General features: G+C 38.0%; 3 protein-coding genes across 14 annotated transcripts; 2 read left to right on the top strand and 1 right to left on the bottom strand.

Moving 5' to 3' along the window:
- Positions 1-21,459: 21,459 nt before the first annotated feature.
- On the top strand, positions 21,460-87,797 carry ZNF263 (zinc finger protein 263). Of its 6 annotated transcripts, none has more exons than XM_051968007.1 (10): positions 21,460-21,631; positions 22,651-22,724; positions 24,223-24,315; positions 75,082-75,421; positions 76,202-76,711; positions 77,997-78,177; positions 78,736-78,812; positions 79,077-79,203; positions 83,935-84,048; positions 85,404-87,797. In XM_051968007.1, the coding sequence occupies exons 5-10, from the start codon at positions 76,307-76,309 to the stop codon at positions 86,555-86,557; spliced, it is 2,058 nt and encodes a 685-aa protein (XP_051823967.1). In that variant the 5' UTR covers positions 21,460-21,631; positions 22,651-22,724; positions 24,223-24,315; positions 75,082-75,421; positions 76,202-76,306; the 3' UTR covers positions 86,558-87,797. The 6 variants fall into 6 exon arrangements, with proteins under 6 accessions (XP_051823967.1, XP_051823961.1, XP_051823985.1 ...); XM_051968001.1 differs by lacking the exon at positions 21,460-21,631 and adding an exon at positions 21,664-21,912; XM_051967993.1 differs by lacking the exon at positions 21,460-21,631 and adding an exon at positions 21,929-22,541.
- Positions 87,798-113,142: 25,345 nt separating this feature from the next.
- On the bottom strand, positions 113,143-117,492 carry TIGD7 (tigger transposable element derived 7). Its single transcript, XM_051967893.1, has one exon. The coding sequence runs from the start codon at positions 117,160-117,162 to the stop codon at positions 115,507-115,509; it is 1,656 nt and encodes a 551-aa protein (XP_051823853.1). The 5' UTR covers positions 117,163-117,492; the 3' UTR covers positions 113,143-115,506.
- A 2,523-nt stretch (positions 117,493-120,015) lies between these two features.
- Positions 120,016-133,455, top strand: ZNF75A (zinc finger protein 75a). Of its 7 annotated transcripts, none has more exons than XM_051967859.1 (8): positions 120,016-120,432; positions 121,955-122,050; positions 122,313-122,876; positions 124,638-124,848; positions 125,685-125,776; positions 126,140-126,266; positions 131,232-131,342; positions 131,493-133,455. In XM_051967859.1, the coding sequence occupies exons 3-8, from the start codon at positions 122,421-122,423 to the stop codon at positions 132,260-132,262; spliced, it is 1,767 nt and encodes a 588-aa protein (XP_051823819.1). In that variant the 5' UTR covers positions 120,016-120,432; positions 121,955-122,050; positions 122,313-122,420; the 3' UTR covers positions 132,263-133,455. The 7 variants fall into 7 exon arrangements, with proteins under 7 accessions (XP_051823819.1, XP_051823842.1, XP_051823791.1 ...); XM_051967831.1 differs by lacking the exon at positions 120,016-120,432 and adding an exon at positions 120,440-120,541; XM_051967840.1 differs by lacking the exon at positions 120,016-120,432 and adding an exon at positions 120,549-120,666.
- Positions 133,456-136,115: the final 2,660 nt, after the last annotated feature.

The raw sequence follows: 136,115 nt of genomic DNA, 5'->3' as shown, positions 1-136,115 counted from the left end.
TCTTTGAGGTGGGTAGTTTAGGTTTTATTACAATACATCTTCTAATAGTATTTTCCCCCAATTATATATCAAGACAATTTTTAGTTTTCATTTTTACAAGATTCTAAGTTCCCCAACCATTCTGGAGAGCAATCTGGAATTATGCCCCAAAAGTTACCAAACTTTGCATACCCTTTGATCCAGCAGTGCTACTACTGGGCTTATATCCCAAAGAAATACTAAAGAAGGAAAAGGGACCTATATGTGCCAAAACGTTTATGGCAGTCCTTTTTGTGGTGGCTAGAAACTGGAAGATGAATGGATGCACATCAATTGGAGAATGGTTGGGTAAATTGTGGTATATGAATGTTATGGAATATTATTGTTCTGTAAGAAATGACCAGCAGGATAAATACAGAGAGGCTTGGAGAGACTTACATGAACTGATGCTGAGTGAAATGAGCAGAACCAGGAGATCATTATACATTTCAACAATACTATATGAGGATGTATTCTGACAAATACAAAGAGATAGACAAAGAGAAGATATATTTCAGTTCCAATTGATCAATGATGGACAGAATCAGGTACACCCAGAGAAGGAACACTGGGAAATGAGTGTGAACTGTTTGCATTTTTGTTTTTCTTCCCAGGTTATTTTTATCTTCTAAATCCAATTCTTCCTGTGCAACAAGAGAACTTTTGGTTCTGCACACATATATTGTATCTAGGATATACTGTGACATATTTAACATGTATAAGACTGCTTGTCATCTAGGAAAGGGGGTGGAGGGAGGGAAGGGAAAAATCGGAACAGAAGTGAGTGCAAGGGATAATGTTGTAAAAAATTACCCATGCATATGTACTGTCAACAAAAAGTTATAATTATTTAAAAAAAGAAAATTAAAAACTTCAATAAAAATAAAAATAAATTTTTAAAAGATTCTAAGTTCCAAATTTTTCTCCCTCTCTCCTTCACCTCCCCCTTCCTAAAATGATAGGCAATCTGATACAAGTTAAACATGTGCCATCATGTAAAATATTTCCATATTATCATAGTTGTGAAAGAAGAAACAGAACAAAAGGAAAAAGCCATGAAAAAGAATAAATGAAAAAAAAAGTGTGCTTTGATTTGTATTAAGAATCTATCAGTTCTTTATCTGGACATGGATAGCATTTTCCTTCCTTCATTAGTCCTTTGTACTTGTCATGGATCATTGTGTTGCTGAGAAGATATGAGTCATTTATAGTTCCAAATTGTTCTCTAGAATGGTGGATCAGTTTATAATTCTACCAGCAAGGCATCAATATTACAACTTTCCCATATTCTCTCCCACATTTATCATTTTCCTTTTTTGTCATCATACTAGCCAATCTGATAAATATGAAGTGGTACCTCAGAATTTGTTTTAATTTTGCATTTCTCTAATCTGAGAACAATCCTATTCATGGACAGATATATACACACTATAAAATCCAGCTAGAGATATGTGTTTGTTCACATGTCTAAATGGTCATCAAAGACATATGAAATTTTGTATGACTTTTTTTAACTCTTCTACCTCAACCTTCTTCTTGTCTCAAAATGATCCTTGTTGGAAACTGCCACCCCTCCCCACTTCAGTTAATATTCTTCCCTCCTACTTTTTTGTCAGTTAAGAGAGATTTCTATATTTAATTGATTATGTACATTATATCTTCTTTGAACTACTATTGTTGAGAGTAAGATTCAAACTTACCTTCCCAACTTTACTAGTTTTTTAATGGATTTTCATGTGAAATAATTTATACTGTTTTACCTCTCCTTTCCATTCTCAGTGTTCTCTTCTTTTTCAACTCTTGATTTTTTTTTGTCATTCCCTCAAATCTACCTTATACTTGTACCTTCTATGTAAATTCCTTCTGCTGTACTATTAGTGGTATAATTTTATTTATTTTTTTTATTTTTGCTGAAGCAATTGAGATTAAGTGTCCGGGGTCACACAGCTAGGAAGTGTTAAGTGTCTGAGATCAAATTTGAACTCAGATCCTCCTGACTTTAGGGCTGGTGCTCTTTCCATTGTGCCACCTAGTCGCCCCTAGTGGTATAATTTTTAAGAATTACAAATTTCATCTTTTCATGTAAGGATATTAATAGTTCAGTTCCATTGAATACCTTATGTTTTTTTTTTCCCTTTTTACCTTTTTGGGCTTGTCTTGGTTCTTGATATAGGAGATCAAATTTTTTGTTCAATTCTGGTCTTCCCCTTATGAAAGTTGGAACTCTTTCTATTTCATTGAATGATCATTTTTTCCCCTTGAAGTATTGTACTTAATTTTGGCAGGTAGAGGATTTTTTATTGTAGTCCTAGCTCCTTATTCTTTTGAATATCATATTCCATGACCTCTGGCTCTCTAATGTAGCTGCTGAATCCTGTGTAATCCTGACTGTGGCTCCACTATCTCTGAATTGTTTCTTTCTGGCCATTTGCAGTATTTTTTCTCTGATGTGATGATAGTTCTCTAATTAGGATCTCTTTCCTTGAAGTGATTGATAATGGGTTCTTTCAATGCCTATTTTGTTCTCTGGTTCTAGGATATCAAGACAATTTTCCATGCTAATTTCTCGAAAGATGTTGTCCAGGTCTTTCTTTTGATTATGGCTTTCAAGTAGTCCAATGAGATTGATATTGTCTGTCCTAGATCTATTTTCCAGGTCAGTTATTTTTCCAATGATGTATTTTATATTTTCTTCTTTTATTTCATTTTTTGAATGTCATAGAGCCATTAGTTTCCACTTGCCCAATTCTAACTTTTCAGGAATTGTTTTCTTCAGTGGATGATTGTATCTCCTTTTCCATTTGGCCAATTCTACTTTTTAAGCAGTTGCTTTCCTTTTCCAAGTTGTTCAATTTTTTCCCATAATTCTCTTGAATTACTCTCATTTCTTTCCCCAATTTTTTTCTACCTTTCTTATGTGATTTTTAAACTCTTTTTTTTTTTTTTTTTTTTTTTTTTTAGCACTTTCTTAAATCCTTCCTGAGCTTGGGACTACTTCTCATTTTTCTTTGAGGTTTTGCCCATAGGTGTTTTGATATTGTTGTCCTCTTTTGAATTTGTATCTTGATCTTCCCTATCTTAATATCTTTCTATGGTCAGATTATTTTTTGTTGTTTTTTGCTCATCTTCTTTGACTTTTTCCCTTTCTTTTAAATGTGAATTCTGCTCCTGAAATGAAAGGAGCACTATCTCAGGCTTCTTGTGCCTGGGGCTGCAGGTTCTGATGGTTTATCTAGTGCTACACTGATGTTGTCCAGGAGTCCATAAGGACCACACTTCTTGTCTGGTGCTATACTGAGGGAGTGGGGATGGGAGTGGCCGGTGCTGCTGCAGGAAGCCATAGGAGTCTGGCAGCTTGTATGGTGCTTTGCTGATGGTGGTGGTGTGCTGAGGTGAGTGAGGTGTTTCTGCATTTTCCTCAGGCTATACTGAAGTATATGGTGTTTCTTGGAGCTGGAGTCTGCCCATTCTGCTAGCTGTGCTAAGACATGTGAGGAATTCTGGTGTCAGTATTTGCCTGCTTCTCTACACTGGGGTTCAGGATCTTTCACTGGTTTGCTGGACTAAACTCCTCTTTTACCCAAGTGAAACAAACCTTTCCTGCCGATTTCCCAAGTTTCTTAGGCTCAAAGATGGATCTTTTTGTTGGCTTTAATGTTCCAAGATTTGTTGAGGGATAGTATTTTATTGTTGTTTGAAGGTAAATATGGGAGAGTTATGACAATTTATTGCTTACTCTATCCTTGCTTTCAGGAAGTCCCTAATCTACAGTATATCATTTAGAAATAATTTCCTTCAGAGAAGGAAAACAACATTCCTATAGTCATCATCTAGTATAAGAACCAGGATTCACAGAATGTTTAGAGCTAGAAGGGGCATTATAAGCCATTTAAAGAAATGAATTTTTAAATGAAATTTAGAGGAAACCGAAGCCTGGAGAGTTTAAGTGATTTTTTCCTTTATTTGTTGTTTTGTGAAGCAATTAGGATTAAGTGATTTGCCCAGGGTCACACAGCTAGAAAGCGTTAAGTGCCAGATTTGAACTCAGGTTCTCCTGACTCCAAGAGAGATGCTCTATCTACTGTACCATCTAGCTGCTCCTAAGTGATTTTTTCAATGTCACCTAAGTTAGGATGGATGACCTACTCCCCCAAAAGAGCATTTGAACCTATGCCCTCTAAATCCACAATCCACTCTTTGTACTGTATCACCTGATTTCAGAAGTCTGTTTTTCCTAATTTAGGTCTAATATTCTCTATACTCCATCATAAAGCCTTTCCTAGAACAAGTCTTAGAAGACCTACTTATTGGACTGGTATGCTAAGTCAGACATTGATAAATTCTATAAACCTGTAGTATTTGGAACTCAAAAAAAATTGGTCAAAATCTACTTCCCTGAAAGGGATGAAAGTTAAGGAAGAAGAAGAAAAACTCATTTCACTCTTTTCTTTTGATAGGATTGGTAGAGTTTTGATGGGTCAAGGTTTACAATAGTGATAACCTTAGTAGACTAGAAGTCTTAGGAAGGTTGTCTGCAATTGAAAAAAAAATTCTGAACTAATTTGGCTAAATGAAGATTCATTTTTGGATAAATGATTTGCAATTTGAATCATAAGTGCCCTGAAAAAATGTAACTAATAATTCACTTCTATTTCATTTTTCTTTTGAAATCTAGATATAATGAACCCCACTGAGAGGATGAAAGTTTTGACTGAAGATGGAAGAGAAGGTAGTTTTAGCATCTACTATCTTTCTCAGGAAGGTAAATCTAGGTAGAGTACCATCTCCTCCTCTAAGGTGGTAGATGGAATCAGACAACCAGAAAGCATCCTGAAAGTACTAAGAATATAAGGAACCAATGAGATGCCCTAGAATGTAGGCAAGAATAATACTTCCTAGGAATAGGATAACAATTCTGATTCATTTAGGTTACCAGTGCCTGAGCTGCACACTACCAAAATGAGACACCATGGTCCCCAATATTAGCTCAGTAGATATTTTGAGGATAGAATTTCAAATCAACTACTACCTAAATCTACTATTTTTCTAGCCCTATACTGAGACTGTGGGACCTACAGAAGTAGATGACAGTGTCCATGCCCTCAAGGAATTTAGAATTTCATCAAGAAAAAGATCACATATAAATAGAGTAAAATGCAAAGCAGTGAATAATTAATTCTATTCCACAGAGCAGATTGTATTTTAGATTAATTCCTTTGAGATGAAGAAGAAAGAGAATATAGTATACTTAACTGGTCAAGAAAGATTTCTTGGTAGAGAAAAACCTGGAACTTTATCCTAATGCAGAAGATCTGGATGCAACATGTTGTACTGGAAGGTACTAGTCCCAAAGGCTCCAATTAGGCCAGGTTCCAATATTTACTGCTTATGTACCAATGGGCAACTCACCTTGCATCTATGAGCCTTAGTTTCCTCATTTGTAAAATGAAAATAGCCATTTTCTGTATCTCTCTTTCCCTTTCTTCCTTCCTAATTCATTATCAAATGAGAAATTGAGTCTATCTTAAAAATTTCAATCAATTCCATATATAAGTACACACACATATGCATATTATATATGTATATATATATATATATATATATATATATATATACCCATATTACATGTATATGCACATATGAAAAAAGACCTGCCATAGAGTTTCCCCCCATTTACCTTCTCATTTAAGCTGCATTGGTTTTCTCTTCAAAATTTTTTTAAATTTTGTATAATCACAATTACCTAATTTATCTTCTACAATCTTCTCTGCTTCTTGAACTCTTTCCCTGACTATAGGTCTGCCAAGGAAAATATTACTTGCTTCTCCTATTTTAACCTGATTTTTTTATATCTAAGTCATGTGTCCATTTCGAGCTAATTTTGGTGTAGAGTATGAAATATTGGTCTAAGTTTCTGACAAATTGCTTTTCAATTTTTCCAGCAGTTTTTATTGAATAGCTAGGTTTTTTTTTTTTTTTTACCTCTAGTTGCTAGAGTTGGGAATTGGGGCTCCATCAAACATCAGGTTACTAGATTAAGTTGCTTTTATATACTGTGTATCTAATCTGTTTCACTGATAAAACTCTCTTGTTTCTTAACCTGTCTCAGTTTATCTTAATGATTACTGCTTTGAAGTAGAGATTAAGATCTGGTACTGTTATATCCTTCCTTCCCATTTTTTGAATTAATTCCTTTGAGATATTTGACTTCTTGTTTCACCAGATGAATTTTGTTAGTCTATAAAATAATCCTTTAGTAATCTGATCAATGTGGCATTGAATAAATAAATTAACTTGGCTAGTATTGTCATTTTTATTATATTGGCATAGTCTATCTATGAGCAACTAATATTTCTCCAAATATTTGGGATCTCTATTTTTATAACAGTGTTTTATAGTTCTATTCATATAGTTCTTATATGTGTGTTGGTAGGTAGACTCTCAACTATTATATGCATTCTATAATTATTTTAAATAGAATTTCTCTTCCATCTCATTCTGCTGGGTTTTGTGATAATGACGAAGGGAGCCCTGAAACTCTAAAACTCCTTGAAGGACAAATTCTCAATTTGAATTCTGCCACTGTAAAGACCCCACCCGAGGACAAACAGCTTTATTCTGTTATCTAGGTGGGGCTAGCTGAGTCCAGAACTGGAGATTCAAACTCTATTAAAGAAACATCCATTCAATTCTAAGATTCTCTCTTCAATTCCAGCTCAAGCTGAAACCCCGCTTGTAACTAAAAAGAGCCAACTTGGAACTCATTCCTTGCAGAGGAGCTAATATACTATGCCAAGGAAACTCTCTCTTCCTGGCATAGCAAACTCTGCCCACTGAAATATTCTCTTTCAGCATTATCCTCTCTTTATACTCACCCTAATGAGACTTTATATCTCTCTGTTGCGACTTTGGCACTAAGGAATTCAGCCTTTCTATTCATGCATAGCAGAGGCTGACTTCCCAATTCCAATAATAAACTTCTTTTAATCAGTCTACCTTTTTGGATACTCAAATTCCTTTACAAAGAACCTCTGTGCCACCACCAGAAGGGGGTTCCCAAAATTCCCTACCTTGCGCCAATCCTAAGGGGGTTTAGAGGAGCCAAATCTCTTCATTTGGTTCCCTAAACCAAAGCTGCCACTAACCTCATCATTTAACACCCTGATCACCAAGAACCCTAATCTCATTATTTGGTTCCCTGAATCTAATCTCATCAATAATATACAAAAGTTCTGATAATTAATACAGATTTATTTTTCTATTCTAAAACTTAGATGAAATTGTTTCAATTAATTTCAATTTGATTATCTAGGATATTTCTTCTCTTCTATTTACTTCCTAACTTTCAGCTCTCCAAAATAAATTAGAATGGCTTGTGATCAAAGCTTTTCTCCTTTTCCATACATTTATGAAGGCACCAAATATTCTTACACATACTTGCTTGCCTTTCACAAGGAATGGATGAGGACTAAGCAGATTAAATGCAAATACTTTGAGGAAATTCCTACATTTCATTTCTCATGGCTTGGTCATTAAGTAGTCATAAAAGTATTTTCCCAAAGTTATATGAAATATTCCTGTCACACATCCAACTTCCTCTTTCCTTCATTTACAAACCTGGGTATTTCTCTTCTTTTCAGATAAGAGCCCTAAATTTTGAGAGCAGGATCTTTCCAAAACCACTCTCCCCCCTCACTTTATGTGAGGGACCTTCTACTCAAATATAAACAGGACTTAGTAGAAGGGATGGAGAACTAATTACTAAATGAGGTCACAGAAATGAATCTGAAAGGAGAAGAAGAAGAGACCATATCTGAAAGAGGAAATTGGTGCACTGATTTTATGATGACAGTACTTGATGAGCAAGAAGAAAAAGTCAAATGAGGAACACTACAGGTGAGGCAGAGAGAAAATCGAAAAAAAAAAAAAAAAACAATAGTGGCTAGGAGGCAGAAAGAAGAGGCTAAAAGAGAAGACAGAGAGGCTGAGGATTGCTAGAAGAGCCATCACTCTACTGATCTGACAGGTACAACTCATTTTAATAATCTCATTTTCAACTAATCCTAGAGTCTACTCCAAAAGAAAGTTTCTAAGAGTAAATAAAAAGCCAGAGCAGAGATTAAATATGGAAGATAATAGAGAAATCTGGGAATAAAAAACAAAAATTGGAACAGAAAGAAAGCAGAAGTGAAGGACCGCAGATGTACCACTATGAGAGGCCTTCTCTTTTCCTTAAAGTTAGTACAATTAATTACAGAAATTTACATTCTAGACTCCCCGCTCCCCCCTCTACCCCCCCACCCCACCCACACACACACAAAAAAACTCTTCTAGGATTCTAGGTCACACCAATGCTGCATCCCATCTAGAATTTTGAATCTCTTGGTGCCACCAAGGGACAATCCGTAAGAGACTATGAAACACCAGATGCATGAAGCTAGTGATTGAGCACCCAGCATAGAGAAAGAAATCTAGGTTCAAGTTCTGGCTCACACATACTGAATGATGAATGTTGGCAAAGCATGTCACCTCTCTGAGTATTGCTTGTCGATTAGGAATAATATTTGTCCCACTACTTAACTTCAAGATGGGGAAAGCACTTTGTAGACCATAAAGCACTATAAAAACTTGAACTATTATTTCACATAATACTATATATTGGATAATTATAAAGTTTTTTAAGTATACATTTCCATTACCTAGAATTAATTTATAGATTAGTGTTAAATACCTTAGAAAGAACAGGGTAACCCTGGAAAAAAGTTGCTTGATTTGGGTAAGAAGACAGAAAACTGTCCAGAGTTTCATCCAATGCACTATTTTGTCTAACACTAGTCTCCTAGATAAGTGATCCTCAATAAAAATGCTTCTTGCGATGAATGAGGCAACAGTGCTTTTGCTCTTGATTTGACTCCTGGTTGCCCCCATAATGTACTGGTTTTATATAGGAAATTAGAAGATATTTAAAAGCTCTTGACTATATTTTATTATATACTATGTGCCCTCCTTGAGATTGGTAGAACTAGTTACATTCAGTCTTATGCCATGTCAAGGAAGGCATCCTGTTATATTGGACTTAAATGCTTTTTCCATTTCATCAAATCTATTTTAAGGAGTTTTCTTCAGATAATTTCTGCTTTTCCTTTTCCAAACTTGCCAAATTCTCATTTTCTTTTCCCATTTTTCTTCTCTTTTTTAAGATCCTTTTTTTAATCCTTCCAGGACACCTTGTGAAATGGGGACCAACTCATATCACCCTTTGAGGATTCATGTGGAAATAATTTGGCTTTAGAATCCTCAGGGTTTGTCTTCTCTTTCTCCATAAAAGCTATCTACAGTCACAATTCTTTTTTGCTTTTTTGCTCATTTTTTTTAAGGTTGAGGTATGTTCTTAGGCCAAAGAGGAGACAGCTTGCTTTAAGACAGCCTAGGGCCAGTGCTGCTGACTGACTTTTGGTGTTGGTAGGCATGGTCAGGTCCTGTATTTTTCAGGGGTTCAGAGGCTCACTAGTTGCCTTTTGTATTTGCTTTGGATGTCTCATAGCTAATCTGCTGATACTTGATGTGGAAGCCACAACCCCTGGCTCTCTACACTGTGTCTGCACTGGGCTATGCCCTTTTTTTCAGACCTCTTCTGAAGTTCTTCCAAAGTATCTTCTGCTAGAAATTTTGTTACATTCCAAATATTTATGAGTTCTGTCATTCCAAAACCAGTTCAGAAGCCTAATCTAGTGTTTATCTGAGGGGCACTAGGATGAGCTCAGATAAAGATATGTCTACTCTCTTGCCATCTTGGCTCCACACCCAGCCTGGTATATTGAAAAAAAAAAACTGGATACCTCACAAGATATAACAGCTCCAAATGGATACATGAACTAGACAAAAAATGTCCTATCAGAAAGAAATTTGAGGTCAGGTATGGTATCAAACCTCTATAATCCCTACAACCAGGAAGGCTGAGGCTGGTGGATCAAGCTCATGCATTCAGAGAAGTGATTAAGCCAATCAGGTGTAGGCCTCAGTCTAACACCAATACAAAGAAGGGTACCAGGCTTCCTAAAGAGGAGATAACCAGCATGGATCAGAAATGGAGCATATCAAAGCCCCTTTGCCAGGCCTATAAGAATTCTCCTGGAATCAGGCCTATAAAAGGATACTGTACTGTTAGCCTGAGTAAGATAAGAAAATCTTGTCTCTTTTTTTTTAAATGAGGAATAAGGAAGAAATAGTCTTACAGATCTATGAATAGAGGAAGATTTAGTGACCAAACAAGGGATAGAAAGGATCATAGAAGATAAAATCAACAATTATGATTATATTAACTTTAAAAGGTTTTGCACAAACAGAACTAATATAACTAAGATTGTAAGAGAAACAACTAGGAAAAAATATTTACAGCAAATTTCTTTGATAAATTTCGCATTTTTGAGATATATAAAAAATAAATTCAAAGTATATGACTAAAAGTCCTTCCCCAGTTGATAAATTGCTAAAGAGGATATTAGTAGGAAAAAAAATCTAAGCTGTCTCTAGCCATATTAAAAAAATGTTCTAAATTACTAATAATTAGAGAAAAGCAATTTATAGTAACTTTGAGATTTCCAGGAGTTAGGATGGTAGAATAAACAGGAAAGACGAAGAAGTTAGGACTATAACCAAAAATCTATGACACGAAACTGAGCATGATCCTTCAAGGGAAAAAATGGTCATTCAATGACATAAATGACATTCTCCTTTCATAAGGAGAATACAAGAGCTAAACAAAAAATTTCATTTCTAATGTCAGGACTCAAGAGAAGCATAAAAAGGAAAAAAAGAAAGTGAAAACATAAGAGATTCAATGGGGCTAAACATGGAAAGATGATACTTATAATTCTTAAGAACTATATTATATATTGTATAGTTAAAAGGAATACACAGAGACAGAGGATATAGGTCTAAGGTGAATTTGAGGAAATGACATAAAAATTAATTAAAAGCTGTGAAAGAGGGTTACACTGGAAGCAGAAGGAAGAGAAAGGCATAAGAGGTTAAATTATTCTGCGTGAAGAAGAGCAAAAGACCTATTACAATAGAGGGGAAAATAGGAGGGTGGGTGATAGGTATCACCTGAACTTTATTCTCATCAGAATTGGCTCATAGAGGGAATAACTTATAATCAATTGTGCAGAGAAATTTATCTTACAAAACAGGGAAGCAGGAGTAAAAGAAACAAAATAAGGTAATATAAAATAAGAGTGGGTGTGTGGAAGGATAGAGGGTGTAGGAAGAGGAATGGGGTGGGAAGAAAAAGGGTAACAGAAGAGAGGGCAGGCCAGGGGAAGCAGTGGAAAGAAGCAAGACACTAATGAGGAAGGAAAGAGTGAAAGGAGAAAAAGGACAAACAGAAGGAAAAATAAGATACAAGGAAATACATAATTAATAACCATAGTTATCAATGTGAATGGGATGAACTCTCCCATAAAACAGAAGTGGATAGCATAGTTGTTATGAGCCAGAACTCTGAAACAAGGATTCTTACAAGGTGTGAAGTCAGTGGAATTGATAAAGATAATGATTATTTAGTTTAGCATGGTTCAGTATGATTGATTTAATATTACAACAAATAATGGTTTCCTAGTGATATAATGATTGGTTTATACTCAGTGTGGAGCATATAAGCAGGGACTGAGAGCCACAGAAGAGAAGCTTTCAGAGGGCAGAGAAGACAGGTGGGAGCTCAATCTCTCGAAACCAAGAACAGACATTCATTCGATCTTCAGTCAGGCCACTGGTGGCAGGCTCTCCTCCTGCATTTCTCCACTGAGTACAAGGCAGCTCTGAAAGGCTCTCCAGAAAGCTGCCCAGCCCCAGAAAGGAGATAATAAAGAATCTGGACTATAAGAAAGCTAACCGGGACTCAGGAAAGAAGACGAGACTTTGAAAGAGATAATAAAAGATTTGGACTTTAACCCCTGGCTATTCTTGTAGTGATTACTCTCCTGAAAAGAAGACTGCTCCCAGAGACACCAAGAAAACCGAACCAAAAGAACATTGACACATAGGGGATCAAAAACCAGAATTCTACAATATGTTGTTTATAAGAAACACACTTGAATTAGAGAGCTACACACAGAGTAAAAGTAAGGAGCTGGAGTAGAATTTATTATGCTTCAGCTAAAAAAAAAAAAAAAAAAAAAAAGAGGTAAGAATCATGATTTAGGACAAAGCAAAAGCAAAAAGATATCTAATTAAAAGAGATAAGAAAAGAAATTTATAATGGGCTGAAGCTCGAGTTGATGCCTTGAGGTCCCAAGCATGTGAGGCTAAATAGCAATTGGACAATATTAATATATGCTTGGAGAAAGAATGGCCCCACCACTCTCTGAAAGTTTTGATGTGTTGTAAAGTGTGGTGATTTTCTTCTTTTTAAAATATATAATATGATGGTTCTCTCTAGGAGAAAGCAGGTTTCTCGGGGAAGTTTTCTGGAGGTAGCCTTAGTTGCAATTGAAAGTAATAATCACCTCAAAACGCAGCCAGGTGATAAAAGTTCAGATCTTTTATTGCCTCTAATAGGCCTAGTTAGCTTAGAAGCCTATCTCTCTGCTTGGTTCCAAGAGCTTCCTCCAAATGTCTCCAAATCCAAAGGTTAGTCCTTCAGCCCCGCCAGCCAAGTGGAAAATGGAATGGATCTCTCTTGCAGCTCTTGCAGCTTTGTCCTTTGCTTCTGCCTCTGCTTTCTTCAGCCTCCAATTCAGCTCCAAGTTGAATTTGTCTTGCCAACGAGAGAGGGCTTCTGGCTCTCAATCTCCCAGAGTGCTCCTCTCTGATCCAATGTTCAGAACATCTTCAATGTTCCGAAATAAAACTCCTCACTCAGAGAGGACTTCTAGCTGAACTCACTTGATGCTCCTCTCTCAATCTAAATTCAGCTCCACTCTCCATGTAATTCAGCTGAATTCTCTTAACTGGGCCTCTGCTTTCTTCTTATATAACAGAGAGAGGGATTATGGGTTTTTTCCCATAGTGCTCTCTGGCCCTAAGAGCTTCAAGGGAGGTGTGAATTCAGATATCTCATACTAAACCCTGAAATCTCCCAAACATATGAACTCCAATGAGTAAAGGTGTGAACATAAGCATTGTATCAATTAGTTCTACTTAATACCTTGTTTCAAGTTCTAGCCCAAAACATCTTCTTGTAAGATCAGATCAATAATCTATCAACTCTAATGAGTTAGCAGCTTGTAAATATTCCAACATCTCCCGCTTTCTCTTGTTTTAGAACATAGGGTGGTCATGACCTTCCTGACTTCTGAAGGAGATGAGAACCCCCCGAAAAAGGTAATCACGCCTTCCCTGACTGCTCAAAAAAAGGAGTGGCAACACCATTAAAAGAAGGTGGTCACGCCCTCCTGACATCTCAGGAAGGGAGATGAAAACACCAAAGGAAATAGGAAGTCAAATCAGATTAGTGGGTTTCTGAAGGGACTCACTTGAAACAGGTACACATAAATCCATCAATATGGGTCAGAACTTTGAAACAGATATACATGGTATACGTAAATCCATCAATATGGGAGGCATTACACATAATTTACTTAAGCACATAACGATATAACACAGGCTAGTAATAATGTAACAAATAACATGGATCAACATAAAAATTTAAATACTACAATAGTCTCATCAACAATTTTTCATCTCAAGAAATCCAATGATTTTTGCAATTATATAAAACGTAAGCACACAGCAATATAACACAGGCTAGTAGTCATGTAACAAATAACGTGAATCAACCTGAGAATTTACACATGTCCATAAGTCCTAGAAATAGTCCAAAAGGAATCCATTGTCCATTAGTTCATGTGCCAGGAATCCAATAGTTCCTGTAAGCTCTGAAGTATTGCAATAGTCTCATCAACAATTTTTCATCTCAAGGAATCCAATGATTCTTGCTGGTTTTTCAGGAACTGAAAGCTGAAGATTTTAAAGTTTTTTTTAACAGTCTCATTGTCAGCCATGCTCTTTCAGTGTCAGATGTTTCTTAAATCTTCTCCTTTGCTTTGAGGTTTTTTCTCTTTTTCTGTTTCTCTCTGATGGACAAGGTGAATACGGCTCATTGGCACCCATCTGATTCGTTCATCTGTAAAAATACAAGCAAACCCTTTCTCCCAAGCAGTTAACCTATCTAATTCCCTTCTATTTACCACTTTTGGGATTTCTCCTCATCATCTAGCAATTACATTGGAACTGTTTGCACTGGACATTGCCCTGTTACTTTAAAAGGCCTGTATTCTCCCCAACTGTAATCCTGATTGCTTTTCTGTTGGTTGATGACATCAGAGTCCTGAATTTCTAAAGTCTCTCTGAGTGTAACCTCAGCTGCTATCATGCCCCACCTGTCCTTTGATTGACAGCTTGGAGCTGGGCCCTGCCTCTCATTTCCCTGAGTCAATCTACATTCAGAGGCCCAGTGAAAGCCTCAGTTACATTTTGGACATGGGGTTTTGGGTTTCCTCTCACCCTCTCTTCTCTTTCTATCTCCATTTCTACAATGAGCTCTCAAATGTCCAACTTTTCCACACTGAAAACATCTACGAGTTTCTCTACAAGTCCCTTGCCAAGAGGGACCCTGTCTTTCCATATTCATCATAGTCTGGGCATAATAAGCATTTGTGCCCACTGTGGCACAGCACCTTATGATCTCCTCTAAAGGAGCATCTTTGTCTAGCCCCCATATAATTCTTTTGCAAACTTCATTGGCATTTTCCTTAGCCAAATGTCTGGTCATTATTTCTGTTGCTGCATTGTCTCCAATGGTTCTTATTACAGTTGTTTGCAAACGTCCCACAAAATTTGCAAAATGTTCATTGGGACCTTGCTCTAGTTTTGTAAAAGCTTTATTTCCCTCTTTCTGTCCAGAGAGAGAATTCCAAGATTTTATTGCAGCCTTAGAAATTTGCTCATACACTGTTATGGGATAATAAATCTGTTCTGAATTCTCTCTATACTGACCTTCACCAATTAGTTGGTCAAAAGTGATTTGTCCAATAGCTCCTGTTTGCCTGTTGCGTTGGGCTTGAATCCTACATAATTCATGAAACTCTGAAAGCCACAACAAATTTTGTCCAGGCTCTAGACATGTTCTAGCTATGGATTTCCAGTCATTCAGGGTTAAGATTTCATAAGACAAATAATCTAGAAACATCTTCACATAAGAGGATGTAACTCCATAAAGAGTGCAACCCTTTTTCAAATCTTTAATTTTTTCCAAATTAAAAGGAGTGTATCTTCTCCCTTTTTGACCTGAAGAGTCAAGCTCTTCAATCACAGGATATGCATTTATAAAATCAGATATATCTTCTCCTTCATTTTTTGCTTTAATTAATGCCTCTTCTAATCTTGTCATATTCTGCTTTACAGGAGAAGCTGACTGTGTTTCTGCCTCTCTTCCTTCCCCCTTCTTCCCTGTTGGGCACCAAAATGGAAATGACGTAGAGATGATTTTCGTGGATGGAGAGAGAGAGGCAGAGAGAGGGGCAAAGAGGCTACTGGTCAGCTCTCATGACTGCTCTCACTTCCTATCGCCATCCCCCTTCACCTCCATAAAGAATAAAGATCGAGGATTTTTCTTTAACCTGAATTCCTAACTCCGGCTGATTTTAAAATACACGATCATCACAGAAATAAAGGTAAGATAGACATTAAAGTAATAACGATATTAAACATACATACACCAAGCAGTATAGTATCCAACTTCTTAAAGAACTTAAATAAGTTACAGGAGGAAATACCAAAACTGTATTGGGATGGTAGAGGAGAGAGAAAGGAATTGTCTATTCTCAGAAGTTGGTAAATCCAATCATAACATAAACAAGAAAGAAACTAAGAATTTTAGAAAAGTTACATATGATGACTCTTTGGAGAAAATTGAATGATAATAGAAAAGAATATATCTTTTCACAGCAGTAGGCATCACAGCAGTAAACAGGCCATGTATTAGCATAAAAACATCAAAATCAAATGTGGAAAGGCAGAAATACCAAATGAATGCTTTTTGTAACATAATACAATAAAAACTACATTCAACAAAGGGCAGTGGAAAGATAGATAAAAAATTAATTGGAAACGAAATAATCTAATTCTAAAAGATAAATGGGTCAAAGAACAAATCATCAAAACAATCAATAATTTCATTAAAGAGAATGACAACAATAAGACAACATGCCAAAATTTATGGGATACAGCAATATTGTATTTAGGGGAAATTTTATTTCTCTAAATTCTTACATTAATAATATAAAGAGCAAATCAGTGAATTGGGCATGCAACTAAAAAAGAATTGGCCATCTCAATAACAAAACCAACAGAAATCATGATTATGTCAATAGATGTTGAAAAAACTTCCAAGAAAACACAGCACCAATTCCTATTAAAAAATAGAGAGCACAGAACAAAGGGAACATTCCTTAAAATTTTTAAACTGTAGGGGCACCTAGGTGGCACAGTGGATAGAGCACCAGCTCTGAAGTCAGGAGGACTTGAGTTCAAATCTGGTCTCAGACACTTAATACTTCCTAGCTGTGTGACCCTGGCCAAGTTACTTAACCCCAATTGCCTCAGGAAAAAAAAAAAAAAAGATATAAACTGTATCTAAAACCATCAGCAAGCATTATCTGTAATTGAGATAAGCCACAAGTCTTCCCAATAAGATCAGGGTAAATAAAGATGCCAGGTATCATCCTTATTATTCAATATTGTACTAAAATGTTAGCTTCTGCAATAAGAAAAAGAAATTAAAAATATTAAACCAGGCAAAGAGGTGTCACTTTGGGTAAGTAATATGATGGTAAATAAGTATGGTATACTTAAAAAATAAGCTAAAAAAAAACTACTTGAAATAATTAACAACGTTAGCAAACTTGCAGGATAAAAAATAAATCTATATAAATCATTGACACTAGTATATGACCAACAAACTCAGCAGCAAAAAAATAGAAAGAGAAATTACATTTAAAATAATAACAGACATTATTTTTTTTAAATGTTTGGGAATCTATGTACCAAGAAAAATGCAGGAACCATGTGAACAAAATTACCAAACACTTTTTAGAGAAAAAAAAAAGTCATATCTAAACTATTGGGAAAATATTAATCGCTCATGGATAAGCTAAGTCAATATAATAAAAATGGCAATTCTGCCAAAACTAATTTACTTGTTCAATGCCACATCAAATTACCAAAAATTATTTTAAAGCACTTCAACTGGAAGAATAAAATATCATGAACACTGGGGCAGCTATTTGGTGCAGTAGATAGAGCACCAGCCCTGAAGTCAGGAGGACCTAACTTCAAATCTGACTCTTGGAAAGGAGTATGGTGCACAACATAACATTTCCACTCTTTCTGTTATTGTTTGCTTGCATTTTTGTTTTTTTCTTCTCAGATTATTTTTACCTTCTTTCTAAATCCGATCTTTCCTGTGCAACAAGATAACTGAATAAATATGTATACATATATTGTATTTAAGATATACTTTTAACATATTTAACTTGTAGGGAAGGGGGTGGGAGGAAGGAGGGAAAAGTTGGAACAAAAGTTTTTGCAAGAGTCAATGTTGAAAAATTACCCATGCATATGTTTTATATATAAAAAGCTATAATAAAAAATAAATTTTTTAAAAAAATGAATACCAAAAAGAATGATTATCTGTATCATTCTGTTCTCCCATTCTGATTCTCCCTATACTTGTTTTAAAGTAAAAATGACATGAGACATTTTTGGAAGGAGTTTTAAGACTGCTCCAACTGAAAAAAAAAAAAAAATGAACTGCATAGAAGCATAGAGTTTTATTGAACTTCTTTGTAATACTAATCATTTCTATATCATCCTCATTAAAACTTTTTAAATGAAAAAAAAGAATGCCAAAAATTATCTTTACATATAATTGTAAAAAATAAAATACTATTAAAAAAAACTGACTGTCAAAATGTATGCCATTTATAGGTACCCATCTTTCTACCAAAAAATAGAAAATAGTTTTCATAATTCTACAAGACCAAAATTGATCATTTCACTTATTCAAAGTCAAACTGACCTTCAATATTCTTCATTTATGTCAAGCATTCTTTTTTTTTTTTTCTGCTAAGGCAACTGAGGTTAAGTAACTTGCCCAGGGTCACATAGCTAGAAAGTGTTAAGTGGTCTGAGATCAAATTTGAACTCAGGTCCTCCTGACTTCAAGGCTGGTGCTCTATCCATTGCACCATCTAGTTGCCCCTATGTCAAGCATTCTTAACCTTTTTTCTGTTATGGACCACATTGGTAGTCTAGTAAAACCTGTGGACTCTGTAATAAGAATATGTTTTATTACTTTAAAACAATAGTCGGAATAAATTTGTCAATTTAGCATAACTGACTCCATTTAGTTTTAACCATTTATTTTGTGATTGTGTTGTTCTGTAAGTTGTCAATAAAGCATTTGTGTGACATGATTCAGTAAAGAAATAAACAACAATAATGTAAAGGAATTCCATGTCACATGCAATAGTCTTTTTTATTCCCTGTACTGAAATGTTCATGTTGGTTGATAACTGTTAACTTCATAATAGAAGAGATTCCTGGGCACCCAGAAAATAGGAAATAAAACCAGAAATTTCATACTTCAAAACTATAGATATCAAACAAAATTGATTTTCTTAAATGACAAATTTTTTTAATTTAATTTTATTTAATAATAACTTTGTATTGACAGAATCCATGCCAGGATAATTTTTATACAACATTATCCCTTGCACTCGCTTCTGTTCCAATTTTCCCCTCCCTCCCTCCACCCCCCCCCAAGATGGCAAGCAGTCCTATATATGTTAAATATGTTGCAGTATATCCTAGATACAATACATATTTGCAGAACCGAACAGTTCTCCCGCTGCACAGGGAGAATTGGATTCAGAAGGTAAAAATAACTCGGGAAGAAAATCAAAAATGCAAATAGTTTACATTCATTTCCCAGTATTCCTTCTTGGGTGTAGCTGTTTCTGTCCATCATTTATCCATTGAAACTCAGTTAGGTCTCTTTGTCATAGAAATCCACTTCCATCAGAATACATCCTCATACAATATCGTTGTTGAAGTGTATAATGATCTCCTGGTTCTGCTCATTTCACTTAGCATCAGTCCATGTAGGTCTCTCCAAGCCTCTCTGTATTCATCCTGCTGGTCATTCCTTACAGAGCAATAATATTCCATAACATTCATATACCACAATTTGCCCAGCCATTCTCCAATTGATGGGCATCCATTCATCTTAAATGACAAATTTAAATGGCAAACTGATAAACTAGACATTATAGGAGACTATAAGAACTATTGTTATATGTTATCAGTTTTATAAGGGTAGAAATCTGCAAAATTGGCAAAATAAGAAAACTACAAAAAAACTAAAAATAACATTAACATTTAAATAATAGCTCAAGAACATAGTAGAATACATATAACCAGGCAGAATATGATATTGCATAGCTAAAAGGAAAAAGGAGAGATCTCAGATTAAGATGAACTAAATCAGTAAGTACCAATTAAGCATGTACTGTGTGCTATGCACTGCGTTAAACACTGGGGAGACAAAGAAAAAGACAGATTCTGCCCCCAAAGTACTGATATTCTCATAGAAGAGTCAACACGTACACAATTAAGTTCTTAGAAGACACACACCAAGGAAGTTAAAGGTAATCAAAGAAAGGGAAAGCACTAGCATGTAAGAAAAGTTGGGGAAAGCTTCCCATAGAAAGAGGAATTTGACTAGGAAAAAAAAAGTTTGATATTTGAAAAATAATGGCTTAAGATGTCTACTGGAGGTTTGAAAGATAGTTGGAGAAGAAAATGATCAAAAAGTGTCAAAGGCTACAAGAAAATTGAGGAAAAATGAACCTTGAAGAAAAGGACATTCATTAGAGTTGTCAATTAAGAAGTAATTGGTAATTTTGGAGAGAGGAGTTTAATTGAATTGATGAGGTAGCACACTAGATTATAAGAGATTAAGAAGTGAGAAAGAAGAGGGAAAGTGAAAGTATCTATTGTATAGATGGCCTTTTCAAGAACTTTAGCCACCAGTGGTAGAAGAGATGTGACAATGGCTACCAGAGATGGTTGGATCAAGTGAGTGTTTTAGAGGGTGAGGGTGCATGGGCATATTTTTAGGCCATAGGGAAGGAGCCAATAAACAGAGAGGGATTTAAAGTAAGTGGCAGAGCAGGGATGACCAAGGGAGCAATCTTTCAAAGGAGATGGGAAGAAATGGGATTGCTTTTGCAGGTGAAAGAGTATGCCTTGGTAAAGAACATGGCCACTTTTTCATGTAAGATAGGAGTGAAGGTAATAATGACAGAAGGTATCTAAAAGAGAGAGAGAGAGAGAGAGAGAGAGAGAGAGAGAAATAAGGAAGAGGAGAAAAGAGAAAGCTCATTGGGAATGACCTCAATTTTTTCTATAAAATGAGTCAGTCTTTTTTTCACTTTTAATCTAATTTTTCTTGCACAGCATGATGAATATAGAAATGTGTTTAAAAGAATTGCAAATATTTAACCTATATTGGACTATTTGCTGTCTATGGAGGGAGGAATAATGAGAGGGGAAGAAAATTTTGGAACACAAGATTTTGCCAAGTATATGTATATGAAAAAATAAAAAGCTATTTAAAAAATAAAATGATTCAAGTTCTCATCTGAGAAGATGGGAGTAGGGAAGAATTGCAGGTTTGAGGAGGGATAAAAAGGTTTTAAAAATAAGGAATAAAAAATTTAAATAAAATATAAATATAAAAATAAATAAAATTTTAAGAATTAGAACTAAAGCCCTGGTGTCTCCCAAATCTATAGTGATCAGGGTATCATTATTTTAAAAAATCATAAAAATTTAAGTAATTTAAGACTTAAAAAAAATACCAAATAGAAAGCTGAATATCATCAAATATAATAGATTCTAAGGTCCTGCCAGCTGACTCAATCTCCCGGGCTATTTTAAGAGCTTTATGACACAAGGACATGTCTTTTAACTTGATGTCAGGCCACAGCTGGGTACAAATCAGTAAGGGGAAGAGGTGAAGCCTGAATGGAAATAGCCTCCAGGTGGCTTTAAAACATTAAACACCAAGAGAAGGGTGGAGATGGGTAGGAAGGCTCCAGGTGAGAAATCGCGGCCACTCTACAATTGTATTTTACTATTATCTTCCTTAAGGTGTAAGAAGTCAATGGCACTGTGGATGGCGTCTGGACACAGACTCATCTTCCTGAGTTCAAATCTGGCCTCAGATACATATTAGTTGACCCTTAACTCCGATTGCCTCAGTTTCCTCATCTGTCAAATGAACTGGCAAACCACTCCACTATCTTTGGCAAGAAAAAGAGCAATGATTTGGATGGGACTTAATCAACTGGACAAGGAAGAGGGAGGAAAGGAAAAGGAAGTTTGGGGGTAGTCTCCCGGAGGTACAAGGGAGTATAAATAGTATAGGAGAAGAAAGAGGACTCTAGAGGGGAGGCGTAGAAGGAACTTTCAGGGACGTGACAGAGGAGCTCACGTGGGAGGAACATGATGAATGACGTAAAGGCGAGAGGAAGCTGCGCAGAACAGTGTAAGCTACTTTGGGAGGGAACTAGGATAGACACCCAAGAGGAATAAAAGGAAGGGATTCTAGTTCAAATCCGGGTTAGATTAGGCGACTTCTGAAATCTACCAGCATGGAGGTTTAGGGAAGGGGATTTCCTCAGGCTCCCGGGGAAAACACAAAGAACGCTTTCTCCCAGATGGCGGAGTGGAAGAAAACGGAAGGAGGAGCCTGAGGGGGCGAGGCCAGAGGGGAGGAGGTCATTCGGGGAGGGGCGAGAGCAGGAAGAGGCGGGACCTGAAGAGGAGGTACCGAGAGAACTATTTCCCTAGAGGTGGGGCGAAGAGAAGAGGAGTCCAAAGGGGCGTAGGCACAATGAAGCCGTTTCCCGGAGGCGGGTCAGGAAGAGAGCAGGGGAAAGAGTGTAAAGAGATGTGGGCAGAAGGAAGAGTTCTTCTGAGATCGAAACAAAAGGAGTTCTTCGCCATTGAAGAGCAAGACTGTCCCAAGAAACACAAAGTTGGGGGCGAGGGAGATGATTGTTCAGTTTTTACTCTTTATCTCGTGCTCATTTGGGGCGGATCATATTCCCTTTCCCCAAAATAATTTACTACAACTACCCTCCGCCTCTGTTCTCCCCTTGCAGGCTCCGTCTCCCACCTTAGGAACAAAACAATTCTTCCCCATCTCCCTCATTGCGGTGGCTAGAAATGTAATGTAATGAGTAACTCCTGGAACTACAATTCCCATAGAACGCCCGGTATCCAACAGACCAATCAAAGGGTATGAAGGAAGCCCGCTGGGATCGGTATTTCCCAGAATGCCCACCGGAAAAAAAATCAGACTAGCCAATAAAAAGGGTCCTGGGATGAAGTCGAAAAGGGGCGTGTCTCTTCCGGCATGCCCGGAACCACGCCCTGGAAAAGACATAGCTCTGGTTTGAAATGTTTCCTTCTAGTCAATTCCAGACCTGTTGATGATGAACTGTTTCCTAATGGTTTTGAAAGAACCCTCCTTAAAATTTGATCTTTCGATGTATTTTCTAGGTACGATGATAGATTTTCGTTAATCTCTTCCCTTTATGTCTCTTAAAGAAAATGGCGGCATCTTTTACAAAAAGGTATGTTTGGCCTTGCCACACAGTAGATCCAGGAAGTGAACCCATGACCTTGGACGTGTAATCAGAGAGTGTAATGCAGAAGACTAAGGATCTGTAATTTCAGGAGATCTGAATTCTAGTTGCAACTCTGCCTTCCTTTTTTTTGTTGTTGCAATTAACTTATTTTTTGTTGTAGGATAAGCAATTTCATCTTTGTGGGCCTTAATTTCCCCAAAAGTAAAATCAAGATGATCAGTATCTCTAAGGGTTCTTCTAGTTCCAACTTAGAGTAAATGATTTCTGAACAAGAAGAAATACTTCTCTGCTATAATCTACTTCCCTAGGTTAATTTGATTCAGGCAAAAATTCTTAATGGCCTCCATATGTCCCAGTGTTCCTGGAAGGAAAGTGGGAGTTTGGGGTGATGATTAAGAATTTTAGAAATGTGTTTAATGGGACTACTGGACATTCTGGTGTTAAAGGTTGTCAGACAATTGGTAATGTAATAGTTACAAGTATAGGAGGTGGTTAAGGATGTCAGATACTGCAAAAAAGTTAGCCATGCTATAAGAGAATTATGAATAAAACCATCCTCCTGAATTAAAATTTCAAATAATGAGTTAATATAAAAAAGTGAGAATTCTTGCTGTGTGACCTTGGGCAAGTCACTTAATCCCAATTACCTCACAAAAAAAGAAAATTTACTGATAATGCTATGTATCTTTGCCATTTTTTTTTGTTATGGTAATCGGGTTTCAAGATACCTCAGGAGGAAGAGGGTTGGGTGAAGCATGGAGCATTTGATTTAAGTGGTCATAAGATGGTTACCTGCTCCTGCTAGACAAAAGAGAATAGTCCCGAGATACAAAAATATATTGAAGACTTTCCATGTAGTTGAGTTACCTCTGGCACACTGTCTTGTTCATTATGACAAGAAAGAACAGGGGTGAAGGGCCTCCAATTCCTATAATTAAACAAGTAAACTTAGAATGTTCAGGTTACCCAACTTGGATATGATTCTATCGAATTGACTGATACTATTTGGAACAGTGGAGGAATCCAAATTATTTTTCACAATTTGCATCAAACAATTCATGTTAAACCTTCCTATGCTTCTTCATATTTATCATGTTATTAATACCAGCAAAGTAATATTCCATTACATTTATGGGCCACAATTTGCTTAAACATTTCCCAAATGATGAGTACTTACTTTGTTTACAAGAATTCATTATCTTTACACCGGAAACACTACTAATTTCTCTATTTGTCAACCCTCTTTGAGCTATCCAGGTTCAGAACCTAAAAAAATCATCCTTGGCAGACCTAAAATTTCTATATAAATATCAGTTATTATTACTGTGATATTGCACTGAAGCTCTTTTAGTTACATTTATAAGTCAAGTTAACAAGTATTTATTAAATATCTGTACCAGGCACTGTACTAACTTCTGGATAAAAGTCATAAAAGTTACATAAAAGTCAAAAAATTGTTTTTTCCTTTCTTCTTTTCTTTGAGGGAACAAAAAATAAACCACGAATTCTGCATTCTACTGTATGGAAAGTCATCAACCTGTGAAATAGTTATGTTGTCAATGATAGCAACGTGGAGGTATGTTTAAAGCTTTTTTCCACCCTTATTAAGGGATTTATCTCCATTAATTATTCTATGGGAAGTACATACAGTTTAGTTGAATAATGCATTTCCCACATTTATGAAGCCTTTCCCCTGGGAGGATTCTCTGGTATAAGATAAGGTGATTGTAAAGACAAGCTTTTCCCACATTCTTTACATTTTCACGTGACTTCCTGAAACCTCTTTTCTGGAAAAAAAAAAGTTTCTTTGTTTCCCTCTGTTCTTTTCTTGAAGTCATACATTTGTCTTCATGACTTTTTTTATCTTTCTAGATTTCTCTAACATTCAGGATTGGGAAGAAGGGGAAGAAACAACCTTAGATCTTCTGGGTCATAAACTAGGATCTCTAAACTTTTTTTCTTTTAAGATTTTGGCAACTATGTTTCAATATAATTGGTTTCCTTTATAATGCTATATATTTTATGCATTTTTGCATTATGCAATACAATATATGTATTTCATAGGACTTGCCAGACTGCCAAAAGAGTACCATGACACAAAAATAGTTTTAAAAGGCCTTTTTGAAAGAAAATATGCTACATGGTTACAATTCTTCAGAACTTTGGACTCTGTCGTTTTTGATGGTTTATCTTATGATCTTAAATGGCAAATGTCAGTGATGATTTTGAGTGGAAGTAGTCTCTTTAAGATACCTTTCTTTCTGATTCCTAGCCCCTCCTAGTTAATGTAATTACCTTTTGATTCACAAATCCTCTTCCCTTTGAATTCCAATAGAAGATTCCCGACCTGAGCCAATTTAGGACTACACCTACAGGCCCCTCTAGCTAAATCTTCCATTATAAAAGGGGCCAAGCTGGGACCCACTCTTTGCAGAGATCCCAAACATGTCAACCTTACGCCAGGCACGTCAGGACCCTCTGTCCACTGAATCCTCTCTCCAATGTCCTTCTTATCTCTACCTTTGCCTATTTCCTTAACTATACTTTAACCTTACTTCCAAACACCATAATAAACCTTTTTTATCAATCTAGCTTTTCGGGCCAATAAATTCCTATTTGACTCCCTGTATCCCAAACCTGCCACTAGACCTCAATTAAACCCTAATTTCATTTAGATACCCCATATCTATCCCTCATCAATTTCACTTTGGTGAAAGAAAACTGAGGAAGAATAAGAAAACTAAACCACTATTGATAAGATAGACATTCAAGAACTCAAAACTATTTTTAAAATGTTGAAATCAAGTTCTGGTGTGTTTTGCACTGTAAGACACAAATACCATTTGCCGCAGGACAAAAACATCTGTCCATGTGTGTGACATGTATAACCAAAGATGCTGATGTTTCCTCAGTGTTATATGGACTTACTATGGAGTAGTAGCATATCCTAGACAATTAAGATCCCAAACCACTAAGATAGCTAACACTACATATTTGTCCTTTCCTCTGAACTTGCCCTTATCTATCCTGTCTTCTCACTATTATGCCTACAAAAAACTCTTTCTCTCCTGATCATCCGCTTTTTAGCAAAGGGAAAGGACTTTCAGTTTTCATCCTCAATGTGCCACACATTTGTGTTGTGATGTATAAAGTTTTTTAATTTCTTTAGAAATATTCTTTTCAGACTTTTCCCTTTAGGAAAATAGATAGTCCAAAATTTGTGACTTTTCCTAAAAAAATGGATTTAAAATGATAAATTTAACAGTGGAATGCACTAGGACAGTCCATCCACACACCCCCAAGACCTTCTGTCCCATGGAGAACATTTTACCTTCTTTTCCAAAAGATTCTTGATATAGAGACCTTTATTGATCCCTGAAAAGAAGTCCAGGAAGAAATGGGATAGTGACTTGGTTACTCATCTATTCTGGAAAGTTAACCCAAAATTACTCTTTTACAAAATGTGATTCCTATAAATGTTACTTGAAATTGTTTTGAGGCAGAAAGGCATGTTGGAAGGTATGGAGGAACTATTCCAGTTTGTACGAGGAATGCTTTGGATATTACTGTTAAATTAAATTGTTTTTGGAAGATGAGTGTCTACAGTACAATGTACAGTATTAATATTTTTCTTTGACAGCTGGGACTTGGAATATTTTTTTAATAACTTTTTATTGACAGAGCCCATGCCTGGATAATTTTTTTTTTACATTATCCCTTGTACTCACTTCTGTTCCGACTTTTCCCCTCCCTCCCCTCACCCCCTCCCTCAGATGGCAAGCAGTCCTATATAAGTTAAATATGTCTCTGTGTATTCTAGATACAATATATGTGTGCAGAACTGAACAGTTCTCTTGTTACGCAGGGAGAATTGGATTCAGAAGGTAAAAATAACCTGGGAAGAAAGACAAAAATGCAAGCAGTTTACATTCATTTCCCAGTGTTCTTTCTTTGGATGTAGCTGCTTCTATCCATCTTTGATCAATTGAAACTGAGTTATATCTTCTCTTTGTCAAAGAAATCCCCTTCTGTCAGAATACATCCTCATACAGTATCGTTGTTGAAGTGTGTGATGATCTCCTGGTTCTGCTCATTTCACTTAGCATCAGTTCATGTAAGTCTCACCAATCCTCTCTGTATTCATCTTGCTGGTCATTTCTTACAGAACAATAATATTCCATAACATTCATATACCACAATTTACTCAACCATTCTCCAATTGATGGGCATCCATTTTCCAGCTTCTAGCCACCACAAATAGGGCTGCCACAAACATGGCTGCCACAAACATTTTGGCACATACAGGTCCCTTTCCCTTCTTTAATATCTCTTTGGGGACTTGGAATATTTTAATCCCTCCTAAATAGTTTTCTTTTTACTACCCTTTTTCCTCCCTGCTACCCGATATCCTATCCTGAATAATCATGACATATGACTGTCTAAGCAACACCTTCATGTCAAAGTCTTCCATTTAAATACCTTGATACTACCTTTCAAATCAAATTCTAACTCATCCTGCCATTTAACACAACAACCTGGCCCAAATTTATTTTTTCCAAGTTTATATTTCATTTTATCCTACTTTATCTTGTTCATCCTTTGAAGTACAATTCCAGAATGGAGTCAGGAGAAGAGACAGGCCAGCTGTGCAAGGTTATCAGCCACCCAGGATACAAAACACAAAGGATTTTAAATAACAGGTGCCAGTAACACAAATGAGCCTAAAAGGGAAAAAGAGGTAGCTCTCTGAAGAAATATAGTTAAGACAACAAACTTATTGCCAATTTCACTTTGAAAGACACTTTAAAATACAGAAACAAAACTGAGGTAAAATACACAGAAGAATGGCAACGTCCTATAAAAATAATGTCAAAAACAATAAACCTTCAGAAGAACTAAAGTTGGTAATTAATGCTCAAGACAACTAGGGAAGAAGCTAAGATTTGTTGAGATCATGAGGTCATGAGGAAATTCCAAGAGGCTGTGTAGGAGTGATTATAGGTGGCAGATGGAAGCAGAATAACTTGACTATTTTGTTTCTCTTTTCTCTTCCAAAGGAAACTGCCTTAATATAGAGAAGGACAGAATAAAAATCTTTAGAAAAGCATTGAGTGAAACTCAAGAGATTTGAAGACAGGATAGAAGAGTTTTTCAATGAGGAACTGAGTTCAATCCACCAGGCCCTAACAAAGATGCTGCGGTTCTGAAAGAACTTATTTTGGGAGTGCTAAGCCTCTATTGGTGAGCTTTGAAAAATCATGAATAGAAGAGGTTCTGCAAATTTGGTGTTTTCAAAAAACATAAAAGGATGGATTCTTCAAACTGTAGATTAATGAGTTTGACTTTAATTGTTGACAAAATTGTTGACAAAAATATATTTTTATTTCATAAAATTTTTTGTAACTACAAATGAAAAATTTTCAACATTAATTTTTTAAAAATTTTGAGTTCCAAATTCTCTACTTTCTTCCCATTCCTCCTCCACCCTCTTGAGAAAGCAAGAAATAAGATATCAATTAGACATGTAATGCAAAATGTATTTCCGTATTAGTCATGTTACAAAAGAATCCATCCCCCTCAACAACAACAAAAAAAACAAAGAAAAATTTTTTAAGTTTTAAAAGTATGCTTCAATCTGTACTCACAGTTCATTAGTCCTTTCACTGAAGGTGGTTTGTATTTTTTATCATGGGTCCTTTGGAATTATCTTGATTACAGTAGCTGGATCTCACAGTTGATCATCCTTACAATATCGCATTACCATGTACAATGTTTTTCTGCTTCTCATTTCTCTTTGCATAAGTTCACATAGTTCAGGTTTTTCTGAAACTGTCTTGCTCATCATTTCCATTCCATCACAATCATATAATAAAACTTGTTCAACCATTCCCCAATTGATGGGCTTCCTCCTCTGTTGCCAATAGCCACCATAGAAAGAGATGCTACAAATATTTGAGTACAAATAAATCCTTTTCCTTTTTTTTTTTTTTTTTTTTGAATATCTTTGGAATACAGCCCCAGTAATGGGTCAAAGAGTGTACATGGTTTATAGCCATATGGACATAGTTCCAAATTACTCTTCAGAATAATTAGATCAATTAACAATTCCAGCAATAGCGCATTAGTGTCCCAATTTTTTCACATTCAGGTTTTTCTCATATTGCTTTTCTGTTATGTTAGCCAATCTGGTAGGTGTAAGGTAGCATTTCAGTGTTGTTTTAATATGCATTTCTCTAATCAGTAGTTATTTAGAGCATTTTTCCATGGAACTATTAGCTTTGATTTCTTCTTTTGAAATCATTTTGGCAAAATTCTAAAACATATTACTAAAGTATGATTAAACTATTAGAAATAGTTTAATCATACTTTAGTAATATTTTAGAATAATTTAGAATATGTATTAGAAATAATAATAACTAAGAATAATAGATCATCAAAATAGGACATTCTTTTAAAGCAAAGTAATGATAGACATAGTACATCAGGATTTCAGCAAGGCATTTGACAAAGTGTCATGAAATTCTTATGGACAAGAGGGAAAAATGTAGAAAAAATTATATAGGTAGATGGATTCAGAGCTGGACCATACTAATAATTAGTAGATTGTTGTGAACCTAGAAGGTGGTCTCCTGTGTAGTACCCTAAAACTCTGTTCTTTGTCCTTTTTGGTTAACATTTTTAATCAATGATACAAATATTGAGATAGCATATTTAGCAAATTTGTGAGTAATAGGAAAATGGATGGAATGTTGGGATAAAAAAAGAATTCAGCAGATTAGAAGAACAGACGATAATAAAATAAAATTTAATAGAAATTAAAGTCTGATACTTTGGTTCAAAAAACATCAACCAAATGAGTACAAGATAGGAGAGGGTTGTTGTTATTATTGTTTTTAAATGTTACATGAAAGTACCAATTCATGAAAAAAGACTTCTGATTTTTAGTGAGCTACTAGATCATTAAATTAACAGAATAGCGCATCAGCCCAAAAAAGCTAAAGCAATGAGGTTATAGGCCTACTATTTTCTGTCCTGATCAGACCAGGAATATAGTATTCATTTGTGAACACTACTTTTTTTTTTTTTTTTAATAACTTTTTATTGACAGTACATATGCCTGGGTAATTTTTTACAACATTATCCCTTGCACTCATTTCTGTTCCGACTTTTCCCTTTCCTCCCTCCACCCTCTTCCCTAGATGGCAAGCAGTCTTAAACATGTTAAATATGTCACAGTATATCCTAGATACAATATATGTGTGCAGAACCAAACAGTTCTCTTGTTGCACAGGAAGAATTGGATTCAGAAGGTAAGAATAATCTGAGAAGAAAAACAAAAATGCAAACAGTGTTCCCAGTGTTCCTTCTCTGGGTTTAGCTGATTCTGTCCATCATTGATCAATTGGAACTGAATTAGATCTTTTTGTCGAAGAGATCCACTTCCATCAGAATACATCCTCATACAGTATTGTTGTTGAAGTGTATAATGATCTCCTAATTCTGCTCATTTCATTCAGCATCAGTTCATGTAAGTCTTTCCAAGTCTCTCTATATTCATCTTGCTAGTCATTTCTTATGGAACAATAATATTCCACAACATTCATATACTACAGTTTACCCAACCATCCAATTGATGGGCATCCATTCATTTTCCAGTTTCTAGCCACCACAAAAAGGGCTGCCACAAACCTTTTGGCACTTACAGGTCCCTTTCCCTTCTTTAGTATCTCTTTGGGATATAAGCTCAGTAATAGCACTGCTAGATCAAAGAGTATGCACAGATTGATAATTTTTTGGGCATAATTCTAGAATGGCTGGATTCATTCACAACTCCACCACCAATACACCAGTGTCCCAGTTTTCCTGCATCTCCTCCAACATTCATCATTATTTTTTCCTGTCATTTTAGCCAATCTGACAGGTGTATAGTGGTATCTCAGATTTGTCTTAATTTGCATTTCTCTGATCAATAGTGTTTTGGAGCACTTTTCATATGAGTGGAAATAGTTTAAATTTCATCATCTGAAAATTGTCTGTTCCTATCCTTTAACCATTTTTCAATTGGAGAATGGCTTGATTTCTTATAGTCAATTCTCCATATATTTTGGAAATGAGGCCTTTATCAGAACCTTTAACTGTAAAAAATGTTTTCCCAGTTTGTTGCTTCCCTTCTAATCTTGTTTGCATTAGTTTTGTTTATGCAAAGGCTTTTTAATTTGATATAATCAAAATTTTCTTATTTTGGAACACTACTTTTTAAAGAAGGATATCAGTCTTGAGTCTATTTTGAAGAGGATGATCAGTGGGGAAGAGTACTAAAAACCATGCTGTGTGACAGTTCCAGAAATAAGTTTAGCTTCAAGAAGAAATTAAGTGAATATTTAAAATTCAAAGAGTAGACAAATAGGATATGGTTAACTGACTTTGCATATTTTAAGTTGCATTAGTCCATTTAGCCCCTTCTTGGCTTGGGCCTGGTGAAGCCTGGGAGCTAAAGAAGATACCCAGTGCTAGTTAAATCCTCTTCTGCTTGGAGAGTTAAAAATGGTTCTACAGGTCGAAGATTATAGACAGAGATCTAGAAAAGACATTCATCATCTATATTTGTTTATTTATTTAGTAAATATTTATTATGTCTTCCTCTTCCATTACTCACACCCAGTTAAACAATTAAAAAAAAAAAGTCCTCACAATAAATACTATGATCCAGCAAAATAAGTGCTCATATTGACTATATCTAAAAATGTCAATCTCTTTTATTATCACCCTGTCTGTCACCTCCCTGGGGAGTACCAAGAGTCAGATACACCTGAACAACAAGAAAACTACCTCCCTGTTGGGACATGGTTATTGTGCTTCCTCTTTGGTTTTTTGGAATTGTAGTTTCCAATTTGGGGATTCTATAAGAATTGTTGCTATCAATATTTTTCTATATATGTGTGATGACCGCATATTTAAAATCAGCCAGAGTCAGGAATTCAGATTAAGGGGAAAATCTTAAATCTTTATTCTCAGTAGAGGTGAGGGAGGGATTGCAGTAGCAATATGGGCAAGAAGGATTGCGATAGCAATATGGGCAACAGGAAGCCAGCTAGCAGAGGAGGATTGGAGGTGAAGGGCGGTCACAATAGCAATGTGAGCAACTGTGTCAAGACACCAGCCAGCAGTTTCTCCTTCCGCTTCCCTTTCCATTCCCTTTTCTCCACCCACCAAAAATGTCATTTCCTATATAACACATCAGGACTTGCACAAAGAGTGGGCAGGGTCTCTAAATATTAATTATTTTGTATTGATCAGAGAAGTGCAGATTAAGACAACATACCTTTCTGAGGTGTGGCTAAAATTTACTAATTGGCCAAGATGACAGGAAAAGATAATGATAAAAGTTGGAGGGAATGTGGGAAAATTGGGTCAGTAATAATACATTATTAGTGGATTTATAAACTGATTCAACCATTCTGAAGGAGCAATTTGGAGCTATACCCAAAGGTCTATCAAATTGGTCTGTATCCCAAAGAGATCATAAAAATTGGAAAAGGATCCACATGTGCAAATTTGTTTGTAGCAACTCTTTTTGTAGTGGCAAGGAACTGGAAACTAAATAGATGCCCATCAGTTGGATAATGGCCAAATAAGTGATGGTATATAAATGTTATGGAATATTATTGTTCTATAAGAAATTATCAGGAATATCTCAAAAAGACTTAGACTTATATAAACTGATATAAGTGAAGTGAGTAGAACCAAGATTATATGATGATGGACTCTGATGTTTATGGCTCTTTTCAACAATGAAGTGATTCGGGCCAATTTCAAAAGACTTGTCCTGGAGAGAGCCATCTGCATCCATAGGGAGGACTGTGGAGACTGAATGTGGATCACAACATAGTTTTTTCACCTTTTTTGTTGTTGTTTGCTTGCTAGAAAGTTTCTGAAGTCAAGTTTGAACTCAGGAAGATGAGTTTTTCTGACTCCAAGCCCAGCACTCTGTATATTGTGCCTCCCAGCTCCTCCTCTTCTGCTTTTCTTTAGATCAATCGGTCAAGAAACATTGATTAAGCATATATCAAGTACTGTGCTAAGCTCAGGGGATACAAAAAGAGACAAAAGACCATTCCTCCCTTCAAAGAGCTAACATTTTGTGAAGAAAACAACATGCAAACAAGTTGTATAAATATGAATGTGGACGTATTTGATATATGATATGATAAATATGAAATAACAAAGGAAAGGCACTGGTCTTCAGAGGGAATTATGGAAGAGTGCCGGTAGAAAACAGGATTTTAGTTAGTATTTAAAATTAGAAAGCCAGGAAATTCATTATTCAGAGTGCAGAAGTGAGAGCTTTCCAGGCATAGGGAACTTATAAGGATACCCAGAAATAAGTGATGGAGTGCCTTGTTCATGGAATAGCCAAGAGACCAGTGTCATGAGATGGAAAAGTGTATGTTAGGGAGTAAGATGTAGGAAAGCTCAAAACTAGGAAGGAGTTAGTTTATGAAGAGCTTTGAATGCCAAAGAGAACATTTTGTATTTGATGTTGGAGAATATGGCGAAAGGAAATAAGGCAAAATATTACTGGTTTTCCCTCACATTTCTTCCTACTCTCCCCCCCAAAATCTCCCAAATCCATACTATTGACCATGTCTGAAAATCCATCTTATGTCTATTACTTCTATGTTGACATAGGAAGCTTGTTTTTATCATACCAATGACTTGCTGATGTCTATCTGCTTCTCTTTCTCCCTCTTTTCTGCACCCCATTCCACTCTCTCTCTTCCCTTCTAAACTTTGCTACTTCTGTAGAAGGTACCATCATTTTTTTAGTCTTCCACATTTGTAATCATTTGTCATTATTCTCAGTTTCTCATTCTCACCCTACATGGTCAAACACTTGGAAAATGTTTGCCATTTTTCCTTCCCTAAGACCAAATCTAGTCTCATTGTCCCTATTCACACAGAGAACACCTTAGTTCAGATCCTCATCACTTTGGCCCTAGATTATTGCAAGAATCTCTTCTTAATTGATTTCCCTGCTCAGGTGTTGCTACTTCAGTCCATCTTTCATACCACACAGATCTGACCATGTCACACAGCAAAATCCAGTTACTTCCCATTGCTGATAGAATCAAACATAAACTCTGATTTTTACAACTTATTGGACATTATTTTTCCAGATTTTTTGGGCATTACTTTTGCTTCTGCACTCCAAAATCCAGTCAAATTGGCCATTTTTCGCTCATGGCACTTCAACGCATGTCTCTATACCCTTGTATTGTCTGTTCCCTAAAGCTGGAAATGACACAATTTCATTAAGGTACAGAGTTTGTGTTTCTTAAAGCAGGTGATACCTCCAAAATAAAGCATGTCAGTGACAGAATCACAGTTACTTAAGGAATCCCATAACTTCTATTTAGAAACAAAATTATGTCCTAACTTTGAGCAGATTTAAATTGGGGAGGGAGCAGGGTTTAACTGGAGAACTATTACAAAGTGTGTGCTTTCCTAGTTGATTTTACTCCGAAGCTCAGTTCATCACCATATCTCCATCATCTTTCTCCCCTATTAATATTTTTAATACTGTGAAAACTAAATTATTTTAGTGAATATCCTGACTTTTAAGTGAACTCTACCATACCAGAAGGTAGGTGTGAGTTGACCCTTCCAATATTCATTTATTCAAAAACTATTAAACACTTGCTATATGTAAATTATTAAGTGGTAGATAAAAGGCAACAATTGAAATCTAATCAGTTGCTGGGTCTAGAGACCTGGCAGCAACAATCATCAAAAAGTACTTCTGTATCCATCAGTTGGATGTTTAAGTAGATTGTGCTACAATGAATGTAATATTAATATACTATAAGAAACTATGAATGTGAATATAGAGAAGCATAACAGATTTTATGAATGAAATCAATTTACACAATTTAGAATATAATGTAAATAGAAGGAAATGATGGAAAGCAAATGCTTCAGAATTATAAGCACCGAGTTAGCCCCAAAGAAATGAGAAGCCATCTTTGCAAAGGTGGAATAACATAGGTACGGAATACAGGATTATTAGTTCAGACTTTTTCCACATCCTGATTAAGAAGGTCAGGGGAGGAAAGGAACAAACTTTTTTTGAGTGCCTTCTATAGTTTTTGCATTGCACAAATTGGTGGTGCCTCGGAGAGGACAGGTCCCCTCCTGGGAAGGGACAGGTCTGCAGATCTGTCCGCTTACATTAATCAAGAGCTGACTGTAATATATGTCAAACCATTAAGAAATCTCATTCATTTTGCTGGATTTGTGTTTATTATCTCTTTGGGAGGGGGGCAAAGTCAGTGGAAGTGTACGTTATGTGCAAACAAAACATAAAAAAAAAAGTTATTTCAAACATGCCTACGTAATGCCTAAATACTGTCTTCTCGCTGGAAATGAATAACGCAAACAGCAGCTTCTTGTTGGCAGCACGGGTCAACTCGGATTTTATACCGCCTGCTTCCCCAATCCCTTGCCCGAGGAGAAGGGCGTGACCGGGTTGATGACGTCACTCCCCTTTAAAACGAGGGCATTATCCCTTCTCTAGATGCTTCAGGACTTCTAAACAACGTGGGCGCCTGGGGAGATGGAAATGAACCCAGGCGGCTAAACCACCCGCGGGAAATACCGGGAAGTTCACTTCCTACTCCCAAGCAAGCGGAGTAACCCGGCTCAGCCCGAGGCCGGAAACCTGCGTCACGTGCTGGGGGTGGGAAAGGGAGGCTACGGCCTCTACGTGACCAGTGGGTGGATTCTCTCCTGATTGGTGGGCAGGACTATCATTTAGGCAGTTAGAAGGCGTCCTGGATAGAATGCCAAGAGTCAGGTTCAAAATCTGCTTCAAACGCCTGTTTTGTGACCCTGGGTAAATCACTGCCATTTCCTAATCCGCAGAAAGGAACTGGATAAATAAATGGCAAACCACTACAACATCCTTATTAAGAAAACCCTACACAAGATCGTAAGGACACGACTGAAAAAAAAAAAAAAAAACAACCGGGAAGTCCACCCCTTCAGCACGAGGGAGATAGGCTCTGGCCAAACAACGCAGCCCCGGGGCCTCATAATGCGAGGAAGCGAGGAGAAACACTGCGCAGTTGTCATAGTTTACATGGCGCATGCGCTCTAGGGCCCAGACCCCGCGCTGAAGCGGGTGCAAAGGAATTTTGCATCTAGAGTCTGGGGGGAGACCCAGTCCGCGGTTAATACGCTGATCTTGAGCATTGGGCCAGCCCACAGGCGACCGTCACCTTCTTGGGGCAGTGACAGAGCGGGACCACGCCGCTTAGTTGGAGCATGCCCCTTCACATTCTTTGTATTAACTCCCAGAACGCAGCGCGCCCATATACGCACGCACACATGAAATCTGTTTTTGTCGTTCACTTTTATAGCGGGCAGCTAGGTGGCGCAGCGATTAGAGTGCGGGAGTTGGAATAAACAAGACCTGAGTTTGAATGCTGTCTCTGGGACTGTGATACTAGGCAAGTGAACTGACGTCTGAAAAATAATAATAATGATAACATTTAGTTTCCAGGATTGTTATGGGGATATAATGAACTAACAGCGTAATATCTGATATGCACTAGGCTTTATATAAATACTATTATGATGTTGATAATTTATTACTGTTATATGGAGTGGAGTCACCAAATGTAAAATGCTTTGCAAATCCTCAAAGGACTAAACATGCTAGTTATTTTATCACTTTCTTTTACAGCATAACTAACATGGAAATTTGTTTCATATGACTACACGTCCATAACCTATGTCAAATTGCCTTCTCTGGGGGGAGGGAATTTAGAACTCAAAATTTGAGGGGAAAAAATGTTGAAATTGACTTTATGTGTAATTGGGATGAGGGAGATAAATATTACATTCAAATTTAAAAATGCAAAAAAAAAAGTTTTAAAGTTTTTTTTAAGATGTTTAAAAAATTTAAACTTTTTTTTTTTTTTTTTTTTTTTTTACAAAATATAACCCTTGCTCCTTCACCTACCCAGACCATTGTTCCTATTTTGCATTGCTAGTAGAGAACTACTAACTGGTACTCCCTCATGAATGGGACAGATGGGATGAAGTATTTCTCAGTAATGTCACATGATCCCTGTTTCCAGAACTGGGACCTTGGAGAGGTCATTTAATCTCTGGATTCCTCTGGAGGAATGAACTTTGAAACTGGAATGCAGGAAAACAGGAATACGGGAAGCAGCCAGCATTGGTGACCATTGGTCAAGGGTGGTTATGACTTTTTAGTCTATCCAGTGAGAAAGCTCTAGTCTTTTGCTTTTAAACCCTGGACAAGCCCGAAGTTGGCCAGGTTCCAGGAGCACAATATGGGAATTGGGATGCCTCCCTGGTGGGTCTGGGCCTCTCCTTGCAGGGATTAAATAAATGCTTTCTCTTTGTACCTGATGATGTCTCTGATTAGTTAATTGGGAAGGGGTTCTTGCACTCTGATCTGTCCCACATACATCTCCTTTGTTTTCTAACCATTTGTTCAATTCCAACTTACTCTTCATGACCCCATTCTAGGTTTTTTTGGCAAGATACTAAAGTGGTTTTCCATTTCCTTCTTTAGTTTATTTTACAGAAAACTAAGGCAAACAGGATCAGGAAACTTGTCCAAGGTCACAACCCAGTGTTAGGCAGGAACTCAGATCTTCCTGACTTCATATTCTGAACTCTCCATATTCATCACCTAGCTGCCCCTTTCTATCCATAGGCTCAATTTTTTCTCTGCTCTCAAAGAAATGGGTGGCTCTCCTTTCCAATAGTCCTCCAGTCTCCTTAATTCCATTCCATTCTAAATCATGAAGTCTCTTCAGTTACCCATTTCCTAGTTCATTGGCTCTTTTCCCTCTATATACTTTACTCATTAAGAAAAGGCCAATTTACTTGTACAATATCTCCCACCTGCCCTTAATGTCTAGTTCTCAATATTCTAGCTCAAGACCTCTTTACCTATGTCATCTGGTCTTTTCTCATTCCAGTCTATCTTACACATTGTCTCTAGGTTAATCTTCCTTATATACAACTCTGATCTTGTAACTTCATTCCTAAAACAAACCTTCAGTAGCTCTCCATTTATTTACCAAGTAAAATCTGTCATCCATAAACCTACTTAATCTATCTCCAAACGATCTTTTCCTTTCTAATCCACACTGACTTGAATTTTCTGATTGATGTGGGGAACCTTGAAACTGTCTTGACTTTGGGTAAATGCTTGAGAATTCCTTGAGGGGGAGAAACTCCTTGAATCCTGGGAGAAGCTCTCCTCTGAGAAAGACCTGGTTTCATTCTGTTATCTTGGTGGGGTTATTGAGTCCAGAACCACTCCCTAAGTAATCTCATTTAGCTGGAGATCTAGATTTCTATCAACCTCTATTAAGCTGAAGATTGGCTCCACCACTCCCAGTAAACTGTTCCATTCTACTGGAAATCTAGGCCTGGGGGCAGTAATCTCATTCAGTTGGAATTTCAGTCTGATTTCAACTCAAACTGCACCCAGCCCCTAGCCAAAGTTTCAAATTATACAAAGGGGCAGCTTGGGGCACTTCTTTGCAGAGGCCCAAAGTAGGAAAATGCCATGCCAAGGCACCTCTATATCTTCCCTTGGCATAACTGCCTGCAAGGGCCCTCTGCCCACTAAGAAGGCATTCTCTTTTCAGTGTGACCTTCTCTTTATCTTTCTCATCTATTTGCCTAACAGGACTATACCCCTCTTTACCTCTCTGTCTAGATTTCTCTCGTAGAAGATTTCTCTACCAGGAACTTTATTTCTAACTCTCTGTCAGGACCTTGCCACAAAGGAAGTCAGTCTTTCTAGCAAAGGCCAACTTCTCAGGTCCAATAAATTTCTTTTTGCAAGTCTAACTTTAGGTCGTAAATTCTTTTATGAAGGACCTGTGCCAACCAGAAGGGATTCCCACAACTCTCTGCCCTGCGTCGAACTTCATCATGATAGTCTGGAAATTTTCTGCTGTAAATTCTATTTCTCCAATGATCCCAAAACTTAAGAAAAGAAAAAATGTTCCAAAGAGAAAAGAAACAGATGGGAAAGAAGAGTTATACTAAACCACAAGTGAGAAGATATTTTAAGAATAGTATCTCCAGAACATCTAATGGGGGATGAAATTTCCATTTTTATCTTCTCAGTTATATAACCTGCCCTTATTTGCCTGTTATTATCTTGAATCTTCTAAAAGTTGCACTCTTAGGATCCATAGAGTTTGTGCCACATAGCTCTTTCCTCCCTCCATTGGAGGGTTTTGTGAGATTTAAATAGTGGAAATTCAACTCATGAAAAAGATAAGGAATTACTGTTTTATGTTCCCTTATTTTCTTGAACTGTGCCAAAGGTGAATGGAATGAATAAGGATTTCTCAGAAGATTGTAAGGTAAAGCAGATCATATTTGAGGCCTAAATTTCAGGAAGTCACATGACCCCTATTCTGAGAAGACTAGGGTAAAGAAGCACCCCCTTGGCCTGGGTTTCAGGAAGTCACATGACCCCCAGGAAGTAGAGAGCTTTGTCCATTAGTCAATAACCACTTCCTTGTTCCTGAAGAATTCAATCCATCCAATGAATTTAAAAATCAATAGGGAAGAGGGATGGATCTACGCTTTTTTTGCTATATAATCCAATTTCTGCTTCTGCACTGGACCACACTATGCTGGACTGTCCAGTTGGTATGCTAGGCCACTTCTTGCAAGGCTTTCTGTCTGTATTTGGAGACACCTCCACGTAGTTAATGTGGGTAAAGGGAGCCTAGCACCCTGTCCCTCACAAAGGGAAATGTGGGGATTAAAATGATCCCACTTACAATAAATGACACTGAAGTCAAGCTCTGAGACAATCGAACTTTTTAAATGGATCTGTGATTCCCTTAGAGGAAGTGGATCCCAGATCTTACAATCTGAGGTGCCACTTTCTTCCAGGGATTTTTATAGGGTCAGATATCCATTTATTTCAGGACAGTTATACCAAACACAGAATAGTTCCACTGATTGACATGTGACACATAAGCTAAAATAAGCAAAATAACATGTCAGCCAGATAACAAGTTAGGTGAAATAAGGAATATCTCCACACAAGATGGACAGTCTTCTTAGTTTGGGCAGGAAGAAATGTTATTGGTCATAAGATGTTGCTGTTACACAAGGGACTGATCTGGAGGTGCAGAAATATTTGTTGGGACTTAACATGTATTTGTCATCTCTGCCACATGGGGCTGGTCACCATAACAAGGAAAAACAAGGATAAAGGGCCTTTAGTTAACTTCCTATAGTTAAGCAAATGAACGTACAGTCAGTATCTCTGGGGATTTACATACAGAATTTTGACAGTATTCCATGAAGAAGAAAAGGGGTCCAAATGAATTATTTCTCACAGAAGGAATAGTAACTGGGCCCATTTCGCACATTAATTTCAATTTCAGTACTTGAAAATGAAGGCACATAACTTTGTACCAGTATCTTCTATCTTTGCTAGAATGTTATCCAGAAAATAATTTTTATATATACTATAACTAAAGTCTAGAGGTGGCTAACCATACTTACACTAATAAAATACACACTAAACTAACCAGAAAGTATGAACTAATACAAGATATATTCCTAACATCATCCATATTTTTTGGGCTGTTAAATCAGAGAAAATGAAATATAAATTAGCAATATTAGAGAATAGAATTACAAAGAATGCTCCTATATTTTGTGGATTTATGGCAAAATGTTTTGATATTGAAACCAAAGAAAATTAAGGCATTATCATAGATACGCATTTTGTCTGTACAGAAGCTTTTCAGTTTTGTGTCATCAAAATTACCTTTTTGTAATTGCCTCTATTTTTTGTTTGGTTAAGAATATCTCTCCTACTCATAGCTATGAGAGTATATTGTGGAATTTATTATAAGGAATTGGTTTTACCCTATACCAAGATAAGGTCGCAATGGGTTCATGATTTTGATATAAGCAAAAGAAAAACAAGGAATAATCTAACTCTCAGATCTATGGAGAAGAAAGAAATTTATAGCTAAAAAGAACTAGAGAATATTATGAAATTTTGATTATATTAACTTAAAAAGGTTTTTTACAAACAAAATCAATGCAGACAAGAAGGGAAGCAGAAAACTGAGGAAACAATTTTATATCCAAGGGTTCTGATAAAGCCCTCATTTCTAAAATATATAGAGAATTGACTCAAATTTATAATATATGTCATTCTTATAGAACAAAACTCTTTTATGATGCCCTGAAGGGAGCACTTATGGGCTATAGTGGATCTCAAGTACTCAGCACTGATAGAGATAAAATTTAATCCTGGACAGATGAACATTTCCACAATTTTCCAACAGATCCTTATCAACTAATACTGAAGCCATTGACTGTACATCTCAGGTTGAAGTCAATCCATCTTTAATTGAATTCCCAACTGAAGAAGAGATTCTAAATGCCATTAGGCTACTTTCTTATGGAAAGCACCTGGTGCTGATTCTATTCTAGCAGAGATTTACAAGGTTCTATAAGGTTCTATTGTTCTATAAGAAACAATCAGAGATCTCAGAGGATCCTGGAGAAAATTACATGAACTGATGCTAAGTGAAATGAGCAAAACCAGGATATCATTGTACATGGCAACAAGATTATATGATGATCAATTCTGATGAACGTGGCTCTTTTCAAAAATGAGATGATTCAGGTCAATTCCAATGTTCTTGTGTTGAAAAGAGCCATCTACAACCAGAGAGTGGACAGTGGGGACTGAATGTAGATCACAACATAGTATTTTCACCCTTTTTGTTGTTTGCTTGCTTATTTTCTTTCACATTTTTTTCTCTTTTTGATCTCATTTTTTCTTGTGCAGCATGATAAATGTGAAAATGTTACACATATAACATGATGATATACATTACACATGTAATACAAAGAATAATACATAGTTAGCATATATTAGAACACTTACTATTCAGGAATAGGTCGGGGGAAAGGGAGAGAAAAGGATTTGAACACAAGGTTTTGCAAGGGTGGATGTTGAAAACTCTTTGCTTACATTTTGAAAATAAAAAGGCTATTATTAAAAAAAATTTTAAAGGAATTGGTTTTAAGCTTGATTTCTCTCAGACAACAGTTTCTGCCTTCCATTTTCCCTAGCAGTTTTTGATTAGAGAATTTTAAGTAATGAATGTTTCAGGTTTAACCAAATAGTGGTCTATCAAACAGTAAGTTCCCCTGTTGCCAATTCTCCCTTATCTAGTCTGTCTCATTAATCTACTTCACTATTTTTTTCAGCCTATTTCAAATTGTTTTTATTACTGTTACTTTACAATTTAGCTTTAGTCTAAAAGTGCTACTTTCCTTTTATCCCTACCTTTAAATTTTTTTTCTTGATGTTCTAGATCAAAATTACTTTTTTTATTGTTGTACTGAGTTCTATAAAGTTTCCTTTGATAGTTTGATTAGTATAGCAGTAAAACTGTGAATTATTTTTGGTGATATCATTTTTAGTATATTTGCATGGCTTAGTTATGAGCTTTAAATACTTCCTCTAATTATTTAAGTTTTTTTAATTTCATTTTTGTAATTGATTCTGTATAGGTATTAAATGTGCTTTAATAGATATATTCATTTTGTAGTTAGTTTGGATAGGTCTTCCCTTTCTATTATTGCCTATTGAATTTTATTGCTATGAAGAAATGCTGGTTTTTGTGGATTCATTTTTTTAGTCTGCATTTTTGCTAGTCATTTATTATATCAACATCTACTAATTCCTTAGGACTTTATAAATAAACCCCATCATTACCAAATAAAAATAACAGTGATTATCTTTAATTTAATTTCTGCCTTATACCTATGTTACCATTTCTAAAACAATATCAAATCATACTGGGGAGAATGGACACTCTTGCTTTATTCCTCTATCTATTGAAAAACCTTCTAGTGCATTCTATATGATGCTGGCTTTTGATTTTATATAGTTTTTATAATTTTTAAAAAATCTCTATAAAGGCCTTTATCTTTTGTGAGAGTTTTTAGCATAAAGTATTGCATTATGTTATCAAAGGCTTTTTTGTATCTATCAAAATAATCATGTGGTTTTGATTGTTGATGAATATGATTCTTATACTTTAGTGAGACTTTATAGTCAATCTACCTTCCATGGGATTTCCAATTTTATTCTTCAGAATCATCTTCTAATTTGAACACTTCTGGATAGAGAATTTCTTCCACAGATTCTGGAGCCAAAAATAAGCAGGACCCCTTATCATAAAATCCACAAGATGAAATTCTGTGTTTAGAGGAAGGATAGAATAAGGTAAATTAATCCTTCCCAGAGAGACTATCTTTCTTTAATTTTCCTCTCTAATATCCCTGAGAAATATTACTGAACATGTTCACTTGCATGTAAGCTTCAAGTTAATCCACTTTTTTCCTTAGTGATACTAGGGAGCTATGTCCAGTTCTCATTTTCTGTTCCAGAATCATGGCTACCTGGTATCATTGCTGATTCTAATATTTAAGATCTTCCATTATCTTTCCTATAAGTTATGACCTGAAAAAAATTTCCATTACCTGTTACTGTAAAGATAGAGGAGAACATAATTTTCTAGATAATTTGGAGCTAAGCCTACAACCCAAAGTCTCATTTTGCTCCCAGAGTAATATTCACCAAATGGCAAAAGCATTTATTAAGTAGTTACTATATGTCAGGAATTGCAAATTAGCAAGACAGTTTCTGCCTTCAAAGAGCTTATATTGTAACTGCGAAAAGCAAGATGTTGGAGTGGATAGGAGCTCAGTAGTATGAAAAGCAAGTTTGCAATGGGCAAAGTAACTGGACCAGGAAAGGTGAAAACTCACCAATATGAACCCAGGGTGGGAGTTCAAGTTCTAATGGAAGAATGATAAAGAAGTTAGGTAGGTGGCATGGTTTTATGTGGAATTAACTGAGTAAAGATGCTCTCCTGCGAAGATAGCCTTAAACTATACTTTAATTGTAACTTGAGACTTCATAATAACAAACAGAGCTTTGAGGTTAGGAAGGGACCCCAAAAGGTTGGGGTCACAGACCGATGTTATAAGGTATCTCAAAAGAATTTGCATGCTTGGACCCATCTCCCAAGTCAAGGGGCAAAGTTTATTGTTATTGTAGTGCCAATTGCAGCAATCTAAATTCCAAGAGAATTTATCAAGAAACCTGGAACAAGGAGACAAATTTATCTAGTTCATGTTATACATATGCTAATTTTATAGTAGCATAGAACCAAGGAGTGGTCTCAAGAATTGAGGTAACACTGACCAACATTCAGTTATGTTTGTAGGACTATTCTTAGACTAGAAGACTTGAAATCATTGACAGATTGTTAGAACAATAGTTTCAGGATCCACTAATATATCTTCCTAAAGTCTAAGGGAAGAAACATTATTATATTCCTAGGCCAAAAGACTTTTATAATCATTGACAGAACAATAGCATTCTTAGATAAGAGGGCCTCAGGATCACAGATTCCAAAGACAGAAAATTTAGAATCACTGGCAGATTGTTAGAACAGAAGCCCCCCAAGGTCAGGAGACTTTAAAATCATTGCTGTCTCCTCTACAAGCTGTATTACAAAATTTCCCTTCTCAAGCAGTTTGCACCCCAAATTCATTTGGGACAAAGGGACAGAGGTCTCATCTTCTAGAGCTGCTTCAAGCTGATAAGAGGTATAAAGCTGGCTCTGCCCTGTGGTATCCAGACTGAGGAGGGGAGACACACAATTTGAAGATGGCAGTAATAGCATCTAGAGGGTCCTGAGTGTCAGAATCAGTTAGTCCATGGTATTCAGAGTGAACAAATAGTTCATAGGCTTGGAGCCTGGAGGAAACAAATGTACCAATAGGAATGTTAGTTCTCAGGAGATTATGAAGAAGCTTTAAGGAAGATGATGTAGAAGCATTATGAGCGAGTTTGCCAGAACAATTTTGGAATGGATGTCCCACAATTAATATGTAGGTAAGAGATCCTTTCTGGCAAGAAAACAGGAGATAGCCAGGTTAAGGTTATTCCACTTGGGGGTAGCTAGTACAAATGGAGTGACATCCAGGTGGGGATGGTGACATTTGGGAATGGGGCCTTTGCACATAATGCATCAAGTCCCACCTTTGGGCTGCCTTGGGGATGCTGAGGGCACACCCAACAATCCTGAATGCCCCCACTGCCCACAGAGTTCCCAAGCCTGACTAAGGAGTTCTTTCCCCATGGGCGGGGGCCACACGATGACAACAGGAGAACCAGAGAGAAAATACTAGGAGCAAAGCTCTCATCCTCGGAGTGTTGTTCAAGTCACACTTGGAAAAAGTGGGAAATAATAGGAGAGAAAGAAAGCTAGCGTGAGGGAGAGAAGGACACAGACAATGTCACCCTTCTCTATCAGTGTGCTTCCAGTGTTTCCAAGAGGCCTTTAGAAGAGTAGTTTCAGGTCCTCTGTGGGTTCACAGGAATGAATTCTCATTCATGAGAAAAATGAAGATTTTATTGACATGAAAGCATGTCAAATGCAAGAGCTGACTGGCTTTCTCACCTCACACTGCCATGCTGGGTGGTGCCAGGGTGCCCAAATTTTTCCCAGGCAGTTGCTGGACAGAACCTGCTGAAAGCTGGGGTGACTGGTGCCAAGCTCAAGGAATGCTGACCATTGTGCTTTAACCCCACTCTCCCAAAACTGGGTTGGGGAAGTGATTAGGTTAGGTTGTGTGGGGTTTCCATGGTTTTGCTGCTTCCCATATTTCTACAGGTGAGGCAGAATTTGAGATGGTTCTGAGATGAGGAGAGTTAGCAAATAGAGGGACTTGGGCTATATGGATATTGTTAGCGATCCCCCAGACTGAGATATACTCAATACTACTCCAGGAAGTATAATGGAGAAGCTCCCTTAATATCTTCTGGCATTCTTTCCTAAAGAAGCAGAAGGGGACTCCGGACAAGATAGGAGTCAAGGTAGGGTTAGCAAAATATTGCTATTTACCTAGTTTGTTTTTCCTTTTTCTTTTCTTTTAGAATGGTGTAAATTCCTGGAATTATCCCCAAAGTTTCAGGAATTTTTCTTGCCATCTTAAAATGAAACTTCATCATAGATCTCAAAGCTTTGAGAGTATGCTAAGATGTTATTTTAATTTTAATTAGCTAACTTTTTTGTGTTAACCACCTCCCACCCCCCACCCTCACTCCCGGCACTGCTTGAGCAGAGCTAAAATCCACAGAAAAAAGTTAGGCTTTTAAAGAAAATTTCCTAGCATTCTAACTACAGCATAGAGATTTTTTCTTGCTGGTTGTGTTTTAAATCTTTCCAGATAACAAAATCTTGCTCACAGAAAAAAGCATGACACAAATCTTCTGCACAGAGATGCAGAGACACAAAATGACATGAAAGAGGACTGTCCCATCTTTTTCAAAAGTCATTCTATATAGCACTTTGTCTCCTCTGGTGTCCTAGAGAAGGTGAAAGGTTGCCTAAGGTTACCTAGGAACTTTGCTGAAAATTGTAAGAACTCCCAAGTCTGGGTAATGAGGTTTGTATCCCCTTGATTCCTAGTGGTATTGAGGTTAGTGGCAATAAGAGAATTGTTAAAATTCCCTTTAGATTGGCTGCAGGTTTGAAGTGAAAGAATTCACTTATCCCGAAATATTAATGGTAAAAATTAAAGTTTATTGTTGGATAGAAACCAGTTTGCTAAGAGACTGACTTCTATAGTGGCAAAGTCTTATTAGGGAAATGGAATCTGGCACTGAAAAGAGAATGTCTTCTCAGTGGGCAGAGGGTCCTCGCAAATTGCTTTTGGGCTTTTGCAAAGAATGAGCTAGCAAATGTCTATTTTATCTTAGCTTAGAGCTGGGGGTAGTTGTTAGAATCCTTAAGTCATTAGAATTGATAGAGACAATAATTATCTAATTAAGCATAGTTCAGTATGATCTTACAAGGAGATGTTATGGGTCAGAACTTGAAACAAGGTACTAAGTGGAACTGATAGAAACAATGCTTGTGTTAACACTTTTAGAGAGCTCAGATAAGCAAGAAGCTCTTAGGGCCAGAGGTACTCTGGGACAGACACAGAGGCACTCTGGAAGGAAGCTCACAAGCCCATTCTCGGAGGTGGAGTTAGATTCATTCCAACTTTCACCTTGGTGCTGGCTGGAGACATTCGGAGTTGAGCTAGAGGCAAAAGACTGCAATAAGAGCTCTAGGAACCAAGTAAAGCTGAGGCTTCTAAGAAAGCTACCCGGGCCCAAGGAAGGAGAAAATAAACGTTTGGATTTTATCAACTGGCTGCATTTAGAGTGATTATTACTCTGAACTGAAACTAAGGCTGCCTCCAGAAAACCTCCCCAAGAAACCTGCTCCACAGAGAAGGATCTTATATATAAAAGAAGAGAACACCACAGGTAGTTTTGAGTTGAAATCAGACCAAAATCTTCTAATTGAATAGAAGTTTCAATTGAATGAGATTACTGCCCGCAGGCCTAGATTTCCAGTAGAATGGACGACTTACTGTAAGTAGACTAGTCAATTTTCAGCTCAATAGGGGGTCAATAGAAATCTAGCTCTCCAGTTAGGGCTAAGTAAGAGTGGTCTTGCACTGACCTAGTCCCACCAAGATAACAGAATGAAAGTAATTTATCTTGATTCCCTGGGGCAGGGTTCAAGGAGAATATCTCCTTCAAGGAGCTTCTCAAGCACTTTTATCTGATGGCTCACCTCCAAAGTCAAAGAGAGACAGTTTCAGGGTTCCCCACATGATGGGCATCCCTAGTCAAGGAAAACTTACTGAGGTGGAGTTTATGACAACCCAGACAAGCCAGATTTCTAGGCCAGAGAACTTTTGTAATCGTTGACAGAACAATAGCATTCTTAGATTAGAGGGTCTCAGGATCACAGACTCCAAAGACAGAAGATTTAACATCACTGACAGATTGTTAGTGATAAGGTCTAGAGTTAGGGAACCAAAATGAAAATAGGGTTTCTTGTAGTCAGGGAGTTAAATGATAAGGTCTAGTGACAGGTTTGAGGTTCAAGGAACCCAAATGGAGAGGTTTGGCTCCCCTGTGACTCCTTGGGATTCCCTGCAAGGGTAGGGAGTTTTAGGGACTCCCTTTTGGCAGCTAGGAGCTGCCAAGGTCCATCTGCAAAGACTTTAGTTGATATAAGTTTATTATATTGGGTGTCTTAGTGGGGGTTGGGACACCCAGAGCAGATCAGAACCAATGAGGGCTGGGGGCTGGCACAAGCCTGGATCTCCTATTAGAATTCAAAGAGATGCTTTTTGATCAGGATTTGTAATTGAATCAAAGGCTCTGGCATCCTGGAAAGACAACTTGTCTGGGCAGGATGTGCCTCAGCCAGGAGGGCTGGGAATCTGAAAGGAATCACAGATCAAGAGGAAATACAGTTTCTTAAAGGGACCACAACCTGCTTCATTAGGACAGAAGCTCCCTAAGGTCACGGGACCTTAAAATTATTTCTGTCTCCTCTACAAACTATATATTACACCAGCTAAAAAGTTGCAGGTGTTATTCCCTTCTACTTCACCACTTCTTTTTTTTTCTTTATTTTTCTTTCTTTCTTTCTTTATTTTATAATAACTTTTTTATTGACAGAACCCATGCCAGGGTAATTTTTTTCAACATTATCCCTTGCACTCACTTCTGTTCCGATTTTTCCCCTCCCTCCACCCCCTCCCCCAGATGGCAAGCAGTCCTATACATGTTAAATATGTTGCAGTATATCCTAGATACAATATATGTGTGCAGAACCAAATAGTTCTCTTATTGCACAGGGAGAATTGGATTCAGAAGGAAAAAAAACCTGGGAAGAAAAACAAAAATGCAAATAGTTTACATTAATTTCCCAGTGTTCTTTCTTTGGGTGTAGCTGCTTCTGTCCATCATTGATCAGTTGAAAGTGAGTTAGGTTTCTTTGTCAAAGAAATCCTCTTCTATCAGAATACATTTTCATGCAGTATCATTGTTGAAGAATATAATGATCTCCTAGTTCTGCTCATTTCACTTAGCATCAATTCATATAAGTCTCACCAGTCCTTTCTGTATTCATCCTGCTGGTCATTTCTTACAGAAAAATAATATTCCATAACAATCATATACCACAATTTACCCAACCATTCTCCAATTGATGGGCATCCATTCATTTTCCAGTTTCTAGCCACTACAAACAGGGCTGCCACAAACATTTTGGCACATACAGGTCTCTTTCCCTTCTTTAGTATTTCTTTGGAATATAAGCCCAGAAGGAACATTGCTGGATCAAAGAGTATGCATAGTTTGATAACTTTTTGGGCATAATTCCAGATTGCTCTCCAGAATAGTTGGATTCGTTTACAACTCCACCAACTAAATTTGAGTCAATTCTCTCTATATTTTGGAAATGAGGCCTTTATAAAAACCTTTAACTGTGAAGATGTTTTCCCAGTTTGTTGCTTCCCTTCTAATCTTGTTTGCATTAGTTTTGTTTGTACAAAGGCTTTTTAATTTGATATAATTAAAATTTTCTATTTTGTGATCAGTAATAGTTTCTAGTTCATCTTTGGTCACAAATTTCTTTCTCCTCCACAAGTCTGAGAGATAAACTATCCTATGTTCCTCTAATTTATTTATAATCTCGTTCTTTATGCCTAAATCATGGACCCATTTTGATCTTATCTTGGTATAAGGTGCTAGGTGTGGGTCCATGCCTAATTTCTGCCATACTAATTTCTAGTTATCCCAGCAGTTTTTATCAAATAATGAATTCTTATCCCAAAAGTTAGGCTGTTTTCTCCACCACTTCTTGATTAGCATTTAAGTACTTCTTTTAAAGGTGATGATGGCTCTGAATTCTATATCTGCTTGGACATCAGTTCTTTAGGGAAACTTAAAGTTTATTATTATTGGCTTGTATTCTTTTGTTTCTGGCTTAGGTTTACAATAATTAGAATGTAAGCCTGGATTCCTCCAAACAATGAAAAAAAAGGCCAGTCTAGGGTTATGGGAAATTGGGGGGGTGGGGTGGGAGAGGAGGTTCTTCCTTTAGTCTATATAATCTTGTGTTTAGAAGTTAAGCTTTGCACTCCCCTCTGCTGACAAATACCTTGTTAGATGGGAGATGCCATTTCTCATGAGATTGTAATAAATCCCTTTTTGCTTTTCTTAATTTGAGAATCTCTATTTTTGTGGTTACTACCCTACACAATTTGAAGATGGCCAAGAAATTCTGTGAACCACAAGAAAAATCCTGAGATACTGCCATGAATAGGGCATGTTCTGTACACTCTTATTAATCATAACTCAGTAATGTTCAGAAGTCCAGCTACTGATGTGGGATTCTCTTAGGGAGGATGTAACAATAACCCTATAGCTACTAGGCCTTGGGAGTGCTACACACAATGCTGGCAGTCATATAGCAATCTGTTGATTAGTAGTAACAAAGTTTCTGAGACAATCCATGGAATTCAATAGTGGAGTACTTGCAAGTCCTAGAATTCAATATTCAACTCCACCTCTAAAACCATTCCTCAATTCTACCTCTAAGCTGTGAAGTTCAATAATGGGTGCACTCTACCTCTACTATTCAATTCTACCTCTAAGCCATAAAATTAGTATATCAGTGACTTGAAGAAACTGATCTTTTTTTCTTATTCCAAGAAAATTTATCTTCTTGCTAAAATTTATCTTCTTGGTTCTTTGATAAATTTCCTTGGAACTTAGTCAGCAATATAATAAATCTTTATCCCTTAACGTGGAGACAAACCGAGTTTGCAAATTCTTTAGCCCTACCCACATCACTAGTCTAGTGACCCTAATACTATTGGGGGGTCTTCTGCCTCAACACTTTCATTCTCCCTTTGCATTCCATTGCTATAAAACTTGTTTAGTCTTGGTCCTACTCATCTATTCTGAAATAGTAATATTTCAAACAGTAATATTTCCAGAAGAAACTTTAAAAATAATCAGGAGAATGTCATTTATTGAAGAAGGAAATGAAAGGGGAGATTTAAAATCTCATTCTAATTCTCATTTCTATACTTTATCTCCCATTATCTTCTAAAGTAAGAAACTCAAATGTTATCATTCCCATTTTATGTAATAAGTGAATAAATTTTTAAAAATTATTAAGTAAGCACTTGGGGAATACAAGTAGCATAGTAAGATAGTACTAGCTTTCAAGGAGCTCACATTCTAATTGTGAGAAATATGGAAAAGTTGGGTTTTCACAGTGTTGCAAGCTTTAAGGTATTAGGGGATAGCAGGTATTATGGGGAGGAGTGGGGATAGCGGGTACCACTGACCAAGAGGTTTTCAGAATGTGAGAAGTTAAGGAAGGTTGATTCCACAGAACAATTAAGTGATAGATAGAAGTCTAAAGCAAAAGGGGAGCTAGGAAGGCCCAGGTGGATTCAGCCAATCAGAAAGAGTCTTGTGGTTTTGAGAAAGCCACAAACTTAACATAATAGTCATTCCAGCCCAAACTAGTTGGGATCAATGATCTGCCCTGACCAAGCCACCATTGTGCCTACTTAATAGGCTAATTGAATATTAACCAACATTTCCAGAGGAGCAGTTTTTCACCATTTTTGAACATGGGATATATGATGAGGGAGGGGGAAACATGTTTATACATATTTAGGGGAAACATATAGTGGGCGTATCAGAAAGATTATAACCCAAAAGGGAACGAACCAACCCAGGAGGGAATGCACCAAAGTAACAAGTATAAAGTTTCTCACACTTCTGGGCTCAGGCCTCCCACTTCCCCAAGAGGAGCAAAGCCTGCATCTGACCAGAAATATTAAGACAATTTCTTAAAATTCTTCTATAATATCTGATTTTCAGTGTCAAGAGTATATTTCTAATATAATGGAGAGAACAAAAGATACAGATGAAGAAAATAAAACTTGGAGAGAAAAATTACTTGCCCCTACAGAAATAGAAGATTCTCAGATGATTCCAGATCACCATATTTCTATGGTTGTATTTAAAATCAAGGAGGAGGACTTCCGGCCAAGATGGCGGAGAGGAAATACACTTCTGTGTAATCTCCGTGTTTTTCTCTCACTATTCATTTCATTTCATGCCTCTGAATTAATGCTCGACTGAAAAAAAAACCATACAATTACTTACCAAGAGAAACCATCCTTGAGACTCGTCAAGAAAGGTCTGTTTTTGCGCGAGGGCGGGGACGGTATTTGGAAGCAGTCTGCGGGTAGCAGCAGCTGCAACCAGAGCACAGATAGCAGCTCAGAACCGGGTGGAGCGGAGAGGGGGTAGGACCGCAGCCGTCTCTGCGGTGAGAGCTTTGCTATAGGAGCAAGTCAGCAGCCCAGCAGAGAAGCTAAAAACACCGGGGGTGAAGAATACAATCCCAAACAGCTGGAGTTTCTAGGGACCTGGCCACCCTCCCCCACAGTGTCTTAGCCCGCTCGGATCTCAGAGCGCTCGGATCTCAGTGCGCAGGCGCCATAGCACAGTAGGACCTGTGCCTCACGAATACCCTGCCCCTCCCCCAAAGAAAGCAGCCTCCATTCAAGGGGTTTTTTTTCCTTCTGTTTCTTTGATAGTTTGTCTTTGATAAATAGACAGAATGAGCAAGAAACTGAAAAAGAATTTAACCCTGGACAGCTTTTATACAGATAAAGAGCAGACTCCAAACCCTGAGGAGACTAAAAACAAACAGTCCCCAGGTGAATCCCCGAAGGAGGAGACCTTATATCCCTCAGCACAGATGAATCTCATGGAGGAAATTAAAAAGGCTCTCACAAGGGAGCTAGAAGAAAAATGGGAAAAGGAGAGGGAGGCTCTGCAAAAGGAGAGGGAGGCTTGGCAAAAGAGCCTGGAGAAGTCAGTTAAAGAGAGAGTGGATAAAGAAACCAAATCCTTGAAAAATAGGATTAGTGAACTGGAAACAGAAAACAGCTCTCTAAAAAACAAAATTGGCGAAATGGAAAAAAATTCCACAGAACAAAAGAACTCAATTGGACAATTAGAAAAAGATCTTAAAAAAGTGAGTGAAGAAAATACCTCACTGAAAATCAGGGTCGAACAATTGGAATTGAATGACTCGAGGAGACAAGAAGAATCAGTCAAGCAAATCCAAAAAAATCAAACAATGGAAAAGGATGTGAAATACCTTCTGGGGAAGACAACAGACCTGGAAAACAGATCCAGGAGAGACAACCTGAGAATCATCGGACTTCCAGAAAAGTATGATGAAAAAAAAAGCCTGAACACTATCTTCCAGGAAATTATCAAAGAGAACTGCCCAGAAGTCATAGAAACAGAAGGTAAAATAGACATTGAAAGAATTCATCGATCCCCTACTGAAAGGGATCCTAAAATCAAAACACCAAGGAATATAGTGGCCAAATGCCAGAACCCTCAGGCAAAGGAAAAAATACTGCAAGCGGCTAGAAAAACCCAATTCAAGTATCAAGGAGCCACAATAAGGATCACCCAGGATCTGGCAGCATCCACATTAAAGGATCGAAGGGCCTGGAATATGATATTCCGAAAGGCTAAGGAACTTGGTATGCAACCAAAAATAACTTACCCAGCGAGATTGAGCATCTTTTTCCAGGGAAGAAGATGGTCATTCAACGAAATAAGCGAATTTCATCTATTTCTGATGAAAAAGCCAGAACTTAACAAAAAATTGATCTACAAGCACAGAACTCAAGAGAAATCTAAAAAGGTAAAGATTAATCTTGGGAACTATATTTCGGCTGTAAAGATGTATAAAAATACATGTATACCTTGTTCTAGAAACTAGTTGAGGAAAGGACATTGTACTAGAAAAAAGGGAAAGTGGGGGTACTACATTTCATGAAGAGGCAAAGAAAACCTAGTATATCTGAGAGAAAGAATGGAGAGGAATGAAAATAGTGAGTATTTTACTGCTTTCAGAATTGGCAGTAAGAGAAGAATTTTAGACATATTCAATCTATGGTGAAACTTCTCCCACCTCATTGAAAAGTGAGAAGGGAAAAGTGAAAAAGGAAGGAATAAGCTAAGTGGAAGGGAATACGGGAACTGGGAGGGAAAGGGGTAAGTTGGGGGGGGAAACTCTAAGGGGAGGGGAGGGATACTGAAAAAGGGAGGGCTGTGAGAAGCAAGGGGAGCTCACAAGCTTAATACTGGGAAGGGGGGTAAGGGAGGGGGTAAGGGAGTAAGAAGGGAGAAAAGCATAAACCGGGGTCAACAAGATGGCAAGTAATACAGAATTGGTCATTTTAACCATAAATGTGAACGGGGTAAACTCCTCTATAAAGAGGAAGCGGTTAGCAGAATGGATTAAAAGCCAGAATCCTACAATATGTTGTATACAGGAAACACACCTGAAGCGGGGTGATACATGCAGGTTAAAGGTAAAAGGTTGGAGCAAAATCTACTATGCTTCAGGTGAAGCCAAAAAAGCAGGGGTAGCCATCCTGATCTCAGATCAAGCTAAAGCAAAAATTGATCTAATCAAAAGAGATAAGGAAGGGCACTATATCTTGCTAAAGGGTAGAATGAATAATGAAGAAGTATCTATATTAAATATATATGCACCAAGTAGTGTAGCATCTAAATTCTAAAAGAGAAATTAAGAGAGCTGCAAGAAGAAATAGACAGTAAAACTATAATAGTGGGAGATCTCAACCTTGCACTCTCAGAATTAGATAAATCAAACCACAAAATAAATAAGAAAGAAGTCAAAGAGATAAATAGAATACTAGAAAAATTAGATATGATAGATCTCTGGAGAAAATGTAATGGGGACAGAAAGGAGTACACCTTCTTTTCAGCAGTTCATGGAACTTATACAAAAATTGATCATATATTAGGACATAAAAACCTCAAACTCAAATGCAGTAAGGCAGAAATAGTGAATGCATCCTTTTCAGACCATGATGCATTGAAAATTACATTCAATAAAAAGCCACAGGAAAGTAGACCAAAAAATAATTGGAAACTAAATAATCTCATACTAAAGAATGATTGGGTGAAACAGCAAATTATAGACATAATTAATAACTTCATCCAAGAAAATGATAATAATGAGACATCATACCAAAATGTATGGGATGCAGCCAAAGCGGTAATAAGGGGAAATCTCATATCTCTAGAGGCCTATTTGTATAAAATAGAGAAAGAGAAGGTCAATGAATTGGGCTTGCAACTAAAAATGCTAGAAAAGGAACAAATTAAAAACCCCCAATCAAACACTAAACTTGAAATTCAAAAAATAAAAGGAGAGATCAATAAAATTGAAAGTAAAAAAACTATTGAATTGATTAATAAAACTAAGAGTTGGTTCTATGAAAAAACCAACAAAATAGACAAACCCTTAGTAAATCTGATTAAAAAAAGGAAAGAGGAAAATCAAATTGTTAGTCTTAAAAATGAAAAGGGAGAACTCACCACTAACGAAGAGGAAATTAGAGCAATAATTAGGAGTTACTTTGCCCAACTTTACGCCAATAAATTCGACAACTTAAATGAAATAGAAGAATACCTCCAAAAATATAGCTTACCTAAACTAACAGAGGAAGAAGTAAATATCCTAAACACTCCTATCTCAGAAAAAGAAATAGAACAAACTATCAATCAACTCCCTAAGAAAAAAACCCCAGGACCAGATGGATTTACATCTGAATTCTATCAAACATTTAAAGATCAATTAACTCCAATGCTAAATAAACTATTTGAAGAAGTAGGGATTGAAGGAGTCCTACCAAACTCCTTTTATGACACAGATATGGTACTGATACCTAAACCAGGTAGGCTGAAAACAGAGAAAGAAAATTATAGACCAATCTCCCTAATGAATATTGATGCTAAAATCTTAAATAAAATATTAGCAAAAAGATTACAGAAAATCATCCCCAGGATAATACACTATGACCAAGTAGGATTTATACCAGGAATGCAGGCTGGTTCAATATTAGGAAAACTATTAACATAATTGACTATATCAACAACCAACCAAACAAAAACCATATGATCATTTCAATAGATGCAGAAAAAGCATTTGATAAAATCCAACAGCCATTCCTAATAAAAACACTTGAGAGCATAGGAATAAAAGGACTTTTCCTTAAAATAGTTAGGAGCATATATTTTAAACCTTCAGTAAGCATCATATGCAATGGGGAAAAACTGGAACCTTTCCCGGTAAGATCTGGAGTGAAGCAAGGTTGCCCACTATCACCATTATTATTCAATATTGTATTAGAAACACTGGCCTCTGCAATAAGAGTCGAGAAAGAGATTAAAGGAATTAGAGTAGGCAATGAGGAAACCAAACTATCACTCTTTGCAGATGATATGATGGTATACCTAGAAAACCCCAGAGATTCTACTAAAAAGCTATTAGAAATAATTCATAATTTTAGCAAAGTAGCAGGATACAAAATAAATCCCCATAAATCCTCAGCATTCTTATACACCACCAACAAAATCCAAGAGCAAGAGATACAAAGAGAAATTCCATTCAAAATAACTGTTGATAGCATAAAATATTTGGGAATCTACCTACCAAAGGAAAGTCAGGAATTATATGAGCAAAATTACAAAAAAGTTTTCACACAAATAAAGTCAGACTTAAATAATTGGAAAAATATTAAGTGCTCTTGGATAGGCCGAGCAAATATAATAAAGATGACAATACTCCCTAAACTAATCTATTTATTTAGTGCTATACCAATCAGACTTCCAAGAAAATATTTTAATGATTTAGAAAAAATAACAACAAAATTCATATGGAACAATAAAAAGTCGAGAATCTCAAGGGAATTAATGAAAAAAAAATCAAATGAAGGTGGTCTAGCTGTACCTGATCTAAAATTATATTATAAAGCAGCAGTCACCAAAACCATCTGGTATTGGCTTAGAAATAGATTAGTTGATCAGTGGAAAAGGTTAGGTTCACAAGACAGAATAGTCAACTATAGCAATCTAGTGTTTAGAAGTTAAGCTTTGCACTCCCCTCTGCTGACAAATACCTTGTTAGATGGGAGATGCCATTTCTCATGAGATTGTAATAAATCCCTTTTTGCTTTTCTTAATTTGAGAATCTCTATTTTTGTGGTTACTACCCTACACAATTTGAAGATGGCCAAGAAATTCTGTGAACCACAAGAAAAATCCTGAGATACTGCCATGAATAGGGCATGTTCTGTACACTCTTATTAATCATAACTCAGTAATGTTCAGAAGTCCAGCTACTGATGTGGGATTCTCTTAGGGAGGATGTAACAATAACCCTATAGCTACTAGGCCTTGGGAGTGCTACACACAATGCTGGCAGTCATATAGCAATCTGTTGATTAGTAGTAACAAAGTTTCTGAGACAATCCATGGAATTCAATAGTGGAGTACTTGCAAGTCCTAGAATTCAATATTCAACTCCACCTCTAAAACCATTCCTCAATTCTACCTCTAAGCTGTGAAGTTCAATAATGGGTGCACTCTATCTCTACTAATCAATTCTACCTCTAAGCCATAAAATTAGTATATCAGTGACTTGAAGAAACTGATCTTTTTTTCTTATTCCAAGAAAATTTATCTTCTTGCTAAAATTTATCTTCTTGGTTCTTTGATAAATTTCCTTGGAACTTAGTCAGCAATATAATAAATCTTTATCCCTTAACGTGGAGACAAACCGAGTTTGCAAATTCTTTAGCCCTACCCACATCACTAGTCTAGTGACCCTAATACTATTGGGGGGTCTTCTGCCTCAACACTTTCATTCTCCCTTTGCATTCCATTGCTATAAAACTTGTTTAGTCTTGGTCCTACTCATCTATTCTGAAATAGTAATATTTCAAACAGTAATATTTCCAGAAGAAACTTTAAAAATAATCAGGAGAATGTCATTTATTGAAGAAGGAAATGAAAGGGGAGATTTAAAATCTCATTCTAATTCTCATTTCTATACTTTATCTCCCATTATCTTCTAAAGTAAGAAACTCAAATGTTATCATTCCCATTTTATGTAATAAGTGAATAAATTTTTAAAAATTATTAAGTAAGCACTTGGGGAATACAAGTAGCATAGTAAGATAGTACTAGCTTTCAAGGAGCTCACATTCTAATTGTGAGAAATATGGAAAAGTTGGGTTTTCACAGTGTTGCAAGCTTTAAGGTATTAGGGGATAGCAGGTATTATGGGGAGGAGTGGGGATAGCGGGTACCACTGACCAAGAGGTTTTCAGAATGTGAGAAGTTAAGGAAGGTTGATTCCACAGAACAATTAAGTGATAGATAGAAGTCTAAAGCAAAAGGGGAGCTAGGAAGGCCCAGGTGGATTCAGCCAATCAGAAAGAGTCTTGTGGTTTTGAGAAAGCCACAAACTTAACATAATAGTCATTCCAGCCCAAACTAGTTGGGATCAATGATCTGCCCTGACCAAGCCACCATTGTGCCTACTTAATAGGCTAATTGAATATTAACCAACATTTCCAGAGGAGCAGTTTTTCACCATTTTTGAACATGGGATGTATGATGAGGGAGGGGGAAACATGTTTATACATATTTAGGGGAAACATATAGTGGGCGTATCAGAAAGATTATAACCCAAAAGGGAACGAACCAACCCAGGAGGGAATGCACCAAAGTAACAAGTATAAAGTTTCTCACACTTCTGGGCTCAGGCCTCCCACTTCCCCAAGAGGAGCAAAGCCTGCATCTGACCAGAAATATTAAGACAATTTCTTAAAATTCTTCTATAATATCTGATTTTCAGTGTCAAGAGTATATTTCTAATATAATGGAGAGAACAAAAGATACAGATGAAGAAAATAAAACTTGGAGAGAAAAATTACTTGCCCCTACAGAAATAGAAGATTCTCAGATGATTCCAGATCACCATATTTCTATGGTTGTATTTAAAATCAAGGAGGAATACTTCTTTTGTACAGAATACGAACTTGTCAGACAGGAAAAGATAAGCACTATGTATTGACTATGTAAATCCAATAAGAGATTATGAGAATAATGAAATGTGATGTCTCTTATTCTCCCTATGATGACCCCACCTTGTGGAATAGATATGCAACAACAATGGGATTGCTATATTTTCATTTATTCCTCAGAATGCCAATGATAAGAACAATGATTTACTCATGAACACAGAGATAATAAACATAAAAGACTGGCTTCAAATACAGATTTTCCTCATTCTAAATCCAATACTATTGATTATGAATTAATCTTGAGGCCCAAGAAACTCAAATGGCTTTGGAAAGGAGTAGTAAGAGGAATCCCAAAATGTCACAGATGTGTGTTTCAACATCATTTTCTGCAAATAGGTGACCACATCTATTTTCTGTCTTTATGTCATCTCAACCTTGTTTGTGTATATGTTCTATCTATCTGTGCATATATTCTATCTCTCTCTGTCTATTTGTTTGATTTAACTTAGGGAGCTGAGGCAGGGATCAGCAAAATAAACCCAGGGCCTAAATTCTGCCTACCTTCTGTTTTTGTAAGGCCAAATGAGCTAAGAATGATTTTTACATATTTAAATATAATAAAATTTGATTTTAAAATGTAAAAATCATTTTAATTTTATAGTATAGCAGTCTATAGGGAAATTTAAATTGTTTATTATTATTGACTTGTATTCTTTTGTTTCTGAGTTAGATTTTCAGGATTAGAATGTAAGCCTGGACTCCCCCAAATAATGGGAGAAAAGGCCAGTCTTGGGGTAGGGGTGGGGGTCCTTATGGGGCTTCTACATTCAGGCTATTTAATCTGGGGCTTTGCACTTTATGCTTTGCATTTCCTTGCTGACAAACACCTTATCAGATGGGAGATACCCTTTCAAGAGAGATTGTAATAAATCCCTTTTTGCCTTTTCTTACTCTGAGAGTCTTTGATTGTTTTTGTGGACGATATGGTCCCACACATAAGGAACCTATGTTATAAGTCAGCCATATTAATCAATATTGTTTTAGACTATTTAAAAATAACTAGATAATAGAAGTTTGGATTATTGCTATAGTGTAGGAAATGATGAATTGATGACTTTAGAAAAATATGAAAAGACTTGGACTTAAGAAAGATGATGTTATCCACCTTCAAAAAAAAGAGACGAAATAAGCCTAGTAGAGTTTTGCATAGCTGTATATGAATATAAATGTGGATATGTATATAGTTATAGATAGCCATGCATATGGGTGTTTGTAGCAAATCATTCCAGTTATCTTTGCCAAGAAAACCCCAAATAGTGTCACAAGGAGTCACACAGAACTGAAAATGACTAACCAACAAAAATAAGAGGTTTTGTGCTTAAAGAACCTTTTCCTCTTTAATTTTTTCTGGGAATGGGCCTAGTCATGGTATAGTGCTATTAAAGGACAAGTACTGTTTTGGTAACTTTTTGTGCATGATTTCAAATTGCTTTAGAGAATTTAAGTATTCATTCACAGGTACCCTAACAATGCATTAATGTGCTTTCTTCCCACAATTCCTTCAGTATTTGTCATTTTCCTTTTTTATCATCTTTGCCATTTGAATGTGAGATGGATTCTTGGAATTATTTTGATTTGTATTTAATTAGTAGTGATTTGGATAATTTTTTCATATAACTATAACTAATCTAGGTTTCTTCCCTTGAGAACTGTCTGTTCATATTAACAGACCTTTATCAATTAGGAATGGCTCTTTTTCTTATAAATTTGAATCAGTTCCTTACATATCTTGAAAATGAAACCTTTATCAGAGAAACTTGCTCCAGAGATTTTTTTTCTCCCAATTAAATGTTTCCCTTTTAATCAAAACTTTATTAGATTGGTTTGTGCAAAAACTTCAATTTCATATAATCAAAATTATCCATTTTATCTTCTGTGATACTCTTTAGTTGTTCTTGTTTGACTGCGAAATTTTCTCCTATTCAATTTATACAATAACAACACCTATAAAACAACTTTTCAAGCCAAAAGAACTATCAATGCACTGACCATTCATGGTTCCAGAAAACCATTGATGAAACATGCTATCTATTAGAGAAGTCATAGATATTTTTATTTTTATTTTATTTTTAGGTTTGGAGACTGGCTCTTGTTTTATTATAACTTCTTACTGGCAGAACCCATGCCTGGGTAATTTTTTACAACATTATCCCTTGCACTCACTTCTATTCCGACTTTTACCCTCCCTCCCTCCACTCCCTCCCCCAGATGACAAGCAGTCCTATACGTGTTAAATAGGTCATAGATATTTTTTAAAAATAGCATCATGTAAATACACAGAATATGTGTATTTCTTACAAGATTCTTTTTTTTTTTAACAAATCAATTAAATTTTCTTTTTTTTAAACAAAGAAGTAGGAGGATGCTATAGATGTAAAATGTTACATGCACTTTCAGATGAAATTACTGTATTATTAGTTTTATTTAACTGTTTTACTTGTTACAGAGACCTCTTACAAAGTGGGAATGATCTGTAAATGTCAGTAAATGTAAAAAAACAAAAACCAAAAAATTTCAATAAAACGAATAAGCAAAAGAATGTCCAGTGTTTCAAGGGACTTACAAAATATAATTGGAAGCACAGGACATGGCGACAACGGAGAAATATGTAAAAACCGAGAATAGATCACGTTTAAGAGTATTGGATGAAACCAATAATTGAATCCTGGGTGAGACAAAGAAGCCTGCTGGAGGAAAGAGACTTCCTCGTATTTGGGTTTGGGGGAGGAGGAGTATCAATCTGATTACTCCCACGCCCTCCCCGAAATGCTCCCCCCCCCAAAAAAAAAAAAAAAAAATGCACGGTGTTGGTTTCACAACTCAGGCTCCTTTTATCTCTTTTCCTTAAAATTTAAAACCAATCCGGGGCCAGGATGGCTATTGGTGACGAAAACGAGAATGAAAAGCAAAAAGTGCTCTAATCACCGAGGGTTTCGGGGATACAACAAAGGGATGTATGGGTCCCAGGCTCTGAAAACGAAGCGAGTTCCGTATTACCTTTGCTATCCCCCAAAGCTGCAGGGACCCCCAGGAGGACTAATATGCGCAAATTCAGAGGGACTACAACTTCCATAAGGCCCCGCGCTACAGGCTCCCTTTCCCTCGTGGGCCAATAGTACGGAATGACATCTCCTCATCTTCCAATCCAAACCAGAGAACTCGAAAGATTTCTCCCCCTCGCTTCCATCCAAACCAATCAACTCGAAAGATTTCTCCCTGCCCCTAAGCCAAGATTATCCAATAAGGGAAAGACCTCCTTATCCCAGCTCTGCTGTTGGCTAAATAGGATCGCAGTATTTGGAGATGGGAGGTACTTTAGAGACCAGATTCATAGATGTAGAATTGTAAGAAGTTTTGGAAATCAGAACTGGCAAGATTTTAGGTCTCGGAGGGACCCTACAGGCCATCTAGCCTAGATGAGGGAACTGAGCAAACAAATTTTCCCAAATTCAAGTAGCCAAGTTAAGTGTCTAAAACAGTATTGATAGCTAAGTACTCACTACCTTTCAGGACTGTGCTAAGCCCTTTTCACAATCATGTCATCTGATCCTTTCAACAAACCTATGAGTTAGGTGTTATTTTATTATTTCCATTTTACAGAAAAAACTGAGGCAGACAGGTTAAATGGCATGCCTAGGTCATAGATCTAGTGTCAACATATTTGAACACAGGTCTTTCTAACTCCATGCCCAGGGATGTGTAAACTAAGCCATCAGATCTAATTCAGTACTAAATTGAGGATCTGAGACCCGTACAAAATGCTTTGTCTAAGGTGTCACAGCTTGTAAGTGGTAGACCAAGGTTTTAACTGGCGTCTGACACTAATAATAGCAAAACAAAAAGCATTAATAACTGGGAGGATGAGAGAAGCTTTATGGAAGAAGTGGCATCTGAGTTGGGTTTTAAAGGATAGACAGGATATTGTATGCACAGTGAACCACGGGAAGAAGGGTATGTAGATAACAATAGTTTGGCATGAAAAAATAACATAAAACAAGGCTTGAAAGGTAGGATGGTACCAAATACTAGGTCATTTAGAGGACCTTGAAAATCAACGAATATGGTAGGGGCAGGGGGGATTCTTATGCTCATAGAATAAGATCAACTTCTGTGGCAGGACTCAGGAAAGTGAATAAAGAGGGTATAAAAAGAAGACTTGTAAGGTTACTATAATAATCAAGGAAGAAGTAAAAATCTAAGCTAGCTGATGTTAGAGGGGACAGAAAAGAGGAGACATGTGGAGGACTTGGTAATGGATTATATGACAGGTAACAGATTGATTTTATAGGAAAGGTTAACCTTGGTAGTAACATAGTCAAAAATAGCCCTACAGTTATGAAAATGAAAAATAGAGCTATAAGTTTGCTCTGAAAAAAAGCTATGAAGCCAGAAGAGGCAGGGGCATATTTTTGGGAAAAAATAATAATATTCATTTGAGACATGTTGGTGAGATCCACATAGGGACAGTTTTTGGAAAATTGGAAATGTGGGTCTTGAACTTGGAAGAAAGATTAGTTTTGAGATTTAGATTTGGGGATTATCTTCATAGAGGTAGTGACAGAGGCCCTGGAAATAAATGAATTTGTTGAGGCACAGTGGAGAGAGAGATAGCAGGGCTTAACAAGGAGCAGGGAACTAGACAGTGAACATGCCAGAGAGTTGGAAAACCACCAGGTGTTGAAAAGTAGAGCAGAGTGAGTCAGAGCAGAGACCACCAACCTTACTCATCACATTGTCCTTCCTGTTTAAAGATCAAGATTCTGAGCTGAAACACTCAAGATATCCTCCCTATTCTCTTTCATCATATTCAGAAGCACATCATATCAACTTTTACGCTAAGCCCCCCAAAGAAGTGTAAAGGCCATAATGGGAAGAGAGCAGGAGGATGACTAAGTGAAGTGTTCTCATAGAAGAGAACACTTAATTTCTTTGCAGTTTTATGTAATCATAAAAAAGTCTATCATTGAAATAGAGTGTCAGATTAGACTAGGAAATTTCCCAGATACATGATGACAGTAGAGCCAAAAAATTTCTTTTAATTTTCCATTAATTCAAAGCCATGTATCCCTAAATCAAAATTTCACCTAGGTAAGTGAAGATTTCCTTCTTGCAATAGCCATTTGAAATGGCCTTTTTGGCTGAACAGCTAGCCAGCACAGGAACACCAGATCTCTCCCCAGTGATGTTTCAGTTGTATTGATTCTTCATGATCCCATTTGATGTTTTCTTGGCAGAGATACTGGAATGGTTTCCATTCCCTTCTCCAGGATATTTCACAAATGAGAAAAATGAGGCAAACAGGGTTAAGTGACTTGCCCAAGACCGCACAACTAATGCCTCAGGCTAGATTTGACTTCATAAAGATGAGTCCTCTTGATTCTAAGCCAGGCACTCTATCCACTGCACCACTTAGCTTCCAGGATCTCTCTTCCAAATAACTAATAAAGTGACATTTGACTTCTCTATAGGCTCACAAAAAAGAAGGCACAGATTGAATGCAGAATATGCTGAAAAAGTAGAATTTCTACTGTCACTTGAGATATCTAGCCAGCACAAGTGAAGGCACATTCAGCCTGTGCTTCCTTTCTAACAATTCTTTATCTTTGCTCCCCTTTCACTGCTAAATTATTAGAGTGTCGACTCATTGCTTCCTTATTCTTCCCACTCCTTTTTAACTTTTTTTTAAATTTTTGAACTTACAAAGACCTTATACAAGGCAAAACAAAGAAAAAAAAAAGGATTGTACATTAAACTACAGATCTTATGCAGATTGCTTTTCTTTTAAAAATAAATATATTTCTATATTATTGCTAACATGTAAAATTAATAATGTAATAAATTTAACATGGAACATTATTATTATTATTATTATAACTTTTTATTTACAAGACATATGCATGGGTAATTTTTCAGCATTGACCTTTGCAAAACCTTCTGTTCCAACTTCTCCTCTCCTTTCCCCCACCTTTTCCCCAGATGGCAGGTAGACCAATACATGTTAAATATGTTAAAGTACATGTTAAATGCAATATATAACATGGAACTTTCAAAGTAATTCTTCTTATTCATGATTCTTTGTGGCCTTTTTTTTTTCCTTTTTTGTAATTCTATAAAGATTTTATCTTCTTTTATTTTTCTTTTCTACACTGTCACTACCTCACTTCTCTCCCTGCTTCACCCCAATTAAAAAAAGAAAAACAAAAACTTACTAGCAAATATGCATAGTTAAACAAAACAAATTCCCACCCTTGGCTTATAAGAAAATGTATTTCTCATTCTACGTCTTTGAGTTCATCTTTCTTATTATGGGAAATAAGGAAAACGCTTCATCAGTTTATTGGAATTGTGATTATTCATTGCAGCTATTAATATCTTTGAAAGTTGCTTTTCTTTATAATGTTATTGTAAAAATAGCTTTTCTAGTTATGTCCAATGCACTGTCATGTGTTTATATGAGATTTCTAAATTTCTCTGTCTGAAATAAACTCCTTCATTTTTGCCTCAAGACAATTCTTTAAGCCCTTCAAATAATAACTCATATTCTACCTTTTGTTACCTCATATGGCACAATAATATTTAATTATATTCATGTGTGTTCTATTAATGTTATATGATTTTTAAGAGAAGTTCGAATCCGCTTTTATAAATGCCGCTCTCAGGCTCAGTTAAAGTAAAGGTAAAATTTAATTATACAATGCACAGGATAGAATGCTTGCAATAACAACACATACGGCAAATAATACACAAGAGGCAAAGAATAATAAGGATTATGATTAGAATAGCAGAGAAAGAGAGAGAATACATTACTCAGTACGATCGAGGGAGCTTCAACTCTAATTGGACGGCTGGGAAGCCCCGATATTTCAGCCTGTGAGTCTCCATCGGGAAAGTACTAGGCAGATCGTCATCTCCATAGGTGAGGCTTCAAAGTGGAGAAAGCTTTGCCCACTCTTTATAGGGGTCCAAACAAAGAAGGCTTTGGGCCAAATGAAGACCTCATCTAAGACAAGGATGCACCAATTAGGGCTCCAGGTGGTTATAATCAAATGTTGCATTGATAAGGGGGCCAGTCCTTATCAACAGCAACAGTTCCAAGGAGTGGCGAGTTCCTGGAATCATATAATTGGAGCTAAAACACCGATGGTACATGCCTGTCTTATAATTAAAAAGGAAAGAGTTGAAATATATGTTCTTATGGGTCAAGGAACGGTCAGGTTTTCATAGAAGGAGTTAAAATATATGCTCTTGGGGTGAGAGAGTAGTCAAGTCCTCACAGGGGGAGTCACATCCTTCCTCAATTGGGTTCTCATGGTTTACATGGGAATTAGGTTCATATGGGGAAAGTCACGTCCTTACAATGATTTGAAATGAACTTACTACTAATAAGGAGATTTCATATTCATTGTGCCATAATATCTTTCCCATAATTTATTCCCCAACAGGATACTCATTTAATTTCCAGTTCTTTGTCACAACAAAAAGAGTTGCTACAAATATTTTCATGCATATTGGTCCTTATCTTCTTTCTTTGGAGTACTGGTGTGCCTGTACTAATACTGGTATGACTGAGTCAAAAAATATGCATATGTTAGCAACTTTGTGGGTAGACAATAGCTCTGAATTACTTTCCAGAATGACTGGACCAATTAACAGCTCCATTAAAAGTACTTTATTATATTGGGTTTTCCACAGCCTCTAGTAATTGTCACTTTCCATTTTTGTTATTGTTAACAATATGGGTGTGAGGTAGAAACTCAGAATTGCTTTAATTTGCATGTCTCCATTTATGATTTGTAATTATCATTCATATGATTGTTGAGATCTTGGATTTCTTCCTTTGAAAACTGTCTATTTAGTCTCTTAAATATCTTGGATATGAGATTATTGAGGCTTGGGGAGTACCGTCACTGTTACCATATCAAGCCACCATTAATGATGGAATTAGCCATCAAATGATGGGGTATGGGTGAGACCCCAAAAGGATGTTGGTGTTGTGGACTAATGTCGCAAGTTATCCCAAAAGAGAAGGCCAGATCCACAGAGAAGTTAGCAAGGAAAAGGGTTTTAGCAATTAACAAGGGGGAAAGACCAGTCCCCTAGCAGCAACCAGGAGGAGCTACAATATAAGCAGATCTTTTATAGAGGAAATAATCTGGTGTTTTGACATCATAACTTGGCTTTCTGATTGGATACAACATAGAAGGGATGTTTCCAGAGGTTCTACCTGAGGTGGGGCTGTAATCAAAAAACCACTTGAACAAAAGGTTGTCTTAAGGCATAGAGGATCCCAACAGTACCCTTCCCTGTTTTCTTCAGGGACTATTATAATCTTATCCTTGCTTCAGGCTTTCTCTGCTAACACTTGGTTACCTAAGAACTCAGGGAGACCATTATTAAAAAAAAAAAAATCTACAGACTTTTCCCCAGCTAATTATTTCCCTTCTAATTTTAATGGAATTAGATATTTGCACAAAAAGTTTAAAAATGTTAGGTGATGTGGAAATTGAATGGATGCCCATCAATTGGAGAATGATTGGGTAAATTGTGGTATATGAATGTTATAGGATATTATTATTCTATAAGAAATGACCAGCAGGATGAATACAGAGAGGCTTGGAGAGATTTACATGAACTGATGCTAAGTGAAATGAGCAGAACCAGGAGATCATTATACACTATATGAGAATCAATTCTGATCGAAGTGTCTGTCTTCAATAATGAGAGGATCCAAATCAGTTCCAATTGATCATTAATGAACAGAACTAGCTACAGACAATGAAAGAACACTGGGAAATGAGTGTGGATCACAACATAGCATTTACACTTTCTGTTATTGTTTGATTGCATTTTTGTTTTTCTTTCCAGGTTATTTTTACCTTCTTTCTAAATCCAATTTTTCTTGTGCAACAAGATAGTTGTATAAATATGTATACATATAGTGTATTTAACATACTTAACATGTATGGGACTGCCTCCCGGAGGTGGAGGGAAGGAGGGGGAAAGTTGGAACAGAAGTTTTTGAAGGGGTCAATATTGAAAAATTACCCATGCATGTGTTTTGTCAATAAAAAGCTATAATAAAAAATAATTTTAATTTATGAAAACTTTTATCATCTGTGACACCTTAGATATCTGCACAAAAAGTTAAAAATTTTAAATAATGAATAGTTTTATTATCAAACACCCTCAAACTTTTTTTTAAACCATAAACTTCTCCCCTATCCACATCCAGGGGTTGAGGTTGGGAAAGGGGCTACCCCAGACCGGTATTGTGAGGTGTCTCAAAAGAATTTGCAGGCTTGAACTCATCTCCTAGTCAAGGGGTGAAGTTTTATTGCAATAGTAATGCCATTACAAAACAGACTGAATTGTAAGAGAATTCAGCAGAGAAACAGAAGCAAGAAGAGACTTTTTGTCCTGCTAATGCTGTTTGAGTGATCTAGATTAGTGGCTATAAGAGAGTTGTTAAGAATCCCCTTTAAATTGGCCTAAATTTAGGCCATTGTTAAATGGCCTTGTTAAAATCAGGTTTTAGGAGTGAAAGAATTCACTCATTCCTGAATATTAGTTGCAAAATGAAAGTTTATTGTTAGATAGAAATCAGTTTACCCAGAGACTGACTTCTATAATGGCAGATCTATGGAAAATAGAGTTTTGTACTAAGAATGCAGTTTTCAGTGGACAGAAAGTCCTGACAACAAAGTGAGCTACCGAGGTCCATCTGCAAAAGACCTTTGTTGAAGGAAACTATTATATTGGGTCTTAGTGGGAGGCTGGAATAGCGCAAGCAAGTCAGACCCAGTCGGGGCTAGGATAGCCCGGATCTCCTATTGGAATTAACAACATTTCAAAGGCATGCTTTTTGACCAGGATTTCTAATTGAATCCAAGGCCCTGGCATCCTGGAAAGACAACTTGTCTGGGGGGGATTTGCCTTCCCCAAGAATGGTTGAGATTCTGAAAGGGATCACGGATCAATAGGAAATATAGTTTCTTAAAGGAACCACAACCCACTTCACTGCTTCTACCATAGATATGCTAATTCTATGGCTCAAAGATAGGTCTAGGTAGTAGTGGTTCTCACTGACAAGACAGGTATTTGCTTCCTTGTTCCTCTAATTTTTTTAACTAGTAATCATGATCTAAATCATATATCCATTTGGAACTGATGAAGTGAAAAAGATCTCTGCAAAAGGCCATGTCCCTGCTACCAACCTAGTGTCTGGGTGGGGCATATTGACAGTATCATTTCCTCCTTTTGCGGACCTTTATTGAAGTGGGCCCTTGTTGAATTTTTTGCATTGATTATATTATTTTGACCCACATTTACTGCATACAATCTGGAAGCCAAGCTATAGATGTCAACCTCTGAGATTATTTTGTATTTTATAAAATATTTCCTCTTTCCGCTGTTAATTGCAAGTTCCTTAGGAATTTTTCCCATTGTTAATGTTAAGTTCATTAGGAATTTTGCCTACCCAAAGGCATAATAATAAAGCTCTTGCCCCTTGAATAAGAAGGCGGCCTGAGCCTGTGAAATCTTTGTGGATGACTGCCCACCTTCATAACTTCTTGTACTCCCCCAAAACTAATAGATTTTTTTTTTTATTATATACCTAATTTGTGCCAGACAACTCCAAGTTTTCCATTGATTTTTGTTCACAAGGTATGCCTCAGGAAAGGGGGTCTTTGGGTTTATTAAATACCATGTCACTGTACTTTTTTGTTTCTAGAGTGTGTACCTGGTTGACCTGTTTTTTAACCCATACAAAATAAGTTTTGATAAGATTTGGTGCCTTGAAGTATAGTTTTGATGGGATACAGCTTCCAGGGAAGATATAACAGTAATCCTGAGGTCCCCTGTCCTTAAGAGTACTATTGTTATAACAATTTGTCTGTCAATGATCCTTAAGTCTCCTAGCCTTAGGAATACTATAGTAGTCATACAAATATTGCTGACAATCAGATAGGCAATCTGTTGGTTAGTGATAACCAAGTTCCTGAGACAATAGTGAATAGACCTCCCTTCAAACCTACCTATAAGCCATAAAATTAGCAAATAAGTAAAATGAAGCTCTGGTCTAACTTTTCCTATAAATTTATCTTTTTGCTCCTAGTTCTTTGCTAAATCTTTTGGGAATTTAGCCTGCTTCAATTAGCATTACAATTGTGGTGTCTTTTCCCTTCCCCTTTCCCCATTCCACATGGTATCTCCCCTAACTCTACTATGCTTCTCAATCCCACTTTTCCTCCCTAACGCAAACTTTTTTAGGGTGTTTAGTTCCTTTCAGTATTTAGCCTACCAACTAAGGGCATGCCCCAGCCTCATGGGGTGCTCCCTTTCTACTGGGTAATTGTGAGTTACACCGAGGAACTTTTCTTTCATATGCTCTCCCACTCTATTTCATATTTACCATTCCTGGTGTTGATTGTATCCCTTCATTTTGCTTGTAGCCTATTTCCTAAATAAATCTACTTTTTGCCAAGGAGAATGGCTATTGGGAATTCTTCACATGACCAAATCCCAACTTTTGGTGCCTGTCATCATTTGGTACCATACCCCACATCATAAGTAACCTCAGTTTGAGATCTGGTAATACTAGCCCCACCTAATTTCCCACTTTTTACATTTTTCCTTGAGATTCTTGACTTTTTATTCTTTAATGTGCATTCTAATTAGGCAGTCATCACAACTGAGAATAAAACTGCCACTGGAGTAACTTTGGGCTCTGATAAACCACCTTTGGTTTTGTCTTGTTCAGCATCTGACCTCTACCACATTCCAAAGACATCTACAACCATGCCATTGAGAGTAGATATGCCCCTATCCATTCCATCTGCCTTTTTTGTATTGTTTTCCCCCATTTAGAATATAAGATCCTTGAAGGCAAGAACCATAGTTTTCATTCATAATTTTCAGCCCAACGTGGGGCTATCCCAGTGCTATATAGTGCTTAACAAATATTATGTTCTTATTAGATGCTTTTGTTAAATCTACTTATTTATGCTATATATCAGTTTCATTATTTTTCTGCCTATACATCAGGATTTTTTGGTAGTTTGATTGGTATGACACAGAATAAATAGAATATAAATAAAAACAATTTAGTAATCTTGTAATTTTATTATACTAATAGCATGGCCTTCAGAGTTATTACTATTTCTCTAATTATTTAGGAATATGTGTGTGTGTAGAGGTTTTTATGGTTAAATTTATATAGTTCTTATGTGTCTTGGTAGAGAGAATCTCAAGTATTTTATACATTCTGTAGTTTTAAAAGGAACTTCTCTATCTCGGCTTGGTTTTGGGGGGAGGGGAGAATGTTGTAGTTTGGGAAAGTTTTGCTTTTGTTTTTTTTCTGGTACTGTACAAAAATACTGATGATTTGTGTGAGATTTTGAAGAGGGGACCCCGAAACTCTGAAAATCCTTGAAAGAGAAAATCTCCTTTAACTTTGCCTCAATGAGGGACCCCACCCCAATGACAAACAGTTTCTTTCTTGTTATCTAGGTGAGGTCGATTCAGTCCTGAAACTCACTGAATTCTATTCAAATCTCAGCCCAAGCTGATGAGCCAACTTGGGCTGTCCCAGCCCCTACTAAGACACTCAATATAAAAGAGCCAAACTAAAATCTTCTCTTTGTAGACCTTCCAAGCATGCCAGCTATGTCATGCTTGGTGTGCCAAGGAGCCTCTATCCATTGGAATATTCTTTTCTAGTGCTACCCTCTCTTTATCCTCACCTATTTCCCCTAACCAGACTTTCTGACTGTCAGGATTTCTAACCTTATCCCTAATCCCTATAATTAAAGTTATTTTATCAATTTAGATTTTCAGGTCTGTAAATTCTTTTACAGAGAACCTCCGTGCCATCAGAAGGGAGTCCCCAAAACTCCCTACCCTTGTGCCAAATCTAAAGGGGATGCATGGGAGCCAAACCTCTCCATTTGGTTCCCGGAACCCCAAACCTGCCACTAGACCTTATCATTTAAGTCCCTGACCACCAGACATACTAATCTCATTTTGGTTCCCTAAATCTAGACTTTATCAATTTTACATCCTACAACTTTGTCAAATTTGTTATAATTTTTAATCAACTCTTTTGGGTTCTCCAGAGATCATCATACCCCCATTTTGTTTTCTATTTTCCAATGCTTTATCCCTCAATTTCTTTTTCTTGTCCTAATTCTATAGTTTGAATTTCTAGGAATATATTAGATGATAGTGGGGATAATGGACACTTTGTCCTTACCCCTGATTTTAATGGAAAGACTTCCAGCTTTATTCTATTTTATATAATTTTGGCTTGTGGTTTCAGACAGATACTACTTACTATTTTGAGTAGAGATCCCTTTTTTCCTATCCTTTCTAGTATTTTTAACAGAAATGGGTTTTAAATTTTGTCAAAAACTTTTTCAGAATCTGATATAATAATATGGTTTTAGTTAATTGTCAATTATGCTTATAGTTTTTTTTATATTAAACCATTCTGCATTTCTGGGTCAAATCTAACAGTGAAATCTTTTCAATATTTTATGATCCTTGAAGACAATAGGTTCTGAAAAGATGATTTTTTTTTTGTTTCTATTGGAATGTAAATATTATCATGTAGTCCTTTCCATTTGAAAAGAAACATATTTACCTTTTTAAAGATTCCTATTTGCATTTCAAAGTTTCTATTCAATTCTGATACTTCTGAATGCCTGGCAATCAATCTTCTAAACCCTAATTTTTCTCCAAGCTTACAAAAATCTCAATTGCTAAATCCAGTGGCCTTTTCTTAGTCCCTATTTTACTTGATCTCTGAAAGTCTATTTCCTCCCTCTGGATAGTCTTTATTTCATAGCATTACTCTCTTTTGTTTCTCCTACTTATCTGCCTATCTCTTCTCAGTCTTTTTTTGCTGGATAATCATCTTCTGACCACCCACTAAGTGGTAATGTCCCCCAAGTATCTTTCTCTTTATTATAGCTAACTCTTTTAACTAAATCTCTTTTAGGTTTAGCCCACCAATCAATGATACAATTCTCTTCCCTTGCTAACTTATTTTGGGGTAGTCCCCTAATCTGTGGATTATGTATTTGAATTTAATATGCTAGTTAATGCATACTCCCATGTCATGGTATATTCCCATTCTTCTGGTTAATTGTGAGTTCCACTAAGAAACTTGTCTTTTAATGCCATACTCCCATGTCATGATATATTCCCATTCTCCTGGTTAATTGTGAGTTCCACTAAGAAACTTGTCTTTTCCTTTGTAAATGGTTAAAATTCCTTTCCTTGCTCCTATATATGCTCTCACAGATCATTTTTCATATTTAACAGTCCTGGTATCTACTTACCTCTTTATTTTATCTGTAATCTCATAAATAAAAGTATTGTTGAGGTTGGAAAGGGACCCCAAAAGGTTGGGGTCACAGACTGTGGCTTGAGGTATCTCAACAGAATTTGCATGCTTGAACTCACATCCCAGCCAAGGGGCAAAGTTTATTGTAATTGTAAGGCCAATTGAAACAGACTAAATTCCAAAAGAATTTAGCAAAGAAACAGAAGCCAGGAGACAAATTTATCCAGTTGTTCATGTCATTGATATAATAATTTTATGGCTTAGGAGTAGAAACAAGGATTGTTCTCAAGAATTTAGTTATCATTGGACCAGCAGAGCTAGGACTATCCTAAAGCCAGAAGACTTTAGAATTATTGACAGACAAGATTGTAAGAATAATAGCCTTCTTAGATCAGAAGGCCTCAGATTCAGATTCCAAAACCAGAAGATTTAGAATCACTGACAGAGTGTTAGAACAGAAGCCCCTTAAGGTCAGGGGACCTTAAAATTGTTATTTCCCCTAGGAGCTATATATATATATATAACATCAGTACCTTTTGGCAAAGAGAACAACATTGTAAATTCTTATGTACCTTGTATTTTGAACTAGGAATTGCTATCCTAACCTCATCATTTGATGCCAAACCTCATCATTAGGCAACTTAAATAACATATCCCAAATGGAATTTTTTTTTCCAAAAAAAAAAAAAAAACCTGTCCCTACTCCAAGTTTTGCCAATCTGCTACATCTCCACTATCCTTCTAGCCATCCAGATTTGTATCTTTGTAATCATCCATCACTCTTTCATCTGCTTCAACCCCCATATCCATGTGGGTAGGTACTTTTTAATCCTTTTTTTATTCCAAGTGTTTAGCAAATACCTGGCACATAGTAGATTCTTAGTATTTATCTCTTGATTGGATGCCATTTCAATAATATCTTCACAACATCCTATTTCTTTCCTCTTTTCTAGCCACAGCTAGGACTCTAGTTCAGGAAATGATCACTTTCTGCCTAGAATACAGTCTTTTAATTGGTCTCTAGTCTCTTTCTTTTCCAATTCATCCTGTACACAACTGACAAATTGCAGCCCATAAAACCCAGATCTAGTATGTCATGCTCTGCTCAAAATCTTCAATGACTCCCTTATGAGCTTGTTATTTAAAGTCTCCACAACCTGGCTCCCATCTCCCTATCTCTTCATTTTACTCATCTTCACAAATTCTCTGTTCTAATTAAAACGGCAGGCTAACCCACTCTCTCATACACATTAAGTTTCCTGTCTTCACTTATTGCTTAAGAGGTCCTGGAATGTATCCTCCCCTCACCTCCCTATTTTTGGATTCCTTCAAAGAACTGCTCATGTTCCACCTTCAGTATGAAGGCTTTCCCGATATTCTCCAATTAGCATTTTTCCATTCCAGAAACTATTTAGTATTTATATCATCTTCCCCCCAATAGGGTGTAAGCAGCTAGAGGAACTTTTGCAAGGAGCTGAGCCTTTCAGTGTCTCTAAGGCAACTCTGTAAAACCATAAATTGCATAGAGGGTATGGGTGGGAAAATTACTCTCATGGAGCCAGGCAAATCACTGGTTCTCTGCCTTCTGCTCCTTATCTGAAGAAGAGCTCATCCAGCCACACTGCCAGCTGCACTTAGGCCACATAAAAACCGTCTTTCTTTTTTTTTTAACTGCCAAGTACACCATTTGATGCATACACGGGTGGCTTTGGAAGGTACCGGGGGAAAAAGATTAGTCGCCTTTCAGGCACAAGATGAGAGAACAAATGTTTTTCTCCGAAGAGACAACACCAATTCCACGTGGTGACCACAGTGCTTCTAATTCCAGCTGTGTAGGACTCCTTTTTCTCCCCCTTATCATCAGTTCCCTGCGAATCTGGCTTCCAGTCTCTAGATTATACCTCAAACCTTTATTCCCTGTCGCCAGAGCTTACACCAAGTCCCAAGTCCTAACGCCTATACCCTAACCGCTAACCTTCTTTCCTCCAGACCTACCGCAACCCTGCACTACCCGCCTTAGCGTGGCTAGTCACGAGATGCTCCCCCCATCTTCTCTGATTGGTCCTACGTAAACCCCTCCCTCTCGCATACGCCCCGCGAACAAAATCTGCTTCTCCCATTGGCCATTGAAGCTGACAATGAAACGCATGACTTAGGGAAGTTAACATATTCGCCGCTGGCACCTTCGGGAAATGTAGTTCTAGAAGTTCATACGGCACATGCGCCGTTCGAATTTGAGGCGCTTCTGAGTATCTTGGTTGAATTTCCGGCCAGGGAGCTGAGTGGGAGTCCGGAGAACCGACAGGCTTCCCGGGCCCGGCCCGAGTGGGTGAGTACCTAGGGGTAGGGGATAGCTTGATTTTCTTTCTCTGGACTGCGATGCGGGAGGTACTGGGGCGAGACGGAACAGAGAACCGTGGTGGGCGGCCAGATCTCCTCTCTAGGGCCGTTGTGGGGAAGGGGCCAGAGGAAGCTTGGGTGGGAGGGGCAATTCCCTGATCATGGAGTAGGATAGGGTGGAGGGCAACTGGGGAGGGCACCTTTGAAGGGGCTGTGGGGTGACCAACACTGCTGGGGGAAGGCCAGGGAGGACATCACACATGGAAAGGGAAGAGAAGTCGAGGAGGGCATCACATATGGGGGAGGGGCTGAGGAGGTCGGGGAGGGAATCACACATGGGACGGGGGGAATGTGGGGAGGACCTCTAGCCCAGGGAAGACTCTGAGAGCACTCTTAAATAATACTAACAGCTCATTTAAACTTTTACGATAAGATTTTTTTCCTGTACCTTATTCCCTCCCAGCCCTAGCCCTGGGGTATTAAATGGGAGGTTCCCTCCTCCCCCCCCTTTCTTTTTTTAAAACTGATTTTCCAAGTAATGGATTGGGAGAACTGAAAGCAGAATGAACTTGCCACGGATCCCAGAACACTTGAGTTTAAAGGCGGGTGTCTTCTCCTTTGGACGGGAAAGAAAGGCAACTTGTTAAGGGTCCTGGGCTGACCCCTCTGCCCAGCTCTCTGTGATTTGGGACTTGGTAAATGAGGCTTGGACAGGAGGGAAGAGTTAAGTTTGTATGTCATTTTCTTATAGTTTTCATTCTTCCTTTAGAGTTCCTGGAGAGAAGCAAGGCTTTTTTTGAACATTCCTGTCCAGAAACTGATCTGAAGAGGACAGGAAATTTTGAGCAGGGGCTGAAATTATTCCCCAAGCTGAATGATGACTTCAGCTGTGGGCTGCCTGGCTTCAGCTCCTCAGGAGCAGGAGGGACTCCTGATAGTCAAGCTGGAGGAAGACTGTGCTTGGGGTCAGGAAATCTCCATACAGGATCCTGGAATAAGCCCTGAGACCTGCCACCAGTGCTTTAGACATTTCCGATACCAACAGGCAGCTGGACCTCGACAGGCCTTCATTCAGCTCCAGGAGTTTTGCCAACGATGGCTGAGGCCCGAGATACACTCCAAGGAGCAGATCCTAGAGCTGCTGGTGCTGGAGCAGTTTTTGACCATCCTCCCTGAGGACATCCAGAGAAGAGTACGGGAGCAACATCCAGAGAGTGGGGAGGAGGCAGTGGCTCTTGTGGAAGAATTGCAGAGAGAGAACACAAGATGCAGGCAGCAGGTGAGAGAGTCTTATATGATGTTTGAGAGGGTGTAAGAGTTGGGCCATAAAGCAGCTTAATTTCCCCAGGAAGTTATATCAGGGAGAACCTTGTGTGGTGGAATGAGCACTGGATTTGAGAATCAGGAAACCTGGAGTCAGGAAACCAGCTCTGGCATTCATTAGCTGTGTGGTCATGGGCAAGATATTGGACATCTCTGGATTTTAAACTTCATTTGTAAAGTAGGTTGGGAACAGGGGATGGGAAAATGCTTTTGCTATCTATCTTGCAGAATTGAGTTATAAACCTTAAAAGTATTGTGTAAATGTGAGATTTTTATTAAGTGCAGTTAGCATTTGGCATGTTGGCCTTGGAGGCTTTCAGCAGATAGACTAGAAAAGTAGAAGAATTGCTGTTTGTGAGTCACTGATATTTACATTGTACAGGGTTTCCTGGGAGGAAGCTGGCTTTTCTTGGATAGTCCTGTTCAGGAGCATGTCTGAAGAGAACACCCTGAAACTGTTGAGTAGGGCCTCCTCCTGAATTGAGGCTAGACCCTTTGCTAAATGATGACTTCAGCTGTGGACTTTAAGGCTTCAACTCCTCAGGAATAGGAGGGACTCCTGAAAGTCACATTGGAAGAAGGCTATACTTGGGGTAGCAGAACTGTGTGCAAAACTAAGAAGGTTTAAAGTACCTTCCTCAGAACAGTCCTGGGGCATAGATCCTGTTGTACAGATGAGGAAACCAAAGTCCAAAGAAGTCTGACTGATTCTGACTTGACTATGACTTTCTAGGTAGTAAGTAATAGAGGTGGAACTCAATCCCAATTCTTTTGACTTAAGAATATTGCTCATTCCACTATCCTAAGAATGAATAGCCTGGCCTCTCTTTTGCAAAACTCGTTCCCAGTTGGTCTGTTAGCTTTGAAGGCAAATGTGGTGCTTCAGGCTCCTTAGCTTTCAAGGCCACACAAGTTGAGGTACTGAGGATGCTGTCTTCCTCTTGGGAGCAGCCAGTGAGATTGGGGGAGGGTTTGAATGAGAATAGTGTAGGGGAATATATCACAATGCCTCTTTGAACTTAGGGCTAGGTTACTTTCAGCCTCAGCATTTCTTTCAGTGCTGTCTCTTCTATGTAATTTCCAGTACACTTGGGCGTCAAAAAACCTTCAAATCATCCTTCTTTCTTTTCATGGGGTATGCCCTGTAGTTTACTATTAAGGATTTTTCTTCAGAATCCAGTAGTGATACCACCTGCCATTGGGCCCTGTTATGGTGATGAATGATCTGGGCTGGTTCCCAGGTCACAATCCATGGGCGGGGACAGGCAGTGCCTTTGGAGGAGACCTCACCTCTGGAAGCAGCACAGGAACCACCGAACTTCAAGCTGGAGCCATCGGAGACTGAGCAGAGCCCTTGCCTTGGACTACAGGACCTGCTGGGCCCTAGCCCTAAAGGGGGGCCCCAGCCCCTAAAGGAGAGGGGTGAGGAGCAGAGATTCATCTGGGGAGAGTACTCCCTTGAGGGGAGGGGTGTTAGAAAAAGTAATCACAAAGGGCTTGTGGTTCCCCTGTAAGAGGGGTATACATTGAAAGTATCTCTCTTTGGTTAAGGGAGGGAATGGGCTGCAGAAAAGAACAAATTCTTATAGTCAATATGATCTCAAGGAGGTGGAAGGTTTCATTCGAGGACTTGAGTGTGGCCACAGCTATAATATTTTTTATTCCTAGCAGCTTGGGAAGGGATAGAATTGCCCCAGGATCCCTTTTTCATAGAAAAAAGGGAAGCCTTGTTTCAGGCAGAGTTATAGGCTGAGGAAATGGAGAAAAAGGGAGTAGCAGGACTTGTAGGAAGTTTTGAAAGTACTTCTCCACTTTTTGAGACCAATTTATTCTTTGTATACCTTTGTTTTTCTTCTTTCTAGAATGTCAGCTCAGTAGGAACTGAGCAGTGGGGGAGAAATCAGCTCTTTATAGTGAATAGTATAGCATCAAAATAGAAACAAAAATGCTATTCTGATTCTTTTGATTTGTCTCCTTCAGCATCATCTACTTCCTGGGTTTCTCTTCTTCCTTCTAAGGCAGAAGACGCCGAAGACAAAGAGACTACAGGATCCCAGGTAATAATGGCAGTTCCCATTATCCTTCCTGGATTTCCATTACTATTACCTAAATGTGTTTTCAGATTCTCTATAGCAAATCAAGTGCAGAAATTCTTTATTAGGGCACCACTGTTTTGTTTCATTTGTTGCCTCCACATAGTATAGACCTTGTATGATCTATATATGGATCCTGCTCTTGCTCTCTCTAACTTTTCTTTTACATTTTAATAGTTGTGTTCTTAGGGTAGTAGGTATTAAGAAGGAATCTTTGTGCCGTTTCAGTTACCTATGACCTTTGAAGATGTGGCTGTGTATCTCTCCCAGGAGGAATGGGGACATCAGGAACTCAATAAGAAGGCCCTTTCCAGGGAAGCCATACAGGAGAATTATGAGAATGTGGTTGCATTAGGTAAGAATTTATCCAGTATTAAAAATCTGTGGATATCTGACAATAGTACCTGTCATTCGGATAGTCAGGCCACTTATATAAATTCTGTGTTGTAATATAGGAGGGATCTATAGAGGGAGGAACCAATATAATGTGGACCTACTTTGGCTTGGGGCCTCAGTGTTACAGGTTCTAGAGCCTAAGATTAAGAGCATTGTAGTCATGGAATAGAATATCTAGTCTGAAGGAATTACAAGATCAGATGGACTCTTGTAATTTTAGCTGTTGTGTGACAGCTACAGCCTAGTGCAGTGGAAAAAGTTCTGACCTTAGTAATAGGATCTGGATTAGAATATTGCTTTTTCTACTTCTATTGTGTGACTTTAAGAAGTAATTATATAATTATTATACTAGCTAGTACTTATAGTGCTTTAAGGTTTGCAGAGTGCTTTACAAATATTTCATTTGATCCTTCCAATAACACTGTGTGAGGTAAGTTCTATTATCCCCATTTTTGGATGAAGAAACTGAGGCATATAAGTTAAATGATTTGCCTTAGGGTCACACAGCTAGTAAAAGTCTTAAGACAAGAATTGAACTAATGATTTTGACTCAGATCTTCTGATTTCAGAGCCATAGCTTCAGACCAATGTTGATTGTCCCTCATTTTTCAACTGAAATATGTCTAGGCAAGTTAAATGACTTCCCTTGCCTAGCTAATAAATGTCAGGCAGAATTTGTACCTAGATTCTTTCTGATTTCAAGTCCAGTCCTCTTCTTCATATTGGTAACCTGCTTTTCAAAATTATTTTTATATTCTTCTACATAATGCCTGATTGCTAGGGAAATGCTTCCAGACATAGGCACACAACCAATATTCTCTAGTAGTGCACATAAAATTGGAAATTGGGAGAACTACTATTGAGTAGATGGTAAAAAGGAGAATGCAGTGACTGTAGAAAGAACTTGCATCACGAAAACTTTACGGTTATTTCTTTAGTGAAGTAAGTTAACGCCTCCTAATTTATTTTAATGTGTCAGATTTGCTTAAAGTGAACTACATCTTTAATGAATTTAGATGAATATTTCTTTAAAGTACTTCTTGTTAATTTCTTTGGTTGTTTTCCTCTGGATTTTTATTTCATTGTGTGGAGTTCAGCATTGAACATAGCATTCCAAATAAATAAAAACCAAAGAAATGAAAATTGAAGGAATTACTTCTGTATTGCTTTTTAAAAAATAGAGCTTGTTTTTTAATTTATTTTTTCTCAATTACATATAAAAACAATTTTTAACATTCATTTAAAAAAAATTTAAGTTCCAAGTTCTCTGCCTTGCCTTCTTCCTCCTTCCTACTTTCTTTGAGAAGGCAAACAATTTGGTATATATTATACATGTGCAATCATATAAAACATATTTCCATATTGGTTATCTTGACAAAAGTAAGCAGATACCACCCTTCTATTCACCTACCTCCCAGAATAAATAAATTAAAGAAAGTTTTAAATCTGCATTCAGGTTTCATCACTTCTTTAGAAATGGATGGTATTTTTCATCATAAATTCTTTGGATTGTTTAGGATTCTTGTATTGCTGAAAATGGCTAAATCATTCACAGTTGCTCATCATAAAATTTTGTGTACAGTGTTCTGATGCTGCTCTTTGCATCAGGTCATGTAAGACTTTCCAGGTTTTTCTGAAAGAATCCTGTTCATCATTTCTTAGAGCACAATAAAATATACATTCTGTATATCTTCATGTTATAATCCAGTATTTATTATATCCTGGCAACTAACTTCTGTTGTTGTGGTTTTTTAAATTAACATTCCTCTGATTTTTCCTTTTTACCATGTCTGCTGTATGCCCCAGATGATTTTTTGAGGGGCCATCCTTGTACACAGTCCTTCCGCATTTTGTACAGTGCGTATTTCTCTACACTTTTTCCTTTGCATATTTATCCTGTTATCAATTTATACTCCTATTAAGATTATTTTATATTTTAACCTAGCTCTTAAAGATACAGGCCATCATATTACCAATAAGTGAAAATATTCTAGTCTGTCAACTGTTATACCAGAGTAAAACTTCCTTTTTTTCCTTCAGCTACTTTTTTTTTTTTTTTTTAACATTTTTCCCCAAGTGCTTTTATTGTCACTTCTCTGTACTTTGGCATTTAGTTTACATGTGCTTCCTATGTCTTGGGGTTCAAAGACTAGTTTTTTTGGTTCTTTTTTTAATATAAGAAAAACAATAAGAAACAAGAAAAACAAAAGGAATACAAAACAAAATAAAACAAAAGGGAACATTGTCATGTGCCCATCAGGGAGAATTCAAAATATATAACAACAAATTAACCAGTTCAAGAAAGTATATATATTATTAATAGAAGAAATTATATTCATGGATGTCTTTTCTTTTTTGTAAATTGTTCTTTTGTCATCTGCAAGTAGCACTTTTTTTTTACTTTTATTTTTTTCTTTTGCATTCCTTTCCCCCTCCCCCCAAAAAGCTTATAATTAAGAAAGGATATATTTTTGTATACATATGTATATTATATATATAGACCCCCACACATGTCTTTCTACATATCATCTTATCCCTGCTGACTCTGCTTTAATTCTGCTAACTTGTCTTGCTATTCCTTAACTTCCTCCTACCAATGGATTCTTCCCTTGTCTTTTCTCATCCTTTGCTTTTCCATCCCCCCTTACTTCTTTATAGATTTTGGAAGATGTTATACCTTTCATAGTATATATGTTGTGTTGCCTATTTAACCCATTCCCTGATGTGAGTAGGTTTTTAGAACTACAAGCTCTCATCCCCCCATCCCGACAGAGCCTTTGTGTTTGTTCTTCTGCACCTCATTTATATGACATAATTAGTGTTTTTACCTAAAACTCTGCCCCACTTTTTGCACCCTATTGCTGATGTCAATCTTAAACATGTGGCATATGTGGCATATGCATTTTTCATGTAAAAAGCCAACTTGTTCCTGTTAAGTTCCTTGACATTGATCTTTGATATTTGCTCTTAATGTGTTAAAGAGTATGGATTTGGTTGCTAGAAAGTCCTGAGAATCTGCATGTTCATTGACTGTCCATTTTTTTCCATAGGCCTCGTTCTTTTGATTGTCAGTAGATACGATTCCAGGAACTGCAGTCTTTAATTGTAGCTGCTGATTAAATCCTGTATAATTCTAATTGTATCTTTAGCATATTTGGATTGTTTTTTTCTTGTTTCTTGCAAATTTTTCTCTTTGATCTGGGACTTTCAAATTTGGCAATAGTATTCCTGTATGTTTTCCACAAAGAATCTTGTTGATCATGGATTTTTGTTTTCTATTTCTACTTTACCCTCATGTTCTATCACTCCAGGAAATTTTTCTTGGGATTGTTTCTTGTATCAAGGTTCTTTTTTGGTTGCAACTTTGAGATAATCCAATTTTTCTTATATTTTCTCTCCTTGATCTGTTCTCCAGATCTGTTGTTATTTTTTTAATAAGATGTTTTATATTCTGTTCTATTTTTTCATTCTTTATAATCTGTTATTTCTTATCTCTCATAACTTCACTGGCTTCTTCTTTGCCCAATTCTAATTTTCAAAGAGTTTTATCGCCTGCATTTCCTTTTCTACTTGATTTACTTTTTTTCCATAGTCATCTTGTTTTTTTGGATGGTTTTTATTTTAATTTTTAAATTTTTCCTCAGTGTTTCTCATTCATTTGATTTTAAAACTATTTTTGGGTTCTGTAAATTCTCTCTGAGCAGAGGGCCATTTCACATTATTCTTTGGGGTAGAAGAAGCTTTTTCTTACTTAGTGTCCTTCTCTGAAGATGAACTTCAGTCTTCATAGTTCTCATAGTAAGTTTCTATGGCTGGAGTTTTTCTTTTTTGGTTTTTTTTTTCCCCCCAATAAAGGAGTATTAGGGTAAGCAGCTCTAATTGGGAGGGAGGGAGGAGTGAGAATGGTGCCTCTATCTTGACTTCACTAACTTGGAACTCCAAACCAAGAGTTGGTTGCAAGTGCCCATAGTCAACCTACTATCAGAACCCTAGATTTCTTTCTTAAGGACTAAGCTTTAATCCCAAAACACTCTAGCTTTCATTGACTGGCCAACTAAAAGTCCCAAGTCAAGACTACTTGGTTTTTTGTTTTGACTCTGGTTGTCTCAGAAGAATGTAAGTAGCAATTTTGCTGTTTTGGCCCCAAATCTTGAGAATCTTTCCCTCCCTGATTGATTTTTTTTTTTAATTAGGTAAAAAAGACCATTTTTTCCCTCATTTATTTCTTACCTAATCTTAATCACTTAATGGGCAGTTACCTCAGTCAAACGGAGATGTGGGAAAGATCTTAGTTTTAAAAGGACAAGGTCTCCCACTGCATGCAGGGCTATCTCCAGTCATCCTGATCATCAATATCTAGCCATTGGACCCAGATGGTTTCCAAGGAGAAAGTGAGGCTGTTGATCTTGAACTGCCCTCCCTCATTTAAATACAATTTACTTACATGGCATGGCATGGCATCACCTCCCTGATGTCTTGGTCATTTTCCAGAATGAAAGGCAAACAAAACAAGAAGTTTACACACATTTAGTTCTTTGAAAGCCTTGAAATTCAACAGAAAAGAGATTGTATTATATCTGATAGGAAATCCCAATCAATGTTTTAGTTTATATGAACTAATTGAATATCTGGTTACCTTGTACTAATTCAGAGGAATTAAAAGAACCGATTTTGTGTTTTGTTTCAACAGAATCTCAGATTCCCAGTCAGGATCCAGCCACCCATGTAGAACAAGAAGAAAAGTCATGGGATCCCAGTCTTCAGAGTGTTAAGGAGCAAGGGAACTCCAGAGTCCCTTATATAGGTGAGGAATATTCCTTTAAAAAGGAATAGCTTCACAGGAAATTTTTCTTGAGCATAATTCCTTGGGCCCTTAGGTGGTAAGGCCATTCTGCTTCTACTAATAGAAAGGTGGTTACCTGATAGAACACAATTCTATATACTTTGGCCACTTTCTATCCATTCCACATTATCCAGAAAAGCAGAGAACATAGATTAAATCTGAAAAGGAGAATTTTTTTTTTTTATTTGAAATTAAGTGAGAAGCTAGCCTGGGTATTGATTGCCTTAATGTCATTCTTAAATGGATTTTATGATTCCTATCAATAGTTTTTCTTTTCTAGAATTATTTTTTTTAAATTTTTTATTTAATAATTACATTAAATTGACACTCGTTTCTGTTCCGATTTTTTTTTTCCCCTCCCTCCCTCCACCCCCTCCCTTAGATGGCGAGCAGTCCTTTATATGTTGGATATGTTGCAGTATATCCTAGATACAATATATGTTTACAGAACCGAACAGTTCTCTTGTTGCGTAGGGAGAATTGGATTCAGAAGGTATAAATAATCCGGGAAGAAAAACAAAAATGCAGATAGTTTACAGTCGTTTCCCAGTGTTCTTTCTTTGGGTGTAGCTGCTTTTGTCCGTCATTTATCAATTGAAACTCAGGTCTCTTTGTCAAAGAAATCCACTTCCATCAAAATATGTCCTCATACAATATCGTTGTCGAAGTGTATAATGATCTCCTGGTTCTGCTCATTTCACTTAGCATCAGCTCATGTAAGTCTCGCCAGTCCTCTCTGTATTCATCCTGCTGGTCATTTCTTACAGAACAATAATATTCCATAACATTCATATACCACAATTTACCCAGCCATTCTCCAATTGATGGGCATCCATTCATTTTCCAGTTTCTAGCCACTACAAACAGGGCTGCTACAAACATTTTGGCACATACAGGTCCCTTTCCCTTCTTTAGTATTTCTTTGGGATATAAGCCCAATAGAAACACTGCTGGATCAAAGGGTATGCACAATTTGATAATTTTTTTGGGCATAATTCCAGATTGCTCTCCAGAATGGTTGGATTCGTTCACAACTCCACCAACAATGCATTAGTGTCCCAGTTTTCCCGCATCCCCTCCAACATTCATCATTATTTTTTCCTGTCATCTTAGCCAATCTGACAGGTGTGTTCTTTTCTAGAATTATTAATGGGACCTCCTTGGGAATTTGAAACGGAATTAGCCCCTTCTGGGCACCTTGGGCATCCGATGGTAGATGTGTATATTATCAGGATATTTCAAATGCATACCATTCAGTGACTTTCTTTTTTTGTGGTACAGGCATAAAACTGTTTTGTTTTGTTTTTCCTTGGCAGAAGAGAAGAAAGAAGATAAGGAAGAGAATTCTCCCTCTGAACACTTTGACGAACTGCCTCAAGAAATGCCCCCAGGACATTCAGAAATAGAGGTTCCCTGGAGTCCTGAGCAGGGAAAATTAGAAGGACAATGGAATCCTTCTCTAGAGGAGAGACTGGAAAAACCTACAGCTTGGGCTTTGGGTTGCAATGAATTGATAAGACCAAAGAAACCTCAGCTAGGAGAGAAACTATATAAATGTCTTGTGTGTGAAAAAAATTTCTCTAATAACTCAAATCTTATTAGGCACCAGAGAACCCATACAACAGAGAGACTCTGTATGGGTTTAGAGTGTGGGGAAATCTTCAGTGGGAACCCCCATTTCATTCCACCTCAGAGAGTACATCTGGGAGAAGAAGCCCACAAGTGCCTTGAGTGTGGAAAAAGCTTCAGTCAGAACACACATCTGACTAGACATCAGCGTACTCATACAGGTGAGAAGCCCTATCAGTGTAATGTGTGTGGGAAAAGCTTCTCTTGCAACTCAAACCTTCACAGGCATCAGAGAACCCATACTGGTGAAAAACCCTACAAGTGTCCTGAATGTGGAGAAATTTTTTCTCATAGTTCTAATCTCATTAGACATCAGAGAATTCACACAGGAGAGAGACCCTATAAATGCTCTGAATGTGGAAAAGGTTTCTCTCGAAGTTCACATCTTGTCATACATGAGAGAACCCATGAAAGGGAGAAATTTTACCCTTTCTCTGAATGTGGGGGAACAGTAAGTAGCAGTACAACAATTACCACAAACCATGTAACTCAGAGAGGAGAGAAGAAGCTCTTTAAATGTTTGACATGTGGGAAAAGCTTCAGGCAGGGTATGCATCTTACCAGACACCAGAGAATACACACAGGAGAAAAACCTTATAAATGTCCTCTGTGTGGGGAAAACTTCTCTCACAGCTCCAATCTCATTAGGCACCAAAGAATCCACACAGGAGAGAAGCCCTATACCTGTCATGAATGTGGGGACAGTTTTTCTCACAGCTCCAATCGAATTCGGCATCTGAGAACACACACTGGAGAGAGGCCCTATAAATGTTCTCAGTGCGGAGAAAGTTTTTCTCGAAGTTCTCGTCTTATGAGTCACCAAAGAACTCACACTGGCTAGAAATTTGCAATTTTGGTTTGCAGTTTTGACACAGTCAAATTAACAGAGGAGCTTTTATTTGTAATTGGCCTTCTCTATCTCAAAGACAGATTTCTACTTTGAAGAAATTGCTTCAGAGAATTATATTTTGCGGGTAAGGAGAATTTTGTGCAGACAAGCTGAGTTAGCCTCAAGCTGTGAAAAGACATTCTTCCATCTTCTCCAGCACCTGGGGGGCACCAGGGAGAACAGCAGGTGCACTCTGTGGTGACCCCCTCAGAGAAGAATTCTATATAGGGTAAGTCCTCCCTGTTCTAAGGCAAACACTCCTCAGAATGTATCTCCAGATTTTGATGTGGCTCCCTTGCTGTGCCTTTTATCTCTAGTCAAATTGGATAAAGTGGGAGTTTATATTCTATGACATCCTTCTCCAGAGGGACACAGATGGCGTTTTTGGGCTGCTTGAGGTTCTGGAGACAAACTTAGAAGCTTTCCTGGAAGACTACTGGCTGTAATGTTAGTTAAAAACATGAATAATTCAAGACTGATAGCATCATTCCTTCTAATAAAGAGTGACCACTGAAAGGGGAAATTGGTGGTTTGCTTCATAAGGAAAGAGGAAAGTTTCAGGTCAGTGAGAGAAACAGTAGAGGATGCAGCAGAAGTCTGGATCAGCCTATATTCTGCAGGGATTTTTTAGGCAATTTTTTTTTTTCTATTACAACATAGTTGATAAAGAGCCATGCAGGAGTTCCTGAATCAGGTAAGCTAATGGACGAATATTCAGGAAAAGTGTGGGTTCACCAAGACAAAAGTTTTGAATAGCTTGGATATACTGAGGGACTGGAGGATGGGAATCAGATGACTGGACTGCCTCTTCCCCACTCCTCCAAAGTTGTTCAGACTGTCATACCATTAAAGGTACTTTAGAATGATCAACATGTCTTAAAATACCATAAACATACATGTTTTACCAGTAATGCCTCTTGCCAACTCCAGTATTGATTTGTTTGCTTTGCTTTGGGCTGATGACTCGCTCTTTGTGTTGTCTTTTTGGACTGACCTGGAAATTTCTGATAAAAATCCTAGTAATTGGATTTATTCTGTGTCCTTCACTAGCATATGTTAAAGCTAGAACAATTATGATGGGCTATGTCTAAGCCCAATATCTGTCTAGCTTACACTGGACTTATAACAAAGCCTTTAAAAGGAATGTTTTTACCTTCTATGAACTTGGTGTAATAAAGTCAAATTTCTTTCATGTCTGGCTCCTTTTAAGTCTCAATAATATTAAATTTTTTGTGAAGAAACTTGAGAAATGATGTCATAAAGTCATGTCTTACTCTCAAAAGATAGGCCATTTTGGTGGATTTTAAACTATTTCCAGGAAGAAAATTTGGATATTCCTGACTGTAAGCCATGAAATGTTTAAATTTCCTAAAATCCTGAAAATAAAAAAACAGTGAATTTGGGTGAAGAGAGTTCAACAATCACTGTCCTGGGGGAAAACTGTCTCAATAGGGAACCGAGTGTTACATGATTTGGTGAAGGACTGGGGATGGATGTTTCAATGTTTGTTAAGGGTTTGGGGTTCAGCACAAAGGACGAGGGTAGGAGAGCAATTTGCACTAAATGTTAGGATTTAGTTGTGAAGAATTCACAATGGCCTTTCTCTTTGAGAAGAAGTTACAGACAAAATGAAGAGATACAATAGACACCAAGAATGGTAAATATGAAATAAGAGTTGGGAGAGCAATAGGTTACAAAGGAAAGGAGTTTGGAAGAATCCATTAAAAGAATATGCTATGAGGTGGGAAGTATGCCATTAACTGACAGGCTAAATCCATAGAAGAATTTAGCTCCCTAAAATATTTAGATGTAAGGAGAAGTTCTATGAGATAAGAGGAAGGCCATGTGGTGGACTAACCCAAAGGGGTTCAGCAAAACTGGCCAGAACCTTGGACAGATTTATGAGGGAAATTTAACCTGAGGGTTTGACATAACTTGGCTTTTTGACTAGATAGAATAAAATGGGTTTACACAAATGGAGTGCCACTGTAAGATTAAGCAAACCTCAGTGCCCTTCCCTGTTTGCCTCAAGGAATAATTTTATCAGTGTCTCAGGCTCTCATTGCCAACCCCATTTAATGACTCAGGACCTCATCATATCCATGGAAGAGGTGGAATACATGTAGGATTTCTTCCCAGCCCAGAAATGTTATCTCCTGCTTGAAGGTACCCAGAGGAATTAGCTCCCAAGTAATTTATTGGGAGCCTATTTTTTTTTTTTTTTAATTTCTGTACTAGGTACTAGGAACTTCAAGACCCAAAATTAAAGCCCTTGCCCTCAAGGAGCTTTTATTCAATCAGAATGGATGTTTCAGGGGAAGAAGGCAATGGCAAATTCCACTGATGATGGAAAATCCAAATATAGGAATTCTGGTTAGATTTCCCCCCCCCCCCCCATTTCCCTTTGCTCATCAAAATTCTCATCACTGCAGTTTTCCTATCACTCTTTTTTAGGCTTCTATATTAACTCCTTATTTTTTGTTGTTTCTCTCCTTTCTGCTTTTTTCTGACCCTTCGGTTAGTTTATATTCCTTCTCAATGTTTTTTTCTTCCCCTCATTGATTTCATTTTCAGTGTGCATTTAAGTGCTTACTGTGTATAGGGTGCTGGAGATTCAAACAAACAAAAAGTTCTTTCTCCCCTAGAGTTTGTTTTCTATCTTTCTTTGGACTTTGGTTTCTCCATTGAAACCAATTTTTTCTTCCTCAGTTTTTCTTTATAATTCCTTTTGATAAACTGAATTGACTAACTTTCTCAATTGACTTTCTTTTTCTGACTTAGAGAATGCTCCTCTACTTGTTTAAACAATGGTACCAAAGGGTTTGGGCCATCTGAGTTTTTCCATGATGCCAACTAATAATTGGATTCCCAGGGATCCTGACAATATGGTAAAGGATGCTTATTTCACTTGAACATATTTTGTGATTTGGAACTGAGATGTAGTCACTGAAGGGTGGTATGGAATTTTAGAATTGTTTCTTATTCTGATTTATCACTTGAATCTTACCTTTTTACCTCCTTTACTTTACCTTTTTACTTTCTAAGAACCATTTTCAGAAAATTGGACCTTGGCACATCCCATCCCAGGGACAAAAAGGCAAAAATTTGGAAGCTCAAGAGGAGCCACAGAAATGAAATGAGATTGATTTATATAAGAAAGTGAAACTGGTTACTGTTAAGAGGGAATCAAGCTTCTGTGATTATTATTACATTTGTCGATGTAATTTCTGCCAAAATTACGTCTACATTCTAAACAAAGAGTAATATCTCACACGTAAATGTGCTCTTCCCTATCTGTTGATCAAATCAGCAAATATTTAATACATTGTCTTTCATATACATTCACGGGCTGGTTATGAGGTGCTTTACAAATTAAGATTATGATTTGCCCAGCATATTTTACAAGAGAAGTCTAATTTGCAGTCGTGTCAAGAGACTTTATAATCAAGATCCTCAGTCTAAGTTTGCCAACTTTGAGGAGCATTTTCCAAGGCAGGGTTACAGATAGATAGGCAGAGTGAAGGAAGTCAAGTGACTTGATGGAGGGAGGAGAGGGAATGCTGAGGAATTTGTTGCTCATACAGTAGAATCTGATTCGACCTTGTGGTCTGTGCTGTCCCTGGTTTTTGGGTGGTGGTTTTTTCTGACCAAGATACAAGAGTGATTTGCCATTTTTCTCCAGTGGAGTAAGATAAAGGTGAAATGACTTCTCCAGGGTCACACAATTAATATATATTTGAAGTTGAATTTGAACTTACATCTTCAAGGCCCAGCATTCCACCCCCAGTCACCATGCTGTTTCTAATGGTATGAGGTAATGTTCATTATACTTCCAAGTGAAATCACATTATGGAGATCCTTGGAAAACAGACAGGATTTTTGCTGATGTAGTCGAGGATAAGGAATCAATAGGTCCTTAAACAGAGGAATAATATGAAAGCGAAGTTAAAGGAAGTTTATTCTGGCAGGCGATGTGCAAATTAGATTCAAATTGGGAGAAATGGGAATCTAGGAGACCAGAAGATGTTTATCAGTTAATGCTGCTGCTTCCATAATTCTAATTGGGCTGAGTGCATATTGTCTGTAATTTATGTACTTGTCCAGAACATTTTCTCTCCATTGATTTGGCTTCAACATTATCAGCAACAACTACCCAATTTCCTTTCTCCATTTTCCTGCTGTGTGCTCCTTCTGTCTTCTCATTGTCATGTGTGGTATTTTGGGGCAGTTATTTTCACCAGTTTATTTGTGATTAATAAAGTACACCACCAGCACAAGTTTCTATCTGCTGGGTAATGGACAACACTTATGAATTTTTTTTAAAAAATCGACATTAAAAGAAACAAAAGCTTTAAAAAAAATTTCTAGAGTAAAAGAACTACGAGACACTCTCAGATTTTAGCTTATAAACAGTACCTTGCAGAATATTGCGGCATATCAAGGCAAACTATATATTATAATTGTCCCACTGAAGTGTAGTAATGCATTTGTTTGAATCATTTTATTAGCCCATTAATTTGTCATGGGTTGTGGCTGTCAGATATTTCATATTTCTATAGGAAATTAGAGATCTGTATCTGGCAGAGAGTATGAGATTTCTGAAAGGAAATGCAATTATAGAATTTTATAGTTTCATTATTGAGTGAACAGTGTGTGATGGGAGTTCTTTTTCAGAGTAAGGGGCAGCAAAATCCATCATTGCTTAGACAAACACCCCCCCCCCCCCATTATGTAGTAGTATATGTACTGCTAAAAACATTGTTGTGGGAGACAAGAGACCTCAATTCTAAACCTGCATTTTATACAAACTAGCTGTGAGACCTCATTTAACCTCTTTGAGCTTCGATTTCATTTTTAAAAGTAGATGGATGCACTAAAATATGTTTAAGGTGCCTATCATTCCTTTTGAACCAGGGAAACGACATTGAGAATTAGAAACAATGGATGCATTGGGGCCTATTCTTTTCTATCATTGGTTAACACAAATGTAGAAACAAATAAATGAATCTTGGCCAGGAAAAGACATGACTTAACTTGGGCATATTCTCTTATACCAAGTATTGGGACATCAGGGGCTGTCTAAAAGCCTTTGTTGAAATTACGGAAAAGTGATTTTTGCTCATTTTTTAGCCTATTACTTTTAACTGTTAAAGTAGTGCTCTGCTGCTAAGGGGGAGGATCTAACACTGTCCCAGGCTTCGGGGTGTGGTGCCCTCAAACACTAGCGAGGGGCTGCACGTGCCAGCACACTGGTGTTCCTCCTGCCGGGTCCTGTGTGGGCCCACGAGCAGAGGCCTGCCTCGGCGCGAACCAAGGAGCCCTGCAAGCTCCCTCTGAGGGCAGAGCCGTCTGGAAACCCCCACCCCCGGCTGCGGCGCGGGGCTCGCCTGCGCGCCGCCGCCCCCTCGGCTCCCCCCCAGCACCTGACCCGCTCTGCTGACCCAGGCTGTCTGGGCTGGAAGATGGCTCTGTGTGGGCTCTGACCGCCCAGAATTTGCCATCTAGAAGTATTTGGAGGGGTTTGGGCGCTCAGGTAAGTGCCTGCCTTTACTCACCCCCGTGGAGGCTACTTCCTAAGCAGCGAGGTTGAAGCCAGACTGCCTCCTACAGGACTCACCATTCACTTTGATGCCATTCAGATCTTCCTCTGGAGAGCTTATAGCCGGCGCCGCTAGGTGGCGCAGTGGATAGAGTACCAGCCTTTAAGTCCAAATTGGGCTCAGACACGTAACACTCCGCGTCTCTGTGACCCTGGGCAAGGCACTTAACCCCAACTGCCCCAGCTAAAACCCAAAAAGCTTATAGCCTAACTTCAGTTAACAAAGTTACAGACATAACCACCTCACCCCACAAAGGTTTGCTGTTTGACACCATCAGTCTGTCTGATCTTTACAGAGCTGGACCACTACTACTTCCATTTCTTTTCTTTTTTATTTATTTATTATTTTTTTTTATTTTAATATCTTTTTATTGATAGAACGCATGCCAGGGTAATTTTTTACAGCATTATCCCTTGCATTCATTTCTGTTCCGATTTTTCCCCTCCCTCCCTCCACCCCTTCCCCCAGATGGCAAGCAGTCCTATATATGTTGAATAGACTACTTCCATTTCTTATAATCTCCCAGAAGAGAGACCTATTGCTGGCTAATTAGCAAGACCAGATTTGGATTTCAGTGGGCTTGAAGATGGGTTCAAAATTCAAGTCAGTCGGATTAAAAAAAAAAAATCACCTTTTCTCATGAACTACTTCAGAGGCCTGCGAGACTCAGGCTTTCTCTTTTGTTGTTTCTGCTTAAATGAGAGTTTGAAGATACCCCCCAAAAAACAGTCTAATAAAAATCCCGGGAAAAATATTATTCATCGTTGTATTGGGTAGGTATGGAGTTTGTCATGTTCAAAATAATTCATCATCCTCAGAAGGCAGATTTCACTTTTTGGTTTTTTTGGTAACTTGGCTAATATAAAAATGTTTTATATGACTTTAAATGTATTACATCATATTGCTTTTCTTAATGTAGGAGAGGTGGAAGAAAGGGAGAGAATTTGGAACTCAAAAAAAATTAAAAAATCAACTTCATCATAAAAAGTTCTCTGAGAACTAATTTCTATAATTGTGAACAATTATTTGCTTTTTTTTTTTTCCCAACTAAAAGCTCCCCAATATGATCAGTGGCAATATTGTCCTGGTGATGTGAAAAATGAAATACCCACAATTTTGGTGAGGTACAATAAGTCAAGAATGTATAGAGTCGAGTGTAATGAGTTCATGGACACAAACCTGTCTCCAAATCAAGGGGAAAAACTTTATTGTAATACTTAGCAAGCTGGCAAAGTTCCTAAAAAACTTGCAATTAACAAGGGGAAAGATGGGATCTTTTATGAGAAAAGATTCAAAGCAAAATACACTTACCTCAGAAAGTAACTTTGGAGGTTGACATCTATAGTTTGGCCTCCTAATTGTATATAGTAACTGTGGGATCAAGACAATCCTGTCAATACAAGAAATAATACCAGAGCCCACTTAGGGGCTAAATAATATTGTCAGTGCCGCTCCCCATGGCCCACCTAGATACTGGTCTGCTACAAGGAATTTGGGTCTTTTGTCGGGGTCTTATTTCATCAATCTCAAATGAAAAAAATTCTCAGTACCCAGAGGTAATGGAGGCACATATAGTGAATATGTTTTACTAATTTTACTAATGAAAACAACTAATTAAAAATAATTAAGACCCACTTCAATTCCCCATTGTGGCCAAAAAAAAAAAAAAATTAATTCTGGATTCTAAAAGACTATGACAACATATAGTGGAAGCTCTAGCAGATTCTATAATATTGGAAAGACTTCGTGCAATTCTGTCAGAAGCTTATGCCTATTTATTGAGGACCAGACTAGCTAAGTAGAGAGAGACTCCTTTTTTTATACTGTTTTTTTTCTGATTATATATGTACATTAAATTTTTAAATACACTTTATGAATCATGCTGAGAAAAAAAAGAACAAAAGGGCAAAACCACAAGAGGAAAAAAAAAAGTGAACATATAGTATGTGTTGATTTACATTGTCTCCATAGTTATGTAGAGAAAAACTAACCACAAGGCTGAACCAATATTTGGTCATGGCAACCCATGAAACAAAAATGCAAAATGGTCTTTAGTCCTGTTCATCTCTTCCACTTCTGCAGTGATGGTAGCAGAGAAGGGAATAGTAGATGCTAATGTCTATAAATACCAATTGTTGATACTCTAAATATGAAATCATTGTCCATTGACTAATGTGTTGATACATTTCTTGAAGAAATGTATTTTATCAATACTGACATTCTTGCTATAACTGAAAACAGAAGAAAATGAAACTAAGTGGAAGTATAGCTCAGATTCTACAGAGATGCAAATAGCCATTGACAGAACTGGTTTTATCATGTGTCCAGAGGCAACAACAAATATAATTTCAATGAACATTTGATGTATATATGAGAAGCTCATAAGAAGACTAAGCAAAAAGACCACTATGAAGATAAATGAAGATTAAATCCCAATATCTATTGACATAAATTTTATTAAGAAATTGATAAGACCTTCCAAATCAAGTCAACATGCACTTTAATACTTCACTTTAATCTAATACTATGCAGTGACATTTAATTTCATTTAAATTAATAATTTAATGCTAGTGTCAATAAAAAGTGGATAAAGATAAATTGGAAAATATTCTTTTTCTAGTGAACAAGAGATCAAAGATTTGCAGAAACACAAAAATCTCATATTTAGGTTATCATGAATATTTTCTCCAATAAGAAAAGGAGGCCTTGGATACTTGAACATTGAGTTAGATACAAAGTCCTATCAACAGGAAATGGTTATGTGGCAATAATTTCTGAATCAATTGTTTGTCCACAATGACAATCTACCTTTTCTTATGTGTAGAAAAATGACATAATAACCAAATTAAAAGATATTATTGTAAATTAAAAGCTTCAACCTGATTTAGTTTAAAAAGTTACTGAGACTAAAAAATGGAGATAGAGAAATAGATATCAACATGGTATATAATTATTTCCTAGAGAAATAGATATCAAGATGGTATATAATTATTTCCTTTGGAAACAATTTCAATCAATTCTTACAATAAAGCCAACAGAAACTAGAAATTGCCACAGGCAGGAAGCACTTGCTAAGGAGAGAGCTACAGCAGCTAAATCAAGAATTAAGAATACAAACTCCGCCTCTTCCCCAACTCCCCCAGTCATTTGGGGTTAAATGACTTGCCCAGGGTCACACAGCTAGGAAGGTAGCCACATTTGAACTAATGTCTTCCTCACTTCAGGGCTGGTACTCTATCCATTGTGCCACCTAGTTGCCCTACAAACTCATTTCCTAAATCTTATGTAGAAAGAAAGGGAAGGATTATGAGTAGTATTCTCAAAATAGCAAATAACAGGGGAGGGGAGGAGGTAGAGCTAAGATTGGCAGAGTAAAAGGGAAAAAAAAGTAAACTTTACCCTAAACTACTTCATATTTCAGAAACACATTAAGCATCCTTGTGGGGAATCCAAGAAAAAGTCAAAGACTCCATCTTTCCATCCCAGGTCAGCATAAGGAAAGAAACAAAAAGGTCTACGAACACTGGGGAAGGGATGTGACCATAGAAGTTAGGCACCAGGTTAAGGAGAGAGAGCCCAAATCCATAATAGGGCATCCACAGGCCCATACCAAGGTACTATCATGGAGAGCAGGTGTCAACTAGCAGTTTTATTGCCCACTACCAATTTCAGTTCATAGACCTAGGTGGATCATATTTCAAGAAATCATAACCAAAAACAAAACAAACAAAAACTGCCTAGATTTTTTGGAAATAAATGGTAAGTTTTCACAGCCACCTTCTGAAAGAAGTTCCAAATTGAAATCTTCCAGGTATGCTATAAGCCAAAATCCAGAACTTCCAGATCAAAGAAAAAATACTACAGGCATCCAGAAAGAAAGAATTCAAATACCAAGGATCTAGTCAAACTTTAGCCATCACTAATATAAAGGAACAAAGAACCTAAGTTTATAATCAGAAATAATTTACCCAAGCAATATTGAATACTGAAAAAGTGAGGCCTTAATGAAATAGAGGACTTGCAATCATTCCTGATGTAGAAACTCTGAAGGTTGAACACGGGGATTTAAGAGAAGCATACAAAAGTAAACATGAATAATGATAGAGCACCAAACAATGATAAATTGCTTACATTTTAATATAAAATGACACATGAACACTATTGTTGAGGGGTGAGAGATACCCTAATAGCGATGGAATCCCCAGGCTGGTGTTGCAAGTTTTTGCAAAAGAATTCGCAGTCCTGATCTACAAGCAAGGTTTTTGACAAAAAAAAAAAAAAAAAGGCTTATTTTCACTGAGAAAACCATTCAATGGGCCAGTTTGTGATAGGAATTAGCAAAGGTTTGGGTACAAAATCTTCTTGTCTTTTATTAGCTTTCTATGGTTTGGGGCTAGGGGAGCTATTAGGGGCTAATTTTCAAATCAATAAGAGTTGTGATTGTTTCCCAGACCAAAGTGATTCCCAGATCAATTGGGAAGTGGTAGCTTTCCCAAAGGAGATTCAGGTGGGTGGGGATCATTTTTAGGAATTTCCCAGGTCAGATGACCCACCCTCCACAAGGATCAGGGAGACAGAGAGTCCTTATTACATCATTCTCCCCTCAAGCAGGCACTCCCAAATTCATTTGGGGCAAAGGGAGGAAGGTCTCATCTTCTGGAGCTGCTTCAGGCCAACAAGGGTTGGAGCTGTCTCTATGCCCAAGGTGATTCAGGCCAGGAGAAGTGCGAGATCTGAAGATGGTAGCAACAACATCTAGGAGATAGTGAGTGTCCCAGTCAGTTCTCCCATGATCTTCAGCCTGAAGGAGTAGTTAGAAGCTCATAGTGTGAGGGATGTAGAAGACTCTTACCCAAAATGATTACTCAGAGATCACTCAGTAGAAGGCAGAAAAGTTGTTTATTGAAAAACCTCCGAAGGATGAGCCGTCCCATCGCAAGATAAGCTCGCGGTAGGAGGGCTAAAGAAGTAGTAAAGATACATAGCTTTTATACAAGAAATTACATCACAAGTAAGAGAGCATTGAGAAGGGGAGGGGGAGGCATCTAATTGGTTGTTGCTATTTGAGGAGATTGGAATGGAAGGTTTCTGTTTCCCTGAAATCTCCTGATTTCTGGGAAACAGAAAGTCAGGCCTTCAGGCTTAATCAAGCAGACAGTGGTCCAGCTAATAGACTAAATATTGATAAATGTCAAATACCAATAAATGTCATCAGTTCAGGTTAAGTAAATATGTTTCTAGCTGGCCAAGGCTCAAGTATATATGAGCCTGCACATATACAAGTCATAGGGGAGACACAAAAATAATAAAATACAGAAAAAGAATTCATACATTCCTTTAAGTTCTTCACCTTATCTATTCCCCACAATAGCATGAGGCCTGGAGGAAACATCTCACAAGCAGGTTAAAAATGGGGAGGCAGAAAAAGATCAGAAACAATTTGAAGCCTCTGCAGGGGAGCATGTGTGTAAAATCTATCTGCCAATCTTCCCCTGGGTATGTGCCCTTTCTCTGAGGGCTTCAGGAGAGAGGGAGGTCTAACAGCTCCTCCAGGATTTACTTGGGCACCCCCCTGGGGTGGGGATGGCACACCCAACAAACCTGGATTCCCCCCATTCCCCGCAGAGTCCCCTAGTCTGACCAGGAAGTTGTCACCCTACTGGCGAAAGCCCACAGAGTAAGACCAGGAAGCTGGAGAGAGAGCATCAGATGTCCTTATGATGAGGGAAGAAGTTTATAGGCAGTTTCACCCTTCCTTCTCCGGAGATTTCTCAGCATTCTTGCGAAAGAGAAACTTCAGGTCCTCTGTGGGCTCACAGGAATACACTGGGGTATCTGAAGCAGCATTTTTAATTCTAGAAATATGAGACCAGCTGGGGGACCCTTCCAATTTAACTGCTGTTGGAGTGGTCAGAATGACCCTGTATGGGCCTTTCCACTTTATACCTAAAGGGTTGGATCCCTGAGGCTTCCAGGTTTTCAAATACAGGCTATCACCTGCATTGACAGGGGATGGGATTTGGTTTGAAGCTTCTGAGGGCCTAGGGAGGTGCTCGTTTGCCTATTCAGAGAGGCCTTTTGAAAAGCACTGAGCTATGTAGCAAACTGAATGTTTCCTTTCAGCTCCGAATCCACAAGGATGTCAGTGGTTAAGAAAGGCCGTCCACACAGAAGTTCAAAGGGGCTCAGTTTAATTATCTCCCAGGGGCAATTCTGACTCTGATTAACCCCAAGGGGAGATTCTTTATCCAGCTCTCCCCAGTCTCCAGGCATAGCTTAGTAAGGAATCTCTTAAATGTATGATTCATTTTCTCCACCTTCCCAGAGGCCTGAGGACTTCAGATAAAGTGGAGATGATAAGAGATCATAAGTGCCTTGGCTACCCCTTGGGTTACCTGAGAAATGAAGGCCGGCCTTTATTGCTCTGCAAAGGGCTGGGAAAGCCAAAACGCAGAAGGATCTCTTTCAGCAAGCACTTTGTCCCTTCCTGAACCTTCTCAGTCCTGAAAGGAAAAGCTTCTGCCCAGTTAGTGAATGGGTCAACAAGCACCAGAAGCAGCTTAAAACCTCTACAGGGTTGGGGAGGAGATGGAGGGAGGGAGGGGAAAAATCGGAACAGAAGTGAGTACAAGGGATAATGTAAAAAATTACCCTGGCATGGATTCTGTCAATAAAAAGTTATTTTAAAAAAAAAACCTCTGCAGGGGGCATGGGCGTGAAATCTAGTTGCCAATCCTCACCAGGGTACGGGCCTCTCCTCTGGACTGGCTTCGGGAGAGGTGGGGGCTTACCAGCTCCCTCGGGATTCCCCCGGGCACAGACTGGGCAGGGTGGGCAGACCTGTCTGATTGTGTCTCCCAGCTTGTGGCCAAGGAAAGGAGGGCCTTTCTCCCCAGGTGCGTGGCCTGACGGAGACCAGAGATCAGTTTCCACTGACCGCCTCTGGGACTAAGAGGTGGTTTGAGGGCGTTTGAAACCAACCAGAGGGAGAAAGGCTATACCCCCAGGGCTCCTTTGCTAGAGCTGTTTCCTGTGGGCTACAGGAAGAAACAAAAGACTCAGACAGCTGGAGGATTAAAGGTGCCATAGTCAACAGTGAAAGGGCAGCGGCTTTAGCAGCTGAATCTGCCGGCCTGTTCCCTTAGCCTGAAGCGAATCTCCCTTCTGGTGCCCTTTACAGAATACGACTGAGACCTCTTCGGGCTCACTGACAGCTTGTTAATGCCTAATTGTATGCATCTATTGATGCAGAATTTCTCTGCCATGTTTAATAGGAGAATTTTTCACTGTCAACAAGGCTCTTTCTTTCCAAATAGCTCCAGGAGCGTGCAAGATATGAAAAGCATATTTGGAGTCAGTGTGGATGTTGCCTCTCATCCCCTTCTCCATTTCTAAAGCTCGGGTTAGGCAATAAGCTCAGCCTTCTGAGCAGAAGTCCCAGGAGGTAATGGTTTAGCCTCCAGAGTGCTATGAAGGGTCACCACAGAATAGCCCGCCTTTCTCTCCCCATTCTCGAGAAAGCTCGACCCATCTGTGAACCATCTGGGTTCTCAAGGGGGGTGTCCCTTAAGTCAGATCTGCTGGAGTAGACAGAATCTATAACTATAACAATCTCTCCTGATTGAGAGATGTCAGGGAGAAGAGTGGCAGGATTTAAAGTGCGACAGACTCGGAGAGTCAGGTCAGGGGCATCTAGCAGGAGGGCCTGCTACCTAGTGAGCCTCCCGCTCGAGAGCCACTGATGCCCTTTGGCTTCTAGAATGCTTTGGACTCTGTGGGGAGGTCAGAACCTCTAATGGCTGACCCAAGGTCAGTTTGGAGGCTTCCTCAATTAACCGGGCTATGGCAGCCTCTGCTGTGAGACAAGAAGGCCATCCTAGGGAAACCGAGTCCAGCTTCTTTGAGAAATAAGCCATGGGTCTGGGGTCAGGTCCTAGAAGCTGGGTAAGGACTCCCAACGCCTGCCCACGCCTCTCATTCACATACAGGGTGAAAGCTTTCTGTAAGTCAGGGAGGGCAAGGGCAGGTGCAGAGGTCAGTTTGGCTTTCAGGGTTTTAAAAGTCATGACCTGATCAGGTCCCCATTCTAAGGGAAGGTTATTGGGACCTTGAATAGAGTCATAGAGGAGTTTGGCAATAATCCCAAAATTAGGAATCCGGATTCTACAGAAGCTGGCCACGCCTGGAAAAGTACGCAGCTGCTTCTTTGAGGCAGGGTCTGGGAGGCTTAGGATAGCCTGTTTCTCTCCTCAGTTAGAGAGCAAGAGGTGGGGGTAAGATTGTGGCCCAAATATTTGACAGACTGGCAGCTATGTGGGCTTTTGATAAGGAGACCCTGTAGCCCCTCGAGGCTAGAAAATTTAGACTCTTTGTGGCTGCTTTTAAGGAGTCCTCTCTGATGGGGCTGCAGAGCAAAATATCATCCACATATTGGATAAGGCTGCTGCGGGGCAGCTCCAGTTCCCTTAAGTCTTTGGCTAATGCTTGCCCAAACAGATGGGGACTATCTCAAAAGCCTTGAGGCAGAACAGTCCAGGTTAACAGGTGAGGAAGTTCCCCTGGCTTAGCCCATTCAAAGGCAAAGAGAAACCTCAAGTCCTTATGCAAAGGAATGCAGAAAAAGGCATCTTTAAGGTCCAGGGTAGAAAATGATTGCGTATTTCCTGGAATCTGAGGGAGAATTGTATAGGAATTGGGCACTATGGGATGGATCAGAATGACCGCTTCATTAATCGCCCTCAGATCCTGCACCATGCGGTAGTCTCCCTTTGCCTTCCTGACTGAAAGAATCAAAGTATTGCAGGGAGACTGGCAGGAATCAGGAGTTTAAACTTAAGGAACTTGTCAATCAGAGGCTGCAGCTCTATCCTGTCATCCTGCTTAATTGGGTATTGGTGCCTATGAGGAAACACACTAAGATCCCTCAGTTTAATGAGAGCTGGGGTGGCATGTGTGGCCCTTCTGGGGATGCCCTGGTCCCACACAGAAGACTCTATGTCCCCCCAGATTTCATAGAATATGGGGGGGTCTGGAAAGGAGCACAGAGAAATTATTTGGAGGTTCGAGCAGAGAGAATTGGGCTCCCAGCTTCACCATCAAGTCTCTCCCCATTAATGGGGTAGGACAGGAAGCAATAATTAAAAATGAATGTGGAAACAATAGGTCCCCGACCCAGCAAGGCAGGGTCCGGTTTCCAAATAGTTCCGATGTCTCCTGTCAATTCCCATCACCTTGTGGGGGGAGGAGTGAGCAGGACCCGAATGCTTGAGCAGAACAGAAAGAGAAGCCTTGTATCAAAGAGAAACGAGATGGGCATACCTGCTATGTCCAAAGTGACCCTGGTTCTGCAGCAGTGATGGAGCAGAGGGAGCCATAGCCGAACCCAAGGCCCCATCAGTCCAGCTCTTAAGAAGCCCAAAGGGCGAGACTGGGGGCCGTGGCCCTCTCCTTCCCTGGGCAGTTACTCTTTCGGTGTCCTTCCTGTTTGTATCCAGGGCAAGGGCCTGGAGAACAATCTTTCAGAGGGCAATTTCTGGCCCCGTGGCTGTGCCTTTTGCACCTAAAGCACAAGTCCTGGGGCCCCTAGGAAATAGCAGCAGCCAGAATCTGGGCCTGCTCTTTGTTCTGGATCCTTTTGATCCTCCTCTCAGTCCCTATTATTCAATACCCCAAAGGTGACTTCCAATAACTGAGTCATGGGAGTCTTGGGCCCTAGAGCCAATTTCTGTAATTTCCATCTTATACCTGGGGAAGACTGGTTGATAAAATGCGTGCTGAGGACAGGAGTCCCCTCTGGAGAAGTGAGGATCCCTCATGGCCTCTACAAGGTGACCCTGAAAGAGGGCGAGGTTCTCCTCAGCCACTTGGGTGACTTCTCTAAGCTTATGGTAATTCACCTGCTTTTTAATTCCCCTTTTCAGGCCTTCAATGAGGCAGGTTAGGAGATGATCCCTCTTTTCTCTGTCTCTCCTCCCCTCCTGATAGTTCCACCTGGGTCTGAGAGGGGCACGGCTGTGGCCCCTGCTTGATATCTACCAGGGGAAGAGGCAGCCATGTCATCTCCAAACTTCTGGGCCAGGTCCCAGATCCTCGATGGTACAGTAAGAAGAGATAATGATATTAACATCTCCCCAGGACAGATCGCACTGGAGGGCAATAGCTTTAAACCCCTCAATATTGTTGGTGGGATCCTCAGAGTATCTGCCCAGTTTCTCCTTAATTTGGAAGAGATCCGACATGGAAAAGAACATGTGCACTCTAAGAGTCTCGCCCCCTCACCATCCCCCAGGGTCAGCCACTTCCCTCAAGGGGCAGAGTTTAAAGGAAGTGGCCAAATCAAGGAGAAGTAAGAGAAGGATAGAGGCTGGGAGAAGGGAGGCCTCAGAAGGAGGCAGGAGGGAGAGGGATGAGGAGAAGGACTAAGGAGGGGGGTAGTCCCAGAGTCCAGCTCTGGGGGAGTTGGATAGCGTGGGATCTGAGGTCCCCTTTCTGATAAGGGGGTGGCTCTGGAGGCGATTCGGGAGTGTCCTGCTGAAGGCCACAGGGGTGAGGTGGGGAGAAGATGCTCCTTGCACGCCCAAAGGAGTGGAAAAGAGGGGATCATTCAGGGGATCAATGTCTATCTCCAATTCCCCCACAGTAAACTTAACTAGCAACATTCTTCAATTTAACCTTAATTTAGGATCCTGAGACAGACCCATGAAGGCCTGAATATAGGGAACTTTGGTCCATCTACCCTATCTCCTGCAAAATAAGTCCAGTTCCTTAATAATAAGTGAATATTTCCTAATAAGTGAAATTGATTGAACCATTAATGGGCCATACCTCCTGGTTGTCTAACTTATATTTTGCAATATATTATATTGTAAAAATAGATAAGCTTTTTCCATTTTAAATCTCTCAAGCCAAATTTGTCCCTATTTTTAAAGAGACAGCCTAAGGGAGAATCTCTAGGAATGAAATAAGGAAGCTGACCCATCCTGCCACAAGCCCCAAGCTTTCCAATTCTATGGATCTCTTCTGCTCTAGTAGTCCCCAGAGAGACAGAAAGATAAGACAAAAGCTCTCCTTAGTAAGAAGGCTATTTGTCACCCCGCAGAAGTTTGTCTGTCCAAGTGTCCTCAGAGAGACAAATCTGCACAAGCGCAAGACTCCAGGCAGTTCCACGTGTGTGCCCCGGGGAAGTCAAGCTGTTCCCTGCTATAGAAGAGTGGTATGATGAGCTTACTTCAACTGGAAAAACCCTCGTGGATAAAAAACCTCATGGAAGGGCCACCAAATGATGAGGGCTAAGGGCACGGAAGAAGAGGTTAGGCAGGAATGGGTGAGGTTCAGTGTTCTCTAAGGCATGGGCTCCGGGGAAGGAATTTTGCTAAACCCAAAGGCTATGGCAGAAAACCTTTATTGTTAAAGAAACACCAAGAGGGATTCTCTTGGAGGGCATACATTCTCAAGAAAAACATGATCTGCAAAGAGTCATTTTCTGAAGACCCATTTTATGCATAAGTCTAAGGGAAGTCTCAAGTGGATGTGAAATCTTGCCAGGGCTCATGACTTCCCTCAAGAAAGCTTATCTTGCTACAAAGGATGCATGACCATTTGGGTTTGTAGATCAAAGGAGACATTTTGTTAGTGATTTTACATAATTTTACAGGGCTGACTCAGATCAAGCAGTTTTACTCTCATCAGTGAGATCTTCCAAATACTCCCATTATGGGTGACATTTTACAGACTGCATTAAGCCAGTTAACAATATTTAATCTCCTCCATGACAATCACTATCATTCAAGAGAGTTCATTCAACTATCCAAGTGCAGTAGGAGAATAAGTTTGATAGGTAAACATTACTTGAACACCACACTGGTTTCTCAAAAGAAAAAGCTTTATTGTCATATAAAGCAAGATAAGAACCAAGGAGCAAAAGGGGACTTTATGGTTAAAGGAGGTACTTCAGAATGGGTATTTCATAGAGAAAGGCAGGGGCAGAGGGGAAGTTGTTTTCTTTGCTCTTGATTAGACCCTCTCGAAGGAGATATTTACTTCTTAACCATTGGTCAAATTTTGAGAAAAACAAGGAATAGAAACATGTAGCAGTGTTGAGATTGAGAAGGGGGAACCCCAGGACTGCTTGCCATCTAGGGGAGGGGGTGGAGGGAGGGAGGGGAAAAAAACCGGAACAGAAACGAGTGCAAGGGATAATGTTGGAAAAAAAAAAAATTACCCTGGCATGGATTCTGTCAATATAAAGTAATTATTAAATAAAAATTTAAAAAAAAAAAAGAGAAGGGGGAAACCCCAAAAGTCTCAGACCAGCATCTTGAGGTGTCTAAAAAGAATTTGCTGGCTTGAATCCATCTCCTACTCAAAGGGCAAAGTTGCAAACCAAAAGCAACATGAGTTCTAAGAGAGTTCTAAGATACTGAAGCAAGGAGATAACACTTATACAGATTTCAATCATAGATATGTTAATTCTATAGCCCGAGGGTTAAGGCTAGGAAGTAATCTCCAGATGAATTAAGGGTGGTCTTATTCACTATTGTCTCAGGAGTTTGAGCTATGAAAGTTTCCTGAGGTCAGAAGCTATCTGGCTAAGGAGTAGTCAAAATTAGATAGATTGGGTGTGCTCAGTTTCCTGAAACAGATTCCAAAGCCAGAAGATCTAGGACTACTGACCCATTAAAAGACAAGCCCCAAGGTCAGGATGATGAGGTTAGTGGCAGTCAGAGTTGTTAAAATCCCCCTATGGTCAGTGCACAGATTCTTCATGAAAGAATTCATGAAACCCGAATTATTGGCAAAAATGAAAGTTTATTGTTGGAAAGAAATCAGTTTGCTAAGATACTGACTTCTATTGTGGTAAAATCCCATTAGGGAAATGGAGTCTGGCACTGAGAAGAGAATGCCTTCTCGGCAGGCAGAGGTTCTAGCAAATTGTTTGGCCTTGTGCAGAGTAAGTTTAGAAACTTCCCTTTAAAAGGAGTCTTGAGGCTTCAGGAAGCCAAGGTTCCCAGGCTTAGATGCTTATCAGTCTCTGGCCCAGATCTCTTATTGGAATTAACAACACTTCAAAGGGGTGCCTTTTGATCAGGATTTCTAATTGAATCAAAGGGCTGTGGCATCCCTGAGAGATAACTTATCTGTGGGGATATGCCTTCCCCAGGAGGGGCTGAGACTCCAAAAGGGACCACAGATCAAAAGGGAACACAGTTTGAGTGATAATCTTAAAGGGAAAACAGCTTCAGTAAAGGGAACAGTTTCCTTCTCCCTTCATCAGGACCCCAAAACCACATTACATCATTTTCCCTCCTGAAGCAGTCATCCCCAAATTCATTTGGGACACAGAGCTCTCATCTGCTGGAGCTGCTTTAAACTAACAAGGGGCAAAGAGCTGTAGGGACAAGACCCAGTGGGGATACAGATTGAAGAGGGGAGACAGTGGCAGTGAAGAAGGGACCCTGAAACTCTAAAACTATTCAACTGTCTCAGTGAGGGACCTCACCAGAGGGAAACAAGACAAACAGTTTCATTCTGTTATCTAGGTAGGGTTGGTTCAGTCCTGAGCAAAAGAATTACAATCCTATTGAATTAAAGAAACTCATTCAATTCTATTCAAATTCCAGCTCAAGCTGAAACCCAGCTTGTAGATGAGCCAACTTGGAACTCTACTCATTAGCCCCCACTGGGTCTGACCTGCTTGGGCTGTCCCAGCCCCAACTAAACCCCAATATAATAGCTTCCTTCAATGAAGGTCTTTTGCAGATGGATCCAGATAGTTCACTCAGCTATCAGGACCTTTCTGTCCACTGAGAACTGCATTCTCAGTGCAAAACTCCATTTTCCATAGATCTGCCTCTATAGAAGTCAGTCTCTGGGTAAACGGATTTCTATCTAACAATAAATTTTCATTTTGCGACTAATAATCTGAGGATGAGTGAATTCTTTCACTCCTAAAACCTGTGGGCGATTTTAAGGGGATTCTTAACAACTCTCTTATAGCCACTAACCTCTAAACCACCAGGGATCTAGAGCACTCGAACCACTTCAGCAGCAGCATTCAGAGGGGTGCCGAGTGTCAGAATCGGTTAGCCAAAGGTATTCAGGGTGAACAAATAGTTGGAAGTTCAGAGCTTGGAGCCTGGAGGAAACAAATCTCACAAGTAAGTTAAAAAGGCGGCAGCCTGGGGCAGCTAGGTGGCAGTGGACAGAGCACCAGCCCTGTAGTCAGGAGGACCTGAATACAAATCTGGCCTCAGACACAACACTTTGTAGCTGTGTGACCCTGGGCAAGTCACTTAACCCCAATTGCCTCAACCAAAAAATTGCATTGGCCAAATATGAGCAAAAACAATAATTAAAAGTGGAATTCGTAGGAACAATAGCCAGGAACCCCACCCAGAGGAAGGCTGGGGGAAGGAGGAGAAGATGAGGCTGTAGAGGCTGGAACTATGCAGAGATCCCGGACTGCAGGGACTGTGAGCGCTGAGGCTAACTTCTGATTGGACGATACTCTATGGGCATATGCTTGGAAAATGGTCCTTTCCACTAACAGTGCTGGCTCAATGATTGGTGTATAGAGGATTGTAGGAGGGACTGGGGGGTGGAGTAAAGCTAGCCAGAGACACACAGGATGGGGGGGAGGGGAGAAGGAGGAGAGTGGGGGAGGGGGAGGGGGTAGACGAGGAGAAGGTGGTTGCGGAGAATCTGCTTCCATCCTGTTCAATCCTGCGTGTGGGGATCAAGAATAAAGATTGAGGACTTTTGCTTATCCTGACTCTGGCTGATTCTGGGGTATCCTAGATGCTAGCGAGGTAGTTACATGCCTCTCAGGCAGATAACTTTTCCTAGGATAAATACCAAAGAATGTTTTCCCCCAAATCCCTGCTTTTGTCTCCTTGAAAGGGTGGGGGCAGTGTCTGAAGCAGGGTGATTATACACATTACATCAGCAGGACAAGCTTTTTGGCATTCTGTCTACTAGAACCCAAACTTTTTGAACCTGAATGTGTGATTAACCATGTCCCATTTACCACAACCCAAGCCCTCTTCACCTGTTCTGGTGGGCAATAATTTGTTTTTCTTCCCCTGTCCCTAATGTATATGACGGATAATAGATCCCCTTTTCCCAAATTAACTAATCAGGGACATCTTCAGGTACAAAGAGAAAGCATTTATTTAGTCCCTGCAGAGAGAGGCCCAGACACATACCTGGGAGCCAACTGTTCCCTTTACTGAAGCTGTTTTCCCTTTAAGCTGCACTTGTGGAACCCTACCAGCTTCTGGCTTGTCGGGATTTAAAAAGCAAAAGACCCAAGCCTTTTCATTGGATAGAATGTAACCATCCTTGACCAATGTTCACCAATGTTGTCTGCTTCCACGGTCATGTCACTTCCTGTAACTTCCTGTCACTTCCTGTCACTTAGGGTCTGACCTTTTAGAGATCATGTGATTTCCCAGGGTACTGCTTGAACATAGGGTCCAAACCCTGATCTCCCAGCTCTGGAAATAGAGATCATGTGACTTAGGCCTATGTGAATGCCAACTCAAGGCATTCACTACTCCTGTGAATCCCCTTGTTAATGCCCACTCTGCATTCACTATTGCCAGTCTCTCCTACTTCTCAGGACCTCAAAAAAAATCTCCAGTCGCTGTCTCTTGCAGAGCTTAAACCAATTTTACCAAGCTTACCTCTGTCTGAGATCTTCAGAGGTCTCTGGCCATCATTTCATCAGAACGGTGGTTTAGATACATGGTAGAGCATCGAGAACAGCCTTGTGCAAGTTCAAGGTCTTTTATTCACGTATTCACATCCTGCCTAGCTACCTGCTGACTCCCAGTGAACTCCTTTTTCTTTTTTTTTTATTTCTATAAGCCACTAGTTTATTCTTGTTCTTTTCTAAAACTTTTTTTTTAATTTTTATTTTTTATTTAATGATTACTTTATATTGACAACATTATTCCTTGCACTCATTTCTTTTCGATTTTTTTTTCCCCCTCCCTCCCTCCACCCCCTCCCCTAGATGGCAAGCAGTCCTTTATTCCCAGTGAACTCCTAGTCAAAGAGAGCGACTTCTTCCTCCCCACCACTTAAAATAGGGTCTATGAGGTCACATGCACAGCCAATCCTTAAGATGCTATGCAATGTGGCCACAGTTCCTGCCCATTAGGTGGTCTTTGTTTACTCACAGAAATCACTTGGGGAAGAAGGGGGGCTCAAGCATTATTGCCTGTTTACTTCCTGTTGCACTTGTAAGTGACTCAACTCTTACAGGCCTACTGTCATAACTGAGAAAACTTCATCCAATCAGTCCCATTCACTAACTACAGACAGAGACCAGCTGGCTGCATTTGGGGTAATTATTGATCTGAACTGATACTAAGGCTGCCTCCAAGAAAACCTCCCCCAAGAAACCTGCTCTTTCTCCCAGAGAGAACCATCATCTTAAAGAAGAAAAAGAACACCACAGCTTACTGTGTCCTAGGACTGTGCTTTGAGCTTTACAAACATTATCTCATTTGATCCTCACAACAACCTTATAAGGTAGATGCTCTTCTATTATTATCCCTATTTTATAGAGGGAGAAGCTAAGGCAAACAGAAGTGACTTGCTCAGGGTCACATAGCTACTAAGTGTCTAAAATAATTGAGCTTGGGTCTTCTGGATTTAGGCCCTACCCTCTATCCACCATACCATCTAGTAGTCAGAATAACATCTTGCCAAGAAAAAAGAACAGACAGGGAAAAAAAATCTTAATATTTTTAAGAATTAAGGGATTAAAGGGAGTGGTAATTTAAAGTTGTGACTTATCGACTACTACTGGAACACAAAACTATAAAGAAGCAGTTTGAAAGAGCATGATGAATGGCCATTCTGCATGCCTAGACTTCCCTATATTGGTGTTTTGCCTCCAGGGAAACAGCAAAAGGTAATTTTAATAGCATTCTTCTAGGCACAGGAGATAAACAGTATTAAGAGATAGGAATGCAAAACCTCTCTGGGAATCATTGCATAAATTAGCTCACTAAAAAGGATATACTTTTACAATTTATCTGATCACACCTTTCTCAGAGACTAGAATCCTAGCAAGGCAGAATATATGCACTAGCTACAGGGATAAGGAATAGAATTAGGAGAGAAGTAGTGACAGAAAGAGAGGCAAATTCCACATCCATAGGTTTGGGGAGGAAGAAATGGACATGGGAATCTGTAATGTTCTTGTTTGGTTTTCTGGAGTCTTGCAGCAGCATTCCTTTCAGCAGATTAATCACCACAAGAATAGCCAGGTGTTAAAGTCCAAAAGTCTTTATTGTCTCCTTTGCCTGGTGCTCAGCTAACTTTCTCATGGCCTTCAGACAGGAAACCAGACTTGGTTTCAGTAGAGAAAATGCAGGAGGACAGACCAGCCACCACAAGGCTGATGAAGATGGAAATGAATCTCTCTCTCCTTGGCTCCCAGAGCTTGAGCTCCCTCCTCCAGTCCGCTTGTCTTCTCTGGCTCTGACTCTGGCTGAGGCTCCCAGCTTATATGCTCTCTTATAATTTCATTATCATAGGTGTGAATTTTGTAGAACTATATTGAGTACTAAGTACATGTACTGAATTAGAGAACTATTAAGCACCATGCTAAACTAGATAACCATCATCTTATCAATTCCATTGACTTAACACCTTGTAAGAATCCTTGTTTCATAATTCTGGCCCATAATAGAAATCTCCTTAGCATGGTGGAAAATAGTGATCACTTCTGTCTGCTTTGTCTAAATGTCCAGGGTACAGGTACTCATATAGGACAGGAGATGATGAATTCTCATTTCTACATTATTCCAAAAAGGAAAAAAAGTAAAGTTGGTCCTATGAGAAGCTCCCTATCAGTGTTCAGCATAAGAACACTTAATTCAACAAGATAAGCCTGAGGTTGTTTTCTCATCCCTATCCATGTGGGCCACTCAGAAAATCTTCAAATCCTGCTTTGAATCTACATAAAACAAAAGAGAATTTGATTCTTCTGTAGGTTTGGGAGTAACAAGGTTAAAATCATTCTCTATTGGTTATAGCAGACTATTTGTCATTCCAAGTCTGGCCACCATCCTGGGTGAAGATGCCATCTTAAATTGGCACTTTGGAATGCAGAGAAAGCCATACTCTCTCCTGTTTCAGATGTTTATCAAGACCCAATTCTGGAGTTAGAAAATTAAACAAACAACTCATTTGCTAGGTTACTTTGAAAGTTATCATGTGTAGGACAGCTGGGATGTAGTGTTCCTTTAACAAACTTTCTACACTTACACGATTTCCCCCTCTCATTATGAGATCTTTGATGCTGAAACGTATCTGAGCTTCCATGGAAACTCACCTTATATATGCTGCCATTCAGACTTTTTTATGTAGGTTTTCTGGGAGCAAAGACTACAGATGAAGCTAAAAGTTTCCCATATTAAGCACATTTGTAGGGCTTCTCATCTATGTGAATTCTGTGAGGTAAGCAAAGAGCTAATGTATAAACAAATTTCTCATAATCAGGATATTTAAAGAGTTTCTTCCCTGTGTGATTCCTCTGCTGTTTAATTAGGCCTGAATTATGACTCACATTTGTTATACTCACTGCATTTGTAGGGCTTCTCTTTAGTGTGGGGCTTTTGGCACAAGATGAGGTATTTGTTCAATGAAAGCTCTGCCCATATTTGATTCCCTGTATGAATCATCCTATACATGTCCAGTGCTAAGCAGTGACTAAAGTTACTCACACTGGTAGGGTTTTTCATCAATGTGTGTGATCCAGACCTCAGGAGGTCTGAACAGTTGAAGTTTTTCCTACACTTCCATACTCATAAGGTCTCTCTCTATTATGGAATAACTATCTCATGTTTCTCAAAGACGGAAATGTACCTGAGACTTTGTTCACAAAAAGTATAGGTCTCAGTCCTAGGTAGACAGTGTGATGGGCAAGGAGAGCAATTGATCAGAACAATATGTGGTTTCTTCCTCATGGTGTTTTCAAATGGAAAACAAGTACTGATTTTGTATATTCAGATATTTGATATATTCAGGTTTTTGGTATACTCAGAACACCAGCTTAACTGAAGGATCCATCAAATTGTTTTTGTGAAGGATGTTTGTGATGGATATTTGCTTTTTTTTTTTTTTTTCTTCCTTTAGAGTCTCTAAGCTCCTGGTTGCTCCAAACATGTCCCAGATTTGGCCCCTAGGGATTTTTCCTTGAATCTTTCTCAAGAATATCTCTTTTGAACTTACTTCCACAGAACCTTCCTTCTGAGGTCTCTGCTCTTTGATCTCAACTTCAGGTCCTAGGAAAAAAAAAGCTCTCTTGTAGGAGCTGAAGCACCACTTTGGGGCATAAATTCAACAGTTCTTGTGGTCTCAGGTTCTTTGACTCTTTCCTCTTGGGTTTTTGCTGGTTCCAAGTAGAAATTCACTTCTCATGTCCTGTTTCCATGGGTGCCCTCCTCTAAGAGCATCTCCTATTCCTTCATATGGTCTGTGGCCTGTGAACAAGTCCCATTCTCAATAACCATACGAATTGGGTTGGGCAGCAAGACTTATGTGAGAATTGAGGAAGAGCTACCCAAGAAGACACAGCAAATGATTTAGGGAAAAAAAGGAACTAACCATAAACCATGACCAATACAGTCAAGTAAAAGATGTATGTCATTTCCCTTGCAGTCTCAAACTCCATTTAAATTACTTAAGACAATCCCTTGATTTACTAAAAAAAAACAAAAAAAAACTGCCTTTTATAGCCATTGTTAATATTCCTGACAAATCTGTATTAGGACCTTCCTATCCTTCACATATTTTTAATATTTTACTCCCCTTCACATATTTTATGATATAGCTACACTGGAATACTTGCTGCTTCCTTCATAAAGACACCCCATTACCAAACCTGTCCTCCATCTGTGGAAGGCTCTCCCTCCTCATCTCTGTCATCACATGTGGAGCATGAAACTTTTTTTTTCACCTTGTAGGTAGCCTGTGGGTTCCTCCAATTGTCACTTTGGAGCATACCTTTCCCTGACAATGCCCAGTTAAGTGGTCTCATTCAGTCGGAGATCTTGACCTGATATTCCTATTGAGTGGCTCAAAACTCCAAGATAAAATCTCTTTTCAAATGGAAATCTAAGCCCCAGGGGGTCACAACATTGAAGGACACCTCGCAACACTGGCCTGGGACTTTTGGGGTCCCCCTTCCCAATCTCAATAAATCTATAGTCAGTTCTTTTGTTTTTAACAACCTCCTCAAAAGCCATACATATAACAAATGGGATATTTTAGAGAGGGAAAAAAATCAGTACAACTGATTGGTACCCTAGAAAAGTAAAAAAAAATATGCAATTTTAAAAACACCTGTGGACCTCCTACTTCTACAAAGGGGTGTTTTCCCATATTTCTTCATTTGGGTCTTGTTTGAGCTTTACAATTTTGTTAAACTAGTTTTTCATATTTTGGGCAGTGTCATATATATATATAATCCTAGTTATATTTTTGGTATCATTGTTTTCTCGGCTCTACTTCACTTTTGTATCAGTTCACAGACATCTTGCCATGATTCTTGGTATTCATCATTACTTATATAATTTCTTACAGAATAGTAGTATTCCATTACATTCATATACCACAATTGATTTAGCCATTCTACAAATGATGAGCATCTAATTGTTTTCAATTCTTGGCTATCATAAAAAGTACTGCCATAAATATTTTGGAACACACGGGGACTTCCTTATCAATGGCTTCTTTAGGGTATAAGACCAGTAACAGAGACTCTGGTTCAAAGAGTATAGACATTTTAGTCACTTTTATTTGCAAATTCCAAATTGCTTTCCAAAATGGTTGTACTATTTCATAGCTCTAGTAACAATGTAGTAGTATGCCTGTTTTCCCACATACCTTCCAACACTAACTGCTGGCATTTTTGGGTCATTTTTGTCAATTTTCAGGTAGTAAGATGAAATTTCAGAGTTGTTTGGATTATTTTCTCTCTTATTTTCCATGGTTTGGAGATTTTTTTTTTCAGGTGGTTGTAAATTGCAGGGTTTTTGGTGGTGGGTTTTTTTTTTTTTTGAGAACTTTTATTTATTTGCTGGACAATGACTATTAACCATCATATGTATTTTACTTAAAATCTTTTATCACTTTACCCTCTTGTCCTGATATTGGCAGTTTTTGTGATTTCTTTAAATATGTCCAAGCTATTTTTTTTCATAATTTTAGGGAGTCTAATTATTCTTTCTCTGATTATTTTCTAGGTTCTTTTTATCATATCTTATTCTCTTCTATTTTTTCTTAATCTTTTGCTTTTTTGTTCTGTTGTCCATAAAATTATTGATTTGTTTTGGTTAATTCTAGTTTTCAATAAATCTATTTCTTAGATATGGTTTGCCACTTTTTCTTCTATGATTATTTATTTTCCTTCCAATTTTCTAAAGCTTTTATTTCATTTCTATTATTTACGTTAACTCTTGTCACCCTGAATAGAATAAAAGCTCTCTGAAGACACAGAATTTTTTTGTATCTCGTTTTTAACACTGATACACAACGAATGTTTAATACTTGATTCACATTACTACACGTACATTTGTGTGTGTAAAACACACATACTTTGACCAAAATAATACAGATGACTCTAAATTAGCGCTATTCTCAAAAAGACTTCTAGATGCTCTCCAATTTATCAAAGTTGTCCAGATTTGGGGATATGGGTCAATGTATTCCAAAGCACTCATTTGATGAAATCAAAGAAGTACCTAATAAGAGGAAAAATATTAGAGCAGTGGATGAGGAATCTCCAATTAAGATGACTGGACATAGGAAATTTCAATCAATATTTATTAATCACCCATATGCAGGTTCATTGCTAAGCACTAGGGAGACAAAAAGATAATCTCTATCCCAAGGAGTTTACAATCTAATGGGGGAAAAATATGCAAACATATATACAAATAAGCTATACAAAGAACAGGAAATAAAAAAAAGGCACAAGAGTTATGAGGGCTTTGGCTAGGAAACGGCTTCTCATTCTTAAAGAGCAAGCTATGATATACTTTGGAATTGTCAGCTCTTGAGGACTTCCTGTAATACATTTCCATTGCATCCTGAAGCAAATAATAATGTAAGGGAATTCCTCTCCCTTGCTTCCCAAACAGTAGCAACAATGTCCAGTTACAACTAGTCTGTGCAGCTGAACTAAAATCCTACTTTGACACAAGCCTCAACCAATCTCCCTTGATGTTCATGCCTTTTAAGATTACCTCCAATTTATCTCATTAGAACATAATTGTTTGCCTATTGTCTCCCCTATTAGACTGTAAGCTTTGATAGCATGGATTATTTTTTGCCTTTCTTGAATTTTTAGCAGTTAACAGTGCCTGGCAAACAGTAAGTAATTTATAAATGTTTGATGACTTAACATTGATGCTAGACACATCTTCATTATACAAAGTCTGGTCATAGCTCTCCTCTATTCGAAATTCTTCATTATTACTCTACTATCTACTAAAAGGACCAAACACTTCAAGCCTGGTATTCAGATTCAGGGCTCTCCACAAATTGGCACATCTTATTTTTCCAACTCTAACTCACATTTTTCTTTTCTAGAAGCCAAATGGGTTGTTTTCTCATCTCTGTACTTTTATTTTCTCATCCTATTTCCAATGCCTGAGAAGAACTGCCTCTACCATCTAGATGTCCCTTCCATCTGTTGAATTACTACCTATTCTTCAAAGTCTAACTCATTTCCATGAAGCCTTTGCCCTTTTGAATTTCATTTGTTTGCATATCTCTTGTATATATATTTTATATTGTCTTATTCCCTGAGCAGACTGCTCAATGACAATAGAATTGTGTTATATATACTTTGTATCTCTCCCAGTGCCCAGTGATATACATGTAACATATATTTTTTAAAGTCTCATATGAAAAAATGCTCACTAGCACATTTTTATATTACTTTTACTTGCTGACAATTCTATCTCCTGCTCTTTGTGTATTATCCTGATAGGAAATGATATTAGGATTTGAATGAAAGACTTTCCCACATTATGCTTCTCAATGCATTTTTCCCCCTAGCACTACAAAATCTCCACTGTCTGAAATAGTAAATGTACAAATTGGAGAATGTTTTTAAAGAAATGCAAATTTATTACTTTCAAGTACTATACATAATGTAAACTGAAGATATAAATGGGCACTCATAAGTAATGTGAAATTAATGAAAAAAATTTGCAATTTAAACCAAGCCTGCTATATCAAACAGATATCAAATACAAGCTTTTTAACATAGAAGACTTAATTACTGGACCCAGAAGTTGAAGGCAAATTAAAGCAATCTTTAATATTACGAACTCCTGGTTTTAAAAAGTTAACAATTTTAGAGCGGGCTCTTCTCTGGGTTTGTTTTTTGATTAGTTCTTGTTGCATCTCTTTCAGGGTAAAATAGAATCTATGAAACTCTGGTGTGGCATCAACAAAGTTAAGAAGACAGTCCAAATTCTCTCGAATGCTGGATAATTTAAACTTTGTTGAATGATGTTCTACCTGCTCTTCAACAACCCTTTCTTCCTGGGTAACTTGCCTAGTAACATCTTCCATTTTGGGGGAGTGAGCTTCATTACCTTTGGTTAACCACACCCGGACATCGTCTAAATTGGTCTCCAGATCACTGTATTTTTCAAGAATTTCTCTATAACCACCATCTTGTAAGCCTTGAATGTTATATTCTGGTTCTTTTTTGTAAAGTAGATTTTCCCATGCATTTGCTATTGTTATTTGTTTTACTTCATCCCAACTCTTTGCCCAGTTAGAAACTGCATTTTTTATGTTATAAGCTTTGATTTTTGCAACTGTTTTTTCTCCTGTTTCCTGTTCTTCATCACTCTCTTCAAAAATTACTAGACTCTCTTCAAGCTGCTTCCATCTATAAAGTCGTTTGCAGCTCAAGATCACACCCTGATTCATTGGCTGAATCAATGATGTAGTATTTGGGGGGAAGAAGATACATTTGATTCTCCCATCATTACTAATTAGAGACTCAGCTGAAGGATGGGCTGGAGAATTATCTAAGAGTAACACTGCTTTTACATCCTTTTCATCCAACCCCAGGACATTAAGCTGAAAATCTCTAACTTCAGGAATGAAGTTTTGAAAGAACCATTCTGAAAATGATTCTCTGGTGAACCAGAAATCCTTACTGTATTTGTATATCACTGATAAAGCATTTATATCATCCTTAATAGACCTAGGCTGCTTTGATTTTCCAATAATAACTGACTTTAACTTGTGGGTCCCATCTGCATTTGCACACAAAAGGGCTGACAATCGTTCTTTGTTTATTTTCCGTCCAGGCATACATATATCTTTTTTGTTTGCCTGAATATTTTCTGGCATTGATTTCCAAAAGAGATCGGTTTCATCCCCATTGTACACCTGCGCCAGACACAGTTTCTCTTGTTTGATGATCAAAGATAGCTTCTGTCTAAAAGGTTCAGCATTTTCTGAAACTGAATTCAGAATTTGTTCCCCACATACTTTTCGGTTCTCTATTGCATGCCTATTTCGAAATCTGAAAAGCCAACCAGTGCTGGCTTTGAAGTCTTTTCGACCAAAACACTCTGCAAATCTCTCAGCAGCAGCCTGAAGTTCCACACCTCTAACAGGAACACCAGCTGATCGCTTTTGTTGGTACCACATGTATACTGCATCATCAACATCACCATATTTGGCACCTGTTGTTCTTTTTCTTTTCTCTGCTCCAACTAATGGCATATCTTGCTTTAACACAAAGTCCAAAATCAATTTCTTATTTTTTTTAATGTCATAAAATGTTGATTTACTGATTCCAAATTCATCCATTACACTTTTAAGAGAGTGCCCGGATTCAATTCTACTCAAGACCTTCATTTTTTCCTCTAAATTCAATGTTGTGTATTTTCCTCTCTTATTCATATTGAATGTTATTCCAATACACAGAAATAAGAGAAGTTGGGAGAGAAACAGCAATATTGGATATCAGTAAATAAAAAATTGAAAAACAGAGTCAATAGATATTGGTACTACAGTATGGACAGAAGGGTAACTGCAGGTGGCACAGATTGGTGGGATGGTAATGGTCTAATAATGAGTATCAGTTTCCCCCAGGAATGGGCTTTAAAGACTACCACTATTGGGGATCCTCTTCTTCCTCCTCCTCCCTACTATTATAATAATACTGTAAGTGAACACTTTCAGGAATGTTTCAGTACCCTCTCACTTCTTGTCCACCTCAAATATAGACAATCAGGAAGGAAAGAAGTCCATAATGAACCCTGGAACCCACCCTATAAGAAGTGGTTCAGAACAACAGAGAGCGTAAAAGAGTAAGGGAGCTACAAGAAAATAAAATTTAAAGAATGTCTCTAAAAAAGAGATGTAAAGTTGATAGACTGAGATCAAATTTTTTTCCTTCCCAATGCTACGGCTTCACCTCACTGCTGAGGGGGAAAAAAAAAAGAGTACAATTCAGTAAATATAGCTAATGAGGCAATAGGCTAAGAATCTGGGATAGGTCTTCAGTCTTCCAGGACCTGTCATATGTGCGATTTTGATGTCCTGAGAACTTGAGACAGAGGACATTTCATTGAATAGTGAAGTCAATAAAATTATCAAAATAAATATAATTTTCCCATATTCAATAACATGTCTTGACAAATCTTTATGCTTATTATACTAGTTGAGTATGAATTTCATGTTGGTAATAACATTTCAGCACTGAGTGAAGCTTTTCCCACACTCAGGTCATAGGATTTAAAGATTGAAAAGATTTTAGGGATTACCTAGTCCAATCTTCCATTTTATAAATGACAAAAATGAATCCCACAGATATTTAGTTGCCTAATGTCACATTACTATTAATGCAGAACCATTTGACCTCAGGTACAATGCTCTTTCCATTATACCACAGTCTTTGGTTCTTTTTTCTTATTCCTGATATAAAGTCTCTAATGAATTACAATTAAATATAGCTTTCTGTGAGGATCTTCCCCACACTTTGCTTATAATGCTTCGGATGTATGGTAGTATTGGGGTGCCCAAGTCTAAATGCCTTATATTTGCCCAAACAAAACAGTTAAAAGATTTGTTCTCTGACTTGATTTTCTTGAGCTGAATCAATGCAGAGTTGTAAGAAAAATTCTTATATTTGGGATATTTATAATTTGTCTTCAGTGTAGACTCTGGTGAGTTAAGAGAGTTAAAGATCATAAAAATTTTTAACAGACTGAAGGCACTTTTAAAGGTTTAACTTGAATTTTTGTCTCTTTTGTAAATCCTTCTCTTAGGGATTAAGTTCATGCAGTCTCTTAACTAGGGGGTTTTTCCACAATTCCTTCCTTCTCACTGTCTTTTCTCCATCTTAGCACAATCTCTTCAGGTCTTTCTGGCAACACTTCTCAGTGATTTCAGTTTCTCAGAAATCTTCTGTTTGTTCTCACTCCTGATCCACAAATACATAAGAAATTTTAGTTGTCTTCCATTCCATGTACTGGGAAGAAAGAAAAGTGTGTCAGGGAATGACTGAAAGACTGACATTTCAGTTTTTATTTCCTTTGGGAATAGTAACTGACTGATTCATTTTCCAGTTGTGTGGATTTCTCTCAAGTTTTTCATGTGGGAATTCTCTATACTAAAGACCTATGACTTATCCCTCACTTTAACTGTAAGAGACTACCTTAAGTTTTGATTAACAGAAATCATATGGGGCATGACAGTCTGTGATAATAGCATAAGTAGTATCAATGTAAAGTAGTTTTTGCCAAGCCAAGCACATGGGTTTGACAATCAAAATCATTTAAGATGAAACAGAGATTAAAAAAAAAAAAATCTGCCCTTCAGTCAAGGACTGCACCATTCACTCTAGTGAGCAAACTACTGCAAATCAGTGTAAATTCACACTGAAGATACATGTCTTGATCCCATTACAGCAATTGAAAAATTCAAAGGATGTTAGAGCTAGAAGGGATCTTAAGAGATATTTACAGGAGTTCCCAACCTGAGGTCTGTGAACTTCTTTAGTATTTTGATAACTATATTTCAACGTAAGTGGTTTCCCGTGTAATCTCAAATATTTTAGGCATTTAAAAGCAACATTCTGAGAACAGACCCATAAAGTACAGTAGATTGCCAAAGGAATCCACAACATAAGTTACTTCTCTCATTTTATAGAGAACTGAGACTCAAAGATATGGCACGAACTAGATTACCCTCAAATTCCAATAGGAGAAACTTTGGAAGTTGAGAGCACAAACAATTAACAATAGCAACGAACTCTTGCTTGCTATTTTTTGTCCTTATTTAAAGGCTCTCCCTCATCCTTAAGTCAACATTTACTACCATTATATACAGTTTTCTCTTCCTTGTGCTAAAGAAGCTTTGCAGGTTGTAGACTCTTGGTTCAGAAGGGTGCAGTAAAGTGTTTCCTTTGGAGGACTCAGTCTTCCAAAGGTTTGACCTATCAGCAAAAGTCATCATTTGAATACCTTCTCAATCTCTCAGAACATCAGTTTCCCCTAAAGCGTATCCGGCAGCCTTACGTCAATTCCACTTCCCAAATAGCTGCCTAGCGAGAAGCAGGGAGGTGGGGCGACCGAAGCAGTCCCTGGGAGTCTCGGCTTTACCCTTCACCCACTCTGAGGCTTTGGACGTTTCTTAACCTCCCTGGACCCGCCTTCTCTTCCGTTAAGGTAACACTCTTTGCATCACCTACGTCAGGGACTTTACGTGAAGATCGAGTGAACGTGCAGCTTTTGGCCATACGGCATCATAGCGGTTTCTCTTATTAAGCCGAGGGCGGGCCCGTCTGGCCCTGGGGCGTCGGAGGTTCTTTAAACGCTGACAAGCCCGGGCCCCAGAAGAACAAGATAAGAGGCCTAGAGGACGGGACCAGCCCTTACCAGGAAGAGGCTCCGCGTCCGCAAGGTCCGCAGAAATCCTTCTGATCGGTTTCCACGTCCCTCACCCTCCCTCCCAAAGGAAAAGAATAGAGAAAACCTTCTGCAGAACGCCGTAAAAATGGGACAGAGATAATCGTAGAACCCGGAAGCAGTCCTCTACACAGAGCAACACATGACAAGACACTTCCGGGACCCCTCTAGGATCCGGGTGGTCCTCGTTAATTAGTGGCATTTATACCTTCTCCCACCCTCCGGCCTCTGAATCCTGACACACTCCCCCCTCCTCCAGGTACTGAATTGCATTAGGGAACTAGCAGGGTTAAGCGGGCAGGCGTCGACAGAGCGTCACTTCCGGGTCCGGCCAGGGCCTAGTCAACAGGACGCCGCCCTAGGAAGGGGTAAGAGATTGCGGCCGCGAGACTCGCGGGTGCGGCGCCAGACAGGGTGGACGGGAGGAACCAGTTTGGGGAGCCAGTAGCTCATCCTTATAGCCCCGGAGTCGGTCGTAATTTGGGGTGACCAGGTAGGACTGAGGCTGCCGCCTTGTTTCTCTTTCGCCTCTGGTTGCTTCAGCCCTCGTTTCACACGACCCTCCCCCGAAGGGACGTGACGCAAGTTGACGTGACATCAGCTACGGTGACGTTGCGCGGGGTCCAAGGGGCTGGGAATAGAGGGAGGGGATAGTGGCTGCGCCGGGAATCTTCGCAGACCCCTATGTAATTCCATGCGCTGCTCTAGTTAAGCAGTCTCGGGACTGAGAACTGGAAAGGACCTGAGACCTGGGCCAGTCTGCTCAAAGAAGGGGTTTATCCGCCTGCAGCTCCCCGTGGAGGGGGATAGCTCGTTGGCCATCTTAGCTTTTCCCTAGGTTTTTGTGCTTCGAAGAGTATTTTATGAAGGAGGAAATAGGCTCAGGGACCTTGCCGTACTTTACATGCATCTATATATCTCTCTCTATATAGATAATATGCATGCATAAAACTTTATTTGGCTCTTCATATCCTGTAACACAGTGCCTACACGTATATAATAAATTTAATAAATTTGTTGAATTGAGTAAACTTGCAATGTCAGGGAAGTGAAGTGTCCTATAGCAAATGGTAAAATGGCGATTCCTGTCCCACCCAGGATGACACGCGAGGCCCATCTCACCTGTCCAGAAACCGGACATTCTCTCTCCTCCTCCTGACAGTAAGTGGCAGGAAGAAGTTTAGAAGTGATTGTAGTGAATAGAGGTAGACCCGGCAATATCAATTACCTCTTGGGGTAGTAGCAAATCCTTGGCCCCAAGTAGCAGCTCTACTGTTCTAGGAACCAGGGACAAGTGGTGTGACCTAGTTTAGTGATATAAATTTTGTTTGGCAAGTTAGCCCATAGACTCTGAAAGACTTTAAATGCTACTGCATGCATGCATACAGGCCCAGCTGTAACTAAAGATATATACCCATAGCCACTTTGACAAAACTTTTGTCATAAGTATCAGCTCTTGGAGAGATTAGTAGAACTGGATCATAATCGGGACAGACTGTAGAGTTCTTTCAAAGCACTAGGCCAAGCCAGAATGACTCAAGGAAAAAGAACTAATATTCTATTCATGGCTTTATTTTTTCATATGAGATATCCTTAATATAAATAAAATTAGCAAAATAATCCATATATAATATTTTACAGTTTATGAAACACTCTCTACAATTCTATGAAATATTAAGTGTCAGTATCGTTATTCTCAATTTTACAGGTAAAAGCCCAGAGGCCCAGAAAGATTATAGTCTTATAGCTAGTCAGTCTTGAACCAGGTTTTCTTATTCTAGATCTACAGTTCATTGCTGTAGCTGATGGCCTCTCCAGATAACAACAAATAAAATATCCCAGACTTTGGATCTCATCTTTACAACAGTGAGATCAAGGTAAGAGGATCAAGGTTCTCCCCTGAGACAATTATTTGTGAATAATTATGTGTTAAGTTAAATGATTTTCTGCCTTTCTAGATGTTAAAAGTTTTGGTGAACAGAAATTAATGTTTAGGTGAATAGAACCAGAATGGGGATGTTTAGAAATCTGGCATGGGGGGAAAATGCAGTCACCAAGCTTGGCTCCCAGGAAACACCAGATGAGTAATGCTTTTGAGTCTTCCTTACTGACAACTCTTATTTTTCAATTTGCTCTCAGGAAGAAGATTATATTAGTTTTAAACCAGAAAAAAGAAGAAACACCTTGCACCAAAAGTGTGAGAATCAACAGGGCCACTGAAAGCAAGAGTAAAACTTTTTGAACAGGATGATGGCCATAGAGCTAATGGTGGCTGCAGATCTGAATCCCCAAATCCAGGCATTATGGGAGAAAGAAGGGCCTCTAGAAAAAAACCCAAAAGAGAATTCAGTAGAGAATCAGGAATCTGTCTTACAGAGCCATAAATTTGCTCCCGAGAGCTATCGACAGCGCTTTAGGAGCTTCCAGTACCAGGAGTCAGCTGGTCCCCAGGAGACCCTTAGCCAACTTAGGGAACTTTGCCTTCAGTGGTTGCAGCCAGAGATCCATACAAAGGAGCAAATCTTAGAGCTCTTGCTATTAGAGCAGTTCATGAATATTCTGCCTGAGAAGACAAAGACCAAGGTTCTAAAGCATTCCCCAATGAGCATCAAGGAGGCAGTGACATTGGTAGAAGATTTGCAGACTACACTTATAAGAAAAAACAAAGGAGACAGAAAGAAGATTCCTAAATTGGATGATGAGGTATGAGAAAAGTGGAGATACAAAGGGTGAGATAAAAAATATCATTCTTGTTCTCCCAGAACTGTCCAAATTCATAATTTTATGTCGTCTTTCTCATTAGCAAGAGTCAGTGCTCAGCACAGTTGTCCATGCTGCTGAAATCTCAGAAGTTTCTTCCTCCTTTAGCTAAGAAAAGGAAACTCTTACCTCTTTTATGGCCAGAAGCATGGCCTTAACTTTTTTGTTGGCCCTAATTTCAAGTGTTTTATTTCTGCAGTATCTTTTAAATAATTTTTTATTTCCTATCAGAAATTCCAACCTTTGGATTGGTAAGTGGGATTTTTGACCAAGATCACCCCAATATGGGATCAGTAAGGTTACTGTTAGGTACACAGGAATATTTATAAGCATTGTCCAGTGACTTTATCTGTCACAGCTCTGGTTTTCTAAATTAGGTCCTCTGATGCTAATGTTTAGGTGAAGTTCTTAGGGTTAAATGCCTTAGGGTTACTGATTTTCTGTTCCAAAAAGTGTTTCATTTTATTCAATTAATTTATTTGCAGTATCATGAGATGATAAGAGACTGGAATTATTGATATAGGAGTTTTATGTGGTCAAGTGAAATAAAAAAAAAATTGGTGTGAACTGGTAATACGGATAGTAAGGGACATTGAGGAAATGTGAATGAAATAGGGGAGTTGACTGGGCCTGGATAGATTGAGTATAGACTATTGGAACAAGCTAAGTTGATTAATAAGACAAGACTTGAATATCTTCAGGCCCAGAAGAGAATATACAAATAATCAAGAAAAGAATGAAAATCAGAAAGAAAGAAACAATGTATTTAAAAAAAAAAAAAAAAAAAAGGAAGGGAAAAAGCAAATAACTCCAGAAAAGCATCAAAGAAAAGGAGAAAGCAAAAAAGGGAAATGGAAAGATAAGAAAACAGAAAAAAATCCAATAAAAGGAAAGGAAAAAATACTTACTATACTAAGTTCATCTCTGCTCTACACCAGGCAACTCATTTCCTGGGCAAAGAAAAAATTTTGTCTTCCTCCTTTAGTAGACTGCATAGAAAATGAGCCATTGCCCTCAGGATAATGGCAAACAGCAGAATCCCCCCATTCCCTTCTGAGCCCTATTCTGGAGAACATCAGGCACAATCTTTGGGTATTATATACTCAGATCCAGATCCATGCGTTGCACCATGAATAGTTCAACAGGACTACGTGAAAAAGGAACCAGTTTTTTCCTTCCTTCCAATATCTCCCCAAACCCCCATACCAAAATGGAAACTTGGTGGTTGTGTAAGTAGGGAGCAGGAGACCAAATGAATGACTAGAACTTCAAAAGATCTGTGATTTCATCATATATAGGTAACTTTCACCAGCAAGCCACAGATTTTCTATATCTCAGTAAAGGAACTTTGTGAGTTACTGTGTCAAAAAAAAAATATTACCTAGTGATAACTGTTATTACTATTGTGGCAACAAGCTTCTCCAAATTTAGCTAGGCTCCTCTTCAGACAATGGATTATATGCCTGTCATCAGGCTAATAACAAAGCTTTTCTGTTTTGGTTAAACTCTGCCAGAAGTTGTACTTCACTGTTAAATTTTTTTGAGGGCCCAACATCATCTCTACATCATAATGAGACAATGTGCCTCCTAACTTTTCACAGAATCTCTTTTTGAAGGACTGAACCCTAACTACTCTCTCCCCAAAATAAGTTTTGCTCTCCAACCCAAGCCCTGTGATAATAGAGGATGGGGATTAATTTCCAGGTTACAATCCATGAGCAGGAACAAGAAGTACACTCGGAGAGAGCAGCAACCTTGGAAGGCGCATCAGAGGCACTAAGCTTCCATTTGGAGTCAACAGAGCCCCAGCGTATGGGAATGGTCAAGGAAGAGGAATTGTGGAGTACCCACCCAAGACCACAGGAACCACTGAGCTGTGACCCTGAAAAAGAGCTCCAGCCTATGCAGGAGAGGGGTGAGGAGCTTCATCAATAATTTCCTCCTCTTAGGGGTGGTGAGATTCAGTCAACAAGCATTTATTGAACACTTCCTTGGTTTTCAGAGCTGTACTAGACACTGGAATGGATACCCCCCCCCCAAAAAAAAAAAAAAAAAAAGGCAGAAAATACAAACCTTAACCTCGAGGAGACTACAGTTCATCATCAAGGAAGAGGGACTCTGCAGTGAAGGATATGCAGACCTCACACATAGCCACAGATTGGAAAGCTGTTTGGTGGGGGTGAGGGTAGAGAAGCAAAATGTTTGATGTTACAGTAGGATATAGAAATGTTCAGTGTTGCAGATCTGCTTTCAGAAAAGATAAAAAGGGGGAGAAACTTTGGGAAGGGAAGAAAGATACTGCATGGTCTTGTTAGGTAAGTCTTAGTTCTCTCTAGGAGGGGCAGGACAAAAGTTGTCATAAGGCAATGTATATTAGAATTGCCAGAAACTCCTGAATTTCATACTAAATACTGGAGTACCTAACTGAAGTATTCTACCAATCTGTAAATTCATTTCAGAATCCTTTTAATTGTAGTAGTCTTGAGAACTGCCATTTATTGAGGGAAAAGGACAATGTATGCCAGGAGAAGAGTAAGGAGTATTGCCTCCATTCAAAATTTTTCACTTTACTATTCACTTTCCTTTTGGACTGATGGAAAATTTGTTCTTATTTGCAGTGTGAAGGCTACCTCTTTCCATGCCCTACTGAAGTAATCAAGGGATCTTTTATATTTCAGAAATAAGCCTAAGGTGTCCCCTAATACAAAAGATGGAAACACATTACTCCCTGGCTTTTTTCTTCCCTCTCAGCTCTGCCTGCTCCCCAGGTTCCTATCCTTTCTGAAGAGAGACCTACCAGAGATTGGGAAGTGGCATCTATATTCTTCACACCCGAATCCCAGGTAAGCTTCAATTCTCAAGGTCCCTCCTGAAATCACATTATTCCTAACTGAAGATGACCAACATCTTTTTTTGCTTCCCATGCACCTTTCTGTTCCAGAGTTCCTCTAGGAAATTTCATGTGCTGGCTTCTGGGTATCTGGGCTTGTCATGTAGAGGAGCTGGGAAACTTATGAGTTATTCCTTAGGTTGCTTCCTCCATACCTTGTTTCTCTTCTCTCCTTGCAGTTTATCTAATAGTAAATCGAGGCATTAACATTAACCAGAATTTCTTATACACATTTAATTTCTTTGGGTCTTATTATCCAGGGATTAAATGATTAAATTGGCAGCAGGTTGTGAACAGGGACCTCTTCTCATTTCAGAGTCCTGTGACCTTTGAGGATGTGGCCATGTATTTCTCTCAAGAAGAATGGCAGTTATTGGGCCCCATTCAGAAGAACCTCTACAAGGATGTCATGCAAGAGACTTACAAGAATATGATTTCAGTAGGTAAGAACTCCTTCATCTTAAAGCTGAGGGAGATGGGAGAGGTTCTCTGATTTGCTCACCAATCAGCAAAGATCCACCTTCTATCTTCCCCCACCTCCAAATTGAGAACACAAGAAAACTAAAACCCATTACAAATATGTGGTTAAATCAAATTTCCACATTGTCCAATTGACCAAAAACACATTTGTCTCATTTTGCCCTCTGAATCCCTCCCTTTTCTCATTATCAGGAGATGAGTAATATGTTTCATCATTAGAACTCTGGGATCCTGAATGGTCATTATACTGATAAGAATTCAGTACACGTTTCCATCACATTTATATACCATAATTTGTTCATTCATTCCCTAGTTCATATGTACCCTCCTGATTTCCTAGTCTTTGCAACCTCAAAAAAATTTTTATTTTTGTATTCTTAGAATTTGGTTTGTTTGGAAATAATCCCCCCCTAATCTGCTTTCCCTCTAATTTTCCTCATCCCTTCTCCTTTCTCTTCTATTTCCCTGTGGAGTGAAATATATTTTTGTACCTAACTCTTTGTATATGTCTTCCTTCTTTTGAATGGTTTAGGTGTCATCTGTTCACCCCATTCTCTTCTTATTTCTATAGATGTCTACTTTGACACTCTAATTATATCAGGTAGTTTCCGTCAACTTTCCTTTCTTTGCTTTCACCTCCAGGATATTTTCTCTTTACAATCTTCCTAGAATCACTTCTAGGTGATTGTATCTTCTATGAACCCTGAAGATGAATTGAGTGAGATATACTTGTAGCATCTTTGCATATTTAAATGCACAAAATTTATCTTTTAGTTTCTTCTCATTGGTCATTAATATGTACCTTTTTATGTTTCTTTTCACTCCTGTGTTTGGCCAGCAAAGTTTTTCTGTAGCTCTGTTTTTTTCAACAGAAATGCTTAGAAGTTTTCTATTTCAATAAAATTGTGGGTTTTTTTCCTCCCACTCTTGCATTATACTTACTTTTGCTGGGTAAATTATTCTTGCTTTTAAGCCTAGATTTTTTGCCTTCAGGAACAGCATATTCTAAGTTCTCCACTCCTTTATGGCATAAGCTATTAAGTCATTTGTTATCCTGATTGTAGTTCCTTGGTACTTGAATTCTTTATTTCTGTTTGCTGACAGTATTTTTTTTTCTTTCACCTGAGTTCTAAAATTTGGGCTGTAATATTCCTGGAGTTTTCATTTTGGGGGACTCTCTGAGGAGGTGATTGACTAATGGATTTTATTGATTTCAACTTTACTCTCTAGTTCTGAAACATGTAGACATCAGATTCTTTTATTTGTTTGTTTTTTGGTTATAATGTTCAGATAGTATAAAGATTCTTAAATTTTTGTTCTTGTTTTCCAAGTCAGTTGTTTTGCTATCAGAAACTTTTATGCTATATTTGGTCCATTTCTAATTTTCAGGGAGATTTTTGCTTGGGCAAGGTTTATACATATTGTGCTAAGATTTGTACTTGTTTCCAATTCTTTTCTTCCTCAGCTTTTTTTTTTCCTTCCATTTTTTTCCCTTAAGGCATTCTCATTCCATTTCTTTTATTTTTTTTTAAAGCATGTTTAACTCTTTGAAACTTTTTAGTTCATATCTCCTAGGAATTCTAGTTCAGTATATACTTAACCTGTTTTTTCCTCTGAGGCATAGTTTGTAAATATTTTAGAGTAATTCTCTTATTTTGTGACCCTGCCATCATGATACCTCATTATGGTTCTTTTTTCTCCTCCAATTCTTCTAGTCTTCAGACTTAACACTAGATGTTAGAGTCAAACTTTTTCATAGTTCCTAAAGGAAAGTCTATCAGGGCTGGTTGCTTATTTCTTAGGCTATTTAGTGTTATGTTATTCTAGAATCACAGGAACAGGTTGGGTCTAAAGTGGTTTAATTGAGGGCAAAATTTGATTGCTGCCCCTCCTGGCCTGAGGTCTTCAAGTTGCCAACATTTGGGTCTGTGGAGAGGTAGACTACAACTAGATTCTGTTCCTACCAGCCCCCTAGAAAAGTCTTTTGGTTCAAATAGGTAGAATTGTAGGTTCTCCTTTGTTCTGGGTCTTCTGTGTAGTCTGTGCTAGATGCTGAAAGTAAAACCTTGTTCTGAGACATATCACTGCTGCTTCTGAAGTCATACTACTGTAGGCTTCTGAACTTTCTCCATACACAGCCCAGGGTTTCTTTATCTGAGAATGCCAAATCCCCTGGGCAGATCCCTCTCTTAGTCCACCCCAGATCAGTGATCTGGAACTGGGTAAGGGGAATAAAGTTGCCAGTATGCACCTGTCCTTATCACAGTGCCCTAGCATAGGTCTGAGATCTTTTTTTGCCTTCGCATAGCCTCTTTGAATATTGGAGTGCTCTCCATTGACATGGTGCTACTCTGCTCTCATCTCCAGTGTTCACAGACTATACTATTTTCTTATAATAACCTAGGCTAGACAGAGGACTCATTGTGCCATTTTCTTAATTTTCCCATTAATGTGCTTTTCCTAGATCTGTATATTGGAATTTTTGAAAGGAAGCTGACTGCACTGCTTCCCATTACTTCACCATCTCGATTATGCCTCCATGTTCATTCCTTTCTTAGAATATATCAAAAGATTGAAACATCTTTTGAACATGGCTAGTGCAAAAGATTGAAACATCTTTTGAACATGGCTAGTGCAATATGTTTCATTTAACAATGTATATTTTTTTATAAGAGGTTTTGTGTTTTGTTGGGGTTTTTTTTTAATGGAGGAAGGAGGGTAAGAAGAATTTTTGTTAATTGAAAGCAAAATTTAAAGGAAAAAATTCATATACACCTATCAGAAAGATTTCCCTACCATAGAGCTCTTTACATAGTACAGGAAGATTCAATTCAAAATTCTAATTATTTCCCTCTTTCAAACTTGAAATAGAAAGTTTGAGGCATTTAACCTGTCTTCCATTTAGATATTTGTGTTGTCTCTTCTGGATCATATATTTTGCAATGGAACACATCCTCAAAAAATGAAATTCCTTATCTCTAAATCATTCCCTTATTCCAATGATCTTGATGACAGAGAAAAATACAAAAAGCTGATTGATGTTTACCTTATTGGATCCCCAAAGCTGGTGAATTTCCATTCAAGCCTTTTTGTGTCATCAGTAGCCCAAGCATTGGGGAACAACCCCGTGCAATTTCTGGTCCCCCAAACCTTGGAGTTTCAGGTCACTTCTTAGAATAAATTTGGGGAGTGGAACAAGTTGTACCATAACTGTGTATATGCATTTACTTTATTTCCATGTTGATATCTCTGGATAGTTTATCTCTATACTTCTTCTTTATGTCTGTATAAGTCGGTTTGAGTATTGAGGTTATAGACCTTGAAACTTTTCCACTGAATGTCTCCATTTTTTATAGGATCAAAATCTATCTTCATAGTTAAAAGGCTGTATTATCACCGTTACTATTCAGTATTGTATTAGAAATGCTAGCTCTGGCAATAAGATTTGAGAAAGAGATTAAAGGAATTAGAGTAGGCAATGAGGAAACCGAATTAACACTCTTTGCTGATGATATGACAGTATACTTAGAGAACCCCAGAGATTCTACTAAAAAGTTTATTAGAAATAATCCACACTTTTAACAAAGTTTCAGGATACAAAATAAACCCACATAAGTCATCAGCATTCTTATATATCACTAACAAAATCTAACAGGTAGAGTTTCAAAGAGAAATTCCATTTAAAGTAACTACTGATAGTATAAAATATTTAGGAATCTATCTGCCAAGGGAAAATCAGAAACTTTATGAGCAAAACTACAAAACACTTGCCACACAAATTAAGTCTGATCTAACCAACTGGAAAAATATTAAATGCTCCTGGATTGGGTGAGCAAATATAATAAAGATGACAATACTACCTAAACTTATCTATTTATTTAGCACTATACCAAATCAGACCCCAAAAAACTATTTTAATGACCTAGAAAAAATAACAACAAAGTTCATATGGAAAAACAAAAGGTCAAGAATTTCAAGGGAATTAATGAAAAAAAAAATCAAATGAAGGTGGCCTGGCTCTATCAGATCTAAAATTATATTATAAAGCAGTGGTTACCAAAACCATTTGGTGTTGGCTAAAAAATAGACTAGTTGATCAATGGAATAGGTTAGGTTCAAAGGACAAAACAGCCAATAACTTTAATAATCTAGTGTTTGACAAACCCAAAGATCCCAGTTTTTGGGATAAGAACACAGTATTTGACAAAAATTGCTGGGAAAATTGGAAATTAGTATGGCAGAAACTAGGCATTGACCCACACTTAACACCATACACCAAGATAAGGTCAAAATGGGTTCATGATCTAGGCATAAAGAATGAGATTATAAATAAATTGGAAGAGCATAGGATAGTTTACCTCCCAGACTTGTGGAAGAGGAAGGAATTTATGACCAAAGAAGAACTAAAGATCATTATTGATTACAAAATGGAAAATTTTGATTATATCATAGTTAAAAGGCTGAAACATTAAAAACCAGTTGATTTGAGAGAGATATGCCTGATATTCTTTAGGGTTTAGTTGCTGCTCCTGAGTTCAGATACCGTCTCTTGACACTCACTAGCTATGTGATCTCTGACAATAAGTATGGTTTTTTGTTATTTATAAGATGAAGATTAAAAATTAATTACTTTACAGGATTGTTATGAGGAAAATGGTTTGTGAATTGTTAAGTTCTGTGGAAATGTGAGTTATTGTCCATATAATTTATTTCTTAGTTTCTTTACTTCACATGTATCATAGGAGATATCAGACAGGAAATCTTGAACATTCAGAATTAAGGTCCATGGTGAGGCTGAAGCAGCTCAGCTAGTGCATTACACTTCCTTAGAAATATACAACACCTTTTAAGGAATTATTGAAGCACTATCTGAAATATAAGTTAGTAACAAGTGATTGTCAAGGTGACTACTTGTTTCTTCTCCTCAGCATTGTTTCTGATTCCCAAACCTGAAATGATATCCTGTTTGGAGCAAGAGGAAGAGCCATGTGTCACAAATTCTAAGGAATCCAAAGAGATCCCAAAAGATTCTAATACAGGTAAGCAGTGAATGAGAATGAGTACAACCAACCTGGAAATAAACATGCTGGTATTGAGTGCTTTCAAGATCTTAGCAATTTAAGAATTATTTTTATCAGCTGTCATTATTATTATTTTCTTTTCTGTGATTTCCTTTTTCTCCAAAATAGAAACGACTGATTCTTCTATTTATCCTAATGAAGTTAAGGCTACAAGTGAGAATAAAAAGTCTAAAGCAGTACATCATAGGGTACATGCTCCATCAGCAGTACAAACAGCAGATAGTACTGTATCTACATTAAAAAAGACTAATGGGAAAGTTCTTCAGAGGGCAGAGTCGAAAGAAGTTCGTGAAAAGCAGCGTGGGGAAGGAAAGCCACAACAAAATGTAGGAAGATGGAAGAAATTTGCTTCCTGGAAAAAAAGTCTACGAAAACTCATGGAGGTTCATAAGAAGGCCTCTACAGGAGAAAAACCTTTCAAATGTCATATATGTGGGAAAAGCTTCAAAGTTAGTTCTGACCTTATTAAACACCAGAGAGTCCACACAGAAGAAAGACCCTATAAATGTCAAGAATGTGATAAAAGGTTTCGATGGAGCTCAGATCTTAATAAACACTTGATGACACATAGAGGGATTAAGCCACATAGATGCTCCTGGTGTGGGAAAAGCTTCAGTCAAAACACAAACCTTCTTACTCACCAAAGAACACACACAGGAGAGAAACCCTTTAAGTGTCATGAATGTGGAAAAAGATTCAGTCAAAATTCCCATCTTATTAAACACCAAAGAACCCATACGGGTGAGCAACCCTATGCATGTAGCATGTGTGGGAGGAACTTTAGTAGGCGTTCAAGCCTTCTAAGACATCAGAAACTCCATAGAGAAAAAGAAACAGTCAATGTCCTCACTCCGAAAGAAAGCTCCAAGTGGAGCTAAAACCTTAAAAGAATATAGTTATATGAATTTATCAATATTTGAAAATGTTTAGGTATAAACCCCATTTTTCTAAAGAGAATTTAAGTAGACTGTGCAAGGGGAAATGGCAATATTTCTAGTACATAATGACTTGTTTATGACAAGAAAATTCTTTATAGGACAGCTCTTCTAGGATTGTATCTGAAAACATAAGTATACCATACCAAAAACTAACTCTCCAAATAGCAGATGCTGTCTCAAACCAAAGAATAATTTTCAGCACATGCAGTGTGAAAAGGGATGCTGATCACATAATTAGCCTATTTTGTCATTCTTAAAAACCCAAATTAAAATTACTATCAGAAATGGCATTTCCTAAAACAAAGGGCAGATACATATCAACCAGACAGACACACAAAGATACACACAAAATCATTATTTGAATTCATCATTGCAAGGACACCAGTTCCAAATTCTGTACAGCAGAGATCAGTAAGATTTTCTCTGGGACCTCTTGCTTACAACTACCATTGCAAGATCGACTACTCTTACTTCTTGCTTAACCTTTAGTGGTCAAATCCTGTTGGTTTATTTATTAATTTTTTTTTTTTTTTTGCTGTGCTAATACCAAGCTTATTTAATCTGCTGAAAAAAACTGGAGTAAAAAATCTCAGCTCTTAAGTCTTTAACTGATAATTTATGGAAGATGATGGAGAGCAAACTATTGTTCATTTCTGATGAAACAAAAGTGCATTGGACTTAACCTCAGGAAGAACTGGAATTAGCTGTGAAGAGTAATTTTCCAGTAAGTATATAGCCAGGTTTGGAAGGAGTTTATAAGGAAAGATACAGAACTTCATTACCTGGAAAAATAAGAGGGTAGAGCAGCCTTGCAAAAGAGCACTTGTCTAAAGTGCAAAAGAAAAGGGATCATTTTCAAGTCTGTTAATTTTTAATTAAGATTCCATGGAAAACTGGAAACTTACAGACCGGATCTTTTTATCTCTTAGTTTCCTAATGTGGAGAGCACCTGTAATGTTTGGGTTACAAAGGGATTGTTTTGACAACGGTATTGTTTAAAAATGGTGTTAAGATCAGGAAAACATGTTGATATTTACTGTCTTATATTTATAAGATCTTAATGGACAGAAACTATTTGATTTTTTTTTTCCTGATACACAAATGTACACATAATAAAAGTTTCCTGAGAATAAGCTTAGTAGATTGGTTAGTTTTTATGAATTTGTAAATTTCTGAGGAACCTACTTGCAGATTAATCAATCAACAAGCATTTTTAAAGTATCTACTTTGTGTCAGGTATTTTATTGGGTTCTGGGGATACAATAAAGAATTATCAGGAAGCTGAACTGAATACATTCCTGACTGAGCTGAGTTAGGCATAACCTTGCATAGAAATCACATAATCCAAACTGGAAGAATTATTAAGGACCTTAAAAATAATCTAGCTCAATCTCTTCATTTTCGGTGAGAAAATCTAGTTGTAACTAGCATATAGATATTCTATCCCAGGGCTGTACAAAAATAAGGTTTTTTTTTTAATCCTGATTTCACTGTGGCAATTTTATCCCTGCCTGAATTTTTAGGTCCTTGCTCCTTTCTCCTTGTCTCTAGCATTCAGTCTCGGTTTCAAGATAGAAAGGGCCAAACAAGTAAATAACAGAAATGTTAGATACATATTCTGACATGTGATATTCTCCTAGGAATCTTAATGTCCCACAATATCTCCTTAAAGTCATGTTTAAGATTTATCTCTAAGATTTACTTCTAAATCCTACTTCACTCCTTCTTTCTTATCTCCCTGAGTGAATCAGAACATCTTTGTTTCTTAGCTTTGTTGTTTTCAGGTCTCAGCCTCTGTTCAGATGAGCTGTTAGGCATAAAGAAGAAAATGAGTTCTTTAAGGTGATTTAGGTTCCTCTGAAACAAGCTAGGGAATGAAGAAAAAAACCTAAGCAAGTTCTCCAAATGCTGTTTATACACTACTCACCAATATAGTAGTATAGTAGTTGCTCTAGTTGCAATGTAATTGTTATTAACTGTCATCCCTTGGTGTTGTCATTTATTATGACACTGTACTCATTCTCTGTAGGTAATAAGGTGTGGATACTTAATGAGAAAGTAAAAGAAAAGTATTAGGAAAAAGAATTCTGATTCAGAAAAGTATTCGTAGAGCTTCAAAGGATCTCCAAATGAAAAGCAAATGATGAGTCCCTAAAAAGATGGGAGAACTTTGGTAGTGTCTGGGAGGCTGTTCCAGTTCAATTCAGTGAACATTAAGCACCTGCCTAGGACAAATAATGATTCTCCTTTGCCAATAATTAACATTCACCAATTTAATAATAAGTGCCAACTTATTTGTCTATGGAACCTCAAAGCATTTATGTTTTACTAGACAGGCACATGATGCACACATGAGTAAATGGCACATGAATAAGAGCAATAACTGCTACTAGGAGGACCTAGAATGGCTTTTGTGGGAGATCATGGTATGAACTGAAATTTGAAGGAATCTAAGCAAAGGTGAGAAAGGAGTACCTTCTAGGCAGAAAAGGGAGCCTGGACAAAGATACTGGGTGGAGATGGAAATTTCCTAGTAGTTCAGCTTGACTGAACATAGCATGCCTGAAGAGAGCAATATGCAGTAAGTATTGAAAGAGATGCTGGAACAAAACTCTGAGAGGCTTTAAAAATGTTAGATTAATGCACTTATATTTTATCCTCAAGGCATTAAGGAACTGGTTAAAAATTTTGTACTTTAGGACGATTATTTTGTCACCTATATCAAAGTTTAAGGATTGGAGAGAGAAACTAAAGCAGAGACCAATCAGAAAGCTAATATAAATGGTCCAAGCAAGTGGTGATAAAGACCTGAACTAAGGGGTAGTTGGTAAACTGGATATGGAGGATGGAAAGAAAATTCTGAAGTTGTATGTCTCTGGGGGGACCAGAAGAATGGTGGTATGTGCTACAGAAATAAGAAAATTTGGAGCATGGTCAGGTTTAGGTAAAAGCAGGAGAAAATCATACTTTGAATGATAATTTTCAGATAATAGGACATTAAGACTGAGCTACTCAACAGTACAGTTAGACTGGAATTTAAGAGAGATCTTAGATGTGGCTATATACTGGCATTGAAAGTCATCTACAAAGAAATGTTAACTGAATCTATTGGAGATTATCAAAATAAAATGAAAAAAGGGAAGAAAGACCAGGAAAGAATTGTGGGCAGGATATACATGATGACCTTGCAAAGGTTACTGAGAAGTCAGGAAAATAGGAGGAAAACCAGGAAAAAAATAATGTCCTGGAAACCAAGGAAGAAAGAGTATCCAAGAAGGGTTGTTAACAGTATCAAAAAGTGCTAAGTGAACACATAGAATAAGGGCAGAAAAAAAGTTATCAAGTTTAGCCAATAGATTACTGGTAGATTTGGAAGATTCAATTTTAGACCAGCAGTGAAAGGGGAAGTTAAATTATCAGGCTTTAAGAAATGAGAGATGATGTAGAGAAAAAGCATTTTAGATGATTCTTTTTAGGAATTTGCCTGTGAAAGGAACAAGCAACATATTTGCAGCTTGAGGTCAGATTTAACCTTTAAGCTCAGTTTTTTCCATCTATGAAAATGACAACAAAATCTACTGTACTCAGACTCAAATAAAAAAGAAATATACATGTTAAGTGCTTTGCATATTTTAAATCACTATATAAATGGAATTGATTGAGAGGTTCATAACTTTCTTAACATGAAAGCAGAAAAAGCAATTCTCCATCTAGAAAAGGTAACCAAGGACCAAGTCCTTTGAAAAGAGAAGCAGTTTTGAGCTTCTATCACAAAACTTCTCATTTACACCAA

The sequence above is a fragment of the Antechinus flavipes genome, chromosome 1 (genome assembly GCF_016432865.1).
Source record: "Antechinus flavipes isolate AdamAnt ecotype Samford, QLD, Australia chromosome 1, AdamAnt_v2, whole genome shotgun sequence".
NCBI lineage: Eukaryota > Metazoa > Chordata > Mammalia > Dasyuromorphia > Dasyuridae > Antechinus > Antechinus flavipes.
Note: the sequence above shows the minus strand (reverse complement) of the source record. Positions and strands in the feature narration are given on the sequence as shown.

What these genes read in the sequence shown, in the direction of transcription:
- ZNF75A (XM_051967882.1), top strand. Translation starts at nt 122,421, where the DNA reads ATGATGGCCATAGAGCTAATGGTGGCTGCAGATCTGAATCCCCAAATC. An exon ending in TTCCTAAATTGGATGATGAG is followed by an intron (nt 122,877 to 124,637) that starts GTATGAGAAAAG and finishes ATTAATTTCCAG; the next exon opens with GTTACAATCCATGAGCAGGA. An exon ending in TCTTCACACCCGAATCCCAG is followed by an intron (nt 125,777 to 126,139) that starts GTAAGCTTCAAT and finishes TTCTCATTTCAG; the next exon opens with AGTCCTGTGACCTTTGAGGA.
- ZNF263 (XM_051968007.1), top strand. Translation starts at nt 76,307, where the DNA reads ATGATGACTTCAGCTGTGGGCTGCCTGGCTTCAGCTCCTCAGGAGCAG. An exon ending in CCAGCCCCTAAAGGAGAGGG is followed by an intron (nt 78,178 to 78,735) that starts GTGAGGAGCAGA and finishes TGTCTCCTTCAG; the next exon opens with CATCATCTACTTCCTGGGTT. An exon ending in CTCCAGAGTCCCTTATATAG is followed by an intron (nt 84,049 to 85,403) that starts GTGAGGAATATT and finishes TTTCCTTGGCAG; the next exon opens with AAGAGAAGAAAGAAGATAAG.
- TIGD7 (XM_051967893.1), bottom strand. Translation starts at nt 117,162, where the DNA reads ATGAATAAGAGAGGAAAATACACAACATTGAATTTAGAGGAAAAAATG.